At 35.3% G+C, this 144,179-nt stretch overlaps 11 protein-coding genes across 12 annotated transcripts; 5 read left to right on the plus strand and 6 right to left on the minus strand.

The window, feature by feature from the left end:
* The first annotated feature begins 2,834 nt into the window (after positions 1 to 2,834).
* Positions 2,835 to 3,926, plus strand: LOC113759467 (putative serine carboxypeptidase-like 52). The gene is made up of 6 exons (XM_027302048.1): positions 2,835 to 2,839; positions 2,942 to 3,013; positions 3,098 to 3,216; positions 3,302 to 3,415; positions 3,529 to 3,574; positions 3,700 to 3,926. Exons 2-6 carry the CDS (start codon positions 2,942 to 2,944, stop codon positions 3,781 to 3,783), a joined length of 435 nt encoding a protein of 144 aa, XP_027157849.1. The 5' UTR covers positions 2,835 to 2,839; the 3' UTR covers positions 3,784 to 3,926.
* A 34,242-nt stretch (positions 3,927 to 38,168) lies between these two features.
* Positions 38,169 to 43,547, plus strand: LOC113772953 (serine carboxypeptidase-like 2). The gene is made up of 14 exons (XM_027317457.1): positions 38,169 to 38,395; positions 38,514 to 38,659; positions 39,504 to 39,580; positions 39,830 to 39,952; positions 40,984 to 41,086; positions 41,564 to 41,601; positions 41,723 to 41,824; positions 41,946 to 42,032; positions 42,474 to 42,635; positions 42,737 to 42,808; positions 42,890 to 43,008; positions 43,091 to 43,204; positions 43,309 to 43,354; positions 43,464 to 43,547. The coding sequence occupies exons 1-14, from the start codon at positions 38,238 to 38,240 to the stop codon at positions 43,545 to 43,547; spliced, it is 1,431 nt and encodes a 476-aa protein (XP_027173258.1). The 5' UTR covers positions 38,169 to 38,237.
* Positions 43,548 to 44,919: 1,372 nt separating this feature from the next.
* Positions 44,920 to 48,865, minus strand: LOC113775182 (cytochrome b-c1 complex subunit 9-like). The gene is made up of 3 exons (XM_027319951.1): positions 48,630 to 48,865; positions 48,365 to 48,412; positions 44,920 to 45,235 (listed from the first exon to the last, which is right to left on the minus strand). The coding sequence occupies exons 1-3, from the start codon at positions 48,753 to 48,755 to the stop codon at positions 45,188 to 45,190; spliced, it is 222 nt and encodes a 73-aa protein (XP_027175752.1). The 5' UTR covers positions 48,756 to 48,865; the 3' UTR covers positions 44,920 to 45,187.
* Positions 48,866 to 52,218: 3,353 nt separating this feature from the next.
* LOC113760142 lies at positions 52,219 to 53,268 on the minus strand. Its single transcript, XM_027302715.1, has 2 exons — positions 52,736 to 53,268; positions 52,219 to 52,317 (listed from the first exon to the last, which is right to left on the minus strand). Exons 1-2 carry the CDS (start codon positions 53,190 to 53,192, stop codon positions 52,232 to 52,234), a joined length of 543 nt encoding a protein of 180 aa, XP_027158516.1. The 5' UTR covers positions 53,193 to 53,268; the 3' UTR covers positions 52,219 to 52,231.
* A 1,994-nt stretch (positions 53,269 to 55,262) lies between these two features.
* Positions 55,263 to 61,423, minus strand: LOC113778229 (transmembrane 9 superfamily member 5). 2 transcript variants are annotated; one of them, XM_027323556.1, is made up of 7 exons: positions 61,245 to 61,423; positions 59,712 to 59,752; positions 58,976 to 59,564; positions 58,701 to 58,832; positions 57,230 to 57,386; positions 56,664 to 57,148; positions 55,263 to 55,852 (listed from the first exon to the last, which is right to left on the minus strand). In XM_027323556.1, the coding sequence occupies exons 1-7, from the start codon at positions 61,385 to 61,387 to the stop codon at positions 55,636 to 55,638; spliced, it is 1,764 nt and encodes a 587-aa protein (XP_027179357.1). In that variant the 5' UTR covers positions 61,388 to 61,423; the 3' UTR covers positions 55,263 to 55,635. The 2 variants fall into 2 exon arrangements, with proteins under 2 accessions (XP_027179357.1, XP_027179365.1); XM_027323564.1 differs by having other exon boundaries at positions 59,645 to 59,752; positions 61,245 to 61,331.
* A 10,059-nt stretch (positions 61,424 to 71,482) lies between these two features.
* LOC113783341 (transcription factor TGA9) lies at positions 71,483 to 78,218 on the plus strand. Its single transcript, XM_027329449.1, has 12 exons — positions 71,483 to 71,604; positions 71,740 to 71,831; positions 72,216 to 72,298; positions 72,435 to 72,686; positions 73,536 to 73,580; positions 73,822 to 73,881; positions 73,996 to 74,073; positions 74,193 to 74,241; positions 74,942 to 75,213; positions 75,305 to 75,526; positions 77,157 to 77,299; positions 77,961 to 78,218. Exons 1-12 carry the CDS (start codon positions 71,483 to 71,485, stop codon positions 78,046 to 78,048), a joined length of 1,506 nt encoding a protein of 501 aa, XP_027185250.1. The 3' UTR covers positions 78,049 to 78,218.
* Positions 78,219 to 85,815: 7,597 nt separating this feature from the next.
* Positions 85,816 to 99,577, minus strand: LOC113757805. Its single transcript, XM_027300940.1, has 15 exons — positions 99,488 to 99,577; positions 93,008 to 93,169; positions 92,173 to 92,796; positions 91,971 to 92,065; positions 89,764 to 89,826; positions 89,579 to 89,667; positions 89,414 to 89,473; positions 89,107 to 89,257; positions 88,886 to 89,016; positions 88,667 to 88,723; positions 88,523 to 88,594; positions 88,177 to 88,247; positions 88,038 to 88,092; positions 86,600 to 86,864; positions 85,816 to 86,227 (listed from the first exon to the last, which is right to left on the minus strand). The coding sequence occupies exons 1-15, from the start codon at positions 99,553 to 99,555 to the stop codon at positions 85,914 to 85,916; spliced, it is 2,277 nt and encodes a 758-aa protein (XP_027156741.1). The 5' UTR covers positions 99,556 to 99,577; the 3' UTR covers positions 85,816 to 85,913.
* Positions 99,578 to 102,782: 3,205 nt separating this feature from the next.
* Positions 102,783 to 105,609, minus strand: LOC113751305. Its single transcript, XM_027295263.1, has 5 exons — positions 105,302 to 105,609; positions 104,923 to 105,185; positions 103,809 to 104,020; positions 103,455 to 103,716; positions 102,783 to 103,322 (listed from the first exon to the last, which is right to left on the minus strand). The coding sequence occupies exons 2-5, from the start codon at positions 105,181 to 105,183 to the stop codon at positions 103,005 to 103,007; spliced, it is 1,053 nt and encodes a 350-aa protein (XP_027151064.1). The 5' UTR covers positions 105,184 to 105,185; positions 105,302 to 105,609; the 3' UTR covers positions 102,783 to 103,004.
* A 7,033-nt stretch (positions 105,610 to 112,642) lies between these two features.
* LOC113776706 lies at positions 112,643 to 117,558 on the minus strand. Its single transcript, XM_027321772.1, has 5 exons — positions 117,456 to 117,558; positions 115,917 to 116,170; positions 115,083 to 115,294; positions 113,689 to 113,956; positions 112,643 to 113,162 (listed from the first exon to the last, which is right to left on the minus strand). The coding sequence occupies exons 2-5, from the start codon at positions 116,166 to 116,168 to the stop codon at positions 112,872 to 112,874; spliced, it is 1,023 nt and encodes a 340-aa protein (XP_027177573.1). The 5' UTR covers positions 116,169 to 116,170; positions 117,456 to 117,558; the 3' UTR covers positions 112,643 to 112,871.
* A 12,104-nt stretch (positions 117,559 to 129,662) lies between these two features.
* On the plus strand, positions 129,663 to 131,322 carry LOC113781478 (CEN-like protein 2). Its single transcript, XM_027327424.1, has 4 exons — positions 129,663 to 129,863; positions 129,983 to 130,044; positions 130,954 to 130,994; positions 131,105 to 131,322. Exons 1-4 carry the CDS (start codon positions 129,663 to 129,665, stop codon positions 131,320 to 131,322), a joined length of 522 nt encoding a protein of 173 aa, XP_027183225.1.
* A 3,792-nt stretch (positions 131,323 to 135,114) lies between these two features.
* On the plus strand, positions 135,115 to 136,187 carry LOC113781920 (CEN-like protein 2). Its single transcript, XM_027327790.1, has 4 exons — positions 135,115 to 135,315; positions 135,430 to 135,491; positions 135,808 to 135,848; positions 135,970 to 136,187. The coding sequence occupies exons 1-4, from the start codon at positions 135,115 to 135,117 to the stop codon at positions 136,185 to 136,187; spliced, it is 522 nt and encodes a 173-aa protein (XP_027183591.1).
* Positions 136,188 to 144,179: the final 7,992 nt, after the last annotated feature.

The following is a 144,179-nucleotide window of genomic DNA, read 5'->3' on the forward strand; positions in this document are numbered from 1 at the left end:
GAAAATAAAATGATAACATAAAACCCATAAATAATAATAATAATGAAACAAAAGTAATTAACATCATATCAAAATAAAGAATTTGAAAAAAAAAATGGGTGGGGGAGACAATTCTAAATGGGTTAATTGGATTTGATGTGTTATCCATTAATACCCATTTATTAAATGGGTATTATTGGGTAACTCATTTGTACCGATATCTTTCCATTCATGGACGAATATGGATAAATTTAATTAAATGAGTTTATTTGCCACCTATACTTATAACAATCAAAATCCACTTTTATGGCTAAGTATCATACATCACTTGACTATAGGACATCTTCGTTTAATGTCTATCTCTGCCATCTGCCAAACGAATATACCTCTCCCAGCATGCTTCATCCCTTATTTATATACCCTGTACCTCTAGTATCAAAGCCATTCTGCAACCATGATTTTGTTTTTTTTTTCCAAAATTTATCAACCTTATAACTGATCCCAGGAAGATTCTGGAAACTGGTGTGGCCAACGTGTTAGATCAAGAGAAGAAGGGCTAAGGCCATCAACAGTACTATCTTTAAATTTAGCTGAAAACAATTACAGAAAAAGGATCTATCTACATCCTGTAAAATACCAAAAATTTTATGTACCAAAGATTCAGGGATCCATCCCAATGGCTGCATGCTAAAGAAAATCATTTCCTTCCAATAGCTCATGACCCCTCAGAAACCAAATATAACTAACAATAGATTCTTTATTGCCCTATAAAGGATATCAAGCTATAAAGGAGTCAACATAAAAAAATAGAAAATAGAAACAAAAAAGAACTCAAGGTCATCGAAGATTTTTTTAAAAAAAAAACTGCTAGGAAAGCATATTTAGCCACTACCTGTTCAGATTATTGTTATAGTTTCCCTAAATCCTTTACCCCAAATCTTCTCTCTTCTGTCTGAAAATGTTACCGTCAATGCCCAGACCGTACAATGTCATATTGAGTCTATGTATCTGGGCGATTTTGAATTGGCTAGAGGGCGTCTATCTTGTATCCCATCTGTAAGTAGCATATTAAATACAACTTAAATTATGAAATGGCTCATACTTAAAAGAAAATTTCTAAATGATCAAAAAAAAAAAAAAGAAGACATGAAAATTAGCTTAAAATAAAGAAGAAGAAAATCTGGGGCAAAAATGATTGCGCAACCAGTTTCTAAAGCTTTAGTGACAAATTATAATTCATCGTATACAAGACACAAGTTATATAATTTCGTAACAATGACATGAAATAATAAGATTGTTCACAATTAAAAGTATGTGTTATGTTATTGTTATGTAACATTATCTGAATCCTACTTCTCGAAAATTTATTTTGTTGGCAAAATTTAAACTGTTATGATCGATCCAAAAAGGAAAAAAAAAGAGAAAATAAAGTACATGGTTGAGATCTTCTCTCTCTCTCTCTCTCTCTGGGGATATTCCAACCACGTGCAATGTAGTTTGCTAATGACAATTTCCTCTGGCGGAGAAAAAAAAATTGATGCCGTGAGAGCTTCAACAAAATGACAACCACTATAAGAAAAACCCTAACCGCTAATCTATTTGTCATGCATGCAAATGAAAATCTCCACTTATTTTTGTGTCCATGTTAAGTTGGTTGACTTGGCTGTCAATTCAGTAACAAAATCAGTGACGTTTCTATAAGGACTCCATTTAAAATGTAGTTCCATCCAGTTAAAATGTTCTCGATTTTGGCAAGCTTCACAGTTAAGTTTCAAACTGAGAGTAGCAATTATGCAGATATATAGCCTTCTAAAGAGATCCAAATTCACTATTAATGCTCTTTTATAAGCTTGTGAATCCGAAAAGCCTCTTAGCTAGGGATATTTCATGCTTGCATCTGATAGCAGAGTTTTAAGAGGAAAATGAATTAAAAACTTTACTAAGGAGTTTTTAAGCTTTTTATTCTTTTCTCTTGGTATCTTTCCCTTTTCCTTCTCCTCCTCACCTTTGATGAAGTACTCATGAAGTGTAAAGAAGAAAACTTAGGGATGCAATTTTCTGGGATTTTTTTAATATCTTGATGGCATTACTCCTTCAAGTTGGATCTCATAATTCAGAAAATTTAATCTCCTGTCACAGCATGATCCATTCAAGTTGCTGAAAACAAAAATAGAAGCAACAAATTATTGCTCCATGAACACATGAAAAATTATCTCATAAAACTTGATTCATTTTGGTGTCATTGCAGGTAACGATGCTAGGATTGAGCCACATATTGATCTTAACGTCTATATATGTCATAACCTTTTTTCTCCTTAATCTATGTAGCAAGATAAAAACACTTAGGCACAAAGTTACATCTTCTATTCCGGCTCCAAAACTCACTATCTAGATTTTACATAATTATACTTCTTGGTAACATGTCGTGGCGTTGTTAAATTGATTGCTTTAGGGATACTTCCTTGGAAAACCTACCATTAATCATCACCTTCTTCTTCCTTGCCAGCGGCCAAAGCCGCCGGCTCTCTTTCTCTCTCTGAAATTGTTGCCGCTGCCATTGCTACCATGTGCAGCAGTAGCAGCGGTTGCCGCTACTACTGTCTTGATCTGCCGTGGCTTCCTTATCAAATGGCTGGCCAAAGGCCAGCCTTTGTTTAGCCAAGAGGTCGCCGATGTTGTACCGGCGACCTAGCAGCAAGGAAGGCTCAAGCGACCCTTTCTTCTTCTCTCCCCGAACCGTATCTTTTTTTTTTAACCCCATCAACTTTCCATATTTTCCTTTCTATACAAAAATTAACCCTAAAGTTAAGGAAGATTCCTGCCTTGACTCGAACTCTTTAGAGTTTTCTTCAAATGTCGAGTAAGATACTACTAGTATCGTTCTATGTAAACTCGTGGATAAGAGCATCAGTTCTTCGTAGCACAACTGATCGCCGTTTCTTCTGTTCACTGGCAATCGTAGATGGAATGGATTACGCTTGTTGATCACTGGGCTAACAACAAGAGCGTCCAAGAGGCCCTCCATGTGCGAAGGGTATGTCTAAATCGAGCACTATGGTATGTAGCATTTGAAGAATGCCGAAGCAAGCCTGAACTGATTTATGTAATCACATTGCAGGAAACTATCGGACAGTGGGTAAGCTGCAGCGATACCTTGCCATACACAGAAAATGCAGGGAGTGTTGTACCATATCATGCAAACCTTAGCACTAAAGGTTATAGATCCCTTATATACAGGTTTGGTTCCTAACTCTGAATCTTGATGCATATAGGTTAACAGCAGTGATTTTGAGTACTGAAAGTGGAGTACTTTGTGATTCAGTGGTGACGATGATCTGTTGGCCCCGCACATTGAAACTCAAGCGTGGATAAGATCTCTACATTACCCAATTATTGACGATTGGAGACAGTGGATTCATGAAGGCCAAGTTGCCGGGTTTGGTTCAAAATTGAACAATGTTTCTTTTCTTGATTACACCACCATTAGCACGAGATAAAAAGATGACTTTACCCATCTCATCTAAATTTGTTCTATTTTCCTGCTTCCAGTTACACAAGGACCTACGCAAATAAGATGACATTTGCAACAGTGAAGGCAAGAAATTCCTGTTTCTGTTGCTTCAGTGCAAGATTTGTTCACATGGTAACAACTATCAACAAGGTTAGAACATTCTTGGGACTAACTAGCAGCCCTTTTTCTTTTTCTTTTTTTGGGTGAAGGGAGGAGGCCATGTTGCTTATGAGTTCAAGCCTGCCGAATGCAGAATTATGCTTGAGAGATGGATATTGCATCAGCCTCTCTAATCAGTTGGCATATGGATATGAGCATCTTTGATCACTTCTGAGCATCAAATGTTCCACTCTTAAATATAAATTATTGTAACTTTGGGTCATGAGACGCTTCTAGTCCAAGTCTCCAATGGATTGCCTTCTTATCGAATAGTGAATAAAATGTAGTAGTTAAAATGGGAATCACGTTACTTACGCCTCCAAAACCTGAGAAATTTCTAATTTTGTGATGAAATTAAAAAAAATTCTACAAAAGGGGTGATTTTTTCATTAAATTCCGTCCGGGGGTCTTCGCATTTCACGAATGCGAGGTTAGAAAAGAGCTCGCATTCCGCGAATGCGAGCTCAATAAGTTGAGCTCGCATTCCGCGAATGCGAGCTCCGCGAATGCGAGCTCCTCTTTATTTTTTTTTCCTTTTTTTTTTAAATTTTTGAGAGCTAGGGAATTTTTTGCAGAAAGCTCGTAAATGTTATTTTTAAAAATGTTGCAAATATTTAAAATTTTGCAAATAGCTCGCATTTGTTAAATGTGACCTCCAAAAATTGTATTTAACTTTTTTGTTAGATTTTGCATTTATAAGTATGATTTTCAGAAAATTATTTTCAAAAAATGTTAGGAAAAAAATTTAAAATGATATTTACGAGCTCCATAAAAAATATAAAAGTAAATGTAAATATTGTTTGTTTTGTAGAATTTGCTTTTACTAAAATGGTGTCGGTAGTAAAATCTTATTTTAAAATCTCTACTAAAATCTTATTTTTCGGAGAAAGGTTAGAGAAATTTTGTTTAAAAATCTGTAATTAGCAGAGGAATAATGTTTTTTTATTTTAAAACTTGCACGTGGCTAAAGTCATCAAATATGTGCTAAAACAAAATCAGATTAACAATAATCTTTTTAATATAATTTACTATACATGCATAATTCTTTTATAATAAAAAAAAAATTGGTAATTGTACGGTTGAAAATACGTTATTTTATTATAATACATTTAAATGGTGAAAAAAGTACACATGCATAGTTCTTTCTTTACGACCATAGATCAATGTTCTTTCTATTTTATAGATCAATGTAAAAATAGAATGAAATTGTTAACATGTAAGGTGTTGACTATTTGTTGTGAATAAAATATTAAGCGTTTTTCGTTTTGTATCAAATAAATATTTTTGATCAAATTCTAATTTTCCTTTGTGATTAATGAATCGTATTTATTTGTTGACACCGATGAATATTAGTTATGAGAATATAATAGTTAATAGTCATTAATATATGTTACAATTTCAACTGTAATTTTTGAAATTTCATAATGCAATGTTATTTTTAAAAAATTATATAAGTTATTTTTATGAAGTGCATGTTATGTGTTTGGTAGTTGAAAAGGAAAAGGAAAAAATTAAAGCAAAGATCTAGCGATTAAATCTTGCGTGTTTTACCTAACTTACAATTATTTGGGCTGGATTACTATTTTGATTAAAAATATAAAACGATAATGAAGACAAAGTTAGACTGCAGCAAAAACCCTAAAACCCTAAGTGCTAAAGCCGTAAAACACTAAATCGTAAATCTGATAACCCAAATCCTTGTAAACCCTAAAACATATACTTGCTGTAGAGAGAGACAGATCCGAGGCTCGGATCGGAAGGTTGAATATAAATCCGAGCTCGGATGATTAGGATCCGAGGACTTCCCTTGATGGATCCGAGGTCGGATCTCCTGTCCTCGGATACAGTCCAACAGAAGTACAGACGAGGGATCGGGTCTGGCATAGCTCTGACGGATCCGAGCTCGGATCTGTTCTATTAAATTTCCATTTTTTTCGCTTCTTTTGTTTTTCCTTCATTTTTGCTCCTAATTTCTTGTGCACTTTATCCTCTGGTAGTTTTTTGACATTGATTTCAGCCTAATTGCATGAACTTCATATGGAATGTCCCTCACAATCTCACAAAAATAATGCATTTATCCACTCATTTAAGCAATTCAAAAAAATGGGCTAAATTGAACATTTTGGCCATTAACTTGAAAGTTTTGACAATATTTTATACACTTTTTGACAGAATTTCCCCTATAAAATGGACAAAACTCCCTGTCAACAACCTCAAATTCAAGAAAATTATGACAATATTTCCAAATACAAAACCAACAATTTGAAGCCATAGACAACTAAATTTATGCATTTAAAAATACAATGAGAGCCACTCAAATAGGTGGTGATGCAATTTGAAGCCCTTAATCATCACAATCATCCATTTTCTGTCCAAAATAAGACAACAAGGGTACCAAACAGCATAGGTAGCACAAGATGATTCAACTAAAAGGAAAATAAAATCTACAAAGTTTGTCTTAACAAAAGAAAAGAAAAATAAAGAAATAAAAGATCCAATCCGCTAAACAGCATCATGGCTGCTGGGAACGAGGGTCTACTGCCTCCTCGGCTCCATGAGGACCCTGTGAGGTACCAACATGGCCCTCCTCCTGATGAGGTGTACGAGTAGGGGTAGGGGACCGGTGGATATGAAAATGATCCTCAATCGCACGAAGACGGCGATCATGTCGGTCGAGTCGCTCGGTCATCATCCGCTCCGTCTGGTCAATGCGCTCGACAACTCGCGTCTCCATACAACAAATGGCATTTAGGAGCTCTTGCCACTTGGAGTGCGGTTGAGGAGGTGGTCGCGGAATAGGAGGAGGAAGAGTCCGTTGTGCCTCCGTCCCTTGAGTTTCCGCTTGTGCTTCAGTGTGAGGCGGAGGCTGAGTGGAAGTCGATGCTTCTCCTGTGTCCCGGACCAAAGCTGCTCCAAAATCCGTAGAAATACCCAAGGATTTGAGTATCGTAGCATTCACCTCCTCGGCCGACCTAGTTACCACCGCTCTCTCGGTTCGAAGAGGAACCTTGAGCTTCTCAAAAACAAGTGATAGCAGTCGAGGAAATCCAAAACAAGTGTCGCCGGCCCTCATGCGAGCTGTGGTCTGCATATAACTGATGATAATGCTGGGTAGAGGAATTCCGGTCAACTGCCTACCCACTCCATGTGTCATCTTATCCAGAAAATAGAGATCACTATTTCGGATCTCCTGTTTGCCACTCTTTTTCGGCACCACATTAAAGGCAAAAAGATAGAAGATCAGGTGGAATCGATGATCGAAGGAGTCGGCATATACCGTGAGTTTTTTCGAACTTCCTCGCTCACGGTACTGCCCCTTTAGACGTCCCACAGCCTCTCCCACTTCCCAAGGATCTCTAGCTTTGAACTCCTTGGTCAATTTGACGTCGTCGCCTTCGTCTTTGAGTTGGACGAATCGTCTCAGTGCATCTCGATTGAGAGCCACTCTCGTGCCTCTAACCTATGAGACAATGAGGTTGCCACTGTGGCTCTGCTTGTTTTCTACATTAGCATAGAACTCCCGGACCAGGTTGGGGTAGTAGTGCTTGGGCAACTGAAGGATGTTCTCCCATCCAAGTCTCTTGAATGCTGTAGAAATGTGATAGTGCGCGTCCACCTCCGGTGCCAAGTGTTTCTCAATGATGATCTTCTTGTCCAGTCCGGCTTCATACCACTCTTGGTTTTCGAGCGATGTGAATCGTGTGGTATCGTAGTCTGGCGGTGGCTCGTCATGGCTAGTAGATGCGGTCTTCCGGCGAGAACGCGGTGGCGGCTCAGGTGAGGAAGATTCTTCGTGAGGTGACTCCTCATGCAAAGAGGGTGTGTGTTCCTCACTTGAGGAAGGAGTAGGAGTACGAATGCGAGCCCTCCTTGTGCGAGCCATAATACCTATACCAAAACAACATGAAGGTTCATTACAAAACGTATAAACTTGCTCACACTTGTTAAATAAGAATTTAAGAAAATTTCGGCAGAGTTTCCCCTTGTAAAAGGGCTAAACTCCCTGCCAACATGTACCACAAAAAACACAACCAACGATAGCCTTTTTTTACGCATTTCAAGCTCAATTGCATATTTTCAATTAAAATCGTCCTCAAAGAAATGAATCATTTGAACCTTAACCATCATTGCAACAATGTATATGCCAACATAATCATAATTTTAACCAAGAATCACACAACAATTGACTATAGCATTCTTAATAAAGTGCATACAAATGAGGCGTAAGTTTGCCAAAAGGTTTGAACGTACTTAACTAAATTATAAACACGCTCTTTTATCCAATAGAATGTGATCTAGTTGGCATATCATTTGCACTTGGTACAACAATAACTTATAGTCCTAAGAACAAAATCATTCATTCAATGAAAACGAACGTAAACAAGTCTAAATCACTAAAATGCTCATGGCCAAAATTTGAGAAAAAATCTTAAAAATATCAGCAAGTCCACAGTTCTCTAAAAAAATAAGCATGAAAATAGCTGTACATATATCTTTAAGCACAATGTGGCACAATTTTATCAAGAAATCCCAACAAATATGCATTTATCATAATATTCCCAAAAACTATAAAAAACCCGAATAAGAAATTATAAAATGTCAAAGAAATTCGCAAATTGTTACCTCAAATGTGTAGATTGATAATGGAGGATGAAAAAGATGTCAAAGTTTACACAGAAACACGCCAAAATACCCCCCAATTTGAGGAAATCAGGTGCGGCCCTATTCCTGGTTTTGCAGATCAGAACCCTTGTTTGATGTTGTTTGTTGGTAAAATAGATTGGGGTTACTGATCAGAAAAGGGTTGGGGAGGTTTTTATGAAGGAAGATTGGAGATTTGATGGTTAAACTGGAAGATTGGAAGAAAGGGGTAGGGTTTCGGTGAGAAGAGGGAAGAATAATTTTGAAAAGTGCAGAAACGAAGCCTCGTTTCTGCTATATCCGCGAACCGATCCGAGGACGGATCGGTTCATGAAGGCCTCGGATCAGTCTCAACAAAAACACAGGCGAGGCCTCGGATGTATCTGGTTATCTATGGATCCGTGCTCGGATGAATAGATCCGCGGTCGGATCTTTCTGGGGTTCCTAGGATCCGAGCTCGGATCCGTGTTTCTCTGCAACAATTGCAGAAACTGCAATTTTTCAAATCTTTTTCCCCTTTTTCGGCCAATTCCAATTCACACATTGGACAAACATTTTATCAATCCTAATCTCGTACGCACATGTAATATACCATAACCACTATATCCGAGCTCTCAAAACACAACAAACACATTTACATTAGAAATCGAGGGGTGAGGTTCTTTGGTCTTTTTTGCACTTTTACACTAAAATGGCATTTTTTGGCCTTAAATACATATCAAATGACTAAACTTGAGCTTTTATAACCATGATATCACCAACACTCACTTGAAATGCACAATGCATGTATATGCATGAGAATTTGAAGCACTTAAAAGACAATTTGGTAAGAAAAACTCCCTTAAACCACGTGTTCTTCAATTGCACCTTCAAGATGGAAGTTCCGACATGTAACTAATTTACCGTGTATAAAATATAGGTGTACAGCTGTATAATGCATAAGAATACTCATATAACCTACTTTTTTTGTACTCATATAAAGTGAGAACTAAGATACGCGCGATCGCGTTGTTCCACTCATATTGCTGAAATTTTAGAATATATACAAAATGTCACAAACAAAATTGTGTAATCCATAAGTTAGGTAAGTTATACAATAACAATACGAGTAGCCCGCAATCAATGCTGCCCAAGTTTCCCATGAGTACCACATGTTGTTGGTTTGGGTATGCTTTGGCTTCGACGTGGTTGGTTTGGCACTACTGTATGGCCAAGAGTCCGTTGTGTCAACAGTGTAGTATCTTGAATTTCAGTGCTTGTGCCTTGACCTCCTTCACATTGCTCAGAAACATCGCGATGTGAATCCCTATCGGGCGTAAACTCTGTGTACGTCACAGGGGACCTGTGATAATGGCCAATCGATCCACCTCCGTCATGCATGACTTCGGTCTGAGGTGTGACAAAAGCAGATGCGCCAGCTTGGTCTTCAGTTGCCATCGAACATCCATGGAATGCAGTTTGCATGGTGGGCTCTGGTGATCGGAGTCTACGACGTCGCCCACCGCCATGCTGACTTCCGTGGGTATTTCTAGGAGCTCGCTGAACACGACATGGATCAGGGTATAGTGGAATCTCATGTGGTACGTGTGGAGGACGAAATGCGAGTCGGCGGGATTCTCCTACATGATGCAAAGATGTGGATGCAAAGTCCCTCAACTCTTGAAAATATCCGCTGTGTTGTTCATCACTAACGTCAAGAGAGTCCTGTGCCATGAAATACATGCGAGACATGGCATCGCTCTGCAAAACCAATGGACCGAATTAGAAGGACATACAGTAGTGAAAAATAGTTTAAAATGCTGTAGAAACTATTTGTGCTTGTTAAAAGTGGGTTGGAAATAAACTATACAAGATATTGTGCCCTAGCGCTATCACCCCGGAAGCCCTCAGGGAAAGCGGGAAATCGACTCGGATTTGAAATATAAATCACCGTGCGCTCCCGATACCACTGAACATACTCATCGGATGGATATGTAGTATCTTCAATTACTGTGCCATCTTGTACATGCACACGTCGATCAGTCCAAATATCAATATATTCTCTATGTGTGGTGCTCCAGTCTTGATTCGCCCTACCACGACGATCTAGAGAATGTAGAGCTGCCTGATTATCCGTCAACCTCATATCAGGCAGGGACTGATGAAATCCAAACTGCCGCATAACTCGATGAGGGAGGTGCGGCTCAACTACATCCCAGCAAATAAGATACGTTACGGACCTCCAAATGTCCTGACCTGCAGTACAATACGCAGGAAGAGAAGCGAGAACGTCCGCCGAATAAGGCTGCCATACGAACTGCAAAAAAATATACAAACACATCGTGGTCTTTTTTGTATTAAGAAATAATAAAGGGAACCGATCCGAGCACGGATAGACAACTGAATGAGTTCGGATCCGGCAGGGTTCGGATGAAAATCGATTTATGAAATCTAACATCCCACGCATATGTAATATAGCAAAAGTACAATACCCACTCTAGCAAAACACATCAAACACATCTACATTGCAAATCGAAGGGTGAGGTTCTTTGCTCGTTTTTTCTAAGTTTACACAAAAAAAAGCCACTTTTGACCATTACATGCACATGATATGCTAGTCAATACCTCTTCAGCCCGCAGGCCTGTCAACTGATCTCGGAATGCGGGCACAACATGCCTAACAACTCTGTGTACGTCCAAATCATTATTCCACCTAAAAAAATAAAAAAGTAGGAACATGTTTAGAACAAATTATATATTGGTTCGATATCAAATGTCACGGAAACACCCGAAATAAGGGCGAAACGACGCACCTAGCTCCATATGGACCAGGGTAATGCTCCAACGGCGCGATTCGGTCCGGACGCATGGTTGGTATATGTTCCCAAATCCATAGCTGTTAGAAAATTAGAATCAATGTTAAAAGTGCAAAATGAAAAAATGAAAAAATCCGAAGATAAATGTCCCTATTGAGTGCAATGTACCTGTAGTAAAACTAATGGACCGGTAATAGCCGATTTGGCAGGATGCGTGGCATCACAAAGTAACCGATAGAGAGTCGCCAAACACGCACTACCCCAACTATATTGCCCAACAGTTTCCAAGTCCCGCAGTAATGGAAGATACAACAAAGGAACTTTGTTGCCGGACTTATCGGACAATAAGTGCCCACCTAATATCAGTAAGAGGTAAATGCGCACACGCTGCCTACATTCCGCATCTGAAGCATCGGGTGGCAACTCTGTATCCAACACTCTTGCTAAACATCCCAACTTTAGCCTCTGTCCATCAAAGTATCCAACTGCTGGCGAAAATCCAAGGAGCTCCTCACAAATGGCTCCCCACTCCTGAATGCTGCGGTATGTGTCTACCCCTATAACCGGTGGACCATCGATGTTCAACCCCCACAACACCTCTACATCCTGTAATGTCACGGTAGCCTCTCCAACCGGTAAATGGAATGTATGCGTCTCGGGCCGCCATCTCTCGACTAAAGATGTGATCAAAGAATGATCAACCATCTGATATCCACTCTCAAGCACGCCCTCAAATCCAGCCAAGGCAATATAACGCAAAACCCGATCAGGAATAGGCGTATGCGCCCAAAATCCTCTGTCACACCGTCTGACATCTAACTGATTGCCCTCAATATGTCCGTGAAAAATTGAATGCGCCCGGTGTGCAGTTCCCCCCGATATAATGTCGTGCACGTATGGTCCTGGATGTAGGCCTGCAGGGATAGGAGTGTCGGCCATAATCCCAAGCAAATATCTACATCAATTAAAGACCATGAGTCATGCATAAGTAAAACCCTAAAAGTGGGCAGTATCCAGTTTTGACCAATAAGTCGCGGCCACGGGTTTTATTTTGTAGCAAAATTTGACCATAGAACTAGGATGCATCGAGTGAGAACTTTGGGGCTGCAGGTGTAACCTCCAAATTCAATACTTATCAAAGTACATAACGAGTAGCGCATTTGACAAATGATAAATTCAAGTCACTAATGTAGTTATTTAGAATAAATCCAGCATCGAACACAAATGAACTAGGCTATAAATCCCACGTTCAAAAAACTAGAACTAACATGAAACAAAAATATATAGGGAGTCGATAAAATCAAGGCCTATAATTCGGACAATTTCTCCTATTGTGACCCGTCTGATGACAATTTCGACATCTTCTTGGTTCGTCTGGATCCCTTTCATCCATCTCATTCCGAATTCTGCTAGCTCGAACCCGCCCTGCCCGGCGTGTAATAAATTTGCTCTTGTCTGCCTGCAGGGCCCACCCAAGATGGAGCCAAGTATCTTGATGCGGCAATGGGTTAAACATGCTTGAATACTGGATCGCCCACCTTGTTTTGGTAAACTGCTGGTCCACAAGCAATCCCGGATTGTCACCTCTATTCCTGCACACCGCCAAAGCGTGTGAACAAGGAAGTCTGTATATCTGCCACTTTCCACAAGAGCATGTCTTATCAAAAAACCTGATGGTTTGCGTATTGCCTCCTTTACCATCGACACGCCGACCTGTGATAACCTTATATACGCCCGATGGGCCATCGAACTCAATGACTCTGTGGGCGCCTGCCTTCCGCTCAGCATTTTTAAAACGCCGCCATATCCTTGGGGGAAAAGGATTGCGACAATGTGAAGCATCTTCCCTTCTCGTATTGAATAACGCAACTGTCCGATGAAATGTCATGTCAATGCATGCACGAATTGGCAAATGCCGCGCCCCGCGCAAGACATTATTATAGCTTTCGGATATGTTGGTAGTTAGAATACCCCAACGACGGCCATCGTCGTGTGTTAGACACCACTTTTCTGGACTAATGGCTGACAGATAATTCCAAGCATCTGGGAACATGCTCCGTAGTTCTCTTCTGAACATCCGCCACTTGCGCAATTGTCTTGCCCTTCCCATTGCCCAACACAACTTACGAAGATGTAAACCTTTGAAGTGTGTCATCAAATTGCTCCTAACATGTCGCAGGCAAAATCTATGGTAGGCTAAAGGTTCCGCCCAATAGTCAAAGTGTGTCATAGTATAGATGATACCATTGTGGCGATCGGAAATGACACAGATAGGATGTCGATCAAGTTCCACATTATATCTTAATTGTTCCATAAACCACGACCAACTGGAAATCGTCTCCTCATCAACTATGGCATAAGCAAGTGGCAGAATCTGGTTGTTCGCATCTTGCGTGACTGCAACAAGGAGTTTGCCCTTGTATTCGCCACGCAAATGAGTGCCATCAACGCATATAACCGGCCTGCACATGTGGAATGCTTCAATAGCCGGTCCAAAAGCCCAGAATACATATTTAAAGGTCTTAACTCGATCTGAACTATCCGAATGATGCACCACTCCACCACGGTGCCTGGATTGGATTGTACCAATGCATCGAGATACTGTGGTAGTTCGGCAAAATTCGCCTCCCAAGATCCAAACACAAGCTCAATTACTTTACGTCTCGCGTACCAGGCTTTTTTGTAAGACACATCAACCTTCAAGTTTTCTTTAACGGAACTTAGTATGTTCTTGACCTTTAATCCAGGGTCATCTTCAATGCTACGGAGGATGTACCTTGAAATAACGGAAGCCGTCAGGCTTGTATTGTTATTTCTAATCATGTCGCCCAAGCAGTTATGGTCATTGACCCACTTTGTAATTTGCCACATTCCATGAGTCTTTTTCTTTACGGCTCTAACACACCAGTCGCATGGTGGATACGATGGCGCGGTTGAAGTGGAAGGAGTTCTTTCAATTGATGACTTGCACTTAGCAAACCACGTGTTACTCTTACTCTCAATAACTCTGAACTCCCTATTGTGATTGATGGACCACATCCTAACTGCTCGGCTGAGCTGCTGCTTACTCTCAAATCTCATATGAAGACGTATATTATTATTCTCCTCACTGAATGTTACAATACGCTCCAATCCATCCTCCTCTTCCATATCATCATGATCTATATTCCCAAGATCGGAGAAAAATGTCATTCCTCTTGGCACATATGCAGAGCTGCCAGCTGTGCTATTGCGTCTGTCCAAGTGGTCCATATCGAGGTTTACTCTTAAACCTCCACCTTCATGCTCATCATCCGAATCACTACCAGACAAATCTTGCGACTCCGACTCTTCAACCTCTTCCGCACCAACTTTCGGGTCATCTTCCGGGTCATCTTCTTCCACATCATCTTCAAGAGAGCCAAGGAGCCCATCGTGTATACTAGCATATACATCATTTTCAGCTGAACTGCGACAACCTTGCCCAGGGTTAGACTCGATCCCAATTGGAGAAATATGGCATGATGGACCTGGATCTCCAAAACTTGGAATCGAATCCAGGCCATGAAAATATGCCTGGGCACCCATGGACCCTGATGTGAGCCTTGGTTCTAATGAATCCATAGATCGATCACCATGCATATAATGACATGCTGATGAAGTCTCTGGAACGACTAAACTAGAACCGAAGTGCAACTTTGTTGGATCCATGAATGCATGAACCAGCGACATCATTGGACCAACATTACCTATTGGTCCAGTGAATACGCTATTAACTACAGGCATTTGGACGATTTCTTCCTTCTCGATATAAATCTCCGCCATGTATGAAACTCTTTCGATCCAAAGATCGTACATTACATCAAGAGTTTCATCATCCACCACTGCGGAAACAGTATATTTGGAACTCTCCAACGGTTGACGAAGAAACAATTTCAACTTGAACATCCCTTTATCGACCTCAATATAGTGGTAAATCCTGTCAACCAACTCCCCGTATCCAATTCTATGCCTCAAAGTGAATGTCCGGTTGGAAGTACGAGGCATATAACAAACAAAGTCACCCTCGTAATGTATTTGTCCTCCCCAGTATAGGTTTACCCGCAGAGGTCTTTCTACAGACATGTTTGTAAAATGAATCCCTATTTTGGGAACAATATATTAGAATTAGTAGTCCAAGGGTCCAAACAAATAAAAGAGAGGATGGACTATAGGTCGAAATTGGAACTATTATATAGACTAATTTCGATCCATATGTTTATGAAAAAATTTAAAACAGGTATGAAATATGCTATAAATAACGATAGCAATAGCCTAAAACTCCGAACGCAATTTTTAGAAAATTTGGACAGAGTCTCCCCTAAAATTAGACTAAAACTCCCTGCCAACCAATCCGAAAAGGGAACCCGATTAAGTAGTAATCACATTTGCCACACTACATATTGTCAAGAGACCCTATAATTTTCAAAGTACAGGCGTAAGAAATGTATTTAGAAGTTATATATATTTGAGCTCCACATTCACACCTCATAAAAATATCCACATTCACAATGATGTGATATTCTAGCTATGAATCTAGAACAAATTAATGTTATTTTTCCAAATAACCTAATAGTGAGTTACCCTCACAAAGAAAGATCTACAAAAATTTCGACATAATCTCCCCTATAAATAGCCTCGAACTCCCTGTCAAACAATCCAAATATCCATGAAATTCAAAAGCTCCAATCTATAAACTACATAATGTCAATAAAGTCTCAAAGCTCCAATTGCAAAACATACAATATCCAATGTACATAGTGTTTCGACCAAAAGTAATAGGGTCGATAAATAGATTTTAAAAAAAAATTCTGATGAATTTTAAAAGAATTCTACAAATGGGGCATTTTGAGCATGGGATTACATCCAAAGGGTCTTAGCCTTCAGCAAATGCGAACTCACGGAGCTCGAATTTTCGCACGATGAAATCCACAAAAAATTTTAACAAAAAATAAAACAATAGCTCGCATTTATTATTATGAAATGCAAGGATCCGAACTCGGATAATTTATTGAAGCCGTCGGATCCAACAGGGTTCGGATCCTTCTCAACGGATGATCAGACGAGACCTCGGATCTGAGTAAACAACTATAAATCCGACCTCGTATCATAAGGATCCGAGGTCGGATCTTTCTGCCTTTAGTCGTATCCGAGCTCGGATCTTGCTTTTTCTGCACTAATTGCAGAAAACTGCAAATAAACTGCAACTAATTGGAAATGGAAAAATTGCCTGAATTCGAAAAAGATAACGTATTTCCTCAAATTCACCACAAAAATTGCAAAAATAAGCACAACCCACATCACATTTACACCCAAATTTCACAACAAATCTAGTCAATGCCTTGGATGATAGTATTCAACTATTCATTAAACTTAAAAAGCTATACGTGAGGCATTGCAAGTGCAAAAGCCTAACCTTTATGTTGTTTGACAGTAGCAATGGGACGGCAATGCTGTCAAATTTTGGGAAGCGGCAAACGCGAAACCAGTCTTTCGATGCTCCGGTCTGCTCCGGTTTTTGGATGCTTCGATGTGCAGAAACCAGGTCTGTTTTCTTTGTTTTGCTAATCAAAAATTCCGAATTCTTTGTTTTGCTGTTCCACAGCTATTCAACCAGCTATTCTTTGTTTTGTCTTTTTTTTTTTCGAAATGGGGTCTTGGCGGTTGCTAGAGGGAGCTCGGCCAAAATGCGAGCTCACAGAGCTCGCATTCTCAGAATGCGAGCTCGTATCGACCTCGCATTCGCAAAATGCGAGCTCGGTGAGCTCGCATTCTGAGAATGCGAAGACCCCCCTTTGTAGAAACAAATCCAAAAACCGCCCTCGTTGTAGAAATCTTTTTTTTTTTCATCACAAAATAAGAATTCACCCCAAAACCTTTCTATATGACTGTTGAAGCTTTTACTTTGAAAATATGTCATTGAAATAAATTTCCTCATTTTTGCAATAAATAAAATTTTGAATTCACAGGAAAGTACCGTTTGGCAAGGAATTCAAATATTAAAAAAATTTGTTACTCCATTAAACATGAATGGAGGGAATCTACCAAAGCTTTTAAAAGATGAAGAGGAGTAGGAAAAGGAGTTTCTTATACAAAATTGAAAAGCAATTTTCTTGAGAACACTTTTAAAACCTAAAGAAGATCAAAAGAAGAAATCCCTCATGTCTTGGACTGATCTAATCACTTTTTAAGCAAAACTGTGACTCAAAAGTACCTTAAAAGCCTTCTTTTTTGGGTAGCCCTAAATTACGTGTTTGTGGCCATTGATGATTTAGTAATCGAAGACTCACACTTGAATAGATCCGATCTTTAGAAATTCAATAGGTCAATTTATGCTACCCATCTCACCAAGTGGTGCGATTTAATCTAGACTGCTGAATTTTTGAAAATCGGATCTTCCAAGTTTTGGTTGAACGTACTAAGGGTACTAGGAGGCAAAAATCGCGTGATGGATGTAGGGAACTAAAGACAATATACCCAGACAAATATGCGGATTAAGGGAATGATTGAATTTTGGGTAAAATACACGGAACCCCCTCATAGTTTCGCGAAAAGACACCTTACCCCCCTATCATTTAGAAACCTACACATAAACATCCTAAACTTTATAACTAAAGTGGAAATTGACCTATAACCGACTGAGTTACCGGTAACCAGATCGATTCAGAGTTAAAAGAGGCGGAGAAAGGCCGAAAATGAAAGAGATGGAGGGTGGTTTCAATAGTAATCCAAGTTCGGCAGCGTGGTCAGCACCTCAGCTTCCCACTGACCAAAAAATCGGACGCATGAAACTCTATTGGTGTGCTGCTTTAATTTGCAACTTTGTTCTTGGAGGTTAGCACCCACCCCCCAGAAAACAACTCCAATACTACTATCCTTCTTTCTTGCGCTCGCGCTACCTGGCCTACATATTGAGGAAATCTTCCTTAATTAGTCTCCGATATTCTTTGAACCTTGATCCATCGAAACGAAAAGTTTGATGCAAATTCAACGTAGCGGGCCGCAACTGTTGTTGGCGTCTCTACCACCACTTTGTCTGGTGTTGAGCTTTGTGATTGCATCCTTGTCAACGCGTCTCTCTAATTGAGCTTGAAAGTTTGTCCATTGACGTTTGTCCAGAGCTGGAGATACTGCTATTGTTCATTACACGTAGCACCCATAGATCATTCAAAATCTTGGGGAGTAGATCAGCTATCAAATCTGTCCTCATACGAGAAATTTGGGCTTTGTTAATTCTTCCAAGTTCTAATGGAAAAGCTTTCACGAAGTCACCACTTTTCTGCGTTGCATGGGACCTCAATTGCCCCGTAGTGCCCATTTTCGTCTTCCTCTTCCATGAAAGGGGTTTTATCTACTTTTTCCAAACACAAAGCAGCAAACATAGCCAACATCAGCATCAAACTCCCTCACGCCATCGCCATGTAAAAAAAGTTTGCTTACTTCCAAAGTATTTTAAGGAATATAATTTTTTTGGCGTAGGAGTGCGACTTCTCTGCTTTATCTTAATCCTAAGACATGGGGGCATGCTTTATTTGACAAGCTTTTGATCCTTATTTCGCGTTTTTGTTGACAGGATACTGTGCTTGGCGGTGATCGTTTGAAATGGGGTTTGAGGCATCTGCCTTTTGGCCCCAGAAGGTTGAAGGAAAGGGAGGTGGGGATATTGGCAGTGGGTTCGATCTCCAGTCCGACCTCCATCATCCAAAGCACTAAACAGGGCTGCTACGAACGAAAAAACAACTTGATTCAAGTGTGGGCCTAAACCATCAATGGTGTGGAGTCAAATGCTAGAAAATTCAAAATGGTGGAGAAGATTTTGAATGAGAGAACAATCTGATTGAATAGGCATCGACTTGAGTTTGGAATTTGTTGTTTGCACACTGAGATGCTTCGAAAACTTGCGGATTCACCAGCCCGGATAGTATATAAATCAATGGCTGGAAACTGTGCAATAAGATTTCCGGCAATCCTGGTTGTGTTAAAATTTGGCAAACAGCTCCCTTGGTGAAGCCCAGAAACTAGATTTTTGTTTTCTGTTTCCCACCGAAGAAAAATAGATTTTTGTTGTCCCATTTTCTGTTTTTTTTTTTTGTTTTTTTGCAAAGAAATGCAAGTCGCCATGCTAAAAGAAAAGACTTGTGTTCTGAACAAATTGTATGCTAGACTGACCAGTAGTAAAGAAAGGATTTGTCCAAGTACAAAAGAACTAAAACTTGTTGAGCGGTCATTTTCTGGCCTCACAGCCTCATTTTTGTCTGCGCGTGTCGTGGAGGGTCAGCTGGGGACAGCGAAGGGAAAGTAATCCTCAGGAAGAAGACGACGTCTGTAAAACTTGATGAATGACTCCAAGAGTTTGAAGGGAGAGCCAGACGACGGCCATAGGGCAATTGGTAAACGACAGAAAATGGCAAAGACCCATGCCATCTCATTACCATCCAAGATGAGAAGAAGATATATACAATACTACAACTGAGTGGGAAGGAAAAAAAAAAACAGCACCCAATATGCCACGCACAAACCCACACCCGTCCCTTGACAAATGCTGTGTTATATACAATGCATCACAAAACCTCCCACTGGCTGCTGCACATAGGTGGACGCACATAGTATTATTGGCAGATGGTATTTTGGGTATTCGACCTACAGCCGGTAATTCAGCCGGTTAAGAAGTCAATTTCCACTTTAGTTATGAAATTTAGGGTGTTTATGTGTAGGTTTTTAAATGATAGGGGGGTAAGGTGTCTTTTCGCGAAACCATAAGGGGGTTCCGTGTATTTTACCCTTGAATTTTGGTATATTTTTCTTTTATCCAGCATGACATGCAAAATTATTTTTTTTTGTTTGTGTATGAGTATGAATATGCATGACACTTGACATGGGGAAAAAATTCACTGAGTTGTATAGAATAAGGTTGATAATCCAATGTGCTTCAAACTTCAGGGCAATGCAAAGGCTTCAAATCCATTGCATTACATGAATTTGGCAATGATGATGATGATGTACCTAGCTGCTGCACTAGATAGCAAAATCACAAATTGTAAAGCGAGGTATTCTCTACATTTTCAGAAAATCTAACAACTTGCAGGTTGAAGCATTGTAACTTGATGCTATATCTTTTTGGATTCATCACTCGTGGCTTCTGATGTACTTTCACAAAGTAATTGAAAGCAACTAAAACTAACTTTGAAGCAGAAATTGTTGTAGCAAAGATAGATAAATTCCTCAAGAAGATATTACTGGAGAAAATATGGAATAACCTTACATTGCACTTCAACAAAAGCATTAAACCGTGAAAGAAACGTGCCAGATTACTGATACATAATTAATTATGGCTTAACTGAGCTGAAGATAAAAATTAAAATGCCATGGATACACAGATACCAGGTACTAGTTGATCTTAAGAAATGCTTGATATGTTCTTGATATTCGCCTTAATCTTATTTCAACAGGAAAACTTGATGATGAAGGTTACCATAACTCGCAAGGTGGAGGCAAATGAAAACTCAGCAAAGAAAATCTCGTTGTTGCCAGAGGAAGGAAGCAGAGTACCCTCTACTTGATGCAAGCCAAGTTGGGGAAGAGAGAAGTAAATTCAGTTCATGATTCCTAAATTGACCTTTGGCATAGGCGACTTGAATACATGGGTGAAAGGAGAATTCAGACACTTGTTCGCAAGTACCTCCTACCTTGAATTAGAGGTAATGTACTTAAATCTCGTGTTAACTGCATTTATGGAAGACAACATAGAGTCGCATTTTAGAAATTTTCTCCATCTAGAATATTCAATCCGTTAGAGTTGGTGCACACTGATGTTTGCTATATGAAAGATAGGTCTCTTGGTGGTGTTGTTTATTTTGTAATTTTTATTGATGATTTTGCTAGAAAAGTTTGATGTTTTGCTTTGAAATTCAAAGATCAGGTTTTGGATGTATTTAAAAATTTTCCTAAAAAAGTTGAAAGAGAAACTGACAAGTAATTAAAGTGTATTCGTGTTGATAATAGTGGTGAGTACAAGGAACGGTTTGAAAGTTACTGCAAGTCCCATAGGATCGGACTAGAAAAGACAATACTAAAAACTCCTCAAGAAAATGGATTAGCAGAGAGGATGAATAAATCAATCACTGAGCAGGTCAGATGTATGATTTCCAATGCTAAATTGCCAAAATCCTTTTGGGGTGAGGCAATGAGAACTAAAGTTGATTTGATTAATCTTTCTCCATCAATTCCTCTAGATGGTGATATTCCAGAGAGAATATGGATGGAAAAAGTTATGTCTTTTAAACACTTGAGAATTTTTGGTTGTTGGGCATTTGTTTATATTTTCAAAGATGAGAGGTCAAAATTTGTTATAAAATCAAAACAGTATATTTTCTTGAGTTATGGATATAAAAATTTTGACTATAGGTTATATGGTCCTGTTGAAAAGAAAGTGATCAGGAGTAGAGATATTGTCTTCTATGAAAATCAAACCAATGAAGACATTGATAAAGGTGACAACCCAAAATTCTCAGATAATATTTCTGCTAGTTCAAATTCAGATTCAGATCTAATTCTAGTACCTGTTGATTTTAATAAAGGGGGAGTTGCGATAGAGCCGAAAGAGGATGTTGAATGATGGTAATGATCCTGATATTGATATACCTGAGCATGAGACGCTACCTACTCCACCACTGCCACCACAAGATGAAATTAGGAAATCTACCAGAGAGAGGAGACATTCTAGCATATATAATTCCCATGAATATGTGTTGTTAACAGATGGAGGGGAGTTAGAGCTTTACTATGAGGCTCTAGAGCATGAGGACAAAGAATATTGGTTGCGAGTCATGCAAGAGGAGATGGTGTTCCTGCATGAGAATCACACTATAACTTAATGAAACTGTCTAAGGACAAGAGAGTTCTGAAAAACATATGGGTCTACAGGTTGAAAACTCAAGAGCACAGCTCACAATCAAAGTACAAAGTAAGATTGATTGTGAAGGGATTTAGTCAAAAGAAGGGTGTAGACTTTGAAGAAATTTTCTCTCCTGTGGAAAAATGACATTAATTCGAGTTTTTTGGGTATTGCAGCCAGATTAAATTTGAAAATCGAACAACTTGATGTGAAAACAGCCTTCTTGCATAGTGACTTGAAAGAGATCTATATGGAGCAATCAGAGGGGTTCAAAAAAAGTGACAAGGAAAACCTTGTATGCCGTCTCAAGAAGAATTTGTATGGGTTGAAACAGATACCGAGATAGTGGTATATGAAATTTAACTCCTTTATGATAGACCATGAGTATCACAAGACTACATCTGATCACTGTGTTTATGTGAAAAGTTTTTCAGATGGTGATTTTATTATTCTCTTATTGTATATTGATGATATGTTGATTGTTGGTCGTGATACTATAAAAATTGATTGGTTGAAAAAGAAGCTAAATAAATCCTTTGCAATGAAGGATTTAGATCCGGCTAGACAGATACTGGGGATGGAAATCTCACAAGACAAGCAAAATGGGAAGCTTTGGTTGTCTCAAGAAAGGTACATTGAGAAGATGCTTAACAGGTTTAATATGAGTAAAGTTAAGGAAGTCTCTATTCCACTTGCATGTCACTTTAAATTGGGCATCAAGCAGTGTCTTACAAGTGAGAAAGATAAAGAAGACATGAAGAAGGTTCCTTATGTCTCGATTGTTGGTAGTTTGATGTATGCTATGATTTGCATCATGCCAGATATTGCTCATACAGTTGGAGTAGTCAGTTGGCATCTCTTTAATCCTGATAAGGAGCATTGGAATGCTGTCAAATGGATTCTCAGGTATCTCAAGAGAACTTTCAAATTGTGTTTGTGTTTCGGTAATGGTAAAACTATATTAAACGAGTACATCAATACAGATATAGCAGGTGATTTTGACAATAGAAAATTCACATTTGGGTACTTGATGATTTTTGCAGGAGGAGAAGTATTATGACAAAGTAAGTTATAAAAGTGTATCGCCCTTTTCAGTACGGAGGTAGATTATATCGCAACCACTGAAACATGTAAGGAGACTCTTTGGTTGCAAAAATCTTTCAAGAGTTAGGTATGATGCAAGAGAAATATAGTCTTTATTGTGATAGTCAGAGTGCCATTCATTTGTGTAAAAGTTCTACATTTCATTCTCGATCCAAACATATTGATATGAGATATTATTGGATTCGGGAAGTATTGGATTTCAAGTTGTTGACACTTGAGAAAGTTCACTTTAATGACAATGCTGCTGATATGCTGACCAAGGCATTGCCTAAGGAAAAACTCTTATTTTCCAGACAGGAAACAGGTTTGACTATGCCCCCAAATGAGTTGGAAGGAGAGATTGCTGGGTGTGGGCCAACCCATTTGTGGGCGAAACTACAAAATTAATCCCATTAGGTTGAAGTCAAATTGGATTTGGAAAACTTGACCTTACTTTCTTGAAGAAAGGACAAAAGTTTCAGTCGAGAGAAATCAACTGAGGAAGAAAAAGGCAGCCGCTACTTTTCTTTGTTCGGTGAGAAATGAAAAGAGAGAAATTTGGGAAGAAACTAGAGAGAGAAATAACTTTAAGGTCTTGATTGGAGGGCGATTTGAAAACTTAATTGAGACGAAATTTTATCCACGCGATTCTCTTGTCAAACTCTACTCATCTATTAATTCAAATTTTGGATTTCTTCTTCGTTTTATAACACCCTTTTAAATCCAATTTTTTGACAGTTGTAATTTTTGGAGGTGATTTTGTAGCGATTTAAGCTGGTTGATATTAATGATATTATTGCCATTTGAATGTTCCAAAAAGATTTGTATATTTTTATTATTGTAATAGTGGAGATTTTTTGATCGGATTAGATCTCGTGATTTTTTCCAATTTGAATTTTTCACGTAAAAAATCTTGGTGTCCCGTGCCTTTTATTTTTCTTGCATTCTATTATTACTATTGACACTATTACTTAGTGATTTGATTTATTTCTATTTTAACTAGTACTTGAAAAAAAAGTAATTTGTTCTAAACTAACTCTGATATTGAGTGCTTACACTGGTACCCCTTTTTCAACAGAAAGGAATACAGTAGGGGAGAGAAGGGAAGCATGCAGATCAGGAAGAGAGGGAAAAAGTTAGGAGATCTATGGCATGAGGTTCAGAAATGAATGGTCAGTCTAGATAGTGCAACTGCCTAATATACCTTGCTTTAGAACAAAAATTATTTGACTTCGCTCACACATAAAAACTTCTCTAAATGACTCAATGAAGCTAATTACTTATACTCCTTGGTCCAGATAACATTTCAGCTATATCATCACACATAAAAATCTTAATGCTGTTTTGCATGATCTAATAAATAACTTATCTGAACAATTCTTACTAAGAAGCAACCACAGAAAATTAGAGTTCAATCTAATTCAGCTGATTCACTGCATGTTCGTTAGTAATCAGCAGTTTGACTTGGTCTTTAAGTGTTCATGAATGTTCAATTAGTCAAATAGCTAACTAAAATCAGAAAATAAATCTTTGAAAAGATGGATCTAAATTCAAAGGTTCCTATATATTAATCAAGCCATGGTACAAGTCTAAGGACAAGGAACACATGGTAAATCATCATTTGGTGCCACACTGGATAACATCGTAGTCATGAGAAGAGTGACAAGCATCTTAAATCATCAAAAGGGTGAATTTAATCAGATAACTACTAAACAATACGCCAAAACTGTAGACAATACGAGGCGCAAGAAAGACTAAATAATAGAATTCCTTTGTTTGTATACGATACTTGTTTGAGCCTGTAAGAGCTATGCTGTACAGTATCTCAAATGAATTTCAGCTGCAAAAAGTTATAATCCTACACTATCCAACATCTATCATGAGAAGCGTGCACAAAAAACACTTCAAGCATCAGTTTGGAATTACCACAATGACTATTTTCTTCTCTCTCCATTTCCTAAAACAAGAAGAAGTTGAGCCTAGGCTTTTCAGCTAGTACTATCTAACGTGTATCAGTTGGATGGGCTTATTGTCCAGCGTCTTGTTTTTATAGCATGCTACAATCTTGCACAAAGAAATTGCAGAAACCTCTAAAATGATAAAAAATTAAGTGACTATTCACATCATATTTAACTCGTCCTTCTCAATTCCCAACAGCCCCTAAAAACTTTCTTTTTCCCCAGAAGAAAAACCAAGTTTAATCTCCACTGTATTTCCACCTCATATTCAACTCTCACTTTTCTCAAAGAGAAAATGCAATGAATAATTAAAGGAAAACATCCCTTTCCTCATTGCCAATGTATCGATTAGCATTTTTTGAAGTAAATAAAGCAAAGGAACATTAGACAGTAAACTAGAAGGGGAAAAAAATAGAACTGATCAAAATACTTCCAAGCAACAATCTTTCCTAATTTCTTATAACTAGAGGTGCCAAAATGGGTGACTTGGGTGGGTTGGGTTGGTTAAAATGGGTAATGGGTATAAGCGAGTCAACCTATTTATACCTATTTAATTAGATGGATATAAATGGATAAGTCAAAAAATGAATTGGGTAACCCAATTATCCATTTATAACCCATTTATTTTAACTTTTCATAAACTCATTTAAATTCATTTTTGTAAACTATGTTATGAATTTGTACCACCCTTTGCACCCATCATTAGTTCTAAATATTTACTTATAATGTTCAATAAGCCTAATTACCAATTTTTTTTTCATCCGTACTCTATGTCGCAAAATTACATATTATTTAATAATTGAACAATAAGAATATAAAAATTTGATCTAAGTACTATAAAAGTTAATATAAAAACTTGATTCAAAAATTTTGAACTCTTAATATTTTTTTCATGTGTAAATTTAAAATTTCATTTTGAAAAAGTAGGAAAAGATGTTAAAACTTGTCATGAATTGATAATGGTGAAAAATGAGTAAATTAACAAACCAAGAGAAAATAAAATGATAAGATAAAATTCATAAATAATAATAATAATAAAACAAAAGTAGTTAACAACATGACAAAATGAAGAATCTGAAAAAAAAATGGGTGGTGGAAGAGAGGAGATTTAGGGAAAGACAATTCCAAATGGATTAATTGGATTTGATACGTTACCCAATAATACACATTTATTAAATGAGTATTATGGGATAATCTATTTATACCCATATACAAAAACTTAAGATACCAATATCCTTCTATTCATGGACGGATATGGATAAATTTAATTAAACGAGTTTGTTTGATACCTATGCTTATAACAATCAAAATCCACTTTTAAGGCTAAGTATCATACATCACTTCTTTTTTTTTTTTTTTTGTCAAAATGTCAACTTGTATATCATACATCACTTGACTATAGGACATCTTCGTTTAATGTCTATCTCTGCCATCTGTCACACAAATATACCTCTCCAAGCATGCTTCATCCCTTATTTATATATCCTGTACCTCTAGTATCAAAGCCATTCTGCAACCATGATTTTGTTTTTTTTTTTTCCAGAATTTATCAACCTTATAACTGGTCCTAGGAAGATTCTAAAAACTGGCGAGGCCAACGTGTTAGATTAAGGGAAGAAGGGTCAAGGCCACCAACAGTACTATCTTTAAATTTAGCTGGAAAACAATTACAGAAAAAGGAACTATCTACATCCTGTAAAATACCAGAAATTATGGGCCTGTTTGGAAGGTGAGTTTCAGAAATTATGTACCAAAGATTCAGGGATCCATCCCAATAGCTGCATCACAAAAAAATGCTAAAGAAAATCATTTCCTTCCAGTAGCTCATGACCCCTCAGAAACCAAATATAACTAACAATACATTCTTTATTGCCCTATAAAGGATATCAAGCTATAAAGGAGTCAACATAAAAAAATAGAAACAAAAAAGAACTCAAGGTCATCGAAGATTTAAAAAAAAAAAAAAAAAACTGCCAGGAAAGCATATCTAGCAACTACCCGTTCAGATTATTGTTATAGTTTCCCTAAATCCTTTACCCCAAATCTTCTCTCTTCTGTCTGAAAATGTTTCCGTCAGTGCCCAGACCGTACAATGTCATATGAGTCTATGCATCTGGGCGATTTTGAATTTTTCAAAACTAGGGTATCGGTACATGGCCAAAGATTTAGAATCGGCTAGAGGGGGTCTATCTTGTATCCTATCTGTAAGTAGCATATTAAATACAACTTAAATTATGAAATGGCTCATACTTAAAAGAAAATTTCTAAATGATCCAAAAAAAAAAGAAGACAAGAAAATTAGTGACAGGTTATCAGCTTGTGCAATAATAAAAACCTGCTCAACTAAAGTTAATTTTTGTAAATAGTGGCAAGCAGGGTCGAATCCACAGGAACTGGGTGTTACTGTTTCTTTTCAAATTCACAGTAACAAAGGAGGTGTTTTTGTGCAGAAGGTGACAATCAAAGAAATTCAAATAAAAATATAAATATAAATAACTAACTAGAAATTAAATGACAATTCACTAAACTTAGAGTAACAATAATTGAAGGTCTAAAACAATTAAAACAAGAAAACAATTAAAAATCAAATAAAATAGGCAACTAAAAATCAAATGGCAATTCGCTAAAATCAAGGTAATAATAATTAAAGATCTAGCCAAGAAATAACTTCAGCAATGGTTCACCTAATTGATCATCGATGCACAAGCAATTTCAATTATTTATTAATAAATAGGTTATAACTGCCAAACAAGCGATGACAGTCAACCCCTCCTTACTGTATCGATGACTAAGGTACGCCCGTTAATTACTGCTCTAATTAGGAAATAATTCTAGGTACGCCCGTAAGATTTAATTTCTCAATTGCCTTACGTATTAAAGGAGCCCTATTCTAACCAAATAACGCACTACCAAGTTATTTTAGATTAGCCCGCGCATCCCCCTGACACAAATCTAATCGTGCTAGTTGTCACTATTTCAAGGCAATTAAATAATTACGGATTTAAAGGCCCTAATTGACAATAGATTGTCAAATTAACTAATTATCCGGATCCAATACAATCAATTAATTTAAATAACCATAAGCATAGCAATCAAGGAACATGCGAATACCAATAAATAAAAGAAAAAGATTAAATTAAATTGATCTCACAATTTTTAGGCGAACCAAAGCATCCGTTGTTCCTTGACTAGACAAAGGGGTTTAGCTCATTGTTGATGAGAAAAACCCATACAAAACTGAAGTGATAGCTGCGGCCATTATGTGGCAGGAGGAATCCACGACAGATCACAAGGAAAAATCAAACGAAAAAGCTACAGGGAAATGATTCAATGCTTCAATTGCTCCTGACATCTGAGAAGACAAAAACTACTAGGAAGCAAAGGAAGGAAAAGTCAAAGCTAAAGCTCTAGAGTAGTGCTCCCCTCCTGCCATTTCTAATTTCTATCTAATAAGCCTCGCCATGTGCGGCGGCTCCCATTTCTTTTAGAGGAAGACTTCGGCCGAATGACCAAAAAGGGCTTGCGTCTCTTTTGTTCCCAAAAATGCCCCTGCATGCCTTCTATTTGAATTCTTTCTCGATGATTGTCAAATTGGCATTGATTGTGGTATTTTTGATCTACTCCCTGAAATAAATGCAAATTATAAAAAGTGAGTAGAATCTAATAATTAATCCACATCGGGTCAGGTAATAGGGGAAGTTAATAATAAAATACATGATAAAATTGCAACCTATCAATTAGCTTTAAATAAAGAAGAAGAAAATTTTGGGGCAAAAATGATTGCGCAAACCAATTTCTAAATGGTACAAAGCTTTAGTGACAAATTATAATTCATTGTATACAAGCCACAAGTTATATAATTTCATAACAATGACATGAAATAATAAGATTATTAACAATTAAAAGTATGTGTTATGTTATTGTTAGGTAACATTATCTGAACCCTACTTCTCGAAAATTTATTTTGTTGGCAAAATTTAAACTATTCTGATCGATCCAAAAAGCAAAAAAGAGAAATTAAAGTACACGGTTGAGATCTATTCTCTCTCTCTCTCTCTCTCTCTCTGAGGATATTCCAACCACGTGCAATGTAGTTTGCTAATGACAGTTTCCTCTGGTAGAGAAAAAGAAAATTGATGATGGGAGAGCTTTAACAAAATGACAACCGCTATAAGAAAAACCCTAACCGCTAATCTATTTGTCATGCATGTAGACGAAAATCTCCACTTATTTTTGTGTCCATGTTAAGTTGGTTGACTTGGCTGTGAATTCAGTAACAAAATCAGTGACGTTTCTATAAGGACTCCATTAGTTCTCGATTTTGGCAAGTTTAACAGTTAAGTTTCAAACTGAGAGTAGCAATTATGCGGATATATAGCCTTCTAAAGAGATCCAAATTCACTATTAATGCTCTTTTATAAACTTGTGAATCTGAAAAGCCTCTTAGCTAGGGATATTTCATGCTTGCACCTGATAGGCAGAGTTTTAAGAGGAAAATGAATTAAAAACTTTACTAAGGAGTTTTTAAGCTTTTTATTCTTTTCTCTTGGTATCTTTCCCTTTTCTTTCTCCTCCTCACCTTTGATGAAGAAGTAGTCATGAAGTGTAAAGAAGAAAACTTTCATCTAATTAGGAGATACTTAGGGATGCAATTTTCTGGGATTTTTTTTTATATCTTGATGGCATTACTCCTTCAAGTTGGATCTCATAATTCAGATAATTTAATCTCCAATCACAAGATGATCCGTTCAAGTTGCTGAAAACAAAAATAGAAGCAACAAATTATTGTTTCATGAATACATGAAAAATTATCTCATAAATTTTGATTCATTTTGGTGTCATTGCAGGTAACGATGCTAGGATTGAGCCATATATTGATCTTATGTGACGCCCCGAAAAGTATAAGTGTGAGAACCCGGAAATTTTCTACTTTTCTAGGGTTTATTTTTTAAACGCCCGCCTTTTCTACATTTTCTTGATTAGAAAAATTCCCCAGATAAAGTTTATGAGCAAAAATAGTTTTAAAATGATTTCTCTAGTATCGGTTAGTTTTTTAGAAATTAAAAGCGTATTTTGGACGTGGGACCCGCAAGTGCGGTAAATGCATTATATTTTTGACAACTTGTTGGAATTTTGTATTAAGTGATATTATTTTACAATGTGTTAAGATATTTGTGTAAGAGAGACAAAAAGTTAGGCAAGCAATTAATGAAGAGGACATGTGTCACTTGAGGATTTATTCTTACCTTTTTGACCTTTTGACCTTTTGACCACTATTCATGCCTTTACCATTTAAACCAAAATTGACCCAAAATTCTTCTTATTTTGAAGCTCTTGGCCGAATTTCTTGCTAGGAACAAAGGAAAGAAAACTCTCTCAATTTTCAAGCTCCAATCTTGTCCAATCTTTCAATTCAACCGTTTAATCTTCAAATTTTTCCATAGAACTTCTTAGTTTGGTGATATTGAGGTTGGTTGTGGAGTTGTTTGGAAGAAATTGGTGCTAAGTTGCTTACTTTCTTGAGCTTGCAAGGTGAGTAACTAGGGAATTCTTCCTTTGATCTTGATAATGTTCAATTAGTGATTGGTGGTGGTTGAATAAGTGATTTTATGGATGATTTCATGATTTTGGTTGAAATTAGTGAAGTTTTATATTTAATTAGGATTTTTCTGTTCTCATATGATTGTTATGGTGTGGATATGTATGATGATTGGAAATGATGTTTAATGACTCTAGGAGGTGGAAAAAGTGATTAATTGCAACTAATTTCTGTTTTGGACCAAAAATTGAAAAGTGAGGGTTTTGTGATGAACATTCTGTCCGAATTTTTAGGTCATAGATAGAGGCCGAATTGGCCTTGGTTCAAAACATGAAAATTGTAGGTATTGATGTTTTAAGGGTGCCTGTAAAATTTTAGGTCAATTGGAGTAGTGTAGAATGAGATAAGCCGAAATTACTATTGCTGTTCTGGGTTCATCAGGATGTTAGAACTGCGTCTGAAATGGGTTGTTTTGACTGGAATTGTTTTGGATTTGGGTGTTGAGGTCTTCTGATGAAATTTAGCTTGATGTCCTAGCTACCATATGCCTTTGGAATTTCTGTATTTGGACCTGTTTAGACTGAGTTGTACTGATTACAGCATAGTGTAATTTGTAAACCTGCAATTACGGTTCTGGTTTGGTATTTGGCATATATGACTTAGTTGTGCTGGGATTTGGACTGAGTGACCTTCTACATTGTTGTAGCCCTGGTTCTTAGCTTCGAAATGGTGGGTCTTGCATCTTCATCCGACCATCGTAGTGCTTTTGGCACCATTACCACAGAATGACGTCCAAAACTGTTTTTCTGGTTTTGCGTTTAACTTTCATTTCCGGACTTTTTCCTAGCTTGACTGGTACTACTTGGAGCTTGCTGAATGGCTATTGGATGAACTTGTTGTTGTGTGTGTACCTTTGGGACTGGCTGAGGATATAATGAAGCCGTGATGGCTGGAAAAGTAAGTAAATTCAGGGGAAGTGCTGTCCGAACTTTGAAGGGATTTGTTTGCATTGAGTTTGTGATCTAAGACTTGGATTTGAGCAAGGCAATGATATTTAATGGATGATCTCTGAGCCATGGAGGTGAGTGACCCTAAACTATTTCCAAAGTACTTGTGAAATGTTTCTTACATTATTTACTTTTGAACTGTTTCCAAAGCTACTTTTGAACTGTTTTCTTGCATATCATGCGTGCTTATATGAAAGTGTTCCTTGTTTGATATATTTCCTTGACTTCATGACTTGTATTATTGATTGATAACGTGTTACGTGCTTTGAATGATTTCCAAAACGAGCTTTCTAGGCGAGTGTGTATTTTATCGCACTCGACCTAAATCAATGTGAAATTTTCATGATAAATGATTAAATGCTACTTGCGCATGAATGTAAGCCTTTTGGGCTGAACTGGCCATTGTCCCTTGTTACCGGTCGTCTCGAGCCAGAAACGGACTCGGTCGGACGATTAGGGACCTGGGTGAACGTTTGGTATACTCGAGTATTACCTTGTAGGTTGGTGGAGCCTGGCCAAAAGCCAGGGACGGGGTGAATGAATGCACGAATGAAACCAAAATGCAATGAAATGACAGGAGAACGAACGTATCCTTTTCATGAATGTTACTATCGCTTTCCATTGTAAATGTTTCTTGAATTATTGATACTCCATATTGAAATGACATTATTGAAATGAACGATTGTGAAACTGATTTTACTGGTTACTCGCTGAGCTTCTAGCTCACCCCAAAAAAATATTTTATTCCCCTCCACAGGGCTCGAGGCGAAGGAAACGTTTGTATTAAAGTTCTCCGTGTGAATGGTTGGTATTAAGGATCAGAGTGGCGTAGCGGAAGCGTGGACGTTTCGGTTTTGATATGTAAAGTTTGGGAACCTTTGATGTATATTTGATATATATATCTTGAAATTCAATTGAGGATTGTAGTGAACGACTGAGTCCCGGCGAGAGTTGGGCAGGCGGCCCGCCGAACCCTCTGGTTCGCCTTAGGGGGAGGTGGGGTCGTGACATCTTAACATCTATATATGTCATAACCTTCTTTCTCCTTAATCTATGTAGCAAGATAAAAACACTTAGGCGCAAAGTTACATCTTCTATTCCGGCTCCAAAAATCACTATCTAGATTTTACATAATTATACTTCTTGGTAACATGTCGCGGCGTTGTTAAATTGATGCTTTAGGGATACTTCCTTGGAAACCCACCATTAATCATCACTATCATCACCTTCTTCTTCCTTACCAGCGGCTTCTCTTTCTCTCTCTGATATTGTTGCCGCTGCCATGTGCAACAGTCGCAGCGGTTGCTGCTGCTACTGTCTTGATCTACCGCGGCTTCCCTATCAAATAGCTGGCCAAAGGCCGGCCTTTGTTTAGCCAAGAGGTGGTCGATGTTGTACCAGCGACCTAGCAGTAAGGAAGGGTCATGCGACCCTTTCTTGTTCTCTCTCCGAACCGCACCTTTTTTTTTAACCCCATCAACTTTCCATATTTTCCTTTCTATACAAAAATTAACTCTAAAGTTAAGGAAGATTCCTGCCTTGACCCGAACTCTTTAGATTTTTCTTCAAATTTTACCCTTAATTGATTTAATTACACGTTTTTATGTTGGGACAAATATGAATGTTGTATTCTTTAGTAGGCAAGTTAATTATTATTATTATTATTATTTTTAGACAAGAGAGGGGTGGAATGTAAGAAACGAGTAGGGGGAAGGGGAAAGAAGGATTTAAATCCAAGTCCTCCAATTCTTAGAGTCTTAATCTTAGTTAATTAAACTATTAAACTTTTATGCAGTATTGTTTCATATGTCGTATTCTTCATTAGGGTTTATTGAGTACTTATGCGTTGATTCATAACTTTTGGAAAATCTTCGGAGTATCTAATTTTTACTTTTCCAATATCCTTTTAATAAATTTCACAATGATCTAATAGATATTGATGTAGTTCTAGACTATTAACATCAAGATCTGAAAACATATGCTTTTGAGAATTTTGAGAGTGTTGGTAATAAATAAGCACATACTTAGTTCACACAAAATTTAGAGTATTGTGGAGGCAAAGTTATTTGATCTAATGGATTGAGACACAGGGTCAATCACAAATACTACAAGATCTGAGTCCTACACGGAAGACATGGAAAGTTGGCGGGTAGTGATTGGCGTAAAATATGATATTAACCATGCAATGAAGACGTTGACGAATTATAATAGAGAGCCAATCTTATAGTGAAAACATGGACGAATTGTAACTGGGAGTCAAACATACAATGAAACCGTGGACAATTTTTCAGCAAGATAAAGAAGATTATGTACGTTAGTCTAATTTATATTTCAATCTCTAGCAAGCTTAAGTTCCACTATGGGATTTATCCGATTTTAACCTATTTTATATCCTTTCAACTAGATTGGTCCCATATTTGCTTCTGTTTCAGTCGGTTGAACCGACCTGTGTGGTCCAATTTGTCCAAAAAATGAGTTTGGATGAGATATGATTGAAAAATTACACAAGAAACTTAAAATTTGTAGGTCCAGCGTACCAATGGGGCAGAAGGAATTGTACTCTTAAATCTCAATACATGTTAGTTCATTCATAGATATAGTTAAAATTTGTTAGGTGTTGTTTCCCCCTCACACATTAACCAGGCATCCTGCACCTTTCACAACTATCTCCCCCTCACATATTGGGTCTTAACTTGGAACAATATCAACCTTTTATTCGATGGACAACATTGCATTTAATTGTCTAGTAGGAGGAGTTGCCAGTACTACGCTCCGATAACAATGCTGGATAGGGATGGCAATGGGACTAGGGGATCCCTCTCCCATCTCCTGCCCTGTTGCCAAACATCTCCCCCTACACCCACCCCATCCTTTGCCCCTGCTCCTCTCTCCCTTGCTCCTACTTCTGCTAGCTCCTCCCGGGATGGTTGCTAGAGAATGATAAAAAATTGATCCTGTCATTATTTGCTTCCACAATAACTTACAAAAATTCAACACATCAACCCATGGGGGGCGGGTGTCCCTTGTTGCCTTCCCGAGTGTTGGGTGTTATTGGGCCTTCTCATCACAAAAGCTATCCCAAAAGTTAAGGTTTCCCTCACACTTATAACCAAATATCCTGTCGCTTCCACAATCGTTACAAAATAAACTCAAAATTTACCATTCACATCGGGCCGAGGTTGGAATAACTTCAACCTTTCATCCGATAAGCAACATTTCATTCAAGTGTTTAAATTGATTAATTTTTCATTTGAAGATGAAATTGGTCAATAATTGATAGTTTAAATACTAATGTGTTATGTTAAAAAGTTTGAGAATGAAATATATCTATGACATCAATTTTAGGGATGAAAACTGTCATTTTCTCGCTTTTTACTCTTTTCTGTCAATATGTTAAGTTATAAGACGCTCTGGGATAAAAAAGGAAAATGTTTCTTTGAAAACTTTCATTTAGGAGATACTTAGGATGCGAGTTTATGGGATCCTTTATACCTTCATTGCGTTTGTACTCTTTCGTGTTGGACCTCAATAGTTCAAAGTTCTATGTTACCTCCTGCCACGAGATGATCAGTTGAAGTTTGCTAAATACAAAGAGCATAAGATCAACAATTTGTAGCTCTATGACAATAAGATTAATTATTTAGGCCCTAAAACTTACCTTTGATGATCTTCTCTTTTCTAGTCTACATAAGCTAGATTGATTACATATTATTTGGAGAAAAATTTACCATCCTGAGGTTAAAACTGAGACATTTCCATTTCTGTCTTCAGGGATACATACTTGGACACCCAATGACTAAAGTTCATGGAATTTTTTACTATGTAGTCCCGTTTGCTTATAGTATGGGCCTGATTTCTGATGAACTCTATGAGGAATTCTGATGAACTATGGGAGGGACGTGGGGGGAGGGAGAGAATAGGGAAGAGGGGCGGACAAGAAGGTTGCAAGCTGGTGACGTCGGCATCGGCTGACCGACAATGGCGGGTTGAGGTGGGGGAGAAGGAAGAAAATGATGGAAAAAGTGAAAAATTTGCGTGTTCTTAGATATTACGGGACGTGTACATTAAAAATTTTAAGATGTTTATAGAGGATTACCGTAAACAAAATAGTTAAAAAACTTGTCTATTAAAAATTAGACTAAAAACTTGCATGCGAGACAGGTTCGGGAACTGACCGAGAATTGTACTACAGTTGTAAGGCCACAATTATGGTATTGGATTTGGACCTCACATAGAACTATACTATAATTGCACGGAGTTTTCGCATTCCTCATACATGAACAGCAATTGGCCCACGATAATTTGAAGCAAAACGAAAACAAAGGACAAAAAAATTAAAACCGATTTTGCCAATTAACGTCAAAGAAATATTTTGACAAAAACTAGGAAAGTCTTCATTGTTGGTCCCCAAATCTGCAATGAGCAATGATTAAACTTTTATCTTACCAAAAAAGAAAATTGAAATCGACTAACCTATTATTGGGATCCAAGCACGAAATAAGCAACTAATAAAACATCAAGTTAATAGCAATTCAAGGAAATGAGTCAAAAACAAGAAAATACAATTGACAGGAAAGATTTAACATGTTCATAGTAATAACCCATTCTTTATTATGAAAAAAGTTCATATAAAAATACAATTTGAATTCTAAACCCAAACCTTGTGTAATATTTCTCATATAACAAAGTCCTTTTTCTCACTCTCATCTATGACATATGACTCCTTTTTGTGTACTTTAATTTATGATATGGCAGTCCCCTTCAATTTATAGGATATATTACTTGACAAATATTTCAGTAATAATAAAAAATAACTTACCTGATTTCCAAACGTATATAAATACAAAATTTCTTGGCAACTACTCCAAATACATATAAATTACTAGAAACTATTTACTTGTCACACAAAATAAAAATTGCCTAAACAATATAAGTAATTTCCTAATAATCTCCACCAAAAAGCTTGATGTGTAGTTTTACATACCGAATTATTACGTTGTTGTAACGTCCATACATAGCTAATCCGAGTCCAACCTTTAGCTGACTTAAGTTTGTAGGATTTTCCTTTTCACTAGCACTTACAACTTGTAAGTAATCTTGGATCCCTTTTTTAATTCTGCTCCCAACTATTGAGGTAATCAAGTAACAAAAATTTTTTTTTTTTTATAAAAAAAATCGCCATACTTCTTACCTTCACAATATTGTCTCGCCCATGTGTGCTTTTTAAAATTCCACCATTAATGAAAACCTCGTAACTTTGAGAGTCTCGGGATGCATGAGAGTTAGATTCTTTTTTTTGGATTTTTTTGATGCACGTGTCATACCGCTCAAACAACAAAGCTGAAATACATCCAACATCAAGTACATACCATTCGAAATTGTTAAGAACATTTCCACTAAATTACATCCTAATCTAACATTGGACTCTATGTTTTTCCGTGTCCTCTAAATCACTTGCCCAACTTTACTGTCAAATATCCTCTATGTTTGTTGTCTTTCGACCCTTTCCCTTCAATGCCAAGACTTTTTGACATGAATATTCTTTTTCTATTAAATTATTGAATTAAAAATTACCGCAACTCACTTAATATCAATAATTAACCAAAACCTAGTTATGATATTATACCAGATGCTGAGATCCAAGAGCAAACGAAGAATCATTGAAAAATTAAGTGCATGACAATTTAAAGGGAGCAAATAAAAAACATGAAACTTCGAGTAGATACAAGATTAATGTGGTTTGACTCAATTATTAAATCTATATCTATAAAGACAAAACTCGATATGTGAGAATAATAGAAAAATCTAATTTGAATTCCGACGCAACCGTATTATGACATTTCTCACGTAGCAGGGAGCTCTTCCCTCATTCTAATTACATGTTACTACTTGAAACAAAAATAAGGCAATTTTCATAACAAGGTAAATTTTATTTCGTCCTTACGCCACCTTTTAAGAAGAAAAGTTTAAGTATGACACTTGGTAAAGAAAAGTGCATGTAACTTGAAAGTTGGGTAGCAACTTAAAAAATTCTTTAATAAACCAAACTCGTATATTAATTTTTTAATATCCATAACGAAGTTATCTTGTGCGGGGATTTTAGCATTGTATAATTTATAATTTGCTTGAAACATATTTTAAGTCGTTAGAATGAGAGAGCTCAAAGGATAGGGAGACCTTTCTTTGTTTTTTATTTGATAAATTCTTCTGATGAGTTGCTTTGTTTTGATCGATCATTCATTGGTACTTGGCAGATTTCTTCTTTTCGCAAACATTTGGACAGTTATTTATATACGGTTAAAATTTAGGTAAACTTAGTTTTCAAAAATTTAATAGTTGAAATTGTATTACACACCATTTGACCAAGTAATGTAACGTAATTACCATCTTTGAAAACCGGTGCTAAGTCTTTTCCATGCCCCTTTACAGTAAAGCTATCATTTCGAATGATAGTTCGATCCGGCAATGCATGAGTTGGCAAACAAGACATTTGTGTTGCTAGGGTCAGTTAAATTTGCGGCTCCGATAAGGCGATTCTCTGTAGACATAGCAGCTTGTGGGTTAGAGTTCCAAAGTTCCAAGAACTCTATCCAAGTGTCTGGAGTCTAAAGTTGCTCTGCCTAGTGCCCTAAACGAGAGATAGGCCAAGCTCTATGGAGAAGTTGCAGGTGCTCCTAAGGCATCCTATCTTCTGCGACCTGTTCTTGCTGCTAGTTTATGTTCAAGCATGTTCAAACCTTGCTATGGCTGGTTCCATAGTTAAGTTTCTTCCAGGATTTGAAGGACCCCTCCCCTTTGAACTCGAAACCGGGTGAGCCACTAAGTATAACATGTATATATATATATATATATATATATATAATAACACTAGAAATTAACATTGATCAAAACTTAGAAGAAATAGTTGATCCATTTTCTGATATTATCAGGTATATTGGAGTTGGTGAATCAGCGGATGTGCAGCTCTTCTACGCTTTTATCAAGTCAGAGTCAAATCCTCGATCGGATCCTCTTATCCTTTGGTTAGATGGAGGCCCTGGCTGCAGCTCATTTATTGCACTTTTCTTTGGGACAGGTGAATTCTAATGCCTTACACTTTGCATTAGGTGTCACCAAAAAAATAATTGCGGCACTTTTTTGTTCTTGATTTTGTAGAATTTTGAAACTAGGAGGGAGCAAAATTGAAAAATTTTGAATCGGATTCGAAATTTTCGAAATCAGTAATTCAGAATTTGGAACTGAAATCGGTTTTCTGATTTTGAATTATGCAAATTTGGTTCAAATTCAGTAATAGAATTTTTCAAATCGAAATTCGGAATTCTTATTTCGATTTTAAAATCATTTTTCATGTGTATGTAATATAACATTTATATAATAATAATAATAATTTTATATTCCTGAATTCGGTGAAATTGGAATTTACTGAATTTCGAATTGAATTCGAATAAGAAATTTTGATGCCAAAATTCCAAAAAAATATCGATTTCAAAATTTCGAATTACTGATTTCGATTCCATTCACACTTCGTACTTGAAACTCTGCAAAAAAGACAAAAGACGTTGTCTGGTTGATGAAGCTCTGTGTAAGGTCTTTTGTTTTGTTTTTTGGGTAAAAGTATTAATTTTATTTGTCGCGAGTAGCAACTGCTACAAACATCCATACAATAACTAACTACACATTCACATCAAATTAAAGATGCACATAGAAAAGCCCAAAATATAAACTAAGCTCCAAAAGCACACACCTAAATATTTTTTCATATGCATTGCTACAATAAAACTTTTGAAAAACATTCCTAAAACCAGCTAATTCAAATGGAGTCATAATCTTTATTTGTCTTTAATGTTCAAGTGATGATGACTGATAAACTGGAGTGCCAGCATTTGATCAAGTCACTGGCCCGTGATTTTCTGTTGCAGGACCAGTAACTTTCGAGCCATTGTCGTTGGAAGGCGCTCTGCCCAAGTTGGTATTAAATCCCTATACTTGGACCAAGGTAAACTCAAGAATTGAGTTTCTCTTTTCTTTTATTTTATATCTTAGACTCATAGAAGCGTTACGTAGTATTTATTATTATGTGATGTATTCTAGATGAAAAGGTTACTGCGATACATATATAAATAAGGTTTCAAAATTTTTTTTTTGAAATAATGTTCAAATAATCTTTATCCAAACAAACCTAATTTTCAAGATTAAGAATTCGAGTTGACTGCAAGATTGAGAATCATTTCTTGTTCCTTGTTAGGTTGTAAGCATCATCTTTCTGGATTCGCCAGTTGGAACTGGTTTTTCTTATGCTAAGACTGCAAAAGCTTCTCAATCTTCAGATTTACAAGCCTCTGATCAAGCTTATGAATTTATCAGGAAGGTACACGCCCATCAGTCAGCTAATTAATGAATCGTAAGGTTTCATGGAACGTTGGACAATTACTAATCAGGAAAATGCCATATTTGTCCCTAGACCCTTTATTATGCAAAAAGACCAGTGTACTATCATTAATTATTTTCCTTCTGAATAGTGGAATCCTGCATGGCTCTGCCCAAAATTGCCTCCATTGGATTCAAGTTCTCTATGAACACAGTTTTGATTGTATAGAACAGTTGACAGTGGAAGATGAATAAAAGTTGCATCAATAATAATTGGCTATGGTAGTTGATAGGTGAAACACGTTAAGAAAGCTCATCAAAAAGCCCAATATGTAAGTCAGGAACCCAACCCTGACCCAAAAGTTTAAGTCATTGATCTCGGGCCCTTACTTATATATTAACCGCTTTTTCTCCATCTCTCGGATCAATGTGGACGTAATCTTTTACTCATGAATCTAACAGTAGTTTTGGCAGTTAGCGTCATGGAAGCTAGAGTAGAGGAGGAGGTCAGGCATGTGGCTCTTGCATGGGGAAAGATCCCAAAGTCTCATGAAACTTGGCAATCTCTAGAATGGAATATCCCATTCACAGTGTTTAGTTAGTGAAATGTTTTGATACAGGCTCCTATGATAATTTGTTTAACATGTATAATGAGATATTCTATCTCTTGTACAAACTTGTCCCATATCAATAAACTTACAGTTTTACCTTGAAAAGATAGTGGAAGATGACTAATTTTGAATTTGATGCTTACAATTCAATTTTGGGTACAAATTTCAATAAGCGAGGCAATTTATTGTCTTTTTGCATGTTGTTGTATCTTAATGTGTACAATTGGTTTGCTAGTGCCTATAGTACACAGTGCAATTACAACTGTCAATTATAGAGGCTCGGGTGGGCGATATTTGTTGCGTTTTTACCCATTTGAACATTGAGTTAAAAGCTTGATTTCCCTTGAAATGGGAAAGAAATTATTGTTAAAAAGATGTTTACCTTTTACAAGATTGGTTTTGATATTTGATTATACTGCAGTGGCTACATGATCACCCAGAGTACAAGTCGAATCCATTCTATGTTAGTGGAATCTCGTATGGGGGCATTCCTGTTCCAATATTAACTCAACTTATATCAAATGGTAAGATTTTTTCAATGTGGCTCTTTACCCTGGGGAAGTTTTTTGGTTGTGTTACAATCTGATTATTGAAATTGTTATATAGAGATACGTAGGCATTGTAAGAGATCTGAATATACTATAAATGCTTTCTGTAAGCTTGTAGTATATGCTAAGTCTCTTTAGGTAGGAATATAGTTGCCACCTTAAGCTAAATGGGTTTTATTAACATAATGCAGAGCTTTAAGAGGGGAAAAAAGGTTAAAAGTTCCCTCAGAAATTTGCTGGCTTTTTATTCTTTTCTGTCAATACGTTTAAGTTATAAGACGCTCCAGGATAAAGCAAGAAAATGTTTCTTTGACCAGTTCAGAGTTCTACATTATCTCCTGCCACAAGATGATCAGTTCAAGTTTGCTAAATACAGAGAGTATAGGATCAATGCTTTGTTGCTCTATGACTAGTAAGGCACTAAAACTTACATGTATTTTGGTGTTCTTCCAGGAAACGAGGACGGCATTGAACCACGTATTGATCTTAAGGTCTGTACCTTTGATGATCTTCTCTTTTCTAGTCTACCTAATCTTGATTGTTTACATACTATTTGGAGAAAAATTTACCATCCTGAGTTTAAAACTGAGACGTTTCCATTTATGGCTTCAGGGATACATACTTGGAAATCCAGTGACGAAAGCTTTAGGAATTCTAAACTATAGAGTTCCGTTTGCTTATGGGATGGGGCTGATTTCTGATGAACTCTATGAGGTAACTTATTTCTTTTGTTTGTTACCTATTGATATCTCAGAACACTGTCATTTGTCACATGCATTCTTACAATGTAAAATTATCCGTGATTTTCTGATTGACCTGTATATTTACAATGCAGTCCTTGAAGGTTAGCTGTAAAGGGGAATATGAAATCATAGATCCTAGTAATCCAGTGTGTTCGAAAAATATGCAGGCATACAATGAGGCAAGCAATCATATCTATGCAATTTTTATGTGACTCTATTTTCAAAAATTAGGCAAGGCCTAATGGATTTACTTAAAGTGCCCCCTAAACTCAAGAAAGAGTGACAGAGTTAAGGATTGTCAGTATAACTGTTCCTAAATAGTGTGATATCATTTGAACAAGCATTAATTCATTATAACTTTCTCGTGCAATTTCGTAACAGAGTTGCAGTTAATGTTGGGGGCTTACACGAGCAGTGATTGAACACCATACTTCTGTTACGAAATTGTAGAAGTTAACAATGAATTATAATTTATTCAAACAATAACACACTTTCCAGAAACGGTTGTACTAACAATTGGTTGCTACCCCTTCCCTTTAATTTGCGGGCCACAAAGGTAGGAAGAATCAGAATAAAGGAACGGGCAACCCAATGATGCTGTTAATAATTTGCTTCTGCAGTTGGTTCGTAATATTGAGGTACAACATATCTTGATTCCCGTATGCCCTTCCCTTTCACGAGAGCCAAATAAATTATTTACTGGTGGGAGATCCATTATACAAATGTTGTATAAGAAGTTTGAAGAGCTAGACGTTCGGGAATCTACTCCAGTCAAATGCCTAGTAAGATACCACTTGTATCGTTCTATGTAAACTTGCAGATAAGAGCATCAGTTCTTGGTAGCACAACTGATCGCGTTTCTTCTGTTCACTGGCAATCGTAGACGGATTTGATTATGCTCGTTCAGCACTGGGCTAACAACAAGAGTGTCCAAGTGGCCCTCCATGTGCGAAGGGTATGTCTAAATTGAGCACTATGGTATGTAGCATTTGAATGCCGAAGCAAGCCTGAACTGATTTCTGTAATCACATTGCAGGAAACTATCGGACAGTGGTTAAGATGCAACGATTTCTTGCCATACACAGAAAATGCAGCGACTGTTGTACCATATCATGCAAACCTTAGCACTAAAGGTTATAGATCCCTTGTATACAGGTTTGGTACCTAACTTTGAATCTTAATGCATTTGGGTTAACAGTGATTTTAGGTACTGAAAGTGGAGTACTTTGTAATTCAGTGGTGACCATGATCTGTTGGCCCCGCACATTGAAACTCAAGCATGGATAAGATCTCTACATTACCCAATTATTGACGATTGGAGACAGTGGATTCATCAAGGCCAAGTTGCCGGGTTGGTTCAAGATTGAAAATGTTTCTTTCTTGATTACCATTAACACGAGATAAAAGATAACTTTACCCAACTAATCTAAATTTGTTCTGTTTTCCTGCTTCCAGTTACACAAGGACCTACGCAAATAAGATGACATTTGCAACAGTGAAGGCAATGCATCAGTGCAAGATTTGTTTACATGGTAACGACTAACAAGAAGGTTAGAACATTCTTGGGACTAACTAGCACCCCTTTTTTCTTTTTCTTTTTTTGGGTGAAGGGAGGAGGCCATGTTGCTTATGAGTTCAAGCCTGCCGAATGCAGAACTATGCTTGAGAGATGGATATCGCATCAGCCTCTCTAATCACTTCTGAGCATCAAATGTTCCACTCTTAAATATAAATTATTGTAACTTTGGGTCATGAGACGCTTCTACTCCAAGTCTCCAATGGATTGCCGCCTTATGGAGATATGATTAGCAGAAAAGTGAATAAAATGTAGTAGTTAAAATGGGAATCACGTTAGGCCTCCAAACCTTTCTATATGACTGTTGAAGCTTTTACTTTGAAAATGTGTCATTGAATTAAATTTCCTCAATTTTGCAATAAATAAAATTTTGAATTCACAGGAAAGTACAGGTTTGGCAAGGAATTCAAATATTTTTAAAAAAAAAATTGTTCCTGCATTAAACATGAATGGAGGGAATCTACCAAAGCATTTAAAAGGTGAAGAGGAGTAGGAAAAGGAATTTCTTATTCATAGTTGAAAAGCAATTTTCTTGAGAACACTTTTAAAACCTAAAGAATATCAAAAGAATAAATCCATCATGTCTAGGACTCATCTAATTATTGTTTAAGCAAAACTGTGACTCAAAAGTACCTTAAAAGTCTTTTTTTTTTTAAGATAACTCTAAATTACATGTTTGTGGTCACGAATGACCTGGTCATCGAAGGATTATACTTGACTCACATTTGAGTAAATTCAATCTTTAGAAATTCAATAGATCAAATTGTGTTACTCATCTCAAAAAGTGGTGCAACTTAATCTGAACTATTGAATTTTTGAAAACCGGATCTTCCAAGTTTTGGCTGAACGTGTTAAGGGTATCAAGATCTCTCTATTTATGATGAGCCCGGCAACATCGTTCAAATCCTGCTGGTGCCAAGGGAAATGGGGCACATGTGGGTGCATGGGCTCAAGTTTTTGCCTTCTCATATGGGAAGGAGGAATGCAAGGCTCATATGGGAAGATGAGACGTGCCCAATCAACAAAAAGCTCGAGGAGAGATAGAAGGTGAAGCGTGACGGAGAAAACAGAGAATAGTGTTTGAACATTCTCATCAAGTATTGGGTGGACTCTTTCTGTGTATGAAAGAAAGATGGCAAGGTATGATGCAGGAAAGCACAGAACGGATGGCGACTGAAACATGGTTAGACCTCAAGGTCCTCAACTCTTGATCTGTACTTTGATCAAACTTCAAAGGAGGTAGTGCAAATAACCCTCTAATGTTTTAAACAAGTCATTTTCTTTTCTTTTCTTTTTTTCGTTATTTGAAGGAAAACATTTACAACAAAAAGGAAAAAAAAAACAAAAAACAGTTATGTAAGTGAACTTTACATGCATTACAGTTTGTGAAATTCGTCAATTCTGTGTAGAATTCTGTTCAGTGGACTGAACATAAGCGCAATCTTTGTAAGAACCATATTAGTTTTACCATTGACTTAGCCTCCAAGGAGTAGCTTCAGTAACACCTAATCAAATAAACTTCTACTTCTCGTGAAAATCAATGTTCAAAAGCACATCGGGTTATCAGATGAACTTCCACACAAGGGAAAATATATCTTGACAGATAAAAGGTATTCTAACGGTTCAAAGAAACCTCAAGTCTCCAATCTGCATGCATAGTCCAATTAAGGAACTAATTATTAATGGATCATTGCAAGAAGTCTGATTTTGACCTGAAATGATGATGGACGACCAAAACTATCAAGTACAAAAGCTGATTCATTCACTCTGCCTCTGACCCAAAACTGGAATATCTTCGTAACGCTTCTGTAATGCAATATTTATGAATTTCAGTTAGACATCCATGAAGACCACGACGAAGGTAAAGCAGACATATCTATCATTACATAAAGCAGGAAAGTAAAAGACTAGAAGCATCCATTTCTAGAAGCAGAGAAGAATATTGACTATAAAAGACACAATTTGCAGAACACGAGCCAAATAACACGCAGGTTTAATTTCAATTATGATACTTACAAACCCCACTCGAATAGGGTACCAAATACAGTTCTAGACACAATTTTCAAAGCTTACTTTAATCCGGCAAGTACCTATGATCACTCAATAGAAACTTCGATGGCAGATTTTGAAAATAATAATTAGCATGATATCATAAGCATTTCAGCTATAGCATCACACATAAAAATCTTAATCCTGTTTTGCATGATCTAATAAAAAACTTATCTAAACAATTCTTACTAAGAAGCAACCATAGAAAATTAGAGTTCAATCTAATTCAGCTGATTCACTGCATGTTCTTTAGTAATCAACAGTTTGACTTGGTCTTTAAGTGTTCATGAATGTTCAATTAGTCAAATAGCTAACTAAAATCAGAAAATAAATCTTTGAAAAGATGGATCTAAATTCAAAGGTTCCTATACATCAATCAAGCATGGTACAAGTCTAAGGACAAGGAACACATGGTAAATCATCATTTGGCGCCACACTGGATAACATCGTAGTCATGAGAAGAGTGACAAGCATCTTAAATCATCAAAAGGGAGAATTTAAGCAGATAACTACTAAACAATACGCCAAAACTGTAGACAATACAAGGCGCAAGAAAGACTAAATAATAGAATTCCTTTGTTTGTATATGATACTTGTTTGAGCCTGTAAGAGCTATGCTGTACAGTATCTCAAATGAATTTCAGCTGCATCGAGTTATAATCCTACACTATCCAACATCTATCATGAGAAGCGTGCACAAAACACACTTCAAGCATCAGTTCAGAATTACCACAATGACTATTTTCTTCTCTCTCTCTATTTCCTAAAACAACAGGAAGTTAAGCCTAGGCATTTCAGCTAGTACCATCTAACTTGTATCAGTTGGCTGGGTTTATTGTCCAGTGTCTTGTTTATATAGCATGCTACAATCTTGCACAAAGAAATTGCAGAAACCTCTAAAATGATCAAAAATTAAGTGACTATTCACATCATATTTAACTTGTCCTTCTCAATTTCCAACAGCCCCTAAAAACTTTCCTTTACCCTGGAGAAAATACAAGTTTAATCTCCACTGTATTTCCACCTCATATTCAACTCTCACTTTCCTTTTCTCAAAGAGAAAATGCGATGAACAATTAAAGGAAAACATCCCTTCCCCAATTGACAATGTTTCGATTAGCATTATTTGAAGTAAATAAAGCAAAGGAACATTAGACAGTCAACTAGAAGGGGAAAAAAATACAACTGATCAAAATACTTCCAAGAAACAATCTTTCCTAATTCCTTATGACAAACAAAATCCACTTACATGGCTAAGCACCATACATCACTTAACTATAGGACATCTTCATTTAATGTCTATCTCTGCCAAAGAAATATACCTCTCCCAGCATGCTTCATCCCTTATTTATATACCTTGTACCTCTAGTATCAAAGCCATTCTGCAACCATGATTTTATTTTTTTTTCCCGAATTTATCAACCTTATAACTGGTCCCAGGAAGATTCTAAAAACTGGTGTGGCCAATGTGTTAGATCAAGGGAAGAAGGGCCAAGACCACCAACAGTACTATCTTTAAATTTAGCTGGAAAACAAGTACAGAAAAACGAACTATCTACATCCTGTAAGAACCCAAAAATTATATGTACCAAAGATTCAGGGATCCATCCCAATGGCTGCATCACAACAAAAATGCTAAAGAAAATCATTCCCTACCAATAGCTCATGACCCCTCAGAAACCAAATATAACTAACAATACATTCTTTATTGCCCTATAAAGGAGTCAACATAGAAGAATAGAAACAAAAAAGCACTCAAGGTCATTGGAGATTTAAAAAAAAAAAAAACTGCCAGGAAAGCATATCTAGCAACTACCCGTTCAGATTATTCTTATGGTTTCCCTAAATCCTTTACCCCAAATCTCCTCTCTTCTGTCTGAAAATATTACCATCAGTGCCCAGACCGTACAGATGTCATATTCAGTCTATGTATCTAGGCGATTTTGAATTTTTCAAAACTAGGGTATCGGTACACGGCCAAAGATCTAGAATTGGCTAGAGGGGGTCTGTCTTGCATCCTATCTGTAAGTAGCGTATTAAGAAAATATAATGACTTAAATACAACTTAAATTATGAAATGGCTATGCTTAAAAGAAAATTTCTGCTTGTATGTGTCTGAAAATTATCTCCACTGTTGCCAAAAAAACAACAAAACTTGTAAGAGTAGGAGAAAATAAACATTATACGTGGAATTCCAATCTAACTCTTGCACACACAACCAATGTACAATCTTTGCACCTTGATTTTCTTTTCTATTTTTGTTCTTGTGTTCATTAACTTTATGGTGTCTGAAGTGTTGGACAAATATCGCATACCTTAACCAGGGTCATCTGATTTGCAACACGTATATGGATGGGGACAAGAATAGTCCATGTAAAACAGCAGGAGGTACATTATTGGGGTGAGCTTTTAACTCTCAATGCACAAAAATAAGGTGAACAACACATTCAAAAGAACCAAGACTAAAAAAATTAAACCCCATGTATATGCACCAAAAAATGTATCTCTCACATGAAGGAAATGAAGTTCAGAAACCTGTGCAAAATGCAGCTCTCAACAGTAATCAGCATCATTCGATCCAAGCATTTTCAGTGCTAAGCCATCTCGTATCATTCGCATATCAAATGGTGAAATAACCATATACATAGAATTTTTCACATCTGTGTTCAACTATAAAGTGAACAACAATGTAGAGCAGCACATTTCAAGGTTCCGCAATGTCTTTTGCTAACATCAAATCTTTCAAATCAAATAAACCAATCAAAGTACTTTTAACGCCCAAAAAGAAAATTCAGCAACCCAAGAACCGATTGTGCACCTTAAGAATATGGAAACAACATAAAACTTGCAAACAATACAAGAAATAAAAGAGTAAAATTGTCGTACCCCAATGTTATTATGCTCCCAGAGCTTATGAACCCCATAGTCCACCACCTGCAGCCAATTAAAAAATTTAAAAAAAAAATTCCCTCAATCCATTAGGTCAAATTGAATCGAACCCATTACTTAAATAGACAAATTTTAACTAATTATCACATAAAGGCGCAAACTTTTTCCTTTCTGTGATTCTATGCAAAAACCCAGAAATTATATTTCTTTCTTTCTTTTTTTCAGATCTAAGGTGAATGATGAAGCAAAAAAAGGCACAGACCCGTTCACCGACGAAAGCTCCGACGATGACGAAGGTGACGTAAACAGGAGTGCGGCGCATAACAACTTTGTAGAGGCCTTCAAGAACGCCCCCTCCATTTCCTCGAGCTGCAGCTGGGGAAGCCATTCTGGAAATTTTCGACCAAATTCTCCCCTTTTTTACCTTCTGATTTCTGATGGGTTTAGCTTTTCCTTTCTTGGATCCTCAGCAGCCGGCGTCAATAAAGAAAAACAAATGCTGGGGAGTTGAGATTTTATTGGTTTTGGGACTTTTTCCAACGGAGCGGGTTAGATGGGTAGCTGAACCGGCTGGAGCTATTTCACTCCGGTTTAAAAGGCAACTCGAATTGGACCGCCAAATAGTGGATTTTTTAGTACAAGGAAAGTTGGGCATATTTCACTTGTATTATAAATACATTTTTCAGCTCATTTTTTCATATTTTTAATTACATTTTTATTACATATATACCATATAACAAAAAATGTTATAATAATTATTTTAAATAATATCTCAAATAAGACTATATTCAAACACACTCATTATTTTTTGATGGTGAATTATTCAGGTGGTGAATGTTGATTAAATTTTGGTATTGCAAAGTTGGATATCATAGAATGACACATAAATACAAAGAAGAAAAGAAGACAAGAGAGATGATTAATGTAATATAGAAGCTTAAGAAGGCAAAGGACAAGACATGGACTCATGGGCTGTAATCATGTGGTCATTTAAAAATTCTATAGGCCAAAATTGAATGACTGGTTTAGGCCCAACCAAACTAGCTTGTTCAATCTGGAACTTGCTGGTTTTCAGAAATGTAATAGTAGATCCATAGATGTTGGAAGTTTAAAATCCAAAAGCTTTGGACATAATAGCATCTTAATTTGGAATTTCAGCTTGGCTTCTTGGCATTTCACAAAGTCTGCAAGGAGGAGTGTGACTGTGTGAGGCCTATTTTGGATGGAGGGATTTGACAAGAAGAGAAGAGAAAGGAAGGAGTGACCTCATCTCCCTTTTGTTTCGAAGTTTTTGAGTGGTAGGAAAGTAGATGGTTAAAAGATGAATCAAATTATTCGACACTTAAATCGAACTCGGTTTTGTAAGAGGTTGCTTGATTCACTAACTAGTCGAACCAAGCTGGAACAGTTTTTTGTGTTTGATAACTTTCAAATTCAATAAAAAAAACTCGTTCAAATTCGATTTAGCAACTAAACAAACCAAACTTGAACAAAATTTCAAACTCGTTAAAATAATTAAATAAATTAAAACACTAGGGTGTTCGATTTAATTAGACTCATTTACACCTCTAAGGAAAAGAGAAGAAAGGGGGGAAAATAGAGGATGAATAATTAAAACAACTTTCTCAATAAACAGAAATAGAAGGAAAGTGGACGCAAAGCTTCCAAGCTTATTTAAAATGCCAAATGTGTCCTTGAAATACCATTAAAAAACTATTAATATCCAACATAGTGAAAAATCGTTCCATTTCTTTCCTAAATTCCCAAACAACTTGAAAATCTATTCTCTTCCTTTCCCTTCCTTTCTTTTCTCTGGTAATTTAAACTTTCTCCTCTATAATTCTCTGCAAAACTCCCAAAGTAGGCCTGTGTTTTGCTGGTTTCATCGAAGGAAGTTAGCCCTTGTAGTTTGCAGAAGCACTTTTGCACACAGCCCATCATGGAAGAGCAGCATAAAAACACATTGGTTTGGGCCTCGAGCCCCCGTCCAAACGCAAAATTTAATTTGTTTGTTAAACAATACCAACAATTATACGTAAACAATATTTAGGTAGATTAAGATTTAAGATGACATATTTTTAAGTAGATAAAAGGAAAGCCAAACATATATTTTTTGTCCTATAAATTCAGAAACAAAGGGATTTTGTACAACTTTACAGTAAATTTTTCAAGCAAAAGTACTGAATTTCTGTATGCAGCATTTTTTTCTTTCGTTTATGTTGCTTCAAAAAAATGAACAAAGAACTTGTTGAGCTTGTGCACAACTTAAATCACCAAGGCAACTTTAATTCTGGTTGAGCTTGATGATAATTAGCTATGGCAAGCTTGATCAACATCGAACCTCCATAGCTTTTGGTCCAATTTAATGAATCTTGTAACTTGACCATACTCAAACATTTTTTTTGGGCAAATTATAGTTTACCCTCCAGTGATTTAGTGTTTTTTTGCATAACCTTCCTATGATTTCAAAAGCTATACATAATCCTCTCATGGTTTGGATTGAAGTGTTAAAGTAATGGAAATAGTCATTCGTAACGGAACTTTTGAAAATGTCAAAATTACCCTTATAAATATATGACACACTAACCCTGTATGATTTTTATGTTTTACCACATAACCCCTTTATGGTTTAATGTTTTACCATATAACTCCCTTATGATTTTCAAAATATATAATAATCCCCTTTGGTTAAAAAATAATTTTCAACTTTACATAAGGGTATTTTTGATATTTAAGATGACTCCGTTACAAATGATCATGTCCGTCACTTTGACACTTTAATCTAGACCATAAGGGAGTTATGTATAGCTTTTGAAACTATAGGGGGGGTTATGTAACAAAATACTAAACCATAGGGGGGTAAATTGGAGTTTGCCCTTTTTTTTTGTGGTGCTTAAATGCATCATAACATTCTTTGTTTGACAAATTTAAGGAGTCCTCAAATAATTTGTTTTTTCTCTCCCTCGTGCAAATTCGGAAACAAATACGGAATAGTAAAACCTTAAATTCATCCAAAATACCAAAAAAGACTGGATTTGATTCATCTAGATAAAGTTGTAAAAGAAAATTTTGTAATGAACATAAGAGAATCTTATAAATATAAAAAATACGTAAATTATACATTTAATGTATGCCAAATATCAGAAAGGCAAAAGGCTAGATTTGATTTTACAGGTATTTCCATTTCTTACTTTTAGACACTTTTACAAATATTTTAAATCTCGAACGATACAAATAAAAATTAAGTGAGTTTTGTATACGTCTGTAACTTCACAAAATTTCTCATGCTAGTTGATATTGCCATAATATTGCCTATTGAGTTATTTCTTTTTAGCTTTTTCAAGTAGGAAAAGCTAAAGCAAACGGTTAACAAATAATTCAAAGCAACAAGTGAAACTGTGTAACAAAAAAATTTTGAAAACTGGACTATGAACGGATTTCTTTGAGAAGCTACTAATTCAGAATCACCAAGAAAGGATGCCAACATAAGTGTGATCTTAGAACGTAGAAGATTGATCAACAAAATGGATGAAACTCCATTCTGAAATCTAAAGATCTCCACTTCGACTTCCTAATTAAGATAAAGGGAGACCAATCTAAAGTTATATAAAGAAATTAAAGTGATTGACTTTTTGTTCAAAGAAAAAAACTAGGGACACTGCACTTTTTGGATTTTCTTCCAATAGAGTGAAGAATCAGCTATTTCTCTCTCTCTCTCTCTTTAAATTTGTGCTAAATATTTGGTAATTTTCAAGATAAATACCATTCCTGCATCAGTCCCTTGGAAGTCGAATTAGAAGAAACACCATCTTTCAAATTGAGAACAAAGAAAAGGGCAAAAGAAAAGAAAAGAAAAGAAATACTTCAGTATTTTGTGTATGCATCGATAGATGGTTTAAGATCACCAGATCGACCACTTCCCTGCCTTACAGATGAATTGTTCCCCCTGGCTGCAAGCAAACCAAGAAAAGAAAATAAAGCACAGCTACTATATCTTTAAACTGAGTTAGATGGAGATGCACATATAATTGTTTGAGAAGAAGAAAGAAAGCTCTCCTCAACATAAGCAGACGATCATCTCTAGATTCGGTCATATTGCTCCAAGAGATAGGTAATAATACATGTGATATGCAACTAATACATCCTAATTCATCATAATTAATCAAAAGGTACCATCAGCAAGATTAATTAACACCGACACCTTGAATTTGTACAGATAGATTTAACATTGATAAGGAACCTATATATAATAAGCTAGCATCGAGTATCACTAGAAAACATGGAGAATTTGCCATCTCCCGTGAGATCTACAAACTACTACCGCCATTAGAGCTTAGTCATGAATAGGTAGGAATGATCAGTACATACTTTCCATTTTCATCAAGTGTCTCGTGCTGTCTCGTTTTCTCTCAGCAATCAGTGCTTCACGAGCTGAAACAGCTCCTTTGGGAGCAAGCAACGAATCAAACAAAGAACAATCCATCCAATCATTCAGAAAAGCCTCCTGACCCCAGATTTCGGGTATGCAAACTCTTCCAGCCACTTCATTCCAATGCCGAAACAGTTTTTCTCGGCCAGATTCCTCTTGCTGAATTGGACTCTTTGGCATCAGTTGCAAAGCATCCTGCTGCACTGATGATAATGATGTGCCATTCGGCTTTGCATCTTGACATCTGACTCTATGCGACGCTATCACTGGTTGATAGTTGTCGAAATCTAAAGAACCCTCATGGGCTTTACTTGTTTTGCTTGTTTTAGAGAGATGATCAGCGGCCATATTGGTTGTTTTAGTATCTGCAGCAATAGATGAAGAACAGTTGGCCATAGATATTGGTTACTAAGATATAACTGACGGTCTCAATGATAGTATCTGGATCAATGCTTGCATTGCATGCTAGAAGGTCTCTAGTCAAGGATTTATACAAAGAGAGTATAGAGGAATGCGTGGGGAATTTGCATTACACGTAGGTAGGGTTTGCTTTTATGGCTTTTGAAGTCAGAACGTGTCTTTCCTAGTTTTTTGTTGGTTCAAATGTGTGGTGGAATGGAACCATGTTAGGCAAAGTACTACATCTAGCGTAAAACGCAACGGGGGTAGGCCTTCATCCAAGTTTTGAACGGTTACAACAATTTTTTTATATTACAAAAAGTGTTATAATATTTTTTTTAAAAAAAAAATATTCCAAATAATCTCGTATCGAAACACACTCGTAACATAATTTTAGATATGGCATATCTTCTTTTTTTTTTTGCTATAAAAAATAGGAAGGTTATAGAGACTGATTTTGATACAAACCACTTGTATCCATTATTTTTTTTTTCCAAATCCATCGTTATCCTTACATTTAGTAATTTGCATCTTTAATTTTTAAACAAAACTTTCACATTTATTTAAATTATTAATCGATACAAGTAAAGATCAATGATTGAAGGAGCTTTATATGTATATAATATCTGTTAGCTTTTAACGTCTGTGCTACTACTGAAATCCTTTTTTGTTTTTAATCAATTAGGCATCGTATTAATACCATTTAAAAACAGTCACTCAGAAATTCTTCATGTGGAGTTTCAGAATCTGTAACCAATAGCATAATGTAGAACTCCTTGAGATGATGAAATATGAACTGTGAATGGGATAAAGAAAATAGTAGTTGGCATTTTCAAATTGATTAAGTATCTTATTTTTGTTGGATTTTAAATAAACAAATGATGTGCTGAAATTTATGTATTTTGGTTCTGTGTTGACTATAATGTACTGAATCTTATATGTTTTTGGGTATTGCTGCTTAACAATACACTTGTCTCCAATTTTGTTGGACTTGAGTAGCAGTGCAAATTGACATGAATACTGAAACATCATGACACAATTCGATCAGCACTGTTGTAAGTTTGTAACAAGGAAAAAATAAAATAAAAATCTGTAGTACTGAAATAGAAAGTGAACAGGAGGAGTTAACCTTGAAGAGGCAAAGATGTGGACGTACGTTTATGCAAGAAAAAGAATGAGAGATATTTGTTTCAGGGTGATGGGATCACCAACTCTTGTCCTTAAATTCCTAAAGCATCGTTGGTCCATCTCCTGCAGACCAAATTCAAGGGTGGCCACACCTGTATGGACCACCTTGAACTAAATTATAAGCTATAGAATAGAGGGCTTTGCACAAGCTTTTTTTTGTTTAATACAAATTTAAGTAAATAATACCAAGACATTAATTTCAAAAAAAAAAAAAATAATCTTCATTTTTTTCATCTTTCTCACCATATTGCAATTGAAGTTGTTCAATGGGTAAAGATGTATAACAGCTTATTAACATATTATAAGATATGCATAACTATTTGTAATAATTAGTAATATAGACTAGACGTAATTATTATGTATGGGATCCACGTGAATAATGATGGAATATTACACTAGTGTTGTAAAGTTGTATAAGTAACTAAGCGTATTTTACAATTTATAAAAATGACGTCCACGTGAACAGTGACGAAATATCACACCGTTATTAAAAAGTTATACGAGTAAACGATCACATCTTACAATTTGTTGAAATGACCTTACACTGTTCGGGAACGCTTGTCATAACAAGCATTCTTGCCCCTTGCTCATGGTTCACTTGCCACATCGATCTCATATGATGTAACAATTATTGTATTCTTCTATTTTCTTTGTTGGCCAAGAATAAAGTTACATTTAAGTCCATTGAGTATTATGTGTCCTCGCATCAGCTTCTGAAACAGTCTGAATCCTGTTCCCTGAGACCCTCCCGAAATATCTCTTCTTGAACCTTAAAGATATAGTGGTTATTATGGGCGCTGCCAAGAAATCTTGCAACGTGGGAAAGTAATGCCCAGTCGATGCTTCACAGGCAACTGAAGTTATGGTATTAAATCAGAATAACAGGACAATGTTTGGCAGTGGCCTCTGCTCCTGGGTGTCAATAAGTTTAACCAACAACATTTGTAAGCTACAAGCATAGGCTCTTTGCTCTGCATTTCCCCTCCTTTTCCTGGGGTAAAGAACAAAAGCAGGCAGGGGAATCCAAGTTTAACATCATTTCTAGCGGATCCTGCTATACTAAAAAGACAGTTTAAATTGAAATTAGTCTTTCCAACTTGATTTCAGGTTCCGACCAATTGTCCTCCTGCTGAGCAACCCCTCATCGGAGGAGACTACCACTGGCGCAACAATGATTGCCTTTGTGCTGTGTATGCTTTTGAAGGAGAAAGATAGCAAAATAGGTAGCCGAAAGCCAGACATAACAGCAAGCTCATTCACTCTTGACAGCATGGTAGATGCGGCGGACAAATGTCAAGGAAGTATAAAAGCTGACTGTGCCGAGCATGAGGAAAAATGCATAGCACATAGAAGCACTATAGCCAAAATAGAACACTGTTTGCATGAAACCACTCATACTTGATTTGGAATAAAAGTAGAAACTGTACAGAAACATGAATATCCCCACGCTGCCCCCACGTAAGAAAGACCTGAATCAAACAAGGACAGCTTTACCATAAGAAGACGAAAGGTCACATGTATGGCTACAAGTACAAGCAGAGATGATGAAAATGAGAAGGGGAAAAATGTCAAACCAGAAGAAAATCATACCAGAGAGATCAAAATGAAATTTAAGCTCTAACAGCTGAGTATGACAATAATAAATGCAATGGCTGAAGCTAAATTAGAACAGCAAATTATAGTTAGAATGATAGCCTTATTCACTCAGTTTCTACACAGTGCAGAAGGAACATAAACATCTGAACATTCTTGCCTGTGCTTGGGAGTAAGGGTTCATGCGAAGAAAAAATATGAATGTGAGCAGGCAGTCTTCCAATGCAGATAATGCAGACCCCAAAAGTATGGTGGAAAACTTTGTTTTTAGAATAAAGTTTTTGACATGTTAACTTCAGCCAGTTTATTTAGTACTAAAACTGGACAATGAATGCTAGTACCGTGTTAATGAACGAACAACAAAAGGCCATGCATAGGGGCAAAATCCAATATGCGAGTTCCTCTCCAATGTCTAAAACTTTATGAGGAGACACAGAAGCGTTTCTCCAATCAAGGTTTGCTGGGATAACATTTGCTTTTTGCCGCATCATAAGTATGTGGTTCAACTTGTTAAAATTATGGGTACAGCTGATTATTATCATAAAATTCATATTAAGCCCACAAGAATCACAAATCTGGTAAACAACTATAAAATGGGCAAGAGTGTCAAAAAGAAGCCAACATGCAACAGAAAGTAAACAAATGCTCACAAAAATAATGCGCACAAGTAATTGTATTTAAACATACCGCCACCACCAGTCAGGATCTTCCACAGTCAGTTGAAAGTATGTCAACAAGATACTTAAGACAGCAGTGACTAGAACAAGAATCATGAATGTGATAAACAAGATGCCCGGAAGAGTAAAGATTTTGTATCCCCAGATGCTTGCATACAATTGATGTAACTCCATAACTATGGCACTGAAAGGTAAAAGACCCGCAATAAACATTTGACCAGGGATTCTGCAGTACCAAGTTGATGGAGGGACTTCTCTGGAGAATTTCCTATTGGTATGAGATTCTTGAAATTCAGGCCTAAAATTGCAGCCACGCAACCCACCAAGTGCAAGTAAGGGAATCCCGATAACCATATGCGCAATAACTAGAACAAAAATAGTGCCAAATGGAAGGGCTGCAGTGGTTCCAAAATATGCAGCCACCAGATTAAGGGTAAAGGCTATGAATATGAATGGACCAAGGAAAAGCGTTCCAGCAAGAAAAACACTCCTTTCCTGAAAAGTTGACATTTCCATCAAGAGTAACAAAACAACAATTAAATTCATGAAGCAGAGCAAATAGTAGGGGCCTCTTACCCATCCAGTTTTAGCGAATTGACTATAGAAAGAAGCAGAGGTATAGCCAGCAACTGCAGATGTAAGAGTATAAACTGTGATAATAGAAGTAGAAAGAGCTCCACGACTCTGGGGATAGAGGATTCCAGTGAATGCCAAAGCAAATAATACTAAAACCCTGTAAATATCAAAAAGATAAATACATATGTTGGTTATAGCGTAGCATTTTTAAGCTCAACATCCAACAAACCAAGTACACATAGATATGCACTGTATTATAATAGTTCAACAAGAAAGTATCCATTAATGATAAGAAAGAACAAAGAACCAATTCAAGTACAGAACTTAATCATGTGAATGTGAACATCCTAGTAATAATAAGTAATGACTGTTTAACAAACAAGCATTTGGTAAAACACCAAGGTTATCAAGTTTGTTTAACTCCCACTCCCTCCCTCCCTCTCGGAAAAGATATCCTGCATTGAATGCATAGCAGCCTCAACATTCTTATTTTACCAATATGTGGTCTGTTGAATTATCCATGGGAAAAAACAACTTCAAACCAACTGCAGTAAGAGGGCCAAAAGGCATAGAGGTACGTATGGAGGGAGAAAGAGAAAGAGAGAAATCTGAGTTGTGAGTAGTATTGCAGCCATGTCAAGATAACTCAATCATGAGTAACAGTACAGAGAATATTACTAGCTGTCCTGGAAACTCCATTGTAGCACAAGAATTCTGGACACTCGTAAGGATAGCTGGAGCTATTATATTCATGCAATAGCAAGTAAACAAAATAGTCAAGGATCTATGATGGATTCATAATTTTGAAAATGGGAATGCATAAAGCCAGCAGTGATCTATACTTCAGCTCATCTTAGGAACTCAAAAATTGATAAAAGGGACCAGGAGACCTCCATGATGTTGGTTGCAAAGTTTGAGCATCGGAGAATAGAGTCTAATGCAATAATTTCTTATGGGACATTCAGTAGGTATATCCACGGTGCAGTCAATTCAGTCATCTAGTGAACTTGATCCAATTTATCAGACTAGTTGGCAGCTCATATTGGGATAAGTTTATTCTTCAAACACTGCCTAATAAGATTATCCAAAGTTTTGCATAATAATGCTTTTATCTAACATTTTGATGAAATATTGCTGTCTGATTGTCATTCTGTGCCTTTGTTCCCCCCGGGGGGAGGGGGGAGGCTTACATGCTGACTTTATATTATGAAGCCACAAAGGGGAATATCCAGTACTGGTCTCCCATAAGCGTGCCTATCAACTTCTAATTACACCTTCCCCAGAAAGTAATTTTTTCAAATTGAATCACGTAGTCTAAATGGACAAACAGGATTCACCTGGCAACAAAAGCCAAAGGTGAGACAGGATTATTTGCTGAAAGAAATAAAATCCACTGTGAAGCATGTGATGCAGCCATAAAATATCAGCAGCCAAACTGGTAATTTATCGATGAGTCATAGATCCAACTTACAGAGTTAATAACTGAGCACCAGTGCCCAAAGCAGCACAAAACAATGGCATGCTCAGAGGACATCTGAAGACGTCATTTTGAATACATTTCCAACCAATCTCCTTATTTTCCTCTTCATCTCCACCTGTATTTCTGAAAATAAGATGACGAAGATGTGCAAATCACTATAAGATGTAAATAATTTTAAATCACATCCCATTACTGGTACTGATTCACGTTAGTCCTATGAACAGAAAAATATCCAAAGCAGCAGCAAGAATCATCATATAACATACCTTCTCAAATCATTCCTGAGGTTCTGCATGAAAAGGAAAGCAAGCAATCCAAAGAGGAGCACAATAATGACAACCGAATTAACACATGAGAACCAATGGATTTTTTGGTGAACTGGGAGTAGTGAGGCCCTCAAGTACCTATTCATTCTGCTTTTGAACGGAGTGGAGGTTTCATTCCAGAACACCGAGTAAGTGAATGTTATGTCTAGGTCAACATCATCAGTTATATCCACTGCACTATTTGGGTCAGAAAAAGCATGAATCTCTATAATTTGGTTGTTATTATGAAGAGCATTAAACTGAATATGCTTAAAGAGGAAGTAGGTGGGGGCCTTTCCATCCATAGACCAGCTATTGTCTTCAACTTTGCCAATGAATCCCCATAAGGGAAGATCATCATAATACATTTGAAAATAATAGTCCATTGCAATAGCATTCCTAAATTTTGCAATGTCATTCTGATTAATCTTCTTTTGGCACAGAGCGGCATCAGTATTGTCCAACTTAAATTTCAGCATATACAAAGAATTGGTCAAACGGTCACCATTCAGAACTTCACCAAGAGATTCCTTCTTTGGTAGCACCTTATCTGCGCATATAGAGTGAAAATTATACTTCTTACGGATGATTATCGGTCCCACAAGGTATACAAGCAAGTCATACGAGTACCAAATGGATTGTGAGTTCTCCCATTCTTATTAGATGCCACAGTTTCTGTAGAAGCCAAAGTGCTAACCTGGGAGGCAGAATGGTATTTCATAGTATTGGTAGGTTTCACTGCAAGAGGATAGCAATCAAAACAATATCAAGATTACATTTACAGAAAAAGGATGCCTTAGAAGAATTTGTGTGTATAGACATAAACATCCATGTATAAGATGTTTCGAATAACATGTTGTAGCAGTTTTATTTCCATCAGCTGAAAAGGATAAAACCATATCATGATAAAGTCCTTGGCATTTCACACACGAGACCCCTTAATCTTCCACAGGTGCTGTGACACATGTTAAACTTAATGCTGAAGACTGCTACACAATTGCAACAGGAAAAAGAACCATCTGGACATTGAAGAAAAAACTCATCATGGTGTATTTGTTAATAAACTTTTAGGCACACTTAACGCTGTGAACTAATTCCCTGAAAAACTGATCTACTAAGGATGTCTTGACAAATTAACAGATGCCATAATTTTTGTTTTAGATGGAAGAGCTGAAATTGAGCTTATAGGGGAGAATGAAGAAGAAAAGGCAAGTGAAGGTGCAACAGATAGCTAAGAAGTTGAAGACTTATCTGCCATTGCACTGGCACACGCGTGATGAAAGAAAACAGAGTTAGGTAGAACCGAGTTCTAACTCGGTTTGATGAACAGTCTAAACATACTGATCCAATAAGTGAGTTTGTCTCAAAAACTTAGACAACTATCACACTACTATGATTAACTAATTAGCATCAGCTCAATAAACAGCTCAAGATAAACTCATAACCAGAAGTCCACAACTGTTTGTGGTCGTTTGAAATACTAGAAACGTTGAAAAGAAATATGAAGTCTGTAGAATCTAGATAGGTTTAATTGGAGGGCTTCAATGCATCTTTAACTCTTCATTACAATTAACATCTATTCAATGTTGATAATGATCAAGACCAGAATTATATGCCAATTCAAAGAGAGCAACTCATTCAAGCAGCGAATGTCAATCTCTAATAACATTCAGATTGGTAACTCTGATTTATAAAAAACCAAACTTTCAGTATATAGAAATATAGTTGGACTCAATTCTTCTACTTAGCTTAACAAAGTCCTGCAACTTTACTACAGATGATCAGAAAAATCTATACTTTCAATAATATAGCCCATCAATTTGCTTTTACTGAATTCGAAAACTTTGCAAACTCTCCAAGACACCAACTCCTATTCAGAAAGTCAAATGGCAATCCAGCTTTCTTGATCGGCATTTCCAAGAATAGTCTTAATTGGTCCTTCTCTTTTCCCAAACCCACGAATTGGACTGTTAAATTCTAAATCATACCATACTAGCACATACTTAAACCTTAAAAAATACAGAAATTATTGAAATTCCTAAAATTAAATTCTTAAAACTGAAAAGAGTCAACTTTTAGCTGCAACAACAAATCCCTCCTTGTATTTTCTTGAAAAGCCCCATCCCAGAAAATAAAATGGCCCATAACGACAGAAACTTTATTGAGCAACTGAAGAGAAAACTATAAACAAAAAATGGCAGAAAGAGTGATGAATGGAAAATGTGATTACCTGGGATTGTTCAAGGGGCCAACTTTATTGACAAAGAAGGGCACCTCATCTCCCACATTGTACATGTGATCACTTGAGGAAGCTCTGGAAGAGAACAGGGATTGAAGAATTATTAGAGACAAAAGCAGTTTAGAAAATTCCATTTTGGTTAAATTTGTTACTCTGAAACAGAGTTTTAGGAGAAAGAGACTGAGCTGAAATGAATGAATCGTAGGGGCTATGTGAAAGTCAAAAGAAGGTACTTCGGAAAGAATCAAATAACGCCAGTTTATATCCTTGAAATTCACAAAAAACGCTTGCTACTTTAAAAGCACAACGGATCTTCTGTTCCACATCATGTGCCACTCTTTGTCCTGCTTTTTATTATATTATTATTTTTCCTACATAATCATCATATTTTAGTTCTTTTTTTTATTTCCTTAAGATCCAATAACTATTAACTGAGTAATACACAAAATTTAACAAACTCAAAAAATCAAAATGCATAAAAAAAGAGATTTTTTATGAATTTTCTGCTGTATTTTTTAATTTTCTATTATATATTGCTTTTTTGAAGCTACTGTATTTATTTTTTACACAATTAATAGTTATTGGATCTTAAGGAAACAAAAAAGAACTAAAACATGATGTTTATGTAGGAGAAATAGCAATATAATAAAAAGTGAAATAGAGAGTGACACAGGGTGTGGGACAGAAGATCCGTTGCGCTTTAAAAGGCCATTTTTTGTATGAAAATTAGGCCTGTCAATCGGGCCTAATGAGTCGGGCTTTGATGAGTTCAAACTCAACTCATTTAATTTGAATCATTTTCGGGTTTCGGGTTATGAGTTTCGGGTTCGTAAATGTGAAACTCATACTCAACTCACATAATATTCGGACTATGAGCCTTAATCGGGTTTAGCCCAAACTCACTTATTACTCCTTAATTTTCTTAATATAATTTCTATAACTATTAAGTTGTAAAACTAATTTAACATTTACAAGACTATAATATTAAAACTAAACATGAACAAATAATAGTTCTTAAAACGTATATAAACCAAAAATTTTTCAACAATATTTATATTTAATCCATTCAAAATGCATGAAAAATAGTAATAAAACATGCAATCATAAGCCAATACATCTTTAAAAGTTGAAACTTTTTTTATAATCTTGTGATTTAAATCCAAATATGCTTGATGATTTTTGTGTTTGTAGACCAAAAAAAAATCAACCAATATTATGCCAATACAAAAATTTACTCAACCAATAAGAAAAATTAGAGATTTAGTTATGCATTACCAATATTGGCTCTCAAAAAAGCTCATGAAAGAGTTTTTAGATGTATTTTTGTGTTTTGTAATTTATGTATATATTTAGTATTTAGTAATAATATATTTGGATATATAATTGTACATAATATCAAGATATAATTATATATATAGGTAATTAAAGGGCCGGACCTATATCGGGTTTGAGCCTAATAAAGCCCAAGCTCGGCTCACATTTAATTCGGGCCTAATTTTTAGGCTCAGGCTCAGACCGGCTCACTAAATGATCGGACTCATCGGGCTTTCTGTCGGGCCGAGCGAGCCGAGTTCGGGCTGACCCAGCCCCATTCACAGTCCTAATGAAAATGCCTCGCACTTGGTCCGAATTTCAGCTGAAATCATAATATTTTGGAATATACTTTTGGGAAGACGAATGAAATTATCAATAGTAATTTTTTATTATGACTAAAAATGATACTAGCGTCTAGTGAAATAATCCAAGCCCATAAGTCAATTAATTTAATCAATAGAGACAAATTGATGATGCAAAAACAAGGCAAATGATATTGTCACAACTAAAATTTTAATACCACAGTTCAAATAAAATTCAAGTTAATTTTTTACTATATTTGATGGACCAGTAACTTTAAGCATTTTATCAAAGAGAATGCTGTGGCATTAGATTTCGTGCTTTGGGAATAATACCAGCACAAACTACAAAGTGAGGGTACAAAAGAGAAAGCAGCGATGAGGGGCTAAGTATTATTGAAGTTTTTGTAATGTTACTCCATTGTTTAGATTAGGGTTACAAGTGAATTGAGTCAAGTTGAGCTCTCAAAGTTTGAAGTTAATCTCGAGTTTAAGTTCGAACCTATTCGAATTTAAAAAATAAAAAATAAATATTTATTTTTTAAAAAAATAAATAAAATAATAATTTTTTCTTAATAAATAATAAAATATTAGAAATATATATTTAATTTCAATATATAATCGAACGGCTCGTAAACTAATAAGCTGAGTTCTTTGTGTTTGAACTTGGGTTGAATTTTGACCAGACCAACTCACGAGCGCTCGCGAGAGGTTTGATTCATTTGCAACTCTAGTTTTGATAAATGAAGAGTGTATGATATGAAAATACGCCTTATTGCTTATCAAACGCTAATAAATTGTTCAGTTTTTAGAAATGAAACTAAAATAACAAGGTTTTAATACTCTCAAGATAGTTATACGCTTTACTTTTTCATTTTCTAATCTATGTTTTATTAGAGATGAGATGTTTAACTACAATATGAATTGTCTCTTCTCCCCTTATACCTTAAAACTTCTAAAACAGAAAAAATTGAAATAATATCATCATCCCCGGCCTTTAGGAGTCAATTAACCTTCCTTGCTAAGTTCATGACTAGGTTGGTACAATTGACCTCTCTATTTGCCACAAAGGTCTGGAAGAAATAAACGATAGAAATTTGAAATAAATGATCCAAATTTCTTCGGGACTCTTATGACAACCCAGATCCATTCAACATGATTCTCCAATTATATGAATTTTTCATCTATTAGAATTGCCAAAAAAAGGTTGGAGGTTGATTTTGAAGTACCAGCTATCTTCAAAGGTTGTTCGAAAGTGATTGTACCCATTTCACATGGTTGCAAAATGCACCCGTTTTACGTAGCTGTACGCTTTCTTGTCCCACTTAGTTTTGCGTAGCCTTCACTTCCTAATGTATATTATTGCTTTGCATGAACACGAATACTGGACAAGTAACGATAAGCAGACAAAACAAAGACAAAATTCTCATGTAAAAAGAACATTGTATCATCCTGCTGTTTTTTAAAAAGAACCGATTGGTTGAGTTCTCTATTTTTCTTTTTCCTTGGTAATGAAAAGTTTGATTGGATTCGATTTCGGTTACTACCACGGACCAGAAAATGCCTCTGGCATCATAAGTTGCTTATAGAGATTCTTATAAATCGCCATCAACATGGCCTCACATTATCAACAGAATTCACACAGACGACCTTTTACAAAGAAATGATTCATCTTTGCCAACTGAGCCGACTCGTGTTAGCGAATTCTCTTTAATATGTCGTGTTTAGGAATTGAAGTTCTATCGTGTTATATCTTATGATCATTTACCAAATCTGAAATTTTATGGATTTCTCTAGTTTAACACTAATCTACTCAAGCACGTAACATGAGGCAGTTGTAGATATTGAAGCTTCAAGTGCTAAATCTTTACAACTAGTTAATGAGGTGATTCTTGGCTCTTGAAGCCTTTGTTTCCTCATGCATTCCATAATCGCCAATTTTTCTTGCATGCTAAATCAATTTAGCTCGGAATTATGAGTTAACGTGCAATAGAATAATTGCAGAATTCTTTTTTCTTTCAGCCTCTGGACTTCAAAATCTTTGAGATGCTTCACATACACCTTTTGTGAGAGCATAGAGTTGTATACTAATCAGTAAATGAACATTTCCCTTTAAACTCAGCAATGTGTTGCTTTGTAGGCATTTGTTGGCTGTCACCATTCCTAGATTCTTAAATCATAGTTTCTTGTATCTTATCGTCAAACAAAATTTGTGCATGAAATGAAAGCATTAATCTGAGGTGCATCTAGAGAAATTGAACCTGTGTTTTCCCACTTTCCGTTCTATCAGGAAGCACGCAACGACCGAGAGAGGCATAACTATCTGATTGGCCGATTAAGAACACTTCGTTCTGGTTGCTGATGTTTAAGTTATTAGAAATTCTCTTCTTCGAGAAAAGTAAATGCCACAAATCATGATTTTTTGAAGTCTGAAGATGTCAAAAACACGAAATAGTCCACCCTGCATCTCCTTTTCGGAGGGTCAAAATCTGTTTTACCCATTTTTTTTAAGGTGGCTAGAAGAATATATTACCAGCAATAAGTTACAATCAATGAATATTTTTTGTTACAAAATTGACCACTTTCTATCGAGATACATCACTAAGATTGTAGATCTCAAATATTCAAGAAAATGGTAAATAATGCTTGTCTTTCTTTGAAAGTTGCATTACTGAGATTTTAGTTCTCCGTCCATCTTATAGTCCACTGTATATAGTAGTCATGTAACTTAGTAATGTAAACGAGTCGAATCGAACCGAATTTCGGTATAATTGAGTCGAGTCTCAACATAATTTTGCGAAACTCGAGCTCAATCTCAAGTTCAACGAGCTCAAAATGTCAAACTCAACTTTATTTGAGTCGAGCTCGAGTTTAAAAAAATATAAAAAATAATTATTTTATTTTTAAAAAATGAATAAAATTGTAATTTTTCTTAACAAATAATAAAATATTAGAGATATATATGTAATTTTACTATTAAAATAAAAAATAATATATATATATATATATACACACACACATAATCGAGCTTGATCTGGCTAGCGAGCTAATGAGTTTAGTATTTTTAAACTCGAATTCGACTTGGTCAACTCGATCTCGAGTCGATCGCGAGTAGTTCGATTCGTTTGTAACCCTAGTCATATTGGAGTTCAAAATTTTGGATTGCCATTGAGAAATTATGAAGTGCATTCTATCTTTGGAGCTTGCTGTTAGAAATAATTTTGATGCTAGTCTAAAATTTCATATTCAATATTTTTGTGAAAAAAATATGTAAACAATCTTGGCTTTGTTTGGAAGCCTTGTTTCTTGCCCTCCGTTGTTTTTAACAAATAAGTTTTTTTTTTAACAACTTTTGTCTACAGTAACCCTTCAAAAGCATCCTAAAATTTTTAAAATACACGTTCCAAAATATCTAAAAATATATAAATTTTTTCCCTTTTTCTTTTCCCTCCTTCCCCACATCAACCAATCAATGCCGATTGGCACTCCTGCAGGCTCTCCTTTCCTTTTCTCTTTATTTTCCTCTCTCTCCCTCCCACTCCTCCTCCATCTTCCTCCTTCTTCTCCATCTTCCTCCTCTTATCTCTTCCTCCTCCTTCTTCCCTTACCATTCCCTCTTTCCCCCTTCCCCTTCACCCATCCCTATCTCCTCCCCTTTTGTATTAGTTGTGCGACTAGAGTTACAATCGGCTCTGGTCATGCGACCTGCAAGAGAGGGTAGGGGAAAGGGACGGGCGAAGGGGGGGAGAAAGAAGGGATGGCAAGGGAAAGGGAAGGGGAAAAAGCGGTGAGAGGTAAAGGACAAGGGGGGAGTGGAGATAAGGAAGAAGAAGGAGAAGGGAAAAGAGGGAGGAGGCGAGGGAGGGAGAGAGAGGAAGGAGGAGAGGGGAAAAAGGTGGGGAGGGAGATGGCGGCAGGGGAAGGAGGAAGATGAAGAGAAGAAGAAATAAAAAAAAAGGTCTTTTATACATTTCCTAAACACACAAATACATAAAATTTTTCTACAATTTTTATCTATAGTATGTTAAAAGTAAAATTTTATAAAAACTTTCAAAAAAAAACACACCATCTAAAAGGACCCTTTAATTGAAGTAAAGATCAACTCTATCTATTGTTAGATTTCTCATTTCTTTGGATTTCTTTCTTAGTGTTACACAACACCATGTTTACCATATCAAATATTACAAATACTTCTTCTTGATTTGGGATATTTTCGATGTGATTGTTGAGATATTTGCCTCTTAGTATTTGATAGGGAGAAACTCCTCGAGAGAGTCTACAAAAGAATCCAATATGTAAGTTAGGAACCTAAATCTGATCCAAAATCTTAAATCATTAGATCTCGGACCTTTACTTAAATATTAACCGCTCTTTCTCTATCTTTCGGACCAATGTAAGACATAATCTTTTACTCATGAACTTAACAAATCTCCCCATTCATGAGTAAACCCAAATTTACAAGTCCTTTTTCGAACCCACTTTAATACTCAACGCAAGTTCATCTTATCACCTAAGGTCGCCTCTTCTCCCAAACATGAACTCATTCTTGTTCAACATCCAAAGTGCATTCTGGACCCTTGCCAACCTTTGACTCTTTGGTCTAACACCAATTGGACCCCTACCAAACCCATGGCGCACCTAGTCCAATACTAGCCAAACTTCTTAGCACTTTGGCACTTTGATCCACCATCAAGACGAGAATTTTCGCCAGCCCAATTCCGAGAAGAATCCACTTGCCCATGAATAGTCCAATCTCACAACCTAAAACTCTAATACCAATTTGATAGGGAGAAACACCTTGAAAGAGTCTACCAAAGAGCCTAATACGTAAGTCAAGAATCTAACTCTGATCCAAAAGTTTAAACCATTAGATTTCAGGCCATTACTTACGTATTAACTGTTCTTTCTCTATCTTTCGGACCAATATGAGATCTAATCCTTTACTTAGTACATATCACAAATACTTCTGGATCGCATCTATGTAAAAGGCATTAGTTCCTCTTATGCAATTTAGACAAATTAGCCTGTACGAATTCTTATAAACTTAAACGCTGCAAACTGGGCAAGAACCGTCTCATCCCTTTGATTCTATACTTGAAAACCCTGCGATAGATATTGATGACACAAGTTCCCACAGCACATCCCTTGCTTAGCAACACTAATTTACTTTCATTTTATCTTGAATCACATCAATCTCTGTAAATTGCTGCGAACTTGGCCGGCAATGCAATAGCTGAGGGTCAAAACTTCAATATGTTGTGTAATTAAGTAATATACTTTCCAGTCAATTCACGCAATTGCAATTATGTTTTACTAGTAACATAGATGTTCATATCAGTCGTTTCCTAATCAATTATTAATTCCAGTCTAACCATTTAAGTGCAATTATCTTTTAATACGTTGTACATTCAAAAACTAATTGAATATTGTGATGATGGATGATTACCTGAGTAAAACATTCGGCCCAATATCTAGGGGATGCTGTTGATAAAAAATTATTTGAGTTAGTGAATAAGATCTTTCTCCTAGCTGCTAAGATATGCATCAAGTTCTTGTCCTGTGGAGATTTGAACAACTAGGAAGCTAGAAGTTTTACAGAGCATATAGATATAGCTGGAGAAACAGATCACTGCTTGTATTTAGACATGAAATAGAATCCAGCTTAACAGGGTACTGCATTTGCAATTTGACTACGTGACAAAACAACTACTCAACCAGAATGCACCTATCTGAAATGCAAGCCAATCTTTTATTATTGTCTCTTTTTTTTTTTTCAATTTCAGCTGTCAATTCTAAGATAGTTTAAGCTCTGAAGCATAAGATATCCTGCTTAAGTCTTTGGAAGACAATCAAGTGCACTAAAACTACTAAAACACTTCTCTTCTACCTGCTTAATTTGGTGAAGTTTGTACAAGTTCCTCTGGAATATTTGACCAGCGACTGGAAAAGGGTATTTGAAAATTGAAGGAGTCCTGGTCAAAGAAGCAATAATATACCTGCAGACTGAAAACTTCCAAACTTTGGAATTGTAAGTATAAAGAACTAGTTTCAAATTTTGATCCAAAAGTTAGAGAACTAGACATTCAAGAGAATCATGTGTACTTCATCTCCATGAATATGTTAATTATTTCTTTCTTGAGTTCAGATTTGTTATCGTGTAATATAATCTAGCAGTTATACTATTGTACAAGCCCTTATAACATCAGCTTCCTGGTCAGCCATCTTCAGTTTAATTAATAATGGCACATTCAACACAGGATTTAATAACAAGTTGGTCATTTTGTGAAGAAACATTTTACAATAATGAACATGACCTGTAGTTTGTTTAAGTTCCATGCTTATGGAACAAGCAAGGAATTAATCCAGTCCAACAAGATTGCAAAATCACTGACAATTGCTTTACATATCATTCAGGCCAATCAGCATCCTGCAGACAAAGGTGCAAGCAAACAATAAACAAGGGCATTTTTGGTGAATGCAAATCCAAGAAATGCCATATCACATATACATTACATATGGCTAAATCTTTGGCAACTGTAGTGATAAAAAACATGTGGGATTTACTAGGAATATTGGAATTGTGGCATCAGATACAAAGTTATCACTGGCGTACCTAATCCATGAAACTGAAAGAAGAACATCTACATCTAACCTAACCTTTTCTTGGTCAATCATTGGTTTTGAGAAGGAATAATTGGTAGATGGCATTTTACCAGCAAAGGTAATGGATGAACACAAAATAGTAGTTATCATGGTTGTGTCCACCACCTCTTTATATATAAGATTTATGGGTCCATTATCTAAAGTTTCAGCACAATAAATATGTTTTGGTCATCAATGATATTCATGAATATCCAGAACCATAACCTAGAGTGGAAACAGAAGCCTTCAAGGGACTATGTTTCAAGATAACAAAAGGGCAGTTTCTAGATTGTGAACAGGGGCTTTATCCTTAAGGAAGGTGGGTTGGGAACATTTATTAAGGGTACACAAGCATGCCTAATGCATGTCCCAAAAGACCTTGATCTGGAAGATGTAATAAAGTCCACTCTGCCATGGACCTGTACCAATGGATAGTAGTAGTTTGAATAGAAATTCCAGTTAAGGGAAAGGAATCAATTTGTGGCATGGTTTTAGGTGATGACAGGGAATGGATGTTGACCCTTCAACAAAGGGGATAATACCAAACAAATCCATCTCAAAGTTTGGCTTAATAATCAAAACAAGTGGGTTTTCTCATTGGTGATTATTCTAATGTTTTGGTTGAAAGGCTATAAGCCAAGATTTTAAACTCAAATAGTACTTTATCTTCTCTATATATTTTTTTCTCCACCTAGGGCCATACTTGTCAAAGCACACACCTCTCTCCTCACCTCTATCCTTGGATTCAAGTCAGACAAGTCACTTTGCCACATAGTTAATATGCACTTACAAATATAAGTACAAACAAAGAAAATAATAGTAACATAATAAAACGAGACACGTTATGAACCGTAAATTAAGTAAGTCGTAATATGTGTGTTACGTGTCTCAAATCCCTTCTTACCTGCATAAGACAATGAAAGATCAAGAAAACACATTAATCCATTTTCTTTTATTTCACATTGTTGTGAAAGAAAAGATTGTCCATCTCCAACGGAATGTTGAAAATTGAAATTGATGCACTACTTTGTTTAATCGTTTTCCTCATGTTAGTACTTCCAACTCTGAAGAGCCCCTAAAGAAGGACCAATAACATATCTCAGGCGGTTAGAGAAAGGGAAGTGGAGTAGGAGTCACTTGATTCTAGTGGGTTCACTTCCTGCCAAAGACCCCACCGTGGTTCTTTGACGTACTATACTACAAAATATTTGTTTGTTTAAACTAGTATTTTCTTCTTTTTTTTGTGTTTTTCTTTTTTCCCTTTCAAACCCCACAAAGTCACAAAGTCAGAGCCAGAGCCAGAGCCAGAGCCGAGCAGAGCCACAGGTCTAGAGGGCCAAAGACAAAGTAGTTTTTCAAGGAGAAGATCTGGTGTACCATCCGGGGTGGGATGGGAGTCTCATTTCATTTTTGAAAAAAAATAATAATGACCCCTCGTTACTTCTATCTACACCAGAAGCAGATAAAAGCAACTCAAACAACAGAATAATCTGACAATTTCCTTCGCAGAGAAGGAGAGGAGAAAGAAAAGCAGATAGATAGAGAGAGCTACGAAAGATCATCAAGAAAAGGCGTGTCATCACAACTCACAAGAGGGAGTATATTAGAGACCGTTTAAAAAGAGAGGGCATGTTTTGAGAGAACAAAAGACTGGAGGAGCCCTCCCCTAGCCTTAATCCTTTTCGCAATTTTGCTCTTAGATTCTTAGCCACTCTTGTTTTTCCTTCTCGTTTTCTTGTGCTCTATGCATCAAAACTTGTAGAAAAGAGGACTTTTTGGTGGTGCATCCCATAGAAAACTGAGGTGAAACATGTGGAAAACTCCGACTTTCCATTCCCTGATCCTTGTTTCCATCTAAAACCATTCATTTCCCAGCCGTCTTGTAGTAAAATTTTGTATCTCACACTTGGCTGCTGCAGTTTTCTTCTTTCAGAAACACAAGTATGGTCTGATAAAGAAGTTTTGGGTTCTTGCATGGCGAGTCAAAGAGTTGGTGAGGCTGGTTTTTCCAACTCAGGACCCTCACATCATCATCACCACAATACTATGCCTTACGCTGTTTTTCGTGGGCTCAACCCTCCTAGTACATCCTTCATGTACTTTTCCATCACCTCAGATCATTAAGTTCTTTCGTCTTTTTTCTTGTTAGTCTCTCTCTTTTTTTTTTTTTTAAATAATCTGTGAGTCTTGCATTTATTCTGACATGGGGTGTTAATATTTTTATGCTACAGTAATCAAGAAGGATCTGCTTTTGATTTTGGAGAGCTAGAGGAGGCTATTGTGCTGCAAGGAGTTAAGATCAACAATGATGAAGCCAAAACACGTATGCATTATTTTTATTTTCTTTCCCCATCATTTTATCCTTGTTCTGACGTTTGCAAAGTATAACAAACTCCTAAAGCAGAAAAAGAGAGAGAAAAGGAGCTACATATGTGGTCTGCTGAGGCCAGCGGGGAGGCTAAGGCTTACTATTTTTGATGCAATAATCATTCTTGGGTAAAGAACTTGAATGGCGTGGGGTTACAAACTAGGAAACCTGACCTCCTTGCATGATTTACTTACTGACTCCATAACTTCAGAAAGAACAAAGGAGAGAAAGAGGGCAAAAAGGGAGATTAGGTTCTTCCCCTTTTATGAGGTTTGAAAGTCCTTGCAAGACTTGATTTTTAGCTGATCTTCTGAAGATTTGGCTTGTGATTCTATGCAGCTTTATATGCAGCAACCGTCAGGCCTGCAGCAACTCTGGAAATGTTCCCTTCTTGGCCCACTAGACTTATTCAGACTCCTAGAGTACTTCCCTTCAACTATCTCCTCTCATATTCTTCTACCTTCTGTTTAATATGCCTACATCTTGTCATAGTAATGTTCTGGGGTGTCATTTTTTTGGGGTATTAATACGCTTTCTTGGCCGTTTCTTTAACTTTAGGGAAGTTCAAAGTCTGGAGAGGAGAGTACTGATTCAGGTTCAGCAGTAAACACACTATCGAGTAGAGCTGAGGCCAGACTGGAACCGGAATCCCCCATCAGCAAAAAATCATCATTGGAACCTCAAGGACTTGAGCAGAAGCATCTTCAGCTACCAAACCAACAGCAACAGCTAGAGATGGCTAATGATGGCTCGAGAGTAGAAATGCCACAGGATCATCAACCAGCTGGTGGAAAACCCACAACTGAAAAGGTTATTTGCACTTTCCCAGTCTTCCATGTCTAGTCTCCCAGTTCTTCAGTCATCACATCCCAAAATCCAGGAAAAAGTTGGCATCCTTTCAGGAAATTTTATACTCTCCCGTTCTCTCTTCATTATCACAAATCCCAACAATTGTCAGAAAATAATATCGAAGCCTGCCTGAGAGTTTTTCTGATTTCTCAGTGATTCTCTGATTCAGTTTCTGACATGAGAGGCAAAAAAAGCGGATCTTTTTTTCAGTACTAGCAGTATCACTGTTCTTGTTTTTATCTTATTTGTACTAAAGAGGCTTCTCTTCCTTTACTCGATTTCCATAACTGTAGTTTAAGTTCTGATAATAATTACCACCTTTTCTTATCCCAAGAACTCTAGTTTAACTACTTGTCTTTTATGCTTTATCTGCTTTTGGTATTAGGGAAAGAAAAACGAAATCCGAGAAAAGAATCACAGCTGCTGATAGCATACGTTAGCTAGTTCATGGGATCAGTCCTCATTATTACCATCTTGAAGAAACAGTTTTCACATCAGCATCAGAATTATGAAAAATGCCTTTCACATTGTCTTCGCTCTAGACCCTCTACCTAACAATTATGAGTTTGATTTTTTGGAATAAAAATGACCAAATCTTTGAACAGATTCTGCATTGCTGACACGTTACCCTTCACTTCTTCTACCCTTTTGAAAATTAGAAGTGGACGAAAGTTCTACTAACTTGTTAATGTAGCAGTTATTGCGTAAACTACTTATTTTTCATTTTACTATTATAATATCAGGCATGCTATTCAAACTCAACCAAACTACTCTCTTTATATAGTTTTATTTCACTTTTCAATGTTGCAGAGAAGAGGGCCTGGTTCAACTTCAGAGAAAGTGCTCGATGCTAAGGTAGTTTACACACAAATGGAATATGTGTGCATGCAAGAAAACGTAGGATAAAAGCCCATATAAACAGTCTTGTCTTCTTTTTGTTGGATATGTCACCACCTTGTCTTTCTTAATTTCTTTCATTCGGCCTTTTCTTTTGTTTTTTGAGTCATTCGGCCATATTTTAGTGTCAATTACAGTTTAATAATAAAGAAATTCCAAAGTGTTCATCCACGATTGATAATTGTCTTTGTGGTTGCAGACATTGAGACGTTTAGCACAAAATAGAGAAGCTGCGAGGAAAAGTAGGCTTAGAAAAAAGGTCAGTGCCATTTTTCTGGCTTCTTATTGGGGCATTACTAAATTGTAACAAAGTTCCACTGACCTAATTCTCCATATTTATGTACTTGGACATTTTTAATGTGTTGTATTGCAGGCCTATGTACAACAGCTAGAAACAAGCAGGATAAGGCTTACTCAACTTGAACAAGACCTTCAACGAGCCCGTGCTCAGGTTGGTCAGTTCCTAAGAAGGACGTTCCTTTTTTAACCAAAGGGACAATACTTTTTTTTTTATTGATATTCTTGCTGACTAGTGGGAATGACTAGTTTCTGACTTTCTTTCACCAACAGGGATTTTTCTTGGGTGGTGGTGGTGCTCCTGGTGGGAACATCAGCTCAGGTTAGTTTATCATTTGCAAATTGATTTTACCATTTTAACCATCTTGTCTTTATCCACCTTTGATTTTCTTTTTCTTTTCCTGTTTTTATCTTCTAGATTCTAGTTGTGGTTAGGACAAGTTTATAGTGAAGAAATTTTGGCAGTTATGTTAACAGCACTGTAGAAATTAGGTACCATGCTTGTGAGGAAAAGTAAGTCATACTCTTCCTATATGCTAAGCGGAATAAAGTTAAATTGTCAAACTTTGTTCTCTACATTTCAACATGAAATCCCATATTCTCAACCATGAATCTGACACCGGCTGCCTTTTAATCGAAATTTCTACCCATGAGCCAATAGTCAAATCTGTCAAACGTCACATGTCAAATCTTAGTAACCTGGCATATGAGAATGACTATGACCACAATTTGTTTAATTCCATCGTCTTTTTGATTTAGATGCTAACAAGGCTTCCAATAGATATTGCATGTTTCAAGAAGAATGTCCTTGGATTTTTAACAGTTTCCCTGGAGCAAAAAACTGTTGCAAATCTCACTACTAATTCTGTCAATGCAACCACTCTCAGGACAAAAAATGATCAGACAAATTCATTTTATGCTTAAACAATCAAATAAAAAGCTTAACGAAGTATACTGGTGGGCTTATACATGTGTATATATAAGGCTAATAGGACTTGCAATATTGCTTAATTTTAATGCAGGAGCTGCGATATTCGATATGGAATATGCAAGATGGCTAGATGATGATCACAGGCACATGTCAGAGCTTCGAACTGCTTTGCAAGCTCACTTATCAGATGGTGATCTGAGGGTGATAGTTGATGGATACATTGCACATTATGATGAGATTTTCCGCCTCAAGGGAGTAGCAGCCAAATCTGATGTATTCCATCTCATCACTGGAATGTGGACTACTCCTGCCGAAAGATGCTTTCTTTGGATGGGCGGTTTTCGTCCCTCTGAGCTAATCAAGGTTTGCTTTTCATCCTTCCACTTTTACATATGCTAAATCAATCACACAAATCCATTTTACGTTTTTATACGGCTTTCTTGATTTTTGTCAGATGTTAATAACGCAACTAGACCCTTTAACGGAGCAGCAAGTTGTGGGGATATATGGTCTCCAACATTCTTCGCAACAAGCCGAGGAGGCTCTCTCGCAAGGATTGGAACAATTGCAGCAGTCTCTGATTGAAACTATAGCCGGTGGCACTGTCAATGATGGGATGCATCACATGGCTGTTGCCTTAGGCAAGCTCACCAATCTTGAAGGTTTTGTCCGTCAGGTAAAACGAATTTACGGCATTTTCCCCAGTGTTTATTCTATATGTGATTGGCATTTAGGAACTAGGATTAGTCATATGCATGAACGGGGAAAAACATTTTAATTCTGAACGAGCAAAATTGGCAGAAATCTTAATCAACTCTCGTGTCCTGATGCAACATCCTTCTTGTTTAAAGTTATGACAAGTGCGATATCACATCAGTCTTCCGTTTGGATGACCATACTTTGGTGTAAATTATCTGTGGATCCATTCAAGAAAATTTCAATAATAAGCAATGGTTCTTGTGCATCCATATGGCCCGAAAGATAAGAGGAGATAAAAAGAGAGTTTGTAAAGGTTGTAGAGGAGGCATGGGAGTGGGCCTTGTTTATCTTGGCTTCTTTTAACTCTGTCTCTTTTCTTTTCGGGTTTTCTTTTCACTCTTTAGAGTACCCATTGCGTCCCTTCTTTCCAACAGGATCAAATTCTTTACTCATTTTTCCCTTTTTTCTAGGGGAAAGATCCCTCTAGAGCTGGTTCTGCTTGAGAAAATAAAAAAGTTATCCAAAGCAATATGGAGTCAATCCTTCTAAATTTAACGAAAGGAAAAAACTACTTTCAACTTTCCCCTTGGCCTTGGTCAGAGTGAATATTACTTCCTGGTGAAGTAATTGACTATATGCATGTCTTTAAAACATGGCATTAGCAGAAAAAGACTGGTTTAAAAGTTGGGGGAAAAAAAAAGAAAAAATTGACTTGACACATGGTTCCATCAAAACCCAGTATATTAAAGCAATTAAACCTTTTTTTGTAGCACTATAATTGCAATGTAGACACCTGCTTAGAAGAAAATAAGTTTTTATTAATTACTTTCAAGGGCAGTCCTCCAAAACGTAGAGATTCTGGGTTCTAATCCCCCTGTTTTTCTCCCAATTTCTTAAATTCCATCCCTTCGTTGCTAGAATATATTTTTTTGTTCCTTTTTATAAAAGGGGCAGTCTAGTTTAGGGATTGACACAGAAAACTTCTTTTCAAACTTCCAAATATATATATATATATAGGTCATGGTTTCGTCATCCCTTGCTAATCCTGATACTAGAATAATTTGTGGTTAACAACCCCCGCCTTGTCGATTAAGCGGTGATTTTACTAATTTAAATGTTGTCCCTTTCTTTAATTTTGAATGTTCTTGTGCAAAAAGGACATTATTTGATGCAATGTTTCCATCAAAATGTGTTGCTATCAGATGGTGGATGAAAGGGACAACTGTTGAAATAAAAACCCTTACTAGACCACTCGACCAAATTTTCTACAGATGGATTTGGAATATTGTGAACTAGCTAGTTGACAACTCAAAACTTAACCTTCATTTTTTTTTCTTAATCTATCCATCACCAAAATAGTCCAAATCCTATGAATAAAACAACCACGTACATGATTTCAACTCTTTTGCTACAACTTTTGGAGTTCTTCTTGCCTATGCATTATTATGACAACATGGTGTGTCGTCGTAGGGTTTTGCTTTACATTTTCATTTGATTGCATTTATGTTTGTTGGGTACGTACGTACGTAATTTTTATTTTATTTATTTTATTTTTTTTGGGGTTTCATACTCCATGATTGAAATTGAAATCTTAATTTGAATTGTAGGCCGATAATTTAAGACAGCAAACTCTTCATCATCTGTTGCGAATATTGACAGTTCGACAAGTGGCACGATGTTTTTTGGTCATTGGAGAGTACTATGGTCGACTCCGAGCACTTAGCTCCCTTTGGGCATCACGGCCAAGAGAGTAAGATAAAACGGATGAATTTTTTTCTGATTTTATTTCTTCCAGACATAGATCAACTAATTAGAAGCATAAGCAAGTTAGAATCAGGAGCTTGTTAAAGAAATCTTTTTATGTTTTGTTTGATTTCCTTGTTAGAGAGAACATGCAAATGGCAAAAGTTTTACTTAAGATTTGCAAACCCTTTGAGGGAAATGCTCAAGTAGTGGAAGATTATCAAGGACTAATACAACTAATTGCAAGCTAATTCTTCTTCTTCTTCTTTTTTTTTTTAGTGTAAGTAGGAGGTTTCGAACTCAGAATTTTTAACTTACACTCCCTTCCCCCAATTACAAGCTAATTCTTGTTTATAAACTTTATAAAAATGTTGAGTGGCCATTTTTTTAAGAGGTTCATAAGGTGACTAATTTTTTTTTTTTTTGAGTCATAAGATGACGAGTTTGTTTGCACATGAAGAAGAACAAGATATTCTCCTTAAATTAAAAAATGTACTAAAAAAAAAAAGTTAGTAGTGTCATCTAAAACTTGACAATGGAAATCATTAAAGCATCTTGAAATGTTGCTGTGTGGAGCACTTTAATTTTATTTATTGCTGTTGTTTAGTTATATATGTACAATTTTTAATGCATGTCATAAATCAATCATTGATTTCAATAATTGCCAGGACTATGATTGGTGATGAGAACTCTTGCCAAACAACCACCGATTTGCAGATGGTACAATCTTCCCAGAATCAATTCGCCAACTTCTGATCCTAGCTCAGAGTAGCCTGATAGAGTATTGATGTTCAAATCCCATAGCCTCCTCCCATGCCTCTTAGCTTTAGGGCTTCCCAATCTATATACTTTAGAGGAAGTAGCATTTCTTGAAAATTCTAGCTTGTTAAAATCCTCGACTTGTATTATTATCTTGTAAATGTAAATCAGATCTATCTGCATCAGGAAGCTCCCTATGAATTAATTTATGAAAAAAAAAACAATTTTAAAAATGTCGATATTTCTAGACGATTATGTAATATCATATTCAATCAAGTTCTTTTCCATATGTGAATTAATTTACAAAACAATTTTAAAACGTCGATATTTCTAGACGATTTTGTAATATCGTATTCAATCAAGTTCTCTTTTCTAGTCCTAAGTTACAAAGGAGGACTAAGGTGAAGGCCTCGAGAGTGCAATGCTTCAATGCTATTGCAATGCGAGCTGATACTTAGCTATAAATGAGTCTACTTTCTTTGCATGAAAGAAAAAAGTGTTGGAGATTTTTTCATTGTAACATATATACTAAGTATTTGATATAGGGAAAGGATATCTTTCTTGTTTCTTTTTTCTTTTTTTTTAAAAAAATTTTTTTTTGCCCATTTCCCTTATTTTTAATTTTTTTTCTTGGTTGTGGGGAAGGGGTGGGGTTGGACCTCTTTGTGACACAACAATTTAGAAAATCAACTAGGAAAAAACTAGGATGAGAAGGTGGTTGCAGCTTTTCATTTAATTGAGGTGGTTGTGATAAAGATTATCTTAAAGTACAAAGGACAAGAAAAAGGAGAGAAAGGAAGTTAGATGATGCATATTGTCTTCTTTCGAGTAGGAAATTTGCAGAAGTAGGAAGAGGGGGATGAATATTGCTACTCTGTGCTTGCATGGCTTTCATGGAGGTGGATATTTTATTGCAAATACTAGAGAGATAAGAGAGAAACTCGTCCCCTTTGTGGTTTTCATCATAAAATTTGACGATAAACACAAAAAATAATGCACAAAGGACAGAAGAAGTTCGGTTGCACATTTATTGAATCGAGGAAATCAAGAACACAACGAAATAGCTGAGGTTTGACAAAATTGTTTTCTAATTTTTAAATTTAATAAATTGCTTAGTTTCATGTTTCTTGAAGCAAACTAAATGCTTGAGAATGAATTGCTTTCCTACTACTTTTTTGTTACAAGAGATATTGTACCTGAAATCTGAATTAGTATCAACATACTTTCAAACTAGCTAGACGTTGGTTTTTGTTTCTTTTTTAGCCTGTTAATTTTATTTATTTATCTTTTTTTCTGTAAAAAACTGTTTTCAATAAGATTCTTTATAAGCAAAGTAACATTTTGATTATTTTTTGGCCAAAATACCCATAATAGATGACAGCTTTTTTTACAAGTTTGGAAGAGCTAAAAGCAATAGAGAACCGATCTCAATATTTCTGCAAGAACCTCTTCTAAAATCATATCTGGAAGTCATGAAAATTCTTGATTTAGTTGGCAGCTCGACAGAAAAGGCTAAAAAATGTCATCATTATTATTTAGTCTCCAATTGCATTTGTCAGCATTGCAAATTTTGATCGTGTAATTTAGGAGAATCTTTATGGCTTAAACAAGGTGGAAAAGGGTTATAACGAGATTCATCTGAATATTCAGATACAGCAAACCTTTTTCTGTTTCTGTTCTTAATCAAACAAAATCCGGACATAAAAGAGAATACCTTACAATTGGACTGTATTCACTAGGATATTTCCATAGCTGATCAGTTGATATGTTTGAGGATCATCTAGGTAGGTTACTTGCTAGATATGCTTCTACATTGTCTAATGTCGTATTATTATTCGTTCTGTTTCTGTTTTCTAGAGCTTCACTGAAAACAAGTGACTTTCGAAGAGGGGGAAAAGAAAAGTGGTTTTAAAAACTCATAACTTGATAGGCTATATATTGTTGTCTGCCATGAATGTGTCAATATTGTTACAATCTCGCTGCATGCAGAGAGAACTTTAAAAACTCTCATCTGATCACTAGATCAACCCTAGTAGTTATTGACTAAATGCTTTGAAAATAATATATATCAAGGAGATATATACTAGCTAGCTCAGAGAAAGCTAGCTAGAACATATTGGTCCCAAAGATTGGCATAAGAGAATTTCTCAGTTTCTTGACGTGATCACCTTTATATGATTCAAGTTCTGTTTTGACATTTTGGCTGTATTACCAAAAATTGAATTTGAATTCATGGAACAAAGGATATTCTTTTCACATATATTTTGAATTACTGGATACCATTATAATTGCTAAGAAAGTCAACGTAAATTAGGTTTAAATCGTCTATCCTGAAATTACCTTCTATCCCGTCTGTCCCGTGTTTATACAGCTGCCACGTGTATTGATGCATTGATAACTTAAGCAAACTTTTGACTAATTGACTAAATTTGCTTGATAACTCAACAAGTCAAAGGTTTGCTTGAGTTATCAATGCATCAATACACATGGCAACTGTATAAACACGGGATAGAGAATTCTAAGTGCGTAAATTATGGAGTTAGTTAACTGATCCAAATTCGCAACTTAATTTGATTTTCTATATCGGAGAAGGCCTTGGGTTTCTATCAAACTATTGGTCGAATATATTTTGTTTGTATTTCTTCAAACAATGGCTAAAACAAAAACACTTCCTGTTCGTATTTGCCAATTTAATGCTATAGATCTATTAAAAGATGAAGAGTTGAACTTTTGCATTGTCAGCTATTTCTTAGCCATGCTAGATTACGTGCACAGTAAGGAAGAATTCTTCTTCCCCACACCAAGAATTACCAATTGTATGCAACCAGACCAGTAGTATGTTGAATGAGTTTGAATTTGTTAAGTCTATCCTCTTGAGATTTGGGGCAGGAATGGCTTCAATAGCAACGGTTCCTAAACATTTCACAGCCTCCATCGGTCAAGAAAGGATTGTATGGTTTAATTTACAAGTTGTACATCCATTTTAACAATGTGTGTGGAGTTCATATATAAATGATGAACTAAATTTACACTGTATTCAAATTGATTTACACATTGAACAAATGCATTTACATTTTGTTCAAATGCATGAAACTGCTCCGAACGGTTTCACTGGTAACAGTTTCAACCCCGGATCCATCATTTTGATCAAATCTGCTTTAGAGTTTTACAACATGTGAAAACATGGACATTGAAAACTTTTTAAGAAAGAATTATATGCAAAGAGTGATTAATTAAGAATAGCTCATCAAGAAGCTTCATTTGACTTATTTGTCAAGTCGGTGTAAGTGGCTTATAAAGGACCTCAACCATAACTAGGAGGAGCAATTTCAACCGTGAGAAGATGGATTTTGCTGATAAAAAGTAATTAAACGACAAACGACATTAACTAACATTGTCTTTTGGCCGATAAATCTCTTTGTCAAAAGTTGGATTAGTCAAAGAAAGAGATTAACGTATAAATTGATGTGTGATTAATGGACTCTATTCGGCCTCTACTTTTTGGGTTAGCATGACAAGCAATTTTTAACATAAAATAAAGGGAAAGGTCGGTAATATCCCGTCATTATCAGCGTGCTTTTGTAAACCCTAGAAAATTATTGGGTATAAATCAAATACGTCATTTGCAAATTAGCTTTGATTAACCAAATATAATCATTCTTTCATCATTGCCTTTTGGGGTTAATAAAAGTTGGAAAAGCAATTTAAGTGTCTTGTGGTCCACAAAAACAAGTTTACTTACTACCGAGCCAGGAAAGCAAATTGGAATTTGAGTGCTTTCACAATGTAAAGACAATTCAATTCTCTTTTGCTGATTTGGGAATTGAACTTAACTTAGCAAGTAACCACTGGATTTCCCTGTTGCCAAGTCATAATATGTTGTTGTGACATTGGAACATTCTTGATCACTTTGCCAAAAGAAACAAAAAGGATAGTGTTTTTTTTTTTTTCATTGACATAAATGTGAAAATAGAAACTCAAAAATACTTAACTTTTCATATCTGTAGTATCTAGTTTTGTTCTTCAGATCTATTTGCTTCTGTATATGGTTGATATAATTTCTGTCATTACTGCAGATTTAATGAATGATGATTTTTTTTTATAAAAAAATGTGAAAATATTATTTGGTTTAAAACGTACAAAATTTGCAGCTTGAAACTCTGTATTTTTGCGCCTCAAAATACTTGGCAGACAATACCTCATCATTGACTATAAGAGAAATCCAAAGCACAACTCATCCCACAAATTTTAGGTTGACTCTCTTCGTTTTCAACATAACCAAAGAATTATACAAAACTTCCCCACCAAAAAGAGAAAAAGAAAGAAAGAAATTGCATAACTAAACTCGTCAATTTGAATTGTAGATGAAATGATCTTTATAGTACATCTTGTTTGGCATGGACTGCTGTGATTGCAAAAGCTCACCTGACCTTTCATAAAGAAATGATAAGATCTAAAGCAAAAGGGCACCAAATCCAATATCAGACACATATCCAAAACCGGTTTAACTATTATTATTCAGGAATGATCAATAATTGATTCCTTTGATTGCTTAATATAATTGCCGACAAATTGTTGAATAATCATATAGCAACATCGAGGTAGATAAGCATGTACTATACAATCTTTCAATTTACTTTTTTTTTTTTTTGGTTATTTATTGAATTAATCTTTTATATATACACTGACAGTGTGTACACTTTCATCATTGGATACATGACACATAATTTGAATTTAAAATATAAATTTTGCATATGTGTCACATATTCAACTGTGATAGTGTATACACTGTAAGAGCATATAAGATTTACTCTTATTTATTATGGACATCCTCTTTCTTTAAAAAATGATACTAGTTGAATGATGCTAGTTTTGGAGCCAACTACTGGTCATTAATTCCCTCTGGAGCTTGCTTTCAAGGACAATTTGTCAAAATGGTTTCCTGAAAGACAGACAAAACGTTAAGGGGGTTATCATTCATTTCTTATGTTCCTTTTAAGCCTTTGTTTTTGGGGTTTGATTAGCCTTTGGCAATTTAGAAAGGATGCTACAATTTGGATTTGCAAGCTAATCATTTAGGCTGAGTATCCAAAGAAGATGACAATCCACAAGCATTTTTATGAGTATGAGAAGAAGATTTTGAACTCCCATCAATATGTCACAATGAGGATTTAGTTAATTAAACACATATAGATTTGTAACTAAATTCCTAATGAATTATGTGATTACATTTGAAACTACAGTGAAAAATGATAGTCAAGGTCTTCATTTCTTTTCTATTTTCTTTTTGTTTTGGAGAATGACATAAATATTGCATCAAGTTGAATTTGGTATGTTTCTATTTATTAATATATCAAGATTTCTGTGTAGATAGTGACAATTTAATGCTATGTGTCACAAAGTAATCAAGCACAAGATTGACAATTATTTTTAGTTACTTAATTTGGCTTTGCATACAATTAACCTCTTTCAATTAACTGTCTATAAAACTAGTACTAGTTCCTATCACAACACGCAACAGCAGATAAATTTGAAAGGAACTTCCATTTTCCTTTGTTATAAATGACAATAGTCCATGCTAAACTAATTGGCAAAAACAATAAGAAATTGCCAGATGGCAGTGTTTGAGCAGTTAAAATTTTCTCTTCCTTTCATTTTCTGAGAATGACTGAACAGTTGACCAAATGCTCTTATTTTAATGAATTTTTCTAATGGGTGACCATACGTTAACATACCTACATTCCATCCTATCTTATCATGTATATACACACCCTAAAAATTATTATTTTCTCTTGCATTTATACACTTTTCCTAATTAATCCCCTTGTATTTATATGCTTTCCCTAATTAATCTTATATTTCTAAAAATCTAACACCTGAAATACATCTTAAACACATCGTTCTTTAATATATAATCTCTAACTAATTTCTTCTCCCATTTGAAGCTTTGAAAGCTCTAAGCGGGCTGGATTTTTTTTTTTTTTTTTTTGGGAAGTTGTTGTAATACATATATTCTACTATTTCAAAACTAATTAAAGAAGAATGGGACTATAAGATAGACAATTATGGACGTTAATCCTTGGCATTTTTTTTTATAAGAAAAGTGCTTTATCACTTGATACTAATCAATTTTACTTTCATTAAACATAGACTACAAAACCTAATCCAAATCAGATAGCCTTCTCAATATTCATGTACTTAGAGATTGCAACAACCACTAAAATAAACAAACCATCATGATTCAAAACCAACTATTTAAGAGATTAACATTATGTGTAAATATAATATTATGATAGCTCGATTAAAAATAAAATAATGATGAACAGCATCTTTAGGAAAGAATCTTTTCATATAATAGCCTATGGTTGGTTAAGAATTTGATTGGATGTACCAACCAAGAAATATATAGAATCAAATAGACAAGCACAATTAATCAAGTTAAAGCATTTAGAAAAGTAGAAAATTCTACTTACAACATCTTCATTATATATATATATAGAAAACCATTGGAATTGGCTCAATAGCCAGGGAGGGCTCTTCAAGTTCTCTCTACTATCAAGGTTCGGAATTCGAATCTTAAACTTGACAATTGAGAATAAAAAGGGCTCGAGGACAGATAGAACATTAAAAAATATATACTTTGTTAAGATCCTCAAACAGAAATAAAATGAAGCAATTGTCGCAGAATGCAAACTAAAGTAGGCCTGTAGAGTTTCTTGTGTATCAATCCGTCAAGGCTATGTTAGGTTTCTAAACCGTGGGTTGACAGATTTGGGTCCATGAAATTCTAATGGTATTCTGTGGTTAAAGCGAATTTAATTTAAAAATTAATACTCGAAACAAAAAGAAAATTCATCTTTTTTGCTAGATTATGTAGAAACAGTCTTCTTCTATTCAAAAACTTATGAAGTGCTCCAATCTTTCAATTGTATATCAAAATATAGGTAACCAGTCGCACATACAAATGTCCCTTTTGAATGACCATAATTAAGATTAGCAATCCAAAATTGAACCGTCAATCAAAAATTTAAAAATTTTATGACACAAATTATTGAGTTACGCTTTTTTTTTTTTGATGGTGAGACACCAAAAATATTATGTAAAATTTACTTACAGTACTAAAATTTATACATGCATAATTTGAGTTAGTACAATCGTTAGTTTTGTGTATATGTTGATTCTAAATGATTTACTTGCAACCAGTCTAATTCTCAAATGTAGCAGATGTAATAGAATCAGAATTATTTATATGGGCATTTGAGAGAAGTCACATTAATGGAATATCAAGTCATATATGGGCCAATTTGCAACTTCAAATGGAATTCACAGATTTAAGGAACCAAACATTGGTTTCTTCCTACATAAAGTTTTACAACCAAATATAACTAAACTTAAGAGAAAATTAAAGTGATGCCTTATTTGTTTGACAACAAACCATTGGTGATTCATAGTAGGGGACTTGAATCTGAGATCATTTGAGTCTGGGAAGCCACAGATAATTTTTTACCACTTTATTACAACCTCAAAGGCCACCACATACCTCAAAGGCCTTTTTTCAAGTAAAAACTGAAGAAGATTCAAGGAACCTAAAGGACAGCGATTCTGTTTTGGTGATAAGGAGGGATTATATGCAGGTCAGAAACCTAAATGGCACATGGTATTTTGGAAACTTTGGAAAGACAAGCAAGTAATGGACCAGATTTTTACAATCTTGAATTTCAATAATGAGTTCAAGCATCTAATAAAGTGTCAAATTATTTCGAGTTCAAACAGTCAGAATAACATTCCAATACCGCAAACCAGACTTAACCAGGAATTTAAAAATTCTAACCCCAAGAAGTAAGAAGACCCTAAAATCTGTATCAATCAGGAATTGCTCTGCAGAAGAAAAGAGAAGGAATAATCTTCATGCTGAGGAAAGTAGAACTCAGCCACTTCACAAGCAGAACATTACAGAAACATCTCCACTTCTGAATTGGCACGTCAAGTCCTATACGGTCACCATCTAACAAGCCTTCTTCATCAAATTTCAACAAAGAACTAAGATCTTCAGTCTCACCAAGGATTTTTACAGGGTCTAATGGAGTTGAAGTCTCCTGTAACCCAGAAGAACCTCTCTGCATGTTATTATTCTGAGAGTCAAGCCTCTGAATTGCACCCAACGCAGGACCAATCTCTGAAAATCAGTACTCAATTATTTGGAATAGCCCAATAAAGAAAACTGCTGTTTAGCGCCAGAAGAAAAATAAATTATGTTTTGGCGTCAAACTGGACTGTTGACTACACAATAAAGCAAAAAGCAAACTTTGTCATTCATTTTACCAAATATCTTGCTCTGTTACGAGCTTCTTTACATTTGCTATCAAGTATCATAAAGCCATCAAACTCAATAGGCCTTGTATCTTTCTCAATTGGAGGTTTATACAAGATACCGCTCAGCAGAGCACACTGACTGAATACATTCTTGCCTGAATATATCCTCATCTAAAGACAATGTTAAGATTTTGGTTATTTCTTTCATAACGAAGAGACTTTTACAAAGTAGTACCTGAACATTTGCGCTTTGCTTTGCCATGAGCTCGTTTACATTTGTTATCAAGTATCATAGAGCCATCACATTCAATAGGCCTTGGATCTTTCTCAGTTGAAGGTTTATATAAGATACTGCTCAGTAGATCATGCTGACCGAAGATACTCTTGCCTGAGTCTTCAAATTGCTTGCACCTAGCAAGAGTGCGTTTGACAAAGGGCAAAGCAGCTCGTTCAGAGACTTTACGAATCCTTGAAGACTTGCTTCGCCAACCACCCTGGAACTGAAAAAGATACTTGATTTGAATAATAAGGCTCAAAGTGACTCCATGACATAGACGGGATTCGATCAACAATGACCTTGGAGTTCCTTGATTTGGGTAAAGAAAATAAAAATATTCAAGAATGCAACAAAAGTAAAAAAGAATTGTTTGCAAAGAAATTATGATTTAAATAATGATTTCAACAATCAAGCAACATGACTAGAACAGACTATTTGAGTTACTTATCAGTAGCCCAAGAACACTTCATTTTTACTTTCCAGTTATGTAATTTAAATCAAATGCGTCCACGGAGGCCAGTGGGATGAATAATGTATTATGTTGTGAGTTTTGAGATATGTAAAACGTATGGACACTTTGACATGAGATTTCCCATGTCAGTTTGGACACCCCCACCCCCCCCTCCCTGGGCCATGGGTTTTACCAAAGAATATAACCTGGATTATACAGAACGAATACAATTAAGCAGAATGACATCTGCCTCAACAAATGGGACATTTGGATCCGTTGCTGCTGTAATAGTTTTCTTCTTTTACATTTTCATTCTTGATGGCACTAGGTGCCCGTATTTGGGTGCGGACTAGGGGAACGAGGAAGGTACAGCACATCATGAGGCAAATAAGTATGGTGCAAAATCAGGGGAAAAAACAACCAGAAGGGACTCAGATGACAAACTTGAGAATGCAAGTCTTAGCAAAGTGTTTCCTCACTCTAGAACCATACATGCCCTTTCCTCACTGTAGAATTTTACATGCCCTATACATGCACAATAAGCACAGCACATGGGGCCTATCAGTGACATAAAGCCTTAAAACAGCAACCCTCCTTCCCAATGCAAAGCTAATGGCAAGGGAATTTCTTGGCAAAAGTACCTTCAGTTAAAAATAGTTATCAACCAAGAGCTAAAGCTTCTTTACTCTAAACGCTTTTCTGTCCTAAAACTAGAGCTAATACTAGCATAATCAAAATGAAATAATGAAAGAAAATATCACAATTTCCCACAATCCAGATATTAGTAGGCAATTTGCACTTATAAAAAGCTAGTAGCACCTATGGTTCACGTAACCAGGAAGTGACGAAGACACAAAGTTTCATCTATAGACCTGAACTAGATAATCAAATACTGATCGTTTAAAATTCTAGATTAAAACATGGGAATCAGCTTATCTCAATTACCATCCTCTTGTAGGCCATTTCAACCAGCTGATCCATAGCAGATTCTTCAAGATTCCTAAAGAAAAACCTCATTATTCTCATATACAAAATGAATGAGCTACCTGATATCAGTTCAGACTCAAACAGTGTGTGACCATACCTTTTCTCCAAGTCTTGCTCACATTTAATAGCTTTTCCAATTTTCCTCAAGTTATTCTTCACCATTGAAACCTATCAAGATTGAATTATCTGTTGTAAGGGATGAAAGAATTTGACACCTATCAAGTTATTGTGAAAGATGACAAATTTGACACTAAGTGACAAAATGCATGTTACCATGCTTTTTCCTAAACAGAGTCGCATAAAATTATCTGCTGAGAAGCTTTAAAAAAAAAAGAAAAAAGAAAAAGAAAAAGAGAGAGATCAAAACAGTATAACTAGGTGCTAGTGAATATGGCAAACTTTAAGATATAAAACCACTGAAAAACTTAGGAAATCACTCTAACCTTTTGCCACAGCTCCCCTCTAAGTCGCTTAATTTCTCGATCAATCCATCCTTCTCTACTGTCTAGAAGAGGCTGTTAGAAAAGGACGAATTAGAAAAATGATCAGACCAAAATGAAAAGAGCTTTGATCAGTCAAATCCTTACCGCATTTAAACCAATGCTCCACGGTTCCAGAGATAGTTTGTCATTGGGAGACAGCATCTGATATGAACAATTAAAAGGAAAACCTGGAGGTGCATTTACTTGTGAAGCATGTGTTAAAATTGGATCATTTTGATTATTCCCATGCAAAATTCCTGCGTTTGAATAGGACAAGCCTTCATCTGCTTGCAGTCGCCCTTGATTGCTGAAAGTATTGGATACACTTCCTGTGCTATACGTTGAAGCACTTTTATTAGAACATAATCCGTACACAGAAGAATACTTCTGAGCTTGCATATCTAACTCTGGCTGAAGTTCAAATTCCACTCTCTCACAGCAATGGGGATCAGAACCTGTGTAGGTACAGGAAGACAAATGAAGGTCATCAGTTATGCACTGAAAAGAAATGATCCTTACTTCATTTGAACTAGATTTGTCTGCACCTCCATCTTCATTAACGAACGCTGAGAGGACTCTTTGAAGCAATGGAGGAACAATATTTGATGGCTTATTTGATCTACCAAAAGCAGTTGATGTTATTGATTGTTGATCTGAATTACTGACTTCCCTTCGAGGAGAACTACTAATGCCACCCTGAGAAAATAAACTCAACAATCAAATTACTTGAGTCAAAAGCTTAGTTGTATTCATCCCTGTATTTTGCTGGTTCTATCTTTGCCAAACAAATTAAGAAAATTGCAAACTTATGAAAGAAAATAAAAAGGAGTATTAAAATGGGCAACTAATTACCGGTCTATCATATTCATCACCAAATATCTGAGACTGAGTCAGGTTCTCAACAAAATTCAGCTGTTAAAAGAAGAGAACGTGTAAGAAATAGATGCTGTATCAAGAATTTAAAACTTCAAAATACAAAATGTATATATCAGGCATGAGAATTTATTTAGGTACTACTTCTTGTTTGAGGAAAAATATGTCCTGAGAAGTGACAGGAGCAAAAAAGCTCTCCATTGTCTTCCAAAATGGAAAAGAGCAGGCATTTTCTGCAGGTACATCATATATATCACTAGGATCACATTCATGTTGAGAAAGTATGAAGAATAAATGTCTAAGAAAACAGATAAGATTCAGATATGTACCGCGTATACTATGAACTGAACCAGCAGCCACTAACAATTCTTTGTGATCATCATCGGTTTCACCTGGATAAGTACATTCAGAATAGTTTTAATACAGTTTTCAAAACAAGTCAACTATTTTCTCTGAATGCTGTCATCCTTTATCCTGTTCATCCCAATGCAACGTTGCAAACTACAGAAGAATCCTGTAGAACTAGAAACTACTAGGTCACCAAGACACGAGCAACAATATATTGCATGCAACTACAAACATCATAGAAGACAGAAATTCAAATAAATGTCTTTTTTAACACGAGCAAAAGTTCAAGTAAATCAGACCTGATACTTACCCCTACATAATCATTAACTCCATATTCCCATCCACAGTGGCAGATTTACTCAATTATGTGTTAATTATTCTCCCTATTTTCTTTCCAATTGAACATCTTAAAACTATGAATTCAGGCATATACATCCTGTTAACATCCTTCTAAGGTCCCTGATATTAAGTCAACATAATGTACCACACGTAGTGCTTCCATAAGCCCATTGTCTTGATTCCTTTTCAGCAATGTAAATCCCAAATTACAAAGTTTTCAATCATTAATTAAAATATCAATCGTACATTTCACTCAATTAGTGCCATCTCCTTTTGTTCTTCAAAGAGAGCGCTTTAAGTGCAAAAGGAGAGTAACTTCAGAAGGTTGAAAACTTACCACTGCTAACGAAAAGTCAGTATCTTTGACATGTTTTGTAATTTAATTATGGGGTAAGTATTTCAAGAACATTTACTCTGCCAAGCACTTAGCTTGAAATATAGGACAAACACCACTGCTTAGAAACAGTATTTACACTTAAAGTTCCGGAAGCAATAAGCTCATGACAAAGAAATCCCATCCACACAACCACCTCAAGAGTGCCCTTGGGCCAGCACTTTATCAACTAAAATGCCTAGGTGTAACTCATACAAAGGAGATTAGATGTGGAAAATGCACATGGCATGGTTCCACTCTGTCCAATTCTAGGTGGCATTGAGTTACTATGAGCAATATTTCCTTCTTGAACTCAAATGCTAAATGACACAAATCACGTGAGACAGAAAGCTGACTAGGAATCATGGCTGTGAACAGCATTCGACAGAGAAATACATATGATTGCAGGGGTAACTACATCAGCTCATCAAATAAATCTTGTCCTCAAGGAAAATTTAAGTAAAAAACAAATATAGGTACCTCTTCACTCCTAAACTACTCCTGCATGATCATTAGCAACTCTTACTTTAACCAGGACAAGTCCTTTTGTCTAGATTACGGATAAGACCTTCATCAGCAATTATTCTCAAACAACCTCATCTAGAGCGCATCATCATTTATTTTGCCTTTCACAGGCACCTTGAATTCACTTTTCTATTGAAAGACACAATAATCATTTCTATTCATGCTAGGAACCTCTCTTTTAGGGTCAGCCCTTCCACTTATGTACAAGGCCAGCCCCTTCTTTGCCATCCTTCAAGAGTCAAATGCATGGACCAACCTAGATTTGGACTCATAAGAGAGACACAATTACTGAACCATAGCAGAATTATCTATGTGTAGGCTCAGAACCTTCTTTTTTTGGATGTTCACACAACTGAAGGCTAATCTCGCTCCAATTTTACATATTTCCTAGAAGAAAGGGACATGAAGTCACCGGAAGGCTACCCCAAACCATGAAAATTTACAAGCGTAATTTAGTTTTTCCGCTGCTTCTATCCAGCCTTCCAAATATATAATGCTGATGTTAGATGGTTAATAGTTACTCAAATTTCACATATCAATTGCCCCTTGACTGAGTCAGTTTAAGAAAAAAGAAGCGTGATAGCTCCATGAATTGATCTTTCTAAAAGAAAAAAATATGCTTGTTACAGTCATCAAGCAATTTGTATCAAAGTGACCTTATTGGACAGTCAGGTCAGGCTAGAGATATTGTCCTTCCATTCACCCAGATATGCCTCCTAAATCATTCAAAACCATCATGAAAACAGACCATCAGCTTTGATCCCATCAACTTCCAAAGAGGGTTTTGCTGGTGAAAATATTTCTACATCTAACTTTCTAGACAAACTCCAACATGAAAATAGTCTTTCAAAGCTCCTGACACCAACCAGGCAGCAGAATAAAAAAAAAATAAGGTCTTTTATTTTTTGGATACATTTCAATGAATGTACAAGAGCATATGGCAAACTGTACCTGTAATATCTGAAGGCTTGTTGTTTGAATTAGGTCCAGTAAGAACAGATGCCTCACATTTCCTCAACTTTTTTGGTGGTACACTTCCAGATTTACTGAAATCAATATTTCAAATACTTGGTAAAACAAGAAACAACAGAAAAAGTAGGAAAGAATACTATAATAACCCTTTCCAGATCCAGAGCAGTGAAGATTGCAAGACCTTTTATCTTTAGTAGAGCTGCATCTCGTAGTTGGTTTTGTTGAAGGTAAACTTTCATCTTTTTCTGCTCCTGGATTGACATCTACTGTTGCCGAGATAATCCTTCCTTGATTTTTCATATCATTACTGCTTTCTCCATTAAAAGCTTCAGCTACACAATATGCAGCAACAGATGCTCCAACTGCATGAGTACCCTTTCCTTTAAATTTGTTTTCTGTGACTCCTGATCCTTCTGTCATGTTAAGAAGATTTGTAGAGAAAATATTGCCACAATTTTTCTCCATTTCGGGATAGTTCTTACAAAACCTACTTCCTGGATCAGATGTTGCCAAATCTTGCAATGGCGTCAGGGTTTCATCGTTTGTCATTGAATAATGTTGTCTTTGGGCAACACAATTGGTTATGTAATTAGCAGACAAAATGGTCGAAGGCGCAAGTTTACAGTTATTGGCCATGCCTGCCGACATTCCATTCTCTTCTGTAGGCAGTTTGAGATTCGCTACAACTCCAGATAAGAGATGACAGGATGATCCATCTTCATGTGAGATAGAATTTGTTCTAGGTATCCTGGAGTTATCAATGTTTATTGTACTGCTGGCTTTTTGTTCATCATGGATTGTACGCCTGGAAAAAATACACAGACGGAATGCATCAATGGACTATGAACTTGCATTAGAGAATTTACACTGATTTTCTCTTTTTCCCCCTCGTAACTAAAGATAATAGGTTAAGAAAAATGTGTCCTTCTCAAAACTACAAAATGTGTAGCAATATTTTCTTTAATCTTTTCTTGCAATCTCAAACTCACGATGAAGTTTCAAACTGTACAGCATACTTGTTTCTAGTATTTTTCATCTTCTCTTCTGGTGTTGTTATCTGGTCCTCCAAAGTGTCACCAGTTCCCAGCTTATTCCCCTCTGCTGCAGGAGAACTTACTTTTGAAGGCTCAATTGACTGGTCCATTTTGTTGATTTCACTTGTTCCAAATGCCATTGCTCTACATGCCAGGTAAAATTGGTTTACCCTCAAAAAACTTGCTACAAATTATATGGAATAAAACTGATGAACAACCAGTGCTACATATCCTTCTCACACAGGCAGCATTAGAAGGCTAAGCTCTAGATATAGTAACTACAACATCAATTTTCAATATCTACAACTAGCTTTATAATTCCTAATCATAATATTACTTGTCCAAAGTTAGTGTAGATCAACAATATGACGTAGCTTTTCAATTTTCTCTGCATTCTATTTTTCCACTCTCCATATTCCTTTGATCTTTTCATTTTCTTTTGTCTTTGGGGAAAGGGAAGGGGCAGCATCCTCCCTACCTACCCCCAAGGAAAAAGTCACAAGCTCTAAAATTGGGTGTCATACTAGACCAACCTCAATGAATGTTTTTACTCTTGTCTTTCGAATTAGCACTGTCAAGGTTTAGAGAAAGGATGTCATAACTACTACTTTTTCTGTTCCATACATTTGCTGTTTTCTCCTTTTTTCCCCCTTTTGCTGCATATATTTCATTCTAACCTTGATTTAGAAACTAGATTTAGTAAAACAATTGACGTCTTCATCCTCTCCCTCAGCATATAAAGCAGCCTCAAAAATTCACTCGAGAGCTCTCTGTGACAATGTCGATCAGGTCTCTCCTCTCTCTCTCTACTTCCAGAATACCAATATCCCAAGCAACTTCAAATGACTTCTAAAACACCCATAACTTAGCAAGATTGTTTGTAGCATGATGAATGTCTGTGGGAAAGCCAGACTTATAAACACTTTGATCATTATGAACTAGACAATTCACTGCATGAAAACCTGGATTTTCAAATTGATAAAAGATCCAATAACAGGATACTCAGTTTCTAGTATCACTACTGATAAAACCCACAGCCAAATACAAAATAATGTCAGATTAATTGCTAACTATTATTAACTACTTTTAAGAATAAATTCAGTGCAAGACACTTTAAGCCTTCTTCATATTGAAGGGCATCACTTGCTTCAAATATTCCTTCCGACTGATCAATGCAGTTACCAACAAATACATGTCCAATGAAACAGAAACATGTGTTTAAACCTATTAAAGTATGAAAACATAAAATGCATCACTCATGAATGCAACTTTTATTGGAGAAATGATGATCTCAATTTTCTGGAAACTTCTTTTTAAGGTAATCAAATGTTCTGGAAACACTTGTGTTGGAGTTAAATCAGGACGGGAAAGGAAGTAATCAAACATCAATGGTAGACCACTTCATTTAGTTCTGTTTTGGCTATTTGAATCCTGTAAATTTTCTAGAAATGAAAACAATGAACCTACAAATGCTACGTAGAAAAACTAGTAAATGCATATATATTAGATTAACATTGTGAGAAACATGTACTTTTCCTAGTTTTTCCAAACAAATATTCCTAAAGTTTTTCTTGGAAATCGAAGCAATGTGTGCTATCAGAAATGAAGTAAAAATCCAGAATAGCGCAACGACAATCAGATTATATCTTTACTTGAGGGAAAGAAAGGGACTACAAAACAAGAAAAGTTTCAGCTAATGAAATGAATGAAATGAATGAAAGGAAGAATAAGATAATCTATACGCTTTTGAGCACCAGCAATGAAGATGCCCAAAAAAGCCCAAGCCAGTTCAATTCCTCTTCTCCTTCTACAGTTATCTTCACATCTATAAGCCTCTTCAGTTAAAGAACAATCCTAAAGACTTTGGTATAGGAGCCGGCGGAGAAGAAAACCCTAGCTGTGTTTAGCTGTGTTTAGAAATGTAAGAATTTATAACTGATTTATCTAATTAGTAGCCCAACCACAGCTTCCAAAAGTCCCGATAAAACCAGTTTTAATCTAAATGTGAAGCATTTAGATTAGTGTCTGCAATACATTTTGGAACAGTAACAGAACCGCTTTTACAGCTATTTTGCTCAAGACTCTTTGGTTTTAACATACAATTTACCACCTATGTCACTCGTAAAACCCAACATTTAAGTAAGTGAACCATTACAACCACCTAAATCCTATAAATTCTGAATGCGATATAATGCGTTGATTAATCCGACTCATTTCGTTGACTTGTTTCCCTACTTAAAATCATCTCTGCTTCAAAAAAAAGAGTCAATCTTAGAAACAAATATAATGTCTCAAAGATGCTAATTTCAGAAAAGGAAATCAACGAGAAAGATTTTGCTATGACTCATTTACATAGCATATACAAAAATTTCAAATACATGCATTAAATCCATAATTTATATGGAGAGACAGGAAAATTTAAAAAATAGCTCCCCAATAATTTCATGCACATACATCCATACCAGATTTTAGGTGGAATAAATAAGAAGGCACACAATATCAATCCAAACTATCTTGACTATAAAGTTTTTCAGTCTCTTAAACAGGAAATTATATGACTAACGCTTATGAGAAGACTCTCAGCAAACCAGCAACTTTAATTGACTAATAAAATAACACAACTCAACCAAAAAGCGATAAAAAGTTTCCAACCAAGATTGAAGACATGATAGAAATCCTCCAAGCAAGATGTCCCAAATATGTTATTTACTCTACCTCTGCAAGTTTTAGTAGCATATCCAAACTTTGAATCAATCATATTGTTTCTCTGCACAAAAAAGTCTCAAATTGATCAATAAACTACTCAGAAACAAAGTTTTCAAGCAACTACTATATTGTCTCAAGGAACCACCATGCAGTGGCACTTATTTACAACTTTCTCAATATAAATTTCTCTCCTCTTTTTGAAAACTTTAACTGAAGGTTCAGGATATTGTCACCACATAAGTTCGGAACAAATTTGTGATCTATTACTTCATAATTTGGAAACATATCATCCAAGTAAGATGACAAAGACAGTTTCTACAGGATGATTATCATTTTTGCAGGATCCTAAAAAAAGAAAACATTGCTTACACCATTATTTGAAGGTAGAAACATCCGACATAGTTCTTGATCACAAGTAAAGCAATCCAGTTCTTTTATTGCTGACCATGCCAACCAGTAGGACAGGAGAAGCTATCATGCAGGAGATTGTGGCAGGCAACAAAGTATAGAAACAAATGAAAAGTTCATCCTGTAAACATCTTGTATTACAGGTCTGCTCCACTACCATTTTGTCACACCCAGATCCCAACAAACCCGGTGATGTTACCCATGCTATTGCACTCAATCCAAGGGGAGACAACCAACCTCTTAAAAGAACTCTATCAGTGCCAGGGCACTACAAGGACATCCACTCTTTGACGAGGAGAGTCTGAGGACTGCATCAAATAGGAGAAGATTTGGAATGTCTTACAAGTATGAGCCACAGTACTGCTTTGCAGCATAAGATATCTGGTCTGCAACATAAGACCAAAATCAGATTAAGTTATGCTGGTTGACTTGTGGTCACACCACCAAGTTCACTGGCCTGACAAATTGGCATTAGAGCAGCTCCATAGGTGAGAATGTCTTGTATTTAGAGCGAAAAGGATGTCATGTTCTTTAATCAAGGTGATCGTGAAACTTTAGTGTATCCCACACTAAGACAACAATTATGTTTGAAATAGGTCTCAGGTCCTCAATGCACAAATTTTGTAAATCCATATCCATAAATAAGTGAACATTTAAATCAAAATCTGCATGCCTGCTGCAGCTCAATTTTGCATTTGGGGGTTTGGTTTTAAAGGGGGGTGTTGAAAGTAAATCTCTAGATCTGATCCCATTTATTTCCAAGTACAAGCAATACTGGAAAGGGGTGATTTTTCATGGTCAACCTCCAAGTTAGTAGATAGTCAAAAATATCCTACATATACCGAATGCGACTACTTGAATCATAACCCCCCCCCCCCCCCCAAAACCCCCAAAAAAAGGAACAATATTATTAAACAAAATCACATGTAATTTCACATTTGCAATACTATTTCTCCTCAAATTTTCCACAATGGCTATCTCCACTAACACAAAATATTTTCAGATCAACAAATATTACAAAGATTAAGTTTTAGCAACTGTGCAAGCTAATGAAGCCCACAATGTTCATCTTTCTCTCTGAAAAACCTTACGTTATGTTCCTCCTATCATCCAAAGGACTGCTGAATGTTTCCCAATGTTCTTTCAGCACCTTTCCTGGGCTAACTAAAGTATTGCCCACTAAAACAGAACATGGAGAAGATTTCCCAATGCTCCTTAAGTCGTCAACATATCTAAGGTGCTGCAGCAATTGGTTTGTCTTCCCCATTTTCCTTGCTAAAAATTCCTTCTCTGTCAGAATCACCAGCTAAGCTGCACAGCATTGAAAACAACTTTTTTCTTGGAAGCTTCGATTGTCAAAAATCCATGCTCTTCTAGTCTTCCTTCTAATTTATGATACAATCAGGTTTCACAATAAACATTTATGAATCTTTCCTCTACATATCCACTTGTCCTGATTTGCAATTGTAGTGCTTAGATGACAAACCATGGGAAGGTCGCAGCTCCTATTCTTGACATCCTAATCTGAACTCCAAAGCCCTCATCTTCCGATTCCTACATTCCTCCTTGATATTGCTCCAGTTGCTACTTTGATAGTTGGTATGCAGAACAAACCAAGAAATTCTCCATGACTGCTCTTTGCACGGCGTACCTTCTTCTGCCCTCTATAGAAGTTTCAATAAATTAACAGAAACCCAACCCAAGTTCTTATGATACTTCACCATAACCCACACGATATAGCTGGTCTATTTCTTTAACTCTCCAATGATCTCATTACAATCCGCACTTCTTGCCTGTTACCCTCCTTGGTGCCTCTAGTTCTCCTACAAGTCCTGAAACCCATTTATTTCTGCAAGAGCAGAATAGAGCCCATGAATATTCTTGATGTCTAAGAAGAGCCCTATATTCCACTGGGGGATAACAGGTAATTAGTTTAAACAGCTTGTCTCCCTAAAACCTTGCAATGGAAGTTTCTTTGCCACTACTCCAATTTCTCAGCAATGAAGTAGGAACAACAGAGAAATAAACACCTTGCTTTGTGCAACTTCTCCCATCACAAGTCCATCATGCAGAATGCAAATGGACAAATGGAATTGATGACACACTCAATCAAATGTAAACTTGGTGAATATACATCCAGAAATGCTTCAAAATTGGAGAGCCCATTCATCAACTTCGTATGAAATCTTTAAGTAGGAAATGTGTAAAGAAGAACAACATATTATTACGAGTTTTACTCTTAAGATGCTCTGTAGCACTGTTCTTTGTGGTTACCACTCAATCTGTTGTATTTCAAGAAGCCCCAACAATCACACAACAATTTCCCAGCTAATCAGTTATATCTCCAATTTACTCATTTGCCCATGTCATCTCTATCTTTCTGATTTTTCTGCAAATATTGCTAATCATACTTTTCCATGTTTAGAATTCTTCAAGCACTGTTCTCTGATCTCAATGTCTGAATGCCACACATCCTTCATACTCCTATAAAATTTCCACACCCTTAGCATATGGTTGAGAGACAATGTAAAATTGCAAGCATGACCTATTGGAAACTTAATGCAAGAACTGGTGCTTCTAACATTTTGTCTTGCTTTGCTTGTTTTCAACTTTTTGTATCCCTTTCCAAACACTTATGAACAGTTGAAGTAGACTTCAACATGGATCAGTATCCTCAACAAGCCCTACGAAATTCTTCACAAACATAGTTTGGTTTACTCATCTTTTGTTATATTTTCCTGATGGAAAAGTATTTTCAATATCTTCGAGCCTCTGGCTAGTGTTTTGTGCCTTCCACTGATAACCTTTGAAAAAGCAACCTAAGAATTCCTCTGTAATTACTGACGCTAACACAAATAACCTTCTTCTGGATCATCTACGGTTTCCCTTGACAAGACAATACCTTACCTAACAGCACCAGGAAAGGAAAACTAATGAAAGAGAAAAATGCTTGTTCCTGATTACTTAATGTTTCACAAGAGTATCAGTGACAGATGACAATATTCCCTAAAATACTGATGTCAGCAGCAGCAGTGATAGAACAAATGTTAAAATATTTGTTCTAACACTGATGCGGGTTTAAGAGAACTTCAAAATGCAGAACAGTGCTGCTCTTATCTCACTTAGATTAATCAGTATACATTTTCCTAATGCACAGCAAAGTGAAAAGTGAAATGGGATATAATGAGATGGAAAAAGAGGCAGCATGTTTGATAGCATATAGAAAGCTGCATCCCCACATATATCAAGCCAAACACCAAGTTTATAACTGCTGATCATATCCAAACACCTGAAGTCAGACGAGTGCAATCTATCACCAAGCAGATTCTCAATAAAGTAAAACTATACCTGAAACAATAACACCACACATGCAGCCTACTCTTGGAATTTATCTTAGAATATATAGCTTGTTTCATTTGTTGAGCAGGCTTTATAAACTTGTAGCAAGTTCAACAGAATCATCAAATTTCAGCCTCAAGACATCTCCATCTTCTTAGTTGCACTGGACTCCACAATAGTTGATCTAGTCTCCTTGATATGTAGAATCATTAAAGCAAATAAAGAAATAATAAAAGGAAATAATACAATATGTCTTTTAACAGAACAGCAGTTGAACAGATGAATTATACAAGCCATCAGTTCAGAAAAACTGAATATATTTCACTTGAACAAATACTCTATGAGCTAAACGGGAATTACCTCCTTTAGATGCCAAAAGGAATTGGAAAATAAAACTTTATCAGCATCTTCAAAGGTCAAAATCGAAGAAAAATGACTTGACTATAAGAATTGATCAAAGATTGCCTGCGAACAAATATGATTATACGTAGTATCAGTTCACTGAGTGCAGCATTAAGATAAACCATCCAAAAGGACAGAGAAGTAAGTTCCAAGATATAAGCCCATGGAAAGGAATAATATCCACCATTTAATGATCCTAATAAAAAGATATCTTGCAGAAGAATGTAACAGACATCAATCTGAATATATTGTTTTTTTACAGATACTAACCCATGCAACCAAAAGTGAAATGCAGACTTGCTTCTTCAGGTCCAGTTTAACAATCATAGCATTCTCCTCCGCATGTTCTGGACAGTCCCCAAGATTTCTCAAACCCCATTTCGCAATCTCCAGTGAATTTGCACCACCTTTCATCGAGTATGATATCACTCCTACGTTACTTCTTGATCTCACAGCTTTCATGAGTGTGTGAAGCATGCTCATAAAATATGAGAAATTTCTACCAAAAAAATGAGAAATAAGGATTACATCAGAAGGCCAACCAACTTCTCTCTAGAGTAGAAAAGAAAACCTTTTAGGCCTAGAAGAATGTCAGGAATAATCCAAAAGATTAAATTCAAGGGATAATTTCAGAAATCTCCCCTGAAGTTTTTGATAGTTTTACTTAGCACCCTTAAAGTTTTAAAAAATCACTTGTCCCCATAGTTTCAAATTTTTGTAACATTCTCTCAACTTAAAGAGAAAGTTGTTTCATTCCAAAGTTGCCCTTCTATTGTGATTCCTTAGTTGTAATGACAAATCAATTTAAAATCCTTTCATATTTGTTAAAACTTGATGAATGTGTTTTTTAGTAAAAAATTATAAGTTTAGAGTTGAGAAATCCTTTAACAAATCTTATCTATAATTTGGGTACAAAATTCTAAATTGACAAATCATAAATAATTAACAAAGTATGTAAAAACTATTTGAAATATTGTAAAGATGTGAAAAATAACTTTTTTCATCTTCTAAACAACTCAAATAAATTCTAAATATAATTTAAATTTTTTTCCTTTTCTAAACTTTCAAGACATTGATTCAAATAAATAAAAATTAAATATTCTAAACAATTCATATTAGATTCAATCAGAACATTTTACATAAAAAGAAATATTTTTCTCATTCGATAATCTAAGGGCATGTGATAAACATATGGATAAATAAAGATTGGACAAACACTGAAGTTTTTAAATTGTAATGACCTCCTAAATTACAAAACTTTTGTAGAAGAAATCTACATTTTTTCAAAAAATAATAATAACAATAATATCGGGTTTATTTCTTACTATGTGACCTTAGATTACCAAATAGACAAACATTAAAGGAAAAAAAAATTACTTTGTAATTTGAAAACATGTTAAACAAAATTTTATTATTTGTTTGTACTTTAAAAAAGCATATTATTTTATGGTTGCAATTATTATATGTTGTTCCTTTAAAAAAAAGAACATCTTCATGCTTTTTGTCCTTATTTTAAACATATAATTATTATACTTACAATTAAAAAAATTAAGGCAATGAAGGGCATTATTGGAAAGAAATTATTTTCCCTTTCGTAAAATGAGTATTTTAATCATATAATATGAATTGGGTTGAGAATGTTACAAAAATTTGAAAATATGATAGGTAAGTGATATTTTTAAAACTTTAAGAGTACTAAGTGAAATTATCAAAAACCTCAGAAGAGGTTTATGTAATTATCCCTTATGCAAATGATTATATGAAATCAACACAATACCCACTACTACGCAAGAAGGGAATCTCATATAATCATCAGAGCCACAAAAATTAAAAATTACAGGATACCTGATGAAAATATGCATGACCCATCTGAGAATTTGATATTTTTCAAGTCAAAAACTATATGTCGCATGTGGCAAGAATTCAAGAAACAAGTAAACAACTCAAAAACCCATTTGAATAAAGATATGCAATTTCAATGAATAAAGAACTCACTTAAAATTGTTGCGACCAAGCGGCAGCCCAGATTTGCAGCAGTTGCTTGTATCATACCAACAGAGCACTTTGAAGAGGGGTGTTTCGCCGAGTAGTTGACGAAGATATGGAGTGTTTTTTTCTATTTCTTTACTTTCTTTTTCATTTTATGTTTTCCCTATTTTTTTCTCTGGAGTATAAATTCTTTTTAATCAACCAAAAAAAAATTAGGAAGCTTGTAATCTACGATAAAATAAGGTGCAAAAATCACAAATTTGTCAATATGAACAATATACCATGCTCAATAATCTTAGTCACGCATTTTAAAAATAGTGGTTTAATTTAGCTTATCAATCCTAGGAATGATGTGTATTGTTGTTGTTTTGCAGGATTTTGGAGGCGTATGATGGAAGAAATTCAACGGTGAGCCTGTGAATAAATTCAATGGCAATGAGTTGATGTTCTTAATCCGGTTGAATTGAGACATCTTTGGCAAAAGATAATAAATGCACGAGTCAATATTCATTGAACAGGATTAGGTTTTGATTATTTGATCTGCACTCAATCTTTTTGTATTGTATATGCTTGATATGGGTGTAGATTGCAGCAAAACATTTGGTCCTCACCCCAACATTTGGTCCTCCGCCGCCCAAACGAAAAAACTGACCAAACCTTAACTTGACGTCCATCTCACTTTTCCAGTTTTCCTCTTCTCAGGACAGACAATAGAAATTAATGGAAGCAAACAAAAATTATAACATCAGAGACGTGACATTTGTTCTATTTCAGTAGTTGACCACTTACAAGATCCTATTTCAACTTGCACACGACAAGAATGGTAGACAAATAAAAGAGATGTGAGCTTTGCAACTGAGAACACTTTCCGATACATTTATGTCTTGCAAGAAGAACATTACTGCTTTCTAGGTGATGTAAAAAAATATATATTAAAGAACAAAAAAAAAGAAAAGAAAAGGAATTCAAGCTCCCGTTCCTTTTCCCTTGACTTGGTTAGCTTATGTACAGTTTAATATAGAAAACATATCCGCCATTACTGGAAGTTCCTTCAAACAAATAAATGTCACTTTGTGATCCAATTTACTTGCAGAATGATCAATTTGATTACAAGAACAAGCCAACAATTGATTGGCTAGTAAGGCTTGTATTCTGGAGGATCTTCTCCAAGCAAAAGAGACCTCAAGATGGCTGCACATACCGAACTGTCATACACAAGCATATGCCCACCATCAGGAACCTCGTGATACCGAATCCAGGGTAGCCTTTCTGAAACATACCTTTGCAATTTAACTGGCACAACCTTGTCCTCGCAACCTTGCCAGATGTGAACAGAGCTTTCATTTTCAGCATATGGATTAGTTAGTTCCATCGGTTCAAAGTCCCACCTACCAAAGGCCACAATGCAGTCCTTGCGAATGGACTCAAACGTGCGGCGATCCTTAAATCCATTCTGTACAAATAGCTTTACAAAATGATACAACAGACTAGTGCCTTGCTTAGGATATTTAAAACAAATTTAAAGATATTGTTGTAAGAACAAACTTCCCTTCTCTTTTTAAACAAATTGCACAAAGAAAATTACCTGAGCAAATAACTGGTATCCTTTAGTGTTACTCAAGAATTCTAGGTCTTTCGAGCTAAAGAATGCAGGGTTTTTATCAAGAACGTTGGATGAGGGGAAAACTTTTTGAGTCAACCACCAATGTAGCAGCCCAGGAGTATGGCGTAAAAGCCAGATAATCCATCGGCAAAGGTTCTTCCGGTAGTCATCCTTTACCAGATCTTTTGGAAGAGTGCGCCACTTGTAATTGATCATAGGGACTATGAGCGCAGAACCTGCTAGCCTGCATCTCATAAATCATAGATAGATGTAAAATTTGCTGGTTTGAAATAGGAGCGACAACTGCTGAAGGCGGTTTTTGAGGTGAGTTCTAACCTATGTGGTAGACGTTTGAGGCAACTCCAGACAGGATAACAACCCAAAGAAACTCCCACTACGTAGAATTTGGGTCCTAGTTCTAGCTGATCAGCTAGTTCCTCAATGTCAGATGCTTCACTTTTTACTGAGCGTTTTGGATTTGGATCACTCTCCCCATATCCAGCTCGATCAAATAAGAGGAAATATATTCCCAACTCATCCATTAGTTCCTGGAGACTAGTACACAATGAGATTGTTCTATATAATGAATCTTTATGAAACAATGGTTCACTGGACAAATGTAAAGGCCACCCCATCTATACATTTTGTATTATCTTAGTCAAATGAGAAAACACAAAGTTACTTGTTATTAATATTAGTTGTATGTCAATCTTGAAAGTGGTGATCCCTCACAGTTCAGTAGACAATTCATTAGTGAGTCATTCCATCACATGTATAAAGTTACACTCTTCCATCATCATTCCACAAATAACCAGATTAACTGCACTATCTTGACCCTTGTAAATTGCATATATCATTAAATCAGTAAATTACTTTGTGTTGCTAAATCAAAAAGGCTAATTTCCTCCATAACTTACAAAACAGAGCTAGTCAAGATTGATGATTCCAAATTGAACTGTGAAAATGCAGACTTATTTAATCTGCGTTTCATATTCAAAGTTCGGCTACTGAAACCCTGGAGCCCAATACCATCCATCTGTACTATGAACATTTTGGAACAGAAACTTAAAGCAGACCTGCATAATACTACAATCGTGCCACATGAAATAAAGATATTCATGGCAAACCAAATCTAGAGAACTGTAAAACATGAAAGCCTAGAACCCGCAAGAACTATTAATCAATCCGATATAGATAAAATCCCCTTTACTTAATACAAGTTAACACTGAAAACTAGCCAATCAATCTAATTTTCAAGCAAGCTGACATTAATTTCAACCGTTTCATGCTACGCCTATAAAATTTCAAAGCAAGATTCCAACTTGACGAACATGCAATACCCAAAATCTTTACAACATTCAAAAAGTAAACTTTTGGGACGGGTAAACAATGAAACATCCATTCATTCAATCAATCAAAAAGATTCAGATCAGTAAAAAGTTGCTGATACCTCGGGTGCTAAAAAGTTCATTTCTTTGGAGCTGCCAAAGCCATGAACACAAATTACTCTAAAATTGGACTTATCCTTGGGGACTCCTACTTCTCTGTAAGCCAAGTATCTTCCATCACTCAGCCTGATTCTTGGTGATTTGTTTACTTCAGCTAGATCTAATGGCTGTGTTTCAGCAGCCTCAGAAGGAGATGGCAGTGTAGGCTGATCACTTAATCCGAGGCAGCCAATCATCATACCAAAAAATCTCCTAAAGACCATGTCTGAATTATGACAAAAACATCAACAAATAAATTTACTGATTAGATTTCAGGAAATTGAAACATGGGCCACTCTTGTATTCTTCGTTTAATTGATGGGATGGTTGAATTAAGCTCACCTGAGCCAGCTTTTTCAGCAGAAGCGATGGCGGATATGGGCTCTCCGGTGGAAGTTTTGTTATCGGGGTCAGCAGTTGTGGAGTGCCTTGGAGTCCTGTTGGAGACACTGTAAACTCTCGAAACCTTTAAAAAAAGAGAGATCTCATTTACTAATTATTTGTGTGTATTTCACTCTTCCTTCACTTCTAAGTTTAAAATTGAAACTATTTAATTGATTTGTCACCCCTTGTGCAGCCTGGCAACTGGCCACTTCTAAACTATCAGCCCAAATATTTTTCAATATGCAAGAACCTGTTGCTTGATGCCCTGGTGAATCCTGATTGTAACTTATAGATGGTTTTATAATGGTAAGAAGTAGGTGCCAAGTATATATATATATATTTTTTTTTTCGATGGGGAGGGCGGGGGTTGTGGTTGGGGGTTTTCCACTTAATTCTTGGGTTAGGAGAGGATTATTGTCTTATTAAACGAGAATTCGAGGGCCTTTATGCAATACAACAAATCCCACCAAGATTACCAAAAAAAAAAAAGGGAAAAATTCTAATTGCAATGTTGCACTCAAAATATAAGCAAATATATGTAATACGGGTGTATGTGTGTGGATGCATGTATCGATGTATTTATGCATGTAGACGGTTCATTAGTTTGAGACAGTTATAGAGCACAAAATGTTATAATAGAAAAATACAGGATTTGTTGAAGTATTTTCCTTAATAATGCCAATTTAATTCTTGTCCCAATCAACTTGTAAATGCCCAAAACGGAAAAGAAGGAGCTAGGAAATGAAGCGAAATGTGAATTCAAAACGATAATGAAAAGATATTTATACCAAGTTGTCAAGAAACTGGCTGCTGGCCCAATTGTTTGAGCCCCACACTTCTCTTTTCCAAGGAAACTTCTTCCTCATATTTTTCAGGCTGTAATTGTTAGGAATTTAATCCTTTTTCAAGCTTTACTGTCCTAGGATTCTTTCTCCTGGTCCCACTAGCAAAAGGAGATGCAGCATCTTTCCAACACATTTGAGGGCATTCTACATGAATTCTTGGCAGTTTCCAACTTCCGAGCGTTAGAAGCATCTGTGAAATGTAGGCTTTGAAAGTCTAATGCGCATTCACATTTGACAAAAGGAAAGAAACTTCTGCAATTGGGTTCTCATTTGTTTTTCTAACCTCTCACCCCTCCTCATTGATAGGGCGCATTCTATTAGTGAATTTGTGAATATTTTCTCCTTGATTTGACTAAATATTTTGTATTAGTAATTGGTATATTTCATTCAGATTTGGTAAATTATGCTAATTACAGGAATGTGGAGCAAATAAAGATAAAAGAGATGATTTTTCAAAAGATTCGCGCGAACGCATTTAAATCCTATTGTCAAATTCGAAAAACTCAGGATTCCGATGCAAACGAGTTTACTAAAGCAGTTGCGATCGTTGAGTTGGAGTGTGAACGTGATATTTCTTCCCAGAGACGTTTCCAATTCCTAATAGGAATCATTTGTTTAGGTTATCTTTTTAGGAGTTACTTTTTCAATGGGGATTCTCCTTATCTTGATAGCTAGAAATTAGGAAGCTAATTAGACAAGGAAAAAGAGAACGTTTGGCTTTTATATTGTCCAAGCAGGAAACATTACATCGTATCTTCATCTTTGTGAAAAGACGGGACGACCTTGTAATACTTTCATCTTTTGCGTTGGAATTTTTCTCCATGATGAACAATTGATTTCTTTTCTAGTCAAGGGTCAATTTGAAAACACGGTTTCAAGCATCTGTGAGATCAAATTGATTTTTTATTATTTCTTTTAATTCATTGGTATTCATGTATTTTCTAATTTAATTTCTTATGATTGTTTCGTTGTTTGATTGTCAAAGGTCTGATATTCAAATTAATCTAATAATCTACTGTCATATTAATCGATTAAATCCATAATTATTTGATTGGTTGATACTAGTAGCAACTAGCGTGATTGATTTCATATTAGGAAAATACATGATCTAATTTAAACAAACCTTCGTAAGTAAGGGCTGGATTTTTCTAGTTTCCAATGCAATTAGGAAATTAAGTCATATAGTCATAGCCAAGGTTATTTCTTGGTTAGATAAATAGTTAAGGGTCGTACATTGATTATCGATAAAGTAAAGAAAAGTTGATTGTCAGAGTTTGTTAATAGTTATAACCAATCTATTAATTAATAATTAAACTATTTTTGCATCGATGATTAGTTGTGTGAACCATACATAAAAAGTTACACTTTTGACTAGAATCATATGTATCGTTGATTTAATTCCTATTTATTTTCACAAATTACTTTTCTAATTAATTATTTTTAAATTTTCTAAATTTTTCCATTTTATTTAGTGTTTTGGAAGGAAATGAATCATCCAGTCCATGAGTAGACAACTCTACTCATCATTATACTTGAATTTAAATTTTTAGAGTAGGAATTTTAATTTTGATGGTTTGACACTTATCACTCGTATCTTTTCCAGTCTTACAGTGTCACATCCATGATTTGAACCTTGAACGTGACAGTGGAGAGACCTTTAAGAGCTCTCTCCTGATCACAAGGCCAATTTTAGTGATTAATTGGGCTTAATGAAACTAATTGTAATGGAAATTTTATATTGCATACAAATGTTTATAGTGAGGTTTGTTTCAATTGCAACAAATATGTTCCAGTTACAGAAAAACAAATCAAGTGTCGATCAAGATTATAATGTAAGATGGGATGTCTAGACATTTAGTTACAAAAATCAACTCTTCTCTCTAGGTTTCCTCCTCTACCCTTCCTCCTCCATAGGAGGGAAATCTTGGCCTTAAACCAAGGTCTCCCTTCCTATTCTTTTGTCCTTTGCTCTTCCTTTCATTCAATAAAGTCTCTCTTAGGTTATCTTAGTGAGAGTTTTCTTCTCTCCTAGGGTGTCCTATTGAGAGTTTTAGTCTCTTCTAAACTATCTTAGTGAGAGTTTTATTTAGTTTTGTTATTTACTTTTTCAGATCTTGGAGTTTTTTTAGATCTATATGTTAGATCTACAATTTTTTCAGTCTTCTCATCAGATCTCACTTTCAGTTTTGAGTTTGAACCAGTTGGATAGCAGATCTAAGGGAATATTTCAGATTTGGATCAATCTCGGCAAATCTCACCATCTTTATTGGACCTTACAACTGTTGATTAGCAGATCTGACGATTACAGCATGCACAAAGAGAACTGCAACGACTTTTTCTATGATGAAATGTTTTTCAAATTGATGGTACTTTTTAGATCTGTCCTTAATTTCTCAAATCCTATGTATTTGTTAAATTGCAGATCTATAATTTTAATGCATGTTTATCTGCCATCAGGGTAGCAATGTATCTCAATTGTGCTGGACAATTTCCAGCAATCCTTTAATGAAATATGTTTTATTATAAAAAAAAAAGTTACAAAAATCAACTCAAAATCATGACATGCTTGTGCAATAAATACAAATATAGAAAAGTATTGCTAAAAACAAAGAGGTGTATTATCTTCTATTTCACTTCTCTGGTACAAAATCATGACTTGCCTCCGTGATAGATATAGGTATTAGAATAGCTTAAAAACAAGGAGTTGTTGGCTGTCTTTTGCTTTATTTCCATGATTAAGGAGGCTTCGTAAGCGCAAAATGCTGCAATAGTAGTCAAGCGAAATTTTGGATATAAAAAAAGAAACACGTAAGCAGGCAGTTTTTTTCTTGGAAGTTTAAACATGTGACCGCCAGCCTATATGATGCAGTCTATTTACGAAGAAATCCCAATACAATGGACAATGGACAACGGACGAGGGAGGCTAGACATCCTCATCCATTGAACACTTGGACATTCTTCATAGAATATTTCAACTCAATGATTCACGTTAGCTTTCTACTTTCCTAAAATCTATTTCTTGAAAAGGATTTGTCAAGTGGGTGGTCGAAGGGCAAGGAATAGATTGGGTGGTATCGAAAGATAAAATATGAGTAATAAGTTTCGATTCAAATCCTTCCACTTATGTTACTAAAAAAAATGAGTTATCAAAGGGAAAAGCAATGTGTTAGATGATATAGGAAAAGAAAATATAAGTGAGAGTTTTTAGATTTGAAACCTCCAAATTACACAAAAAAAAAAGTGGGTTGTAGAAGGTCATTTATTAAAATGAGTTATGGACTGTGATACTGATATTTTTCTTAAAAGTAAAATTAAATCCGTAATGTTTAAATATAAAAGACATAATATAAATAGGGGTTTGTACTCACTCCAAATTAAATGTGAAAAAGGTGTATTAAGAGCATATGTAAGAAACTTCAAAAAAAAAAAAAATTCCATTTGGCATATTAAATCAAGTCAAAAAAAAAAAAGAAATTTTTCGATAATACTAGTTTTCAGGTTAGAGAGAGGCCTAGCCTGTAAGCTGGCCCCTTGATGAGTTACCAATTTCTCTACCCCACTTCTTCTCCTTATATTATTATATAGCAGTGTTTTACGCAAATTAAGATTTTAGTAGTTCTATTGGAATTAAATTGTAGTAATTTTAGTATTTAGGAATTAGTTGGCTCTCAATTTTTTGTTGTTGTAAGACTTATTTACCAAATCATTTAGTCTATAAATAGGGAGTCTTAATATTGTTGTCAATTGAGAGGGTTTATAAATAGGTCTTAATATTGTTGCCAATTGAGAAGAGTTAAGAATTGATAGCCGTGTTATTATTACGTGTGATTATTGATATATTGTTAGTATTATTTATCTTCTCCCAAACATACTTATATGTAGGGTTGCAAACGATTCAAGTCACATGCGGGCACTTGAGAGCCAATTCAATCAAAACTCGACTCGAATTCGATTAACATCAAATTAGAGTTGAGGTTGAGCACAGAAAAACTTAGCTCGTTAACTCGCAATATTATTTTTTATTTTAATAGTGAAATTACGTATATATGTCCATAATAGTTTATTATTTGTTAAGAAAAATTACTATTTTATTTATTTTTTTAAAATTAAAATAATTATTTTAAGCTCAAGTCAAGTAGGCTCAATCTCAAGCTCAACTCGACCTCAAATTTTAAGTCAAGTTCGACCTCGTCCAACTCGACTCATCCCCTGTATTTAGCTATTTTTCTGAATTAATTATACTTAAAAAAAAAAACTAACACCAGAAACCCTCTTAATGGTCGCCTATTTGGCACGTGCTAGTCAAACTGATTGGAAAAAAGAAAAGTCCTGCGTTTGTTAATCTTGCATGTGTTATACTTCTGTAGAGTTCCCTTTACAATTTCTTCATCATTAAACATGCAAGTGGTAATAATTTAATTTGGTATTGACTCGTGGAATTTACCCGGTTGCCAACTCTTACCACTTGACAATATAGTCTGAAGACTTTCAAACCATCTTGATGACAACTACAGATTTGCCAAGTTTGGCTGCTTGCAAAATCTGGTGCACCTGTAACTTGTAGCACAATAAAATTCTTTCCAAAACAAAATTAGAATTAAATAATCTTGAGACAAATTTATATTTCAATATGGTAATTAGCACAATCGGGAATAATGGAATCATCTGTTTGGTTTATACCAGATTTAAGAATATTCTATGGAGCATTTCCTCTATTACGTTCGGTGATGTTACTGTGTCTGTTTAATCTATTGGAGATAGTGATTTTGGCCCCCATTTGATGTATTGTTTTAGAGCATGTCATTGTATAATTTCATGCGATTTGAATACCATCTGAACCTGACCATTTTGCATCAGCAATTGGGGCCATTTTTGAGCAGTAGAAGAGGGCAATCAATACTAGTCCATGCACCAAAGGACATTCTGGGAATCAAATCAACGTTTTATAGTATAAGATTCAAAGGTAAAACATTTGGGTTTTGACATTTTTGTTGTTGAGGACTAATAAGTATCAAAACAAAGCATTAAAACTCTGTAAAAAATTTGTTGCATCAAGCAGGCATTACATTTTTGCTTAAAATATGCTCAAGATTTGTGTAGAGCTGAACATAGAAAAGATTTACCTACTAAAATTCATCGGTAACATTTTTATTATCTAATCTATCCTAATCTAGGCGAAGGGAGAGCCGATGAGAGTTGAATCACCATCGGAAAAAAGCCACCGAAGGCAGCCACATATAGTGGCAAATTGGTGGGAGGAAAAAGTTGAACACTTGACTTTTCACACCACCAAGACTTAATTGCGCTGGTGGCCCTTCTGATAAGCGATGGGAATTGTACTTACAACTTCTTGAACCCGAGAACATGAGCAAAGTGGCGAAATTTCCTTGAGCTGATACTTTTTGTCATCTTCTTTAGGTTGCTTCCTTCTGATAAACCAGATAACAAATGTTTTTGCAGTATCACAGCTTGCTATAATCTCTTCTTACACATTTCCCTTGCAAGGAAAACATGGCCTACATGAGCAGATGGACCAGATCTTGTCGGAAAAGTTTTGCTATCTATCATGTTTTCAATTAATTTTATAAATCGAATCAAGGGAATTCTAGTTAAAAACACAAAAAATAGCAAGATGAATCCAAAACACAAACATGTTGATGAGGAAAAATTTTAGCCCCTTCAACATCAGCTGCATCCCAATATTTCCTTTCCTAAGTTGAATTCACCCAGGTGGAACGTAGTTGTTACCTTATGTGAATATACATTGTAGGGGCATTGATTGTAGATATTCAGGTGCTAGTATTCTGAAAGTGTTAAAATCTAGGGGACTTAGTAAATTATGAATGTGTGCATTTAAATCGTCAATGATATACAACGAGTATCTACTAAACACCCGTTACAAAACAAAAGTCTTAGGTGATGGTAGTGGAGTTTGGACAAGTCATATAATATATGGATAACAAGTTTGGCAAATTCAATGATCTTTTAAGTAAGAGCTCTTCTGCCAAACAGTTAATGGAACATGACTTGCCAAGCTTAACTTTTTGTTTCCTTATCCAATTGTCTGCGAGAGAAAGAGGATTGGGACGTGTATGCATGATTGCACTTAGCTTTAGCATTAAAATGGAGTAATCTTATATGTCTACCAACCATAAGGTACTGTTCAACTAAGTTAATTGCTGTAAATTGTAAATTGACCTAACTTGGACATTCTAGGATGGTTGGGAGAACACTGGAACAAGTCAGAAATGAAAAAAGATCCTTGCTTAGATTTGTAGGACAATAGGGGCATGGTTTCTTGTCAAACCAAAAGTAGGCACTCTATCATTTGACACCAAGCTGCAGCACATCTTATCTTGCTTTGAACTGTCTCTTTGTTCTTTCATATGTTTTCCCTTTTTGTCACTCTTCCCCAAGGTTCCACGGCCAGGGAGCAAGGAGAAGGGGAAGAAAGTTGTAGAAAGTGTTAAAGCATAGCATAAAAATTCATGCAAAGAATGAACAAGCAGAAGAAGAGTGAAGCTAAAACTTGTGAAAACTTGGCATTGCTTTTAAAATCCCTACAATTAATACAGAGATGAGAAGGCTTTCTATGGATATGTTGAATTCACTCGAGGGGACGTACTCATGAAGACATTATTTATTTGTAAAACTTTTTGAAGCCATCATGAGGATGAACGACATCATGCAGTCAAAAGTTCCCTCACTATGGATTCACATAAGCTGCCATTGAAGGTCAGCAAATGTCCAGCATCAGGAACCTCGTGATATCGAATCCATGGCAGTTTCTCTGATATGTAACGATTTATTTCAAATGGGATAATTCTATCTTCATAGCCTTGCCAAAGATGAACTGAGCCCTCCTTATTTGGAAATGGATCAGCTATATCAGTGGGATCAAATTCCCACTGCACATAACCGGCTAGTATATCACGATAGAGAGATTCATAAAGACCTTGCTGTCTCACTTTCTCCTGCCAAAGAAAGGTTCTGGAGTTACAGATGATATGTACTTTAAAAATGATTGTGAAAATTACAATCTGGTGCAATCATGCCAATGTAATATGCCATAGTTTTCTGAGGGTGGTATTAAGAGAAAAGCTTATTATCTTCACAGGTTCCAACTTGTAGAGGTTTTGGAAAATTTCTTCCCAGACAACAAATACTGCATTCATTTGCAGTTGTTCCCTCTTGTGCTGCTACTGAAGTCGATATCTTACAAATAGACTACTGATTTCTTAGAAAGCACTCCTGCAGTTTCTTAGTGCTTTTAACTTTTACACTATTTCAACTTAACCAACCTATCATGTGAAATAATTTTGATATCAGAGTGATTTTAAGAGTCAATTCAGCAATAGAATGATCGATATATCTAATCTACCCTATGCAGAACTAGCTCAAGAGGTACATTTCAAAGGTAAAGGACATGAACTCTTTCATGAAGCAAATAGTAAATTTACACTCTATCAACATCAAACAAAAGAGAAAGAGTACAAATACCTGTCCATCATTTAAGACACCTGACAACTGCTTTAATATCTCAAGATCTTGGCTGCTTAAAATATCTGTTTTTCCTTCCATTATACTTAAGGATGGGAACCATTTTTGGGTCATCCACCAATTAAGCAACCATGGGGTGTAATGTGCTACTCGAAATACCCATTGGTCTTGAACAAGTAGCTTCCTAAGGGAATGTTTGGATAGTTCGGCGGGGAGACAAGGCCACCAGTAGTGAACAAATGGAACTACCAGTGCAACTCCTGACAACCTGCACATACAGGTGGAAATGAACGTTAGACAAATTTGTTCAACAAAGTGTTGAAAAGAACAAAACAATAGATTTTCCTTCAACTTGATTAAACAATACATGTCAATATTTTGCATGCAACAACTCTCCTAACAATCAAATACTTTCAGTTAACAATCAAGGGGTACATAAGATAAATGTTGGAAAAGGAGCATATACTTTCTAATGGTTACAAATTGCTTTTGCCTAAAACGGAAAACAGGGATTCCTCAAATACTTACCTTTATAATAGGTGATAAACACCACATGGTGAGTGTTAACATAATTCAGTCATGAGTATGAAAATCAACATATGTGCTTCACTGGAAGGTTACAAAACGTACTACACTTGAAATATAGCATGCACTAAATCAAATAAAGGTTTTCACATGGACCAAGAATAGTTTTACTTTCAGAATCACAGTGGTTATTCTGATACCTAGTTTTACTATAATTTGGCGTGAGTATCAGTCTTTCAGAATATAATTTAATACTGAATATGCTAGAAAGAAGTTAGTGTCACCCAATAAGCTATATTTGTTGCTCTGCATAATACAAGTTTAAGCATGCCAAGGCAGGGTAACATTTTTCATGAGTGTTTTATGCAGATGCCGTCATACAAGAGAATTTTGCCTCGCTTAGATTATTTTTGTTCAGTTCTTTTAGGGGGGGCCCGGGAGGCGGGGGGGAGGGGTATTTTCATCTCCAGCAAAGCAATGCATTCCTCGAGGCGAATATGATGCTCTTATTAGGCAACCCAAAAAAAATAAGAAAAAAACACCACTTTCAATCGAAGGGAAACATTCAGCACCATCTTCATTATTATAGCACTTCAATCAGAGGTCAGCATTAGAGTACATCTTGGGACCTGAAAAATAGCCTTTTCAAGGATGATGGTAATAGTTCAACAAGAAAACAAGCTTTGAGTGGTAAGAAGTTGAAATAAGGAGGAACACAATAAGGGAAACAAGGCTCCTGGTAACTACCAATGTCTCGAGTAATGTGATTATAGAGTAGCACTTGAATATCAGGAGAGTTTGAACCAAAGAACTGGGGTGATTAGCTATTTAGAAATATAACTGAGGAAAAGTCAATCATTCGTTTCTACCTGTGAGGGATGTATTTCAGACAACCCCAAACAGGATATGCTCCCATGGAGATGCCAAATATATGGAACTTTGGGCCAATATGCAACTTGTCAGCTAGCTCTTGAATATCATATGCTTCAGTCTTTACTGAGCGCTTTGGATATGGATCACTCTCCCCATACCCTGCACGATCAAATGACAGAAGGTATATCTGGAGCTCGTTTATCAGATCCTAAACACATAAATAGGAGTCATTAGATGTTTTCATAAGGTTGAGATCAAATTAGATCTGTGACTATAAACTACATATGTTTTACTATGTAAAGAGACTGCATGATAAATTCTAAATGTTGCACATATGATAGATATTTGGAAACCTAAACTTAGTTCCAATCTGTCCCCAGAAGGTCTTATCCAAATTGATTGCTAGAGTGGCTGCATAAACAAAGTACTCCAGGTCTTTTGTGGTACAGAACCAGAACCTGATGTACACATCTAAGCCTTTGGTTCAACCATGTTGTCTGGAATAGCCAAAAACACACTTTCCACCTCTTCAACAATAACTTTCTCAATTTCATGGTGCAGAAAAAGAACTTTATCAAATTCTTACATTTAGAAAACACATCAATTTGTCAAAAATAATTTGGTTTGGCTACCCATTAGGAACTCAAGCGCTTTTGTCTTTGAAGACAACTTTGCTTTTATATTTTTTGAGTGCTGGGGAAGTGGGTAGGGAAAACTTTATTCCCTCCAAGATTACTGCACGATAATTTTAAGCAGATAGAAGCCCAACTAAAGGCTCACAGGACATAAAATGTAAATGATAAATTAAATTTTCAAGAACAAGGACATACTTGTGAAATTGGCAGGATCATATCTTTGGAGCTGTCAAAGCCATGAATGAGAATGATCTTGTACTTAGCTTGTTCCTTGCTAACACCAGCCTCTTTGTAGGCCAAATATCTCCCATCACTGAGTTTGACTCTAGGTGAAGTCACTGGAGGGCCATCAGGGGAACCACATATTTTTGGAGGAGCAGGCTTCATTGAAAGATAAGCCCAGACCAGAAAACCCCCTACTATTCCCACTGCTATTTGTGCAAACATTGCTGGAGACAGAAATGAAAATGTGAAAGTCAGCATATTGCCGCTGGTTTAAATATCAATTATAGACCGGGCAAAGAGGCATGAATCATAAACCAAGTCTTACAAGAGAAAATGTCAAGCAGGGATGGATCAGTAAGAGAATACTTAGCAATAAGCACCCAACTAGACACGTTGAAGGATTCTAACAGTAAAGTTTATTTGCTTATACACAAGTTGCAAGATTCTTACTGCTCATTTAAATGTAATTGCTGATCCAAAATCTAGAAAGTCTTACTAGTTCTAGTTGTGCAATAATAAGGATCTAAGCTAATTTTGATCAATATAAACTTAACAGGTACCACATATTGACCGATTTTGGGCTCAAGTAATGATAGATTTCTCATTGATGCAGCATGATAGTTGATAGAACAAGAAAATGCTTCTGAATAGGGCAGAAAATCTAGCAACATACTGCTTCTCATGCTTCTATATGTTCAATGTGCTTGAAGTATGACATAGCCTGATTATGTTAGTGACTGGTAATTAAATTATACCCAAATAATGAAATTGAGTTCAAGATATGGAATTTCTAAGCTGGATTTAGCTCTCGAGTTCTTTTTCCTGGCATACTAAAATTACTCTAATAGAACAAAAGAGCATGGCTCTAACTCCAAGAAATGTTTGAATGACACCCTTAAGACCTAAACTTTTGGCTACAAAAACTCATTTCAGCAACTGTCCAGAGTCCAGAAAATCACAAGTACTCTAGGAATCCAATGAATGGGATACTTAATGCCTGATTATCCTGGCTGGGGAAAATACACCTCATAAATTATCAAATTGTTATGAAAAAAAAAATCAAATTTATGTTAAGACATAGCCCTACATGAGAACTTCCCCTGGCATTAGGTTAATGCCCTCTGCACCCAAAGGACTTGTATAATTGGGATTGGACCCAGAACCAGGTAAAAACACATGATGCAAGCACCAAAGTTAAAACTCTTCTAAATCAGAACCCTTTATGCTCAACATTAGAATGGCAAAATTGAAGACCAAAATTGAAGCTTAAGTGCTTAGTTAAGCTCCAACAAGCAGCTCTAACTACTGCATCTTAGAACTGTCCTGTAATCCAATTTACTCAAAAGCATATCCACTAAAATAATTACAGATTAAAAGATTGCAATATGGAATCCTGGAGGTATAGCAACATATTGAACATCAAGAACATCCAAGAAACAGAAACAGGCTAGCAAAGAAATGCAATAGCTATTAGTAACATTAAAACGAGAAAAGATAAGAAAAACCCACTTGAAGAAAGCTTAAAAGAGCTGCTGTTCTTTGCTCTTCTTCTGTAAGCTCTAGCTGATGCAGCTGATACTTTCTTGCTCTTTGGACCGTCAGCCACGTTCTATGTTTCCTATGTTTTATACATTGGGTGCTGGAAAATGAAGTTTTTTTTCCCAAAATAACACTCTTGTTAAAAAATATTTTCAATATGATTCACTTTCAAATTTTATTCCCATAATAATATTATTGTTGTCATCTAATTATCCTAATTACCATGTAGGATAACAAGAAGGAAGGTTCTAATCTAGTTTTATAGTTTTTAACATGACCTAAACTTTTTAATTTTTTTTATTATAGAGGTACAAGAAGATTGCATGACTTTTATAATTTCCTTATAATTATTTAAAAAAAAATTCTACCATTATTGATCTTGCTATTATTGGTCTCTGAATTTTTTTTAAATGTATCAAACCTATTGCATATATTTTTTTTCAAAAAATAAATTTTAAAAATACAAAAATTGTAAACAATTACAAAAACTTCAAGACTATTATATTTGTTTATGTTATCCTTCCTATTCCTTGAAAAGATAAGAGAATAATCTTCATTTGCCTCGAGATTATTGATTCGAGAAGCATATTTTTTAGATGCTATTAATATAAATATTGGCTTCTTAGAATTACATTTGACGAGGAAAAGATAACCAAAAAAAAAAATGCGAAAAGGTTTAAAGAGAAAATTGGAGAAGATATTAAATGGAAAAGAGAAATGGAGGGTGGTTTTATCTCCATGCTGGCACATATGCAGCCTAAGTGGCAAAAAAAGGATCATAAAGGTAATAAATTTTAAAATAAGGTTACTTTGGATATATATTTTGGAAGAAGAGTTATTTTGCCAATAAACTCCTAGAAAATGACCTAGAAAAATCAAGATCATTATACGTAAAAGGGAGTATCATCTTCGGTTCGATTGAGCTATGCAGAAATCTTGTCTACTTGGAATAAAACAAGTGTCTGAGAAACCTCCCCTAAGGTTTCTCTTAATATCACCTAGCGCCCCTAAAATTTCAAAAATATCACTTACCTCTCTTTCAACAGCCGGAAGAAACACACACACAACTTACCTCTCTTACTTTTGTTATTTGTGTAACAAAATTTTTAAAAACCCTAAACTACTCTTTCACTTGCTAAATAAAAATATTCCTAAATCACTTAGTTCACTTGAAGAAAACCATCACCTAAAAAAAATCTCTTATAGTATTACTGCATCACAATGCCATAGTCCATAAAATATAAATTTGAAAAATAAAAAAGATATTTGAAAAGAAACACACTTGTATCAATTTAATTCTATATGCTAAAAATCGATTTCTTAAGAATTTATATTTTTTTCCAATATCTTCTCAACCCTTACTCAAATTATTAAACTGTACTAATCATTATAAAAATCAATTCAAAATAAGCAAATAAATCATATCCCATTTTATCACAATCACAAAAAGTAAAAGATAAACAAAATTTAATTTATTATAATTTACAAATAAAATATTGCATAGTTATCCGAAAAATATGAGTAAGAGAGAATGATGAAGAAAAAGGAAAAAGAAGAAAATGACTTTCAATTTTTTTAAAATTTTTGAGTTCCATTTATTTGATATGTTGTGAATTATGTGCCAAGTGAGGGTTAAAATAATCTTTTTACAATTACTAGGGGAGGTAAGTGATATTTCTAAAATTTCAAGGGTTCCAAGTGATATTAAGAGAAACTTCAAAAGGGAGGTTTCTGATATTATCCCTTAATTTCTGGAAACTTCTTCTACGCCCCGTTCATTGGTAGTTTTGCACCTGTAAGAAAAAATGGATACCAAAAATTGGTCCCTTGTACGTCTCACTCTTCCAGAATCTCCCCATGTTTGACAAAGAGATATACAAAGCAAAAAAAAAAATAAAAATGTATAGAGATATTTAAAATTGATTGAGGAGATCCTCGAAGGTAGACTTGGAAATTTAATTTAATTTGTTTACATTGCTATTTTTTAAAGTTTTTATAGAAAAATATACTATAATGATTTAATGTGTGCATGAAGTAAAAAAGGTGGTTGAAAAATGTACTTACCGAAAATGTAAAAAATTTTTAATAGAAAATTACAATCCAAACATTGGAGTCACAACTCTAAAACTTTCATATTTTCCTCGTAATTATTAGAGCCAAAGAAAACAATAATTTACTTTACTAAAGGATTAATCTTTTACATATACCATTACCATTAGATACATGACAATTCATCTGAATTTAAATTTTAAATTCAAATTTTGCTCATGTATCATGCATCCAACCGTGATAGTGTATGCATTGTCCATATATATATGATTTCTTCTTTTCTAAAATGATACTAAATTTTTAATAATATCTTTGTTATATTATACTACTATATTATCTTTAACTAGGACTTCAACTATCAAATTTTTTAAAAAGGAGAAATTAAATCGAGAAATTTATTAAGTGCAATAATAACTAGTAAATTGTGCATTTTTCATGAGAATAGGTGTTTATTTTTTTTTATTTTTTATCAGACGACAACATTTAATCTAATCTATTCCTACTCCTACTCTAACTTACACTAGGGGGAGGAAGTGGCCCAACGGAATCTAGAGAAACCAACGGGAACTGAACCACTATCGAACCAGGAGGATATACTATGCACCCATATGGATTTAGAAAAAATCACATATAATAGCACATTGATAGGAGGTAAAGTTTACACCCATAGTAATTGAATTTTTGTAATTTCACCTTTTTAAAAAAATTGATACTTTTTATGGGAGGCAAAGTTTAAAAAGGTGTCTCCGAGGAACTGAACCACTATGTTTGGATTGCATTTTTTTGAATTTTTTGTAGAAAAATTATTGTAGCGATTTGATATATGTGAGGTAAAAAAGTGATTGAAAAATGTGTTCACGGAGAACGTAATAATTTTTCAAATGGCAATCCAAACACGTAACTTCCACAAATGTCCAAACCTATGGCGGACAATCCATTTCTTGGTACAGCTGAGAGTGACTTGCACGACAGAGACCGAGGTACAATAATGCAACGGAGAGTGTGATTGAGAGAGAATGGTGACATTGATTATTGAGATACATTATTGTTGACTTGGTGTTTCATTAGTGAATACTGAATATAACCACTGGACCAATGGTGCCACCAGGGAGGGACTTAAGTCCCTCCTTGCGCTATTGGTGAGGGTTCAAATCTCACCAGCAGCGAAAAAAAATTTAAGGGTTGTGCCATAGCACTCCCTTGGTTTAGTTGGATCTGTATACCCACTATCCCCTACAACAGCCTCCTTAGGCTCCCCCTCCCCCTAGATTAGAATAGAGTAGGTTATACAAATGTATCGTTGCTGACAAAAAAAAAAAAGAATATTGAATATGCCTTGAGTAATCCATAAGCAACATAAGTGAAAAAAGTTAAGACATTTTTTTTTCTAACTCTTTAGTTTTAGTTTTCATATATTTTTCTCTAAAATGTAAATTGACATGTAAAAGGATGACACGGATCGAAATGCTATTAAAATTATATTTGAGACTATCTGCTATCCAGAAAAGTAAATATAAACTGTTTTGTTGAATTCTCGAAATACGTTGAAGAATTAAAATCCGGCAACAAAAGTTTGGTTCGTGTTAGAAAGTTGGAAGAAAATGGTAAACTTCTGAAACTTGATAGTATAATTTACTTTGGAATAGTGAGTAGGACATTTCTACTATTATGCCTTGTTTGGATTGCTTGTTTCCGTCGAAAAATATTGTCGTTTTCCGTGATCACATTTCCCTATCACCTTTTTCCATACAGTATTTTTTCCTTCATTATCTTTGGTTTTCCGGAATCCAATGTCAAAACACAACTTAGATATCCATAGTAGAAGATGTCTAGTCATTTAATTGGGACAAATAAGGAATATGTCCAGGCATTTATGAATAGATGCTGGCTGATTAATACTCCTTTAGTCTTAGTGGTGATGGATTTTGTTTAAAGAGGGTTATGTTTAGAGGTGATTACTGTCTTTTTACAATTGCATCTGTAGTTTTTAAACTCTGGTCCGATGTAACTATTGTACGGTTTCACGATTCAGATATATAAATTTGATCCCGTTCATAATAAGAAGTTGGTTAGATCACTGTATGATGGTGAAATTAAGACCATATCATATGAACTGTGAGGTATTTAGATAAGTAGGACTTCAAAATCTTAAACTTCACGAATTTAGATCAATCATATTTATGTTTCAAATTTTTTTCCAAAAAGTAAAATAAAATTTGGAGTGAATTGAACTTTTATACTACGGGTTAATTACATTTACCTCCCTTGAGGTTTGACCAAATAACGAATCGATCCCTGAGATTTGGACAAATAACAGTCCACCCCTTTGAATAACCAGACATTTAACAATTACTCATCTGCTGTTAAGAGACGTTAGTGATTCTACTTGATATCAGGAAAAAGAAAAGGGTTAATTACATTTACCTTCCTTGAGATTTGACCAAATAACGAATCGATCCCAGAGATTTGGACAAATACGTTATTTTAATTTTTGTAAATTTGTTTAATATGAAAAATTGGTTAAATAGCGCATTAAATACAAAACCTGCCAGTTTCCCATAAAGAGCTGGTATGTTATGGGCAATTTCTTTTTTTTTTTTTTAACTTTCACATATTTAATTTATGTTAAATACAAAACATACTAGTTTTTCTTTGGACGCTATTTAACCAATTTTTCCCATAAAGAGCTGGTATATTTCCCATAAAGAGCAGGTACAAAATATACTACAAAACCTGCCAGTTTTCCATAAAGAGTTGGTATGTTATGCGCTATTTAACCAATTTTTCATATTTAAACAAATTTACTAAAATTAAAATAACGTATTTGAAATTTTGTTTAATTTTCGTTATTTTAATTTTCGTAAATTTGTTTAAATATGAAAAATTGGTTAAATAGCACATTAAATACAAAACTTGTCAGTTTTCCATAAAGAGCTGGTATGTTATGGGTAATTTCTTTTTTTTTTTTTAACTTTGTTTTCCTTGCCAAAAAACAAAATAGATATTAGATCACTTCAATACAAAACGAAAATAAGCAAAAAAAAAAAAAAAAAAAAGCAAATACTTTTAACTTGTATGGGCTGGGCTTTGGAATGGCTGGGTTTTCTCAACATTGGGCGCCACAGGCATGACAAGTTTGAAGCCTTTTTGCGGGTGTGCAAGTTCGCAAATGTATTTGCGGACTCCCGTAGGCAAATTATACTCTGGACAGAACCAAAACCATCAAGTAAATATTTTTTTAAATATATATTTAAAGATCAACTGTGTTTCCTATTTACTCTCTTGATGATTTGAAATCGTAACGTCTTATTGTGTCTTATCAACTAAATTGCACTTCATTGTTAATGTTCAAAGTCATAATATCGAATTTAGGTGAAGAGTCTTCTTATTATGTCTTATCAACTAAGTTACGCTTCATTGTCAACACTAACAGGTTAATATACTTAGTCAATTTTTTTTTCAGAAAAAAGGGTTTTCATCCAATTTATTAAAATTTACATTTACTAAAAATTCCGTTTTCAATTTTTTATATGTATATGCAAGAACTAAATTTTACATCTTTGTCTCCCTTGAGTTGGATAAACCTGGTCAACCAATAATGCAAGCATCTAGAAATATACCAAGTGCTATCTGGTGGTTGTATATCATCTTAATATTGAAATTTGGGCATTTTTTGATTTCTTTTGTCTGAAATCCCTAATTTATTACAGTAGTCGCAATAGATACATGCATCAAATACAACAAAACTACAAATAGAATGGATCTCCTTCCCTGCTGAAAAATTAACAAGAATCAAACCCTTGAAACTCTGCTAAAGGAAAAGAAAAAACCCTTGAAACTCTAAATGTTCATATTCAACTTCAAATAATCTTTGTACCAAATTGGATGCATGCTTTCAAGAGTCAAATCTAAACTGAAATCACTCCAGAAGATTATAGCTAAAAAATCGTAAGTTGCATTTTTGACACTGGAGTTGTCAATACATTTGAAAACTCCTTATACTCATTCTAACCTCTGCTTTTCCATATGTATACATATATATAAGTAGAATGATACCAAAAATCATGATGGTCACTCTTTTAAACTAGTTAAAAAAGAGCAGAAATATTTAATTATGCCAAGATTTTATTCCATTGGTCAGGCGGTAACTTTGTTAGTCATATTAAATGCAGTAATTATCACATCAGTCCACGTTATGGAATCTTAGATTATTATTGATATCAAGCAAAAGCTGAATAGATCTTCAAAAGAAAAGACAAGAACTTGTTTCGTCATAATCATTTACAGCGAAAATGCACAACCAGTGATAATTGTATCATGACTTGTTACAAATTCTAGTGTAATTACTGATTCCTTATGCATTACCTCAAAGTTTGATTCCGGAAGTACATTTCTACATTATCAAACTAATTTCTAGAAGCTAAAGATTATGCGGACAGAATCTTATTCTAAATGGAAGACAAGGAATTATGACCAAGGAGGAGCAGATAAATTGTTTACTATGTGAGGGCTTAAACAAGGGAAACAAGAAATTCTATTGCTTCTTTCTTTTCTAAATTTCCTAAAGTATATGAGAATATGCTTGACTTTTTTCTTTTGCCTCAACACAAGCCGGAATAATTCAATTCATACACACGCATATACATGTACGCGTATGTGTGTACATATACGCATGTACATACATACAATCTCTAGCTGTATATACATGCAACATATATACATTCATCTCTAAATATCTATCACATTCAAAGCGTACATACATACATCTGTAAATTAATCTCAGTTTCGCCCACAGATTGTGATAATCGTGCTAAAAAAAAAAAACTTCCTAGCGAATTGGTGGTGTACATGCATGGCATAAGGTTTGTTAACAGTAAACTTTAAGCTATCATTATTAGCATGCAAAGTCTACGTGGGGAGCAAATCTATCAAACTATACAATAATTGGAATTTTGTGGTCCCGGATAAATACATTCTTTCAATTTGATGATTTAAGTATTAAGGAAAAAAGTAATTTCTCAAGAATCCGAGCATTTAAGTTGCTCAAATAGTGTGGAGTGCTTTCGTTGATAGTTGAGTGGTAAGTGTACGAAAATTCTTAGCTTGATATGATAAAATCTAGATTAACTCTAAGTGGCACCATTATGAGAAATAAAATCTAGATTAACTCAAATATTGTTTTCATTATCTTGACAATTAATATTTTGCTCATTAAGTACTTGATTATGTGGTGGCAGGGAGGCTGAGTGGTGGAAGAACTTTGGGATTAATCCTCAAACCAGTACGGCTAGTCACGAGATAGGCATAACAAATTCCTACCTATTGCAACTTGGTGAGTTACTTTTACTTCCACTCACACTCAATTTTTGCTTAGGAGTGTTTTATTATTATTTTTTTGGGGTCTATCGAATTGGAATTGTATCATAAACAAAAGCACCTGAAGTACAATAGAACAATATAAATCACAATTTTCTAGAGCCAATGGCTAAAGAGAACTCTAATAACCTACTATCTTGACTTGACAATTGAACAGTTGAGCAACACCACTATCTTGGACTTTAAAATTTTTTTTGAGAGTTGGAGTGTTTCGAACTTACTTGGAGTAGTTCAATGCTCAGTAACCTGCATGCATAGTCCTTCTACAGTAAGATTCTTCATCTCTTTTGTTCCCGTTATGTTTACGGTGTAGCTTCTGCATCCTTGGCCGTTATCTATATCAAGTACGTTGCACTCACAAAGACACACCTATAATCAAGGGCAAATTATCATGATTCTCAAAAATCAAATTTGATAAGTTTCATCTCATAAAAGTTGATGATGCATAAGTTTTTATTAAGATTTATTAGACGCCCCAGAGCACAAAAAAACCAAGAAAATTAATTGATAGCCATATGGCACTGTGCCTCTAGCCAGCAATAGGGAGGTAACTTAGAAGTAGGCAAGAACAAAATTGTGGATTCTCTTTTGGAAGCGTGAGGTCTACATAATAAAGATGGAAAAAGAAGTGGCGACAAAGGAGAAAAAGGAAGAAAGGTGCAATTGAGAAAGGCATGAAATTTAGATCTTCAAGAGTGATTTTGTTAAGTTCATGCGTAGGGAATTGTATTCCACGTTGATTTGAGAAATGGAGGAAGAGTGCTCAATATATAAATAAGGATTCGAAACCTTATAGTTTAAACTTTTGAATTAATATTGGATTTCTAACTTACATATTGGCCTACTTGGTGGGTTTTCTTGGATTTTTTCTTCCTTCTTAATAGGAGCTTCTGGTTACAAGTAGTCCAAGTGGTATCAAAGCTTCTAATTCATTGGCAAGTGAATCCTTCTCGAAGGTGGTATCAAAGCGGAGTTGAGCTACTCATTGGCAAGTGAATCCTTCCATCAAAGTGATATCAAGACTTCTGGTTACAAGTGGAGATACTAATTGGCAAGTGAATTCTTCTATCAAAGTGATATCAAGGCTTCTAGTTACAAGTGGAGCTACTAATTGGCAAGGCTTTTGGTTAGCTTCTGGTTACGAGTTGGGCTACTCATTGACAAGTAAATTTTTCTATCAAAGTGATATCAAGGCTTCTAGTTACAACTACTAATTAGCATGGCAATGCTTCTGGTTACAAGTTGGGATACTCATTGGCAAGTGATATCTTATCGAACGTGGCATCAAAGTGAGCGAGTTGAGTTACTCATTGGCAAATGAATTCTTCTCGGACGTGGTAACAAAGTTTCTGGCTATGAGTTGGGTTACTCATTAGTAAGTGGATTCTTATTAGAATTGGGTTGGTGAGATTCTTTTCTTGGTTGTAGACCAAAAGTGCCATGAAATTTGGCTGGTGTTGGACCAAGTGCACCAAGAGTTTGGTAAGGTGTTTGAGGCTTTTGATTATGAGTTGGGTTACTCATTGGCAAGTGAATTTTTCTCGGATTCGGGTTGGTGAAATTTTCTTATTGATGATGGACCAAAAGTGTCGTAAAGATTGACTGGTGTTAGATTAGGTGTACCGAAAGTTTGACAAGGGATTTGATTGATATTAAATGAAGGAGTCAATGGTGTTTAGATCTTGAAAAAGAATGGGTCTATGAGACAGAGAAAGAACCCTTAATATGTAAATAAAGGTCGATGAGTTAGCAGTTTAAACTTTTGGATCTACGTTGAATTCATGATTTATATATTGGCCGTTTTATGTGAGTTCGCTTAGATGGCCTCTTAGCGGGCTTTCTCAGAATTTTTTTCTCCCTAACAGACTTTTAGAAAAAAGAAATGTTAATTTTGGGGTTCCATTTATTGAGTATTGTGCTACCATTTTTTTAATAGTTCAAGTGGAGAAATTGCACCAATCAATTCCTCCATTCTTGAAATGACCTGTCACACTCTCACTATCGTTCTTTGCGACATTTTCCACGGAATTCCTTTATACCCTCGTGCACTCTTCTTTTAAAGGCTTCCATAAGTAGAAACCTTGTCTGCTCTGGGAAAGTTCTAAAGACACCACAGAGGAGGTTTTGTCTGTCCTTTGCCTTAAATGCTAAAGTTTTGATGATTTAGCGGCTTGAGAATGTCCCAACAGTAACTGGATTGAAAGCTCCTGTGGACTGTGGTGGACACACACGCACACTTAGGTACTTTTGGCCCACAAATTTTAGATATGGGGCAGAGGAAAATTGAGTGTAGGCAAGACACCACGACGAGACTACCTTTTGCTTTTAATTCACAACCAAGTGAAAGGTATGGGGCAAATGATGATGCAGAATATCATCAATATATATGACAGAACGATACCAGGTTGCTTTACAGTATTAGCTCGTTGGACGCTCCTCGAAGAAAATCTGAGTCCTCGGTAATGGAAAAATGCATTGAAAGCAATACTGGCATTTAGGAGTCATTTGGACTGATACTTTTAGAAGTTTTTATAGAAAAGTATATTGTAACGATTTGATATATATAAAATAAAAAGATAATTAAAAAATATGTTTATGAAAAACAAAATTTTTTTTTATAGAAAACTGCAATCCAAACAAGGCCGCATCGAAAGCTATTTTGAAGAAAAATTTTGCCAGTTTATTGTAAGAGAAGAATGCGCCAGAGAAGAAGGTGTGCGATGCACCACTTTTGAACATCAACAAGCATTTTTGGAGTTCAACAGTTTCTCTCTTTGCTTCCCCTTTCTTGTGTAGGGGTAGAGTAGAGGAAGAATTTTAACTCGTGTGTATAATACTCAACAAACATCAACACTGTCTCCATTTTGTAATCGACAAAAGTTCGTGAATAGGATTAGCTAGAATGATGAATCTAAGCAGAAATTACAGTTTTATTTCCTTATTTTTTGGTATATTAACTAATGTAGTCCCTCATCTATCACAATTAGCTAATTTAGTCCATTATCTTGACAAAATTTAACCGACTTAGAACTCTTGATGGAAAATTGGATAAATGCTATGGATTTGGTGATGTGCACTCATGTGTATCATTAATACACAAAGAAAAATCACCAAAATGGTCCTTTACATTCAAGAAAAATATCTTTTTGGTTTCTTACATTTAAAACGGCGCAAAAATGCCATTTTGGTCTCCAAACCAACTTTTTTGACCAAAAAAAGGGTACAAACTATTCATGTCCCCATAATTTTTTGAGGAAAAAAAGAAAAAAACAACATTTTTCATCAAAGTAGTCACATGCTCAGCATACGAGGTTTTTGCCCATTAGAACACTAATTTAGTCTTAAGGAAATTAAATTCTGGAATCAATCAAAGTTTAACCATTAAACTTTTGATTAGCAGCAAAATTAAATTGATTCCAACTTGTTTAAGTTAATAATTATGTGGGTTTGAGTTGTGGACCAAATGCAATAATTTGGCTGCTGATTTTAGTAATTTAGGTGATAAATTAATAATTCAATCTAAGTTATAGCCAGAAAATTGGCTAGAAATGAGTTCTTGGATCAAAATAGTATGTTTTGTATAAACAAGGGATCATTTTGCTCCGTTTTTTAATATGAAGGATTGGAAAAGAAGTATTTCAAAATGTAAGGAACCATTACGTTGATTAACCTCCCTTTCTATTCTAGGTACATGCACAGTGCACATATTTGATCCGTAATTAGATTTTGCTAATTTATTGTTAAGAATACTACTACACTAGCTACACGTTGTCGAGATAAAGGACTTAATTGGTCAATTATGATGTATAAGAGACTATGTGTGCCACTTTCTTTTTCACCTTCCCTTTCATACCATAAAAACTATGAAGGGTAACATGAGTCATCGCTTAAGACGTACAACTGCGTGAAAAACAAAATGAAATGGACAAAAGAGAGATACCTAAAATCGTACACAACCATAAAATCAAGATAGATGAGGGACCTCGAGAATATCTACAAAAATTTGAATCATGCCGTGGAGATATATGATATCTACCAGAATTTTCAGATTACTTTTTGTACATGTCCCCCAAAAGTTGATTATGGTAGCAACCGTTAATAGGTGTTATGTGAAATTATACATTTTTGGTACAAGAAATGTAAACTGCAATGTTACACACAGAATCAGGTAATCTTCCCAATTCTCTTAAAACTTTTTAGTACCAAAAGAAGTAGATATACATTCTTGTACGAGGGCATGCACCATATCCTACAGTTGGAATCGGAATCTGAGGAAGTCACATACGGGTAAAGCAATCTAACAGCTGAGTTGTGACACTTTTTCTCTGCTCCAACGTTCACCTCACTGGAGATTCGAGGGGGTTAATCAATGGGGTACATTTACAGGATAAAGCGTGGGAGATGTAACTGAACTTGTCAAATCAAGTTTCTCCTGTTGTTTTGATATAATTAAACGTGCTTTATACATTCTACAGCTACAAAAGCCCATATTAGACTTAAACCAATCAAAGGGAGAAGAACCTTTCCCTTTTGTTTCCACTTTTGAACATTTTTTAATAGAATTCAAGTTTTAACCTGCTTCCTCAAGGTGCCTGAGCCGTGCAATTCGTGTGCAACTAGCCCCTATAAATATGGGTTTTCCCTATCTTTTGCTCAGTAGCAGATTTCCACAAGGAAAAAAACCATAAGTCTTGCCCAATCTCTCAAGTACGTTCACGAGTAGTAGCTGATTCCTCTCATTCTTTTTCAAGAATGGCAAAAGTAGCAGACCCCCTCGTAATTGGTAGGATTGTGGGGGATGTTGTTGACAACATCTCCCCGACTGTAAAGATGTCAGTAACCTACAACTCCAACAAGCAAGTCTATAATGGGCATGAGCTTTATCCTTCCTCAGTTGTCAATAAACCAAAAGTTGAAGTTCTTGGAGGTGATATGAGATCTTTCTTCACACTGGTAAAAATTAACATGCTTCCCTATCCTTCAACTCTTTCTCCATTTGCTAAACTTTTCTTGTGTATTTCAGTTCTCCATCAGTCGCCATTACATTCAATGAATTTCTTTTGATCTTGCAGGTTATGACTGATCCTGATGCTCCTGGTCCCAGTGATCCATACCTTAGAGAGCACTTGCACTGGTATGAAACAGTGAATAAATAACATGTTATACTAGCTGCTGATGAAGCATCTGAAATAAAGCTGTCAAATTTAACTTATACACAATATAACAGTCTCCAATAGTAAAATTTCATCTTTCATTGGTAGACCCCCCGGAAACACGGAGCTGTTGCCTTTTTTTGTTCCTACTGCATGAGCTCAAGCTGCATTTCTTTTAGTTATGTACTTATCCATTAATTTATGCTTATAGTTTCTAATGTATTGATTAGCTTGTTTTAAATGTCCCACTGAATCAGCTAGCATCATATTCTAGAAATCATTCTATCACTTCTTCATGGGAATGGTCAATCCCCCACAAAGAGATTATCTTTAACAAAAGTACCCTTCGGATCCGGTTTAACTTTGCTTGCAAAAAGTGCAAATTTTCAACACTAAAGCATTCTCAACTTAGGGGACGGTTGGTAATGTAAAAATTTTGTCATGGGCCAATTCCTTTCTTTTATGTGCTTGTTGTTCTGTGCACTTTTCAGGTAAAGAATAGAAAAACCCTAAAAATAAAAAATAAAGTAAAATTGGGAGGAGATGAAAGAAACGAGAAGATAATATGGACACTCTTAGAACTTACCTTGAGCTTGATGGTAATTCTTAGTAAGTACCTTTGAAATTCGGACATCATGCACTGTGCATGAAATTATAGATGCATGTTAATTAGTAATTGAACAAACTAAGCCAGGCTTGGTTTTAAATCTTAGTCTCTCAATCAGCAAATTTTTTGGCATAAATGTCTAAAATAGCTAACTCAAGGGAATGAAAATCTTTGGCAAAGAACACATTATTGATAATATTTGGCATACTATGTGATTACACACAAATATTTGGCAAACTATATGATGACACACAACTCTGAACTTGATTTAACCACGTGGCAGGATTGTCACAGACATCCCAGGGACGACAGATTCCTCATTTGGTATGTGTTCTTTCTTTTTATTCAGGGAGAAATAAAGCACAAATAAATAAATTGGTTTTCTTCTTTTTTTTTTTTCCCTTTGTTTGTTAATTTTTTATATTCATCAACAGGGAGAGAAATGGTGAGTTATGAAGTGCCAAGGCCAAATATAGGGATCCACAGGTTCGTATTCCTTTTATTCAAGCAGAAAGGAAGACAGACGGTGAATCCACCACTCTCAAGAGATGGATTCAGCACGAGAAAATTTGCACAAGAAAATCAACTTGGCCTTCCTGTTGCTGCTGTTTTCTTCAATTGCCAGAGGGAAACAGCTGCAAGAAGGCGTTGACAGATATGGCATGCCATAAAGATATCAGCCAAAATGCTATGAAGCAAATAAGATATTAACTGTTGCAAGTTCGATTACAAGAGTGGAACTAGGTCCAGTTTTATGTACTACTTATCTACTTTAGACTTCATGTGAAGTAATTTGCTGCGATATTAATAAAGCGCTGAGCTGCTGCGTAATCATCTTCACTACCATTTTCCCACCTTTGGTCTTCGCCCTTGTCTCTTAGAAATTGTAGGATCAACATTGGTGACAACAATGAAAGTCGAACCAAAATCGGATAAAAGCATTATCAAGGATATATTAGGTCAATTACTTGTTCAAATGAGTGTGTTTTTTCACTTTTGTACTGAGGTTTTTTTTTTTTTTTTTTGCAATGACTTGGTAATTGTACAATCATGAAAGCGTCAGGTATATAAGTGCATCGATGCATCAAAATGTGTGTTTTATTGATAAACTGCTCTGCCTAAATTATTAAGTACCAGAAAAATATACATTCTTGTTACGAGGGTAATGCACTATATTCTACCATGTGAATAGGGAACTGAGGAATTCACGGACTTTCTTATGTACTATATATATATATATTCTATCATTCGAATGGGGGATTGAGGAAGTCACACATTTTGTTAGGGTAAAAAATTTGAGAGAGTCCATCTAAGAGACTCAATATAAAACTTGGAATTCAACAATGACATAAAAACTTAAACTAGTAGGTTAAAAAAAAGTTAAACTCATACGTTTTACACTCATATTTATATGGGGACTAATTCCACTTTGTGCATCAAACTTTTATCCCATTCTCACTTTACACTGTAACTCCTCAAATTTGTTTCACTTAGGTCCAGTTGCTAATAGTATTCACAAAAATTAACCATGCATGAGACTTTATATATACAACATATATGTTTTCCATTTTACTGGGTAATGGTGTTCATAGTGGAACATGGAAACAGCATCTATGCAAATTTTAAGTTTTACTTCACATGAAAATTCATGAAACCTAAATCTTAAGAAAAAAAATGGTTCTGATATTCAATTTATAAATAATAAACTCATTTTAACTATACTAGCAATTTATTGCTCTTAGGAAAAATAAAAAATAAAAAAGTGAAAAGAGTGATTAGATATATCTGTGTTGTATATACGGTTTAAATTGTTGAAATTATGTCAAATCCTCTAGGAAATGGTCAAATATCATCTTTTCAATTGTTTAAATTTGATGATTTCACTAAAATTTTCACCATTCATTTTAGTTGAAGAAGGCATATCTAGACTCTCATTGGGAGATCATGGTGAGGGGGTAAACATGCTGCGTAACAACTGACTTGGAATGATAGAAATAGAATAAATGAATTCATTTACTATAATAACCTTCTAGAAATCAATTTTATAAATTTAACCTTCATTTTACTAATATTTATAAATTCTATTTCTTGCTCCAATACTTGACGTCCACTTATATTTTCTTGGTTAACAACATTGTTTTGTGGATATATATAAAATCTTAATGATAGTGTAATGACATTATGAGTATTTAATAAATTTGGTTGAATATCATAATACCAATATTTGATTTGTCAAACTTTGAACTATAAGTTATATATAAATCTAGATAAAATTTTATAAAATATTATATGTATGATTTCAATGTAAAAAAAAATTAGTAAAAGAAAATAAGAAAAATACTATATCATGATTGTGACAATTATCATTTCACAAAAAAAAAAATCTAGTAATAGCATATATAATGTTTTAGGGTGATCTAATCACATGCTTTGCACGTGAGTTACTACAAGTATATTAAGCATTTGGTCTTCCTTTTTCAAAACTTGTTGCACTTTTATCTGCTTCAGGGTTCATGTTCATCTCACAAGATATTCGAGGGGTTACTTCACATGGTGGATCGAGGATAAACAAAATTATCAAAAATCAAGTTTTACAGGCTTCCACTATATATAATCAAATGTGCTTTAACCTACAGAAGGAGAGAGAGAGAAGAACCTTTCGGTTTGGCTTCCACTATAAATATAGGTTTTGCCTGTCTTCAGCTCAGCAATATATTTCCACAAAGAAAAACCCATAGCGTTTATCCAATATTTTAAAATACTTTTTCAAGAAGTAGCTGATTCCACTCATTCTTTTCAAGAATGGCAAAAATAGTTGATCCCCTGTGATTGGTAGAGTTGTAGTAGTACTTTTTATGTACTAATATTTATCTACTGTAGACTTGGTGTGAAGTAATTTGCTACAATATTAATAAATCGGTCAAAAGTTGCTATAATTTTAATACACTGTTGTAAGGGATATTAGTTTTTCATTTGTTCTTTTATGATTCAAGGTATTTTCTTGTTGAAGTACTTCAATAATTTTTCCTAAACACTTAGGATTGCAAGGATAATTTGCGTTTTGATTTTTTTCTTTTTTTTTTTAAAGAAGATTGTCTTCCTATCATTCTTTACTTCAGCATTCAAAAGGTTTTCCAACAAGGTGCTTCAATAGTCACCAAACTTTTTTAAAGCTTCATTTAAACCACTATACTATTTTCTCCTCTACGACATAACAAAAATACCTACAAATGTAGTATGTACCTCACAAGCCATATATATTGACTATTTCAAATGAGAAAACAGATAGGATGGTCCAACTAATCATTTTAGAATTTAGTAAGCCAGTTGACATGAATAATTAAATGAAATTCTGAAGAAATTTGGTGCAACCTAAATTGTTAAGGATCACAAAATTGTATACATTCAATTGTAAGAGTGTACGAAAGAGGCTCAATATATATCTATTGAAATATCAAGTGATTGGGTATTGAGATATCAGATCTCCATAAAACTCAATCTAATTTTAAAAGTTCGGCAAAACAGTTTGGAAATGGTTATTATAATTCAACTCCTAAATTCTGGAATTTTATACATTAATAGTATATTATATAAATATAAATATATATATGTTATGCACCTACTAATATGTTATATTACATGTTAATATGTTAATTAATGGGGTTATAACTTATGCTTCTATAGGAATGAGTTTGTTATGTTATAATTTATAAAAATATGTTGTATTATAAGTTTTACCAATATGTTGGTCTTGTAGAAAAAGAATTTAAACACTCGATTTTAATAAAATTACTAATTACTAGTTGATGAACACCCTTGAGTCCAATACCAAGTATAGAATGATACACTCGTCCAGCCTAAGAAGAAATCACTAACCAATTAACTGTGCGGATTCTTCCTTTCTCAATTGATGTGGAACTAATAACTCTACTGATAAAGCTGACAGATTTGAATCGAGGAAAGCAAACAACTGTGAAGTTATTACACTTTTATCAGCCTCAACGCTCACGCTTAGGTTCGGTTCACAAGAGATTTGAGGGGGTCGCTGTTGTCAATTCACATGGTCGGTCGAGGACAAAGGATTGCGAAGTAACCGAAATTATGAAATCAATCTTCTCAGGCTTCCCTATACAATCAAACGTGCTGCAACCTAGAGAAAGTGAGTTAGAAGAACTTTTCGTTTGGTTTCCACATTTGAGTAGTTTTTAAATGGACTTGTCATCTGAGTCCTGAAGCAGCGTGAGCAGTGCTCTTTGCACTATAAATTTGGGTTTCTCCTGTCTTCACTCTTTAGCTCAGCAATAGAATTCCACAACACAACCCCCCCCCCCCCCTCCCCCCCAAAATCAAAAAAAAAAAAGACAAAAAGAAAAACCCATAGTATTGTCCAATTTTTTGAATACCTTCTCAAGCAGTAGCTGATTCCTCTCCTACCTTTTCAAGAATGGCACAAGTTGCAGATCCTCTTGTGATTAGTGGAGTTGTTGGAGATGTTGTTGACAGCATCACTTCAACTACAAAGATGACTATAACCTACAATTCGAACAAGCAAGTGCATAATGGGCATGAGCTATATCCTTCCTCAGTTGCCAACAAACCAAAAGTTGAAGTTCCTGGAGGTGATATGAGATCTTTCTTCACACTGGTAAACACTTTCATCCTTCCGCATCCAATTTTCGCCATTTTCTAATCTTATCTTGTGCATTTCTTTTTTGTATCTATGACCACTTTATTGAGTGAGTTTGTTTTAATCCTACAGATCATGACTGACCCTGATGCTCCTGGTCCTAGTGATCCATACCTTAGAGAGCACTTGCACTGGTATGCATTTCTTTTAAGTATATATTATCTATCTCCTCTTTGTGTTTGTATCTCTGTTGTCTAAATTAGCTAGCATGACCCAAACGTCCTGCTGAATCACCGAGCATCATATGTGTGTGGAAATTGGCCGAGAATTCGCAATATGCATAACACCAAACATGCACGTTAGTAGTTGAAGAAACTAAGCTAGACTTGGTTTGTTAGTCTTAGTGAAATGTCTAAAATAGCTGACTTAAGTGAATGAAAAACTTTCGTAAAGAAAAATTTGTCCGTAGGGTTACAATACTGCTCTTAACTTGATTTGACCATGTGGCAGGATAGTTACAGACATCCCAGGGACGACAAATTCCTTATTTGGTATGTGTTATTTCTTTGTATCCTCACATTCAGGGAGGAATAAACCAGACATACATTGGGAATTTTTCTTTTGTTATTAAACTTTTTTTGGTTTTTTTTTTTTTTTTTAATATATCAACAGGAAGAGAAGTGGTGACTTATGAAGTGCCAAGCCCAAATATAGGGGTCCACAGGTTTGTATTCCTTTTGTACAAGCAGAAAGGAAGACAGACAGTGAAAGCACCACTTTTAAGAGATCAATTCAGCACAAGAAAATTTGCCGAAGAAAATGAACTTGGCGTTCCTGTTGCTGCTGTTTTCTTCAACTGCCGGAGGGAAACAGCACCAAGAAGGCGTTGAAGACAAGGACCAAAATGTTATGAAGCAAATAAAACTGTTGCAAATCTGAAAAGTACTAATGTAACAGTGGGATTAGATCCATTTTTATGTACTAGTTTGTCTACTCTAGAGACTTCAGGTTATGTAATATATATGCAACAAGATTAGTTAAATGGTGAGAAGTTGCTCAACCATTAATAATATTATTCTTAGCATGTTCCTTTGTTTTTTCAACCTTTCTTTTTTGCCCTTTTCTATTGAAATTTGCTTTGGTGCAAATTGGTGACAGCAAAAAAAATCGAATCAGAATGGGATGAGTCAGTTTCTAGCTCGTTCCATTTTATTAATTACTGGGGCATTGTCACAATATTTTTTAAGCCAACGATTTGTTCAAACTAGAGAAATTGCAATATAATAATGTGTTTTTCACTTTTGGATTGAGGTTTATTTTGCCATGACTTGGTACTTGTTCAACCAGGAACCCGTTGTGCACGAACGAAGGGGCATCAATCATGAAAATGTATATTCTCATACTCTATTTTGGGGATAAAAAGCATGTTTTCGAATTGTTATATATAGTAAAGACTCTATTTTGGGGATGAAGAATATGCAAGTGTTCGAATTGTTTTGGGGGTAAAGACTCTTTTTTGGGGATAAAGAGTATGTGTTCAAATTGTTATATATAGTAATTGTCAAACAGCTAAAATCCCATTTCAAGGCTCTCAGCTTTTGAAGAGACTTTGACAGTCTACATATACATACAGTGCCCTTGTAGCTTAGAGTTACACCTATTATTGGTAATTCTACAGTCATCCACAATTTCCTTCTGTTCTTTGGAATCTTTTAGCCTATGGAACGACCTATTATTGACTGGCACACATCCTATACCGATATCTAAGAACTTTGTCAAGTTTTACGGAAAGGTACAGGATTTATTTTACAAGTGTGAAGTAAATTCTTTTTAATTGTCAAAGAATTGTTTGATAATTAATTGTAAAACTCCAAAAAAAAAAAAATAGCAGCAATCCAAATAAGGGAGTTCTTTTTTCATATCTGAGTCTAGTTTGATAATTAAATATTTTATTTTGAATGTTCAAAAACTCATTAATGAAAAGTGAGAACATATCCCTCTAGATTTGAGTGCAGTCTCCACAAGAAGGGAATATTAACGAAGTAAGAACTCTTTTTGCCAAAAAAAAAAAAGGAAAAAAAAGAACTTCAACTATTGAGCTTCATCATATTATTTGGGGTTTCATTGCATACTTTTTACTACTCTTTTACAGCCAAATGAAATAAATGTAATGCATCAAACCAAACCCTTTACGGGTATTTAGGGGATAAGAGAAAATATTATGCCTTATTCGATAATTATTTTATGAATTCCTGAATAAGAAGCATAACATATACATGAAGTACTCTCACATTCTCTTTTTTCTTTGGGTGGGGGAGTAATTTGATGGACAAAAAGTAGAAACCAATATTGTTAACTGTTTTTACGTGGTAACAGTAGTGTATGTTGTACATCTATTTTCACATATAAGGACATTTATGTTTATACATTGAAAGGAGATTACCCTTGGAATGGAGACTTCTCTTTTAAAACTGTACTGGAAAGGAGATTTTGAAGTTTTCTGTTGGATCATTCTGACTTATGTTGGGGAAGGAGACACAATGAGCATGATTTTTATTTCATACCAAATAAGAGAGTGGGAGATAAAAATTTCAAGGAAAACATGACCATCACCACGGTCCCTGACTTCTTGGAAGTTACTGGCGCCCTATGGTAATTGCTGAAAAGAGCACTTAATTCTTATTATTGTCTTAAATAATGGGTCCTCTTCAATTCTCCTAATAACAATATGGCACTTAATTAATTCCTGTATCCACCATTAGTATTTAAACTATATTCATACCATATTATAAGCCATCGACATAAATAAAAAAAATTAGAAAAAAACTTACAATAAGCAGGTTTTGATACTTTTTATATGGGTTTTTATTTGAATTGTTTAGATAATCACAATCTTGATTTGCTTGTTATACTTCTTGCACTGATTTCTTGTTTAAATTTCTTGAACAACAATTGCAAGTTTTTTTGCCCAAATGAATAGCAAGACTGTTGTTGTTTTCCCGTTGTTTTGTTTTATATGTTGGAAGATGAATAGTCGTCGATAGCTAGTTTTAGATCAATACTAATAATGGACTCTTTTACAAATTATAATTTTAGAAGGCTCTTATGAAAAAAATTAAAAAACAGGGGTCTATAACTCTAAATGTTACAGACGTCTGTGATGGTACTACTATTCAAATTTCAATATCGAAGTTGAATAGCATTTTACAAATCCAAGCAGGCTAATTGGGAAGCTAAGAATTACTGAATTTCAAGTGGCATTATTGCTATTTAGCTTGTACAAAATTTCATTTTCCAGTTCTCTGATGTAGAACATTCCAGTATCTAAACCTTTTCACACAATTTTAAATTTCTGAACTAATTGCACGTTGGCTATATATAATATGCTTTTTCTAATTTTTTTTCCTCTTTCTTTGGGCTATTAATTGATCTTAGAAGCCTTTTACATGAATCCATTATTTCCCTTACAAGAGAGAGAGAGTGAGAGACAGAGCGATATGACTAAGGGTCAGAGAAACCTTTGTATTTTTCCAGTGAAGCAATCAATGCATGTATGAATTCATCAGAAAATTTAAAGCTAAGCAGGAAGCGTCAACATCTAGGGGAAGTGATTGATAATGCATGAGAAGCTAGGCCATGCTTGGATTGCTTGTTTCCGTCGGAAAATATTGTCGTTTTCCGCGATCATATTTTCCTATCACCTTTTTCCCTCACATATATCAAATCGCTACAGTAATTTTTCCATAAAAAATAACGAAAAATGCAATTCAAACACAACCTAAGGATTCATGTAGAGTTAAGTCTGCATCAAGCTCAAGAAGATGCTAACTCGATATATATGAATATATGAATGATTACCGTATTGTGAATTTCTGATTCTACAAGGACTTAAGCAGAGTTTCAGACTTAAGAGTAACAGATGATTCCAAAGCAATACATCTTATGTATGCCAGTCTATGGTAAATATCGAGGCAGAAATCCCTACAACATTTCAAGTTTTGCCATCAAAAGTACTCCACTCCTTGTACTTTCAATGTCTATGTACAGTGCTTGTTAAACATGGAGCTCATCTTATCATCTTATTTTGATTTCATTATTGTATATCTGTTTAATGGCTGGGAGGATATCTGAAAGATGATTTGGGGAGTTTGAGAAAAATGGGAAATTGATGTGGATGGCATTTATGCAATTGAAACATGAGGGGTCGCCTTTGGGGATTAGCCTAAAAACTATGAAAATTAAAAGGGTCTTTTGTCGTTGAGATACTATGGTTCTCCTATCTTGCACGATTAGTCAATTTAATCCCTTATGTTGAAAATTAAGAACATAACGAATGTAGGACTTTTAATGTTAAATTGAAGATATCCAATAGTGCTGATCATGTGCATTGCACGTGCATGGTTAAGACTCATAGAGAGCCAAAAAAAAAAAAAATCATGGCGGATTAGGCTTGTGATTACGTCCAAAATTTTTGGAAAATCATGCATGTGTGCTGCACGTACGTAATCAGTTCCACTAGAAATCTCTCATTTGATGTAAAATATTCTACATTAATTGATCTCACATCAGCTAGCCTAGCAAGATAGGAGCTACGCTAGCCCACATTCCAAAAGTAAACGAACAAAATGATAAGTTCCTCCCTCAAACTATACAGCACAAACCAGATCAAGCTGATTGGTTCACAATCCCTTCTGAGCAGAATCCAACGCAGTACGACATTCGTAGACAATTGTCAGCAATTCTACCCCATGTCTTAGCTTGGAGCTGTCATGATTTCCATTCCATGGCCTACAAAGATGTTAAAGCAAAAGAAGTCATGAATCTGGGTGGTCTTTTAGGCATAAAAAGTCTGGCCAGTTGCTTGAACTCCTGGACCTAGCCATGAACTGGAAGTACTGGACTTCAATGGCAGCGCATTGGTAGGCTTTTCGACCAAAAATAAAATCACCACTTGATCGATAATGATGGTTTAGATAGACTTGATGCCAAGAAGTCTAACCAATATGGATAAGACGACTAGTCTTGCTAGTTGTGCATGTCCTTTGAAAGTTGAAAGTTGAAACATAACCCTTCAAATCCTACAAGGGGTAAGGTCTGCTGCTATCGATCTGCCTAAATTTTCTATGCAACGTGTCTAGAGCAGAATGATTGGATAGAAAGGGGGCAGCGGGCTCCTTTGTTGAGTTGTAAACACGTCATAAACAGCTTCGTCTACTGAAAGCTCATCCATGCTAGCAATTTCAGCATAAGCTAGATTAGGCAAGCATGTGCATGATCAGTGGCTGTCCATAATTTGTGAAGAGGGTCACCATTGCCTTTACCAGTTTACCTGCGCTTTGTAAATCCATATATCAATGCCTTAACCACGTTAAAATTATGTTGCATGTCTAGTTTTGTACAAGGGGAAGAATGGAGAGGGACACGAAAATTGCGCGCCTGTACCATCATGAGAAAATGCGACTCTTGATTGGTCAGATAAATTTATGAGTAAACTACTAATAAATAACCCCTAGTAATTTTGCATATTATTACATGATCTCGTTAAGGTTTTGAAATATCCACATGAAATTCTTGAAGTTTTATAAAGCATAAAATAGACGAAAAGCACCTTTGGTTACGCCAATTGACCTATACGTCTCCGAAAAATGTGTGTGATGAAAGTATAATTAACAGCCACTTGATCTCATCGATTTTTTGGCATAAATCTTCACATAATCCTCTTACAGTTTCATGTAAAGTAGTTAGACCCTCGTTCTATTTAAGTACTTAAGTGATATTTCAACTAATGACGTTACTGAGATTGCTTTTTATCAAATTTTACTTTACCTAAAATCATAGGAGGTTATGTGGATATTTTGAAACATTAGAAGAGTAGTGCCATAATAAGAAAAGCCAGAAGTTCATTATTACTGATTTACACTAAATTCAGTTATTTGAAAAAATCTAATGGTACTATGGTTATCTTCTATAATTAATTAGGGTAAATTTTTTATATACTGATAGTGTATACACTAGCAGGCCTAGATGCATTCAATATATACAAAATTTGATGTTTAAATTCAAATTCAGATGATATAGTATTCATCCAACCCCGTCGGGGTATACATTAACAGTATAGGAAATATTAATCCAATTAATTAGACAGTATTACAAAGCAAGATTGCATTAATTGAAGGTTTAATAAAAAGAAAAACAAAATAAAGAAATATTGTAGCAGCTAGTTGTATTAATAATGTTTGATGTACCCTTCAATGATACCTAAATAACAATTCAATGTAGTTAGAAATATAGTTTGTTTAAAAAAAACTAGGGGTAGTGCGCGGGTGTTTGATGCCTGTGGGGAAGGAGGTTTTTTTGTTGAACAAACAATAGTACATTGTGAGAAGAAATAAAATTTAGTATGAAAAGATAAACGATATAATCAATCAATTCATACAGCGTTACAATAAAACTGTGTCAAATTGAAGGTCGTTGATAATGCAGAAAGGTAGAGCAATACAGAAAGCTAACCTTATTCCAGATTTCCCACCGAGAGCTCTTACTTGTTGTTGCTCCAAACCTATAAGATTATAACCAATCTAGACCAATTGGGGTTAGGCAACGCGATAAGAGTCGCTAATTGTAGGTACTAAGAACACATCGACAAAATTAAAGGGGGAACTGAAAAATTGGAGGGGGGTTGAAATCTAACCTCACGCTGAACCACCAGAGTAGCTGGGACTGAAGAACATTCTGAGCTGATTAGTATGAAGCCAGGTAGAATTATCCCAATCCTAGAATGCGAACAGGGAGAAACTGATAATCAACCGTTTAGGCATTAACATACCAACGGTTCGGCAATTGAATTGGGTGTAATTAATGACGAAATAATAGGTAATTTCAGAGTTGAACTCGGATGGAAGAGAAAACGATGAAGCAAATCGTTGTAGACAAAGGCAAAAAGGGAAAACTTAACTCCTGAAGCTGAAAGGAGATAAACTAACCAACGTTTGTGGCTCATAAATGCAGATTATAAATGATAAAGAAATGGGTTCCTACCATTGATAGAGAAATCGTTGGGTCATTTCCTAAATCTGATTGCCATTCAAACGTTTCAGACCAAGCAACATCTCAAACGGTTATCTGCGGCTGAAAAGGGGAATTATTAGTAGTTAAGGGATATTCCGGTAATTACATCAACACAAGCATATATGGGTTGTACAAAATGCAAAAACGGTTGCACACTAATTACACATTCCATCAATACCCAGATGGCTCATCAATGACAACTTTAAATGTATTAAAATGGGGTCAATTCAGTAAACATACCCAAATACATGCTTTCTTAACTTGTACCTAAAGCTTTTAAACTAATACACAACATTTCACATTTCCAAAAAGCCCCCACCTATGCAATTGAAATTCAACCTATTTTTTGACCAAAACTCAATCTTATATAGTATAAGGAAGTTAGAAATATGGTTGATTCAACGAATTAATGTTCTTCTGAATGCTAAGCATCATAACAAAGGTTGTCTTACTAAATCTTTGTGGGAGGTTGGCATAATTTTTCACAACCAGGAGAGCAGTACAGTAAATTGGCTGAAAGCACTATTCAATTGGGCCGAACTCTTGATATCACTTTATTCTGGGCTCGATCGAACTTCCCTCGGCCGTTTCTTAAACCACGAAATTTGGGCCATAGGTTAGGAGCCTTCACCTCGAGTATAGCTCTATGAATTGAGTGAAATTTTGTTTATTAGCCTATGCAATTAAAAATTGCCCTACAATTTCTTCACACATTAATTCCATTCTAGATCTAAAAGGAGTTCTCTACAATTCTCCATACACACATAAGAATTGGTTTACATGATCATTGCATCTTAACTCCGATAACAAAGTCTTATTTAATTTAAGGGATTTTTGGATCTAAGGATTTGGACCATTAAGAAAAGAAAATATGGCTAATGAATTAGCTTTATGGGCATATGTGGTTGATATGAAGGTAGATTGGCCATTCAATGAACTTGGTACGTTCATATTCATTGGGGTAAATTACATTGACTTAATCCTCCTTTATTTAAATCGGTTTGGCTAACCGGCGGTTAAGAGGAGGTCTCAAGTATTAATTTTTCAAGAAAAGTGTAGTTAATCCGGAGAAATGTCTAGATACAGGGGATGTAATAATTGTGATTGTGCGTAATTACATGACAAGTTATATAATTTAAGTGTGCTAGGGCACACCTGTCAGCAAAAATTTTTCTTAAATTATGATTTCAATTAGATGAATATTAATTGTTGTTTAGCTGAGCTTACAACAGCTTCGAAACATGCATGATGTTAAGATACATTTATATTCCCAAAATTCCCTTTTTGGTTTAGCTGATAAATTGCCTTATTATATAAAAATAAGAGTAGAAATATACCCTAAATTATGTAATCAGTCATTAATATGCTTAATGTAATAACTTAATTCTGCTTCAAATATTTTACTCTGGACAACAGTAGTGATTTAGTGGGCACTGAAAGCGCAAAGTTCGGCTGAACCTATGACGATATCCAAAGTTTTTAAAGTCCATTACGAGAATTTGGTGTTTGGATTGCAGTTCTTTATAAAAAAAAAAATTATCTTTTTTCGTAAAACATATTTTTCAATAACTATTTTACATTATATATATATACACAATCGTTACAGTAAATTTTTCTACGAAAACTCCAAAAAGTAACCATATAAACGGGAAGAATTACCTATGGCTTATGTAGGAACTTTTCATGCCTGGAATTTAATTTCTCAAGACTAGTGCTACTGTTTGTGCACCATGTTGGTGAATTAAACAATTCTTACGTAAACCTGATGTAAACCTACGATTATATAAGTATTAAATGTATAGTAAAAAATCCCT

This window comes from Coffea eugenioides, chromosome 1 (genome assembly GCF_003713205.1).
Source record: "Coffea eugenioides isolate CCC68of chromosome 1, Ceug_1.0, whole genome shotgun sequence".
NCBI classification, from domain to species: domain Eukaryota; kingdom Viridiplantae; phylum Streptophyta; class Magnoliopsida; order Gentianales; family Rubiaceae; genus Coffea; species Coffea eugenioides.

Bases quoted from the DNA above. Each gene is read 5' to 3' on its own strand.
- LOC113781920 (XM_027327790.1), top strand. From the start codon at position 135,115: ATGGCACAAGTTGCAGATCCTCTTGTGATTAGTGGAGTTGTTGGAGAT. The intron at 135,316-135,429 runs GTAAACACTTTC...TTAATCCTACAG, and splicing joins TGAGATCTTTCTTCACACTG to ATCATGACTGACCCTGATGC. The intron at 135,849-135,969 runs GTATGTGTTATT...ATATATCAACAG, and splicing joins GACGACAAATTCCTTATTTG to GAAGAGAAGTGGTGACTTAT.
- LOC113751305 (XM_027295263.1), bottom strand. From the start codon at position 105,183: ATGGTCTTTAGGAGATTTTTTGGTATGATGATTGGCTGCCTCGGATTA. The intron at 104,021-104,922 runs GTATCAGCAACT...ACTAGTCTCCAG, and splicing joins TGAACTTTTTAGCACCCGAG to GAACTAATGGATGAGTTGGG. The intron at 103,323-103,454 runs GTAATTTTCTTT...CTATTTGTACAG, and splicing joins GATACCAGTTATTTGCTCAG to AATGGATTTAAGGATCGCCG.
- LOC113776706 (XM_027321772.1), bottom strand. From the start codon at position 116,168: ATGTTTGCACAAATAGCAGTGGGAATAGTAGGGGGTTTTCTGGTCTGG. The intron at 115,295-115,916 runs GTATGTCCTTGT...TTATGTGTTTAG, and splicing joins TGATCCTGCCAATTTCACAA to GATCTGATAAACGAGCTCCA. The intron at 113,163-113,688 runs GTATTTGTACTC...TTTCTTTGGCAG, and splicing joins GTGTCTTAAATGATGGACAG to GAGAAAGTGAGACAGCAAGG.
- LOC113775182 (XM_027319951.1), bottom strand. From the start codon at position 48,755: ATGGCTTCCCCAGCTGCAGCTCGAGGAAATGGAGGGGGCGTTCTTGAA. The intron at 48,413-48,629 runs GTCTGTGCCTTT...AATTGGCTGCAG, and splicing joins GAGCTTTCGTCGGTGAACGG to GTGGTGGACTATGGGGTTCA. The intron at 45,236-48,364 runs GTACGACAATTT...ATTGCATTACAG, and splicing joins GGGAGCATAATAACATTGGG to AAGCGTTACGAAGATATTCC.
- LOC113783341 (XM_027329449.1), top strand. From the start codon at position 71,483: ATGGCGAGTCAAAGAGTTGGTGAGGCTGGTTTTTCCAACTCAGGACCC. The intron at 71,832-72,215 runs GTATGCATTATT...GATTCTATGCAG, and splicing joins CAATGATGAAGCCAAAACAC to CTTTATATGCAGCAACCGTC. The intron at 74,242-74,941 runs GTTAGTTTATCA...ATTTTAATGCAG, and splicing joins TGGTGGGAACATCAGCTCAG to GAGCTGCGATATTCGATATG.
- LOC113757805 (XM_027300940.1), bottom strand. From the start codon at position 99,555: ATGAAACAAGCTATATATTCTAAGATAAATTCCAAGAGTAGGCTGCAT. The intron at 92,066-92,172 runs GTCTTGCAATCT...TATTGATTTCAG, and splicing joins AGCTCTACTAAAGATAAAAG to TAAATCTGGAAGTGTACCAC. The intron at 89,474-89,578 runs GTAGTACCTAAA...TTCTTTTAACAG, and splicing joins TATTTTTCCTCAAACAAGAA to CTGAATTTTGTTGAGAACCT.
- LOC113772953 (XM_027317457.1), top strand. From the start codon at position 38,238: ATGGAGAAGTTGCAGGTGCTCCTAAGGCATCCTATCTTCTGCGACCTG. The intron at 41,825-41,945 runs GTAACTTATTTC...TTTACAATGCAG, and splicing joins TTTCTGATGAACTCTATGAG to TCCTTGAAGGTTAGCTGTAA. The intron at 43,009-43,090 runs GTTTGGTACCTA...TTTGTAATTCAG, and splicing joins TATAGATCCCTTGTATACAG to TGGTGACCATGATCTGTTGG.
- LOC113781478 (XM_027327424.1), top strand. From the start codon at position 129,663: ATGGCAAAAGTAGCAGACCCCCTCGTAATTGGTAGGATTGTGGGGGAT. The intron at 129,864-129,982 runs GTAAAAATTAAC...TTGATCTTGCAG, and splicing joins TGAGATCTTTCTTCACACTG to GTTATGACTGATCCTGATGC. The intron at 130,995-131,104 runs GTATGTGTTCTT...ATTCATCAACAG, and splicing joins GACGACAGATTCCTCATTTG to GGAGAGAAATGGTGAGTTAT.
- LOC113760142 (XM_027302715.1), bottom strand. From the start codon at position 53,192: ATGGCCAACTGTTCTTCATCTATTGCTGCAGATACTAAAACAACCAAT. The intron at 52,318-52,735 runs GTATGTACTGAT...GTTTGCTTGCAG, and splicing joins ACACTTGATGAAAATGGAAA to CCAGGGGGAACAATTCATCT.
- LOC113778229 (XM_027323556.1), bottom strand. From the start codon at position 61,387: ATGGAATTTTCTAAACTGCTTTTGTCTCTAATAATTCTTCAATCCCTG. The intron at 59,753-61,244 runs GTAATCACATTT...ATCCTCTTGCAG, and splicing joins GGCCCCTTGAACAATCCCAG to TGAAACCTACCAATACTATG. The intron at 58,833-58,975 runs GTATGTTATATG...TCTTATTTTCAG, and splicing joins CTCAGGAATGATTTGAGAAG to AAATACAGGTGGAGATGAAG.
- LOC113759467 (XM_027302048.1), top strand. From the start codon at position 2,942: ATGGAATGGATTACGCTTGTTGATCACTGGGCTAACAACAAGAGCGTC. The intron at 3,217-3,301 runs GTTTGGTTCCTA...TTTGTGATTCAG, and splicing joins TATAGATCCCTTATATACAG to TGGTGACGATGATCTGTTGG. The intron at 3,575-3,699 runs GCAAGAAATTCC...TTTTGGGTGAAG, and splicing joins TGACATTTGCAACAGTGAAG to GGAGGAGGCCATGTTGCTTA.